The sequence below is a fragment of the Dendrobates tinctorius genome, unplaced genomic scaffold, assembly GCF_039654945.1.
Source record: "Dendrobates tinctorius isolate UK_male_01 unplaced genomic scaffold, ASM3965494v1 ptg000062l, whole genome shotgun sequence".
In the NCBI taxonomy this organism is placed as follows: domain Eukaryota; kingdom Metazoa; phylum Chordata; class Amphibia; order Anura; family Dendrobatidae; genus Dendrobates; species Dendrobates tinctorius.
In genome coordinates this window covers 30,538,222-30,682,400 of record NW_027361730.1, presented here as the reverse complement: position 1 = coordinate 30,682,400, position 144,179 = coordinate 30,538,222, and the positions used below count along the sequence as shown (strand labels likewise).

General features: G+C 42.2%; 1 protein-coding gene across 1 annotated transcript; it reads left to right on the top strand.

The window, feature by feature from the left end:
• Positions 1–29,137: 29,137 nt before the first annotated feature.
• Positions 29,138–89,165, top strand: SEMA7A (semaphorin 7A (JohnMiltonHagen blood group)). The gene is made up of 14 exons (XM_073579473.1): positions 29,138–29,313; positions 64,707–64,837; positions 64,932–64,964; positions 65,086–65,181; positions 66,384–66,474; positions 67,449–67,571; positions 69,056–69,192; positions 72,017–72,189; positions 73,059–73,167; positions 73,712–73,904; positions 76,026–76,141; positions 76,572–76,723; positions 79,724–79,770; positions 87,979–89,165. Exons 1-14 carry the CDS (start codon positions 29,217–29,219, stop codon positions 88,263–88,265), a joined length of 1,785 nt encoding a protein of 594 aa, XP_073435574.1. The 5' UTR covers positions 29,138–29,216; the 3' UTR covers positions 88,266–89,165.
• The last annotated feature ends 55,014 nt before the right edge of the window (positions 89,166–144,179 follow it).

Genomic DNA, 144,179 nt, shown 5'->3' with positions numbered 1-144,179 from the left:
GACCTCTGGGGAGAGAATAGAAACCTTCTCAACTAATGAATAAACCAAATGAAAGTCCAGATGATAAAGACTAAAAATATTTTATTAATTACACAATAAAAGAGAAACCAGACATATAAGACATAATGCAATACCATAAAAAATCATGATGTAAGAAGGTAGTTACATAGAGAACACATAAGCCATAAGTAAATATAGTGATCATAAAAAATTCCAACCGCATCAAGGTGCATATAATGAACAGACAGAGAGTATAGAAACTCAAATAAAGTGCATAGGAAATGTAATAAGATCATAGATACCCGTGGTCAATGGCTAAATGCGTCTCCAGCTCCCTCCAACGTACGTTTCGCCTACCGTGGCTTTCTCAAGGAGTGAGGTAGTAATGCAAAAGGGGAAGTATTTATATGTAACCCGAACCAATGGAAACTTTTAGTTCCCATATACAAATAAACAAAAGAATGGATACAAATAATGATAATCAAGCCCCATATTCAATGTAATGTCTCCCAAAACTAGTCACATATATCAGAGATCAAAAGAAAAAATATATGCATAAGGTGATAACCATGTGCGTTCCAGCATGGAACGCACGCCACAGCCGCCATAAAGATGGCCGGAAGTGCCGCAAATGGTGCGCCCAATACTGGTGTGTGTACTGCTGACAGGAGGCCGGACCCGGAAGTGACGCGTCCGGACCCGTCCGCTCAGGTGAATCAACAGGGCGGAGATAACTACGCCCCTTCGGCGGGGAGCAGCACGTCACCATCCACGTGCTGCAGCACCCAGTGTAAACAAAGATAACTCCTCCCTTACAAGGGGAGGGGGAGTAAAAAGTCACAGAGACACGCTCCAGAGTAGATAGTACAAAGAAGCATACCATTGCGGCAATTATTGTGTGCTCTAATAAAAAATGCAAACGCCATAATGTAGCAAAAGATAGTTATAACAATTAATAACATATCCATTAATAATATATATAACCAGATATGAATATTATATAAATGACCGCAGACAACTAAATATACATTGAAAAGAATACAGTTTACATTGAAAAAAATACAATTTACATTGAAAACCAATTTACCACTGACTCTACACCTTTGGTGGATAGAGTGCAATACTGGGGGAGATACATTGATGATATTCTTTGTATTTGGCAGGGTTCTTTGGATGAACTACATACATTTATGGACCATCTAAATGAAAATGATTTGAATTTACGTTTGACCTATAAAGCGGGAAGATCCAATGTTGAATTTTTGGATGTTTTGTTCCAAGTGGATGATGCTGGTTTTGTCTATTCCGATGTGTTCCACAAACCTACCTCGACAAATAGTCTCTTGCACTTCTCTTCTTCACATCAACGTAGTCTCATCCGTGGTATACCTGTGGGACAATTTTTACGTATGCGACGTATTTGCTCAAAGGAAGAATTGTTTGAAAAACAGAGCAGAGATCTAAGCATGAGATTTAGGGAAAGAGGATATCCCGATGCATATATTGAGCAAGGTTATTGGCGAGCGAAAAGAACCGAACGCCTATCGGCACTTCATAAACGCAAATCCAGTACTCCGACCTTGGATAAGGTACGTTATATTCAAACCTTTAATTGTAAGTGGCGTGAAGTCAGTACTATTCTGACAAAACATTGGAAAGTTCTTCAGTTGGATCCGGTCCTTGCACAATATTTATCTCCAAAGCCTGCCATTACATTTAGGAGATCAAGGAATGTTCGTGATACACTTGTACATAGCCATTATAGGAAGAAGGAGGTTAATGCTTTTGGATCACGGGGCCCGAAATGGGGCTGTCGTCCTTGTGGATCATGTGTGGCATGTCCAAATATAGAGAGGTGTGAGGATTTCTCCAATGCTGATGAGAATAGATCTTTTAAAATTTTGCATCATATATCATGTACTACCACTGCAGTAATCTATTGTGCGAGTTGCCCCTGTAACCTAAAATATGTTGGCTTAACCTCTAGGGAATTTAGGCGTAGGGTGAGAGAACATGTTTTGGATATTAAAGCAGCCAAAAATGTCTCCGATGTCGACTCCCTTAAGACATTACCAAAGCATTTTAAGTTATTCCATCAATGTAATGAATTATTATTAAAGGTACGAGGGATTGATCATGTAATATTGAACTCTAGAGGAGGTGATATTAAAAAACGTCTTGCACAAATTGAGTCCAAGTGGATTTTTAGACTGGACACGATTGCACCCAAGGGCCTCAACGAACAGTTATCTTTTAATGCGTTTTTATAAATGTTTATTAATTTGATTCTTTTTTCTTTGCTTTTAGTTTGTACCTGATCCTTGGAATTCTTTTATCCATCTGATCATCCATCTGATCACTTGCATTTATTTACTATGTTATATTTGTATTTGTCCATTTATATATGTATATATATATTTTTTCACTTTTTTTCACTCGATCGCACGTGTGTTTCACTGCACTTTTATTTTTATTTTCACTTTTATTTTTTATTTTTTTTATCAACATTATTTATTATATATATTTATTAAAATTATTGCAATGTATGGATGTATTCATATGGTTGTACGTATATCTGTTATTGAAATGATATATTTATTCTATAGTTCCCCATTTTTTTCAATGTAAATTGTATTTTTTTCAATGTAAACTGTATTCTTTTCAATGTATATTTAGTTTTCTGCGGTCATTTATATAATATTCATATCTGGTTATATATATTATTAATGGATATGTTATTAATTGTTATAACTATCTTTTGCTACATTATGGCGTTTGCATTTTTTATTAGAGCATACAATAATTGCCGCAATGGTATGCTTCTTTGTACTATCTACTCTGGAGCGTGTCTCTGTGACTTTTTACTCCCCCTCCCCTTGTAAGGGAGGAGTTATCTTTGTTTACACTGGGTGCTGCAGCACGTGGATGGTGACGTGCTGCTCCCCGCCGAAGGGGCGTAGTTATCTCCGCCCTGTTGATTCACCTGAGCGGACGGGTCCGGACGCGTCACTTCCGGGTCCGGCCTCCTGTCAGCAGTACACACACCAGTATTGGGCGCACCATTTGCGGCACTTCCGGCCATCTTTATGGCGGCTGTGGCGTGCGTTCCACGCTGGAACGCACATGGTTATCACCTTATGCATATATTTTTTCTTTTGATCTCTTATATATGTGACTAGTTTTGGGAGACATTACATTGAATATGGGGCTTGATTATCATTATTTGTATCCATTCTTTTGATTATTTGTATATGGGAACTAAAAGTTTCCATTGGTTTGGGTTACATATAAATACTTCCCCTTTTGCATTACTACCTCACTCCTTGAGAAAGCCACGGTAGGCGAAACGTACGTTGGAGGGAGCTGGAGATGCATTTAGCCATTGACCACGGGTATCTATGATCTTATTACATTTCCTATGCACTTTATTTGAGTTTCTATACTCTCTGTCTGTTCATTATATGCACCTTGATGCGGTTGGAATTTTTTATGATCACTATATTTACTTATGGCTTATGTGTTCTCTATGTAACTACCTTCTTACATCATGATTTTTTATGGTATTGCATTATGTCTTATATGTCTGGTTTCTCTTTTATTGTGTAATTAATAAAATATTTTTAGTCTTTATTATCTGGACTTTCATTTGGTTTATTCATTAGTTGAGAAGGTTTCTATTGTCTTTCATGAATATCCGTACATGTTATATTGGTTGTTGGCTTGTTTATATACCCTAATTCCTTGGGGTAATTTAACCACTAAGTTGTGTTTTTTCTCCTTTCTTTAAGATGGATCTTCGTTCTCTTGAGGCCAATTGGCTTTTACAGGCAGAAAATGTTTTTAAAGGGGAACCAGTACAGGACAATTCTAACCATAATAATATTCGTGAGCTTAAAAGCAAACTCAAGAATTGTTTCCACCGTAGAATAAAAATTTGGTGGAATAAAGTTTTTTTAGAAAATTATTTAAGTAAAAATCTTATTCCTAGAGGTTTAAGGATGCAGTTGTTTCCTTCTTATGGAAGAGATGATGCCAAATTCTCATCAGCATGGGAGAATATTTGTAATATTTGCTCTCGTTCCTTTTTGTCATTGATAGTTGAGTATAATTCTCAGTCTTTACCTATACTTGAGAAAGAGATTGAGGGTCTTAATATGGACCTCAGTAAATTGATTACACCTGTTGAGACAGAGAAATTTAGAAAAGAATTGGAGGATCTACATGTAACCTGGGAAAAACAAATTAAAGATGTCAAAACAAAAAAATATACCAGGGGCTTATCAGATGCAGAGAATAATAGGGTATATAAGTGGAAGCTCCCTTTAAGACAGAATAGGAAGAAGAGTAATTCTATGACTTCATCTACATCTATGGAATCCTCTCACTCTGGCTTTGGAAGAAGCTATAATACAAGGAATCGTAAGCGGAAGAATAACCCTACACGGGTGTCCCCGATCCGGAAAAAAGATACCATAGGTTCGAGTGGCGTATCGTCTAACAAGGTAATAAATCTATCCAATATTGATTTGACGCCTCAGCAGATGGAAGTTTTAGAACTGGGGCTTAATTTTTCACCTACTGCTAAATTTGATACGTTCTTAGCAATAAAAGATCTACATCTTTTTGCCCGTAGACTCCTACTTAAAAAATTACACCATAGGACAAATGATAGAATGGATAAGGTATTTGAAACTGAGGAAGAGTTAGAGGCGTTGGAAACTTTAAATGAACTACTTTTGGAACAAGAGCCCACAGAGAAGGGTAAGTTCCCTAGAGCTTTGGTTCCTAAATCCAAAAAATTTCCACCTCTTACCTTGAATGCAAATATTGATCTATTTGTTAAACTGGTCAGTTTGGATTTGAAAAATATATCAACTGGCATTCCTGATTATAATTGCACCTTGGATCAGATGAAAGCAATTAAAGAACTCTCCACAGGAACAGATGTAGTTATAAAACCATCAGATAAAGGTGGTAATACTGTAATCTGGCCATGTACTATGTATGAGAAGGAAGTGTATAAATTATTGAGGGATACCAAGTGTTATAGGAGACTTACTTTTAATCCCCTCAATTCTTTCTGTTCACAGTTAAAAGATATTTTGACTCAAGCAGTTGATTCCTCAGTCATTACCAAAAAACACATGGAATATTTGATTTTGGATCATCCCACTATTGCGACATTTTACATACTTCCCAAGGTACACAAAAATGCCATGTGTCCTCCTGGCCGCCCGATTGTGGCAGGCAATAACAATTTTTGTGAGCCTATTTGTAAGTTAATTGATTATGTTCTCCATCCCTTGGTAGAAACTCTACCTCCTTATCTGAAGGATACAAATGATGTCTTACAAAAAATGGATGGCCTACAGTTGGAAGACGATATGATCCTGGTGACTTGTGACATCGAATCTCTTTATACATCTATAAGACATGAGGATGGACTGTTTGCTGTCAATCAATTTCTGTCGATATCCAATGAGGATGGTGAGTTTTGTGAATTCATCATGTGTCTCCTCCAGTTTGCACTAACTCATAATTTTTTTATTTTTTCTGATCAGTTTTTCCTACAGCTCCAGGGCACAGCTATGGGGGCAGCTTTTGCACCCTCATATGCTAATCTGTTCCTGGGGCTGTGGGAGAGAAGAATTTTTACCACTGACTCTACACCTTTGGTGGATAGAGTGCAATACTGGGGGAGATACATTGATGATATTCTTTGTATTTGGCAGGGTTCTTTGGATGAACTACATACATTTATGGACCATCTAAATGAAAATGATTTGAATTTACGTTTGACCTATAAAGCGGGAAGATCCAATGTTGAATTTTTGGATGTTTTGTTCCAAGTGGATGATGCTGGTTTTGTCTATTCCAATGTGTTCCACAAACCTACCTCGACAAATAGTCTCTTGCACTTCTCTTCTTCACATCAACGTAGTCTCATCCGTAGTATACCTGTGGGACAATTTTTACGTATGCGACGTATTTGCTCAAAGGAAGAATTGTTTGAAAAACAGAGCAGAGATCTAAGCATGAGATTTAGGGAAAGAGGATATCCCGATCCATATATTGAGCAAGGTTATTGGCGAGCGAAAAGAACCGAACGCCTATCGGCACTTCATAAACGCAAATCCAGTACTCCGACCTTGGATAAGGTACGTTATATTCAAACCTTTAATTGTAAGTGGCGTGAAGTCAGTACTATTCTGACAAAACATTGGAAAGTTCTTCAGTTGGATCCGGTCCTTGCACAATATTTATCTCCAAAGCCTGCCATTACATTTAGGAGATCAAGGAATGTTCGTGATACACTTGTACATAGCCATTATAGGAAGAAGGAGGTTAATGCTTTTGGATCACGGGGCCCGAAATGGGGCTGTCGTCCTTGTGGATCATGTGTGGCATGTCCAAATATAGAGAGGTGTGAGGATTTCTCCAATGCTGATGAGAATAGATCTTTTAAAATTTTGCATCATATATCATGTACTACCACTGCAGTAATCTATTGTGCGAGTTGTCCCTGTAACCTAAAATATGTTGGCTTAACCTCTAGGGAATTTAGGCGTAGGGTGAGAGAACATGTTTTGGATATTAAAGCAGCCAAAAATGTCTCCGATGTCGACTCCCTTAAGACATTACCAAAGCATTTTAAGTTATTCCATCAATGTAATGAATTATTATTAAAGGTACGAGGGATTGATCATGTAATATTGAACTCTAGAGGAGGTGATATTAAAAAACGTCTTGCACAAATTGAGTCCAAGTGGATTTTTAGACTGGACACGATTGCACCCAAGGGCCTCAACGAACAGTTATCTTTTAATGCGTTTTTATAAATGTTTATTAATTTGATTCTTTTTTCTTTGCTTTTAGTTTGTACCTGATCCTTGGAATTCTTTTATCCATCTGATCATCCATCTGATCACTTGCATTTATTTACTATGTTATATTTGTATTTGTCCATTTATATATGTATATATATATATATTTTTTCACTTTTTTTCCACTCGATCGCATGTGTGTTTCACTGCACTTTTATTTTTACTTTTATTTTTTATTTTTTTTTATTATCATTATTTATTATATATATTTATTAAAATTATTGCAATGTATGGATGTATTCATATGGTTGTACGTATATCTGTTATTGAAATGATATATTTATTCTATAGTTCCCCATTTTTTTCAATGTAAATTGTATTTTTTTCAATGTAAACTGTATTCTTTTCAATGTATATTTAGTTTTCTGCGGTCATTTATATAATATTCATATCTGGTTATATATATTATTAATGGATATGTTATTAATTGTTATAACTATCTTTTGCTACATTATGGCGTTTGCATTTTTTATTAGAGCATACAATAATTGCCGCAATGGTATGCTTCTTTGTACTATCTACTCTGGAGCGTGTCTCTGTGACTTTTTACTCCCCCTCCCCTTGTAAGGGAGGAGTTATCTTTGTTTACACTGGGTGCTGCAGCACGTGGATGGTGACGTGCTGCTCCCCGCCGAAGGGGCGTATCTCTGCCCTGTTGATTCACCTGAGCGGACGGGTCCGGACGCGTCACTTCCGGGTCCGGCCTCCTGTCAGCAGTACACACACCAGTATTGGGCGCACCATTTGTGGCACTTCCGGCCATCTTTATGGCGGCTGTGGCATGCGTTCCACGCTGGAACGCACATGGTTATCACTTTATGCATATATTTTTTCTTTTGATCTCTGATATATGTGACTAGTTTTGGGAGACATTACATTGAATATGGGGCTTGATTATCATTATTTGTATCCATTCTTTTGATTATTTGTATATGGGAACTAAAAGCTTCCATTGGTTTGAGTTACATATAAATACTTCCCCTTTTGCATTACTACCTCACTCCTTGAGAAAGCCACGGTAGGCGAAACGTACGTTGGAGGGAGCTGGAGACGCATTTAGCCATTGACCACGGGTATCTATGATCTTATTACATTTCCTATGCACTTTATTTGAGTTTCTATACTCTCTGTCTGTTCATTATATGCACCTTGATGCGGTTGGAATTTTTTATGATCACTATATTTACTTATGGCTTATGTGTTCTCTATGTAACTACCTTCTTACATCATGATTTTTTATGGTATTGCATTATGTCTTATATGTCTGGTTTCTCTTTTATTGTGTAATTAATAAAATATTTTTAGTCTTTATTATCTGGACTTTCATTTGGTTTATTCATTAGTTGAGAAGGTTTCTATTGTCTTTCATGAATATCCGTACATTTATATTGGTTGTTGGCTTCTCTGGGGAGAGAAGTTTAAAAAATTCAGCCAAATATCCGTCTGGACCGGGGCAATTTTTGAATTTTTTATGGCCGAGAGTATCTCCTCTTTAGAAATTGGTTTGTTTAAAAATAATTTTTATTCGTCTGTGAACATTGGCATGGTCACCTCATTTAGTAACGTCTGGGGGGTCGTTTTTGGGGTCTTAGGTTCACTATATAGTTCTCCATAGTATGATCCTAAAATTTTGTTTATCGCCAGGGGATCATATTGAATTAATCCTGAGGGGTCCTTGAGCTGATAAATCCCCTGTTGAAGTCTGATCCCCTTAGCCAGATTAGCTAGGACTCTGCCGGCTTTGTTTCCATATCTATAAAAATAGATCTCCCTTTGTGTCAAAAACAACTTTTCCAAGGTAAACAGCGGGTATCCAGGAGTCGTGCTGCTCCTGGATACCCGACGGTTACATTAGAAACCAGCGTCCAGCCTCGCTGGTCCTGATCGCTGGGGCTGTCTATGTGACAGCTCACCAGCGATCAGCCTAACAACGTCCCAGCGATCCCATCATGTCGGATCGCTGGGACATCGTTTAGTGTAACGGGGGCTTAAGCCTTTCTGAGCTCCTCCGTTAACTCCCCATACCTCTGCAATGTACACTTTTTCAAGGTGAACACGTAACCCATAATTTTCCCTCTGAGTACAGCCTTCGCTGTTTCCCACAAGAGTGAAGGATCATATTGATGAAGCTCGTTATCAGATAAGAATTCCTGCCACCACATCCTGAGGGAAAAGGCAAAATAGTCATCTGCATACAGAAAGTTAGGGAATCTCCCTTCCGATAGGACTCCCTCAGGTCTAACAGCACAGTGGTCCGAGATGATAAAGTCTCCAATAGTTGCATCTATTAGTTTGGGAATCAGGGAGAGGGAAATTAGGAAATAATCAATCCGAGACCATGAGTTCGTAGCATGGGAAAAAATGTGTATTCTCTGCCATCAGGATGTAAGAATCTCCAAGTATCTTTTAAAGAACACTTTGTCAAAAGAGGGGCTAGAACCCTATCTCTTGATGACTCCGAGCTACTGGTTGCAATCTCATGTCTTCTGTCTTCCAAAGCAGATATCACCAAATTAAAGTTGCCCCCTACTATTTTGTTTGAGGTTCTGGTCTGCATTAATTGTATTTTCCAAATAGTTAAAGAAAGGCTTATTGCTATCATTTGGGCCATACACATTGAAAATTGAGACGTCACCTAATTGTGTCAATAAAGTTAAGTGCGACAGTCTTCCCTCTCCATCAGTTTGGTGAGAGATCAAGTGGTGGGTGAAATGTTTGCTAATAAGAGTTTTTACTCCAGCACTTTTATGCATCGATGGAGACCCATACACACTCCCCACCCACAACTTTCGCATTCTGATAAAGTCAGCCTCAGGCAGATGAGTCTCCTGAAGGAGGGCTACATCGGGCTTAAGTCGTTTTAGATGCCTAAGGACCATCATTCATTTTCGCGGGGAGCGCAGGCCTTTAACATTCCAACAAATTATTCTCATGTTAAATGTATAATATGTAGGTCTGTGAATTAAACTTATGGCTTAAATATATTGAGGCAGGTGGGAGTAGAGGCAGGAGAAGGGGAAGGACAGTGGGGAAAAAATGAACATCAGAGTAAAATTCAATAGGCAACAACATTAGCTGTAGTGGAAAAGACTTCAAACAAGAAATTACAGCAAACTGCTCTGTGAGATAAGATTGCAGTCTCACCACAAACATTTCATCCAAGCAGCGATTAACAAAATAACATTCACCACCTGGAGAAATGGAAAACATTTAACAAATGGATTACACTTCTACCCGACCCTGTGAGACAAGGGTCCCTCTAAGGGCCCCGTCACACATAGGGATCTCGCTAGCGAGATCGCTGCTGAGTCACAAGTTTTGTGACACAACAGCGATCTCACCAGCGAGATCGCTGTGTGTGACAGCGATCAGCGACCGGCCCCGTTGCCGGTATCGCTGATCACTGTAGGAAAGCCCTGGACTTTTCTTTGGTCACTGGTCTCCCGCTGGCCAGCACGCATCGCTGTGTGTGACAGGCGGGAGACCAGCGATCAGCTGGTAACTAACATACGCATTGGGTATCCAAGGGACATGTGTCCCTTAGAAACCCGATGTGTACGTTAGTTACCAGCGCGCTGATGCAGGGAGCTGGTAACTAATGTACACATCGGGTATCTAAGGGATGCACGTCCCTTGGATACCCGATGTGTACCTTAGTTACCAGCTCCCTGCATCAGCGCGCTGGTAACTAACGAACACAGTGACGCCACGCGCTCGGCGTCGCTGTGCTGATCACTGGTGAAGCTGTCTGTTTGACAGCTCACCAGCGATCATGTAGCGACTCACCAGCGATCCTGACACGTTGATATCGCTGTCGGGATCGCTGGTGAGTCGTTATGTGTGACGGGGCCTTTACCCTCCGTCATATCTAACTAGGCTTAACTAGAATCAAAAGATCCACATCCGTCAGGAATGGGTCACTCATTTTGACAGGGTTCCACTTGCTCCATTGTCCTTAGAATTCCGCGGTGACTGCCGGATCTTAGAACCTCCCAGGGATTGGTTTGTTCCCGGGGCGGGGTTTTGATTTAAACAGTTTTTTAGTGAAAGCTTCGGCTTTGTTAGGAAAGACAAAAGTGTGGGATATCCCCGAGCTCTCTCTGACCAACAAGGTTGCAGGGTATTTAAGTTGAAATCGGACGCCTTGCTGGTACAGTTTCGTACCCCTTTTGAGCAAGTACAGCCATGAGTCTTCTTGGGAATGATGCAACAAGTTTTTCACACCTAGATTTGGGGTTCCTCTGCCATTCTTCCTTGCAGATCCTCTCCAGTTTCGTCAGGTTGGATGGTGAACGTTGGTGGACAGTGATTTTCAGGTCTCTCCAGAGATGCTCAATTGGGTTTAGGTCAGGGCTTTGGCTGGGCCAGTCAAGAATGGTCACAGAGTTGTTCTGAAGCCACTCCTTTGTTATTTTAGCTGTGTGCTTAGAGTCATTGTCTTGTTAGAAGGTGAAGCTTTGGCCAAGTCTGAGGTCCAGAGCACTCAGGAAGAGGTTTTCATCCAAGATATCTCTGTACTTGGCCATATTCATTTTTCCTTTAATTACAACCTGAAAAACACCCCCATAGCATGTTGCTGCCACCACCATGCTTCACTGTTGGGATTGTATTGAGCATGTGATGATCAGTGCCTGGCTTTCTCCACACATACATCTTAGAATTATCACCAAAAAGTTCTATCTTCGTCTCATCAGACCAGAGAATCTTATTTTCTCATAGTCTGGGAGTCCTTTATGTGTTTTTTTAGCAAGCTCTATGTGGGCTTTCATATGTCTGGCACTGAGGAGAGGCTTCATTCTGGCTACTCTGCCATAAAGGCCCAACTGGTGGAGGGCTGCAGTGATAGTTGACTTTGTGGAACTTTCTCCCATCTTCCTACTGCATCTGTGGAGCTCAGCCACAGTGATCTAGGGGTTTTTCTTTACCTCTCTCACGATGTCTCTTCTCCCACAATTGCTCAGTTTGGCTGGACGGCCAGATTTAGGAAGACTTCTGGTGGTCCCAAACTTCATGCATTTAAGGATTATAGAGGCCAATGTGCTCTTAGGTGCCTTGAGTACTGCAGAAATTCTTTTGTAACCTTGACCAGATCTGTGCCTTGAAACAATTCTGTCTCTAAGCTCCTTGGCCAGTTCCGTTGACCTCATGATTCTCATTTGGTCTGACATGCACTGTGAGCTGTGAGGTCTTATATAGACAGGTGTGTGCCTTTACAAATCAAGTCCTATCAGTTTAATTAAACACAGCTGGACTCCAATGATGGAGTAGAACCATTTCAAGGAGGATCACAAGCAAATGGACAGCATGTGACTTAAATATGAGTGTCTGAGCAAAAGGTCTGAATACTTATGACCATGTGATATTTCAGTTTTTCTTTTTTAAGAAATTTGCAAAAATTTCTACATTTCTCTTTTTTTCAATCAAGATGGGATGCAGAGTGTACATTAATGAGAAAAAAATGAACTTTTTTGCATTTAGCAAATGGCTGCAATGAAACAAAGAGTGAAAAATTTAAAGGGGTCTGAATACTTTCCGAACCCACTGTAATATATGAGTTTCATTTTTTGTTTTGAAGAACTGAAATAAATTAACTTTTTGATATTCTAATTTTGTGAGATGCACCTGTAACAGGTTTGTGTTTGTACCTTAATAAAATCGTAGTATTTTCTAAAATATAAATGGGTTACATGATACACTTTCTCTGTTTTAACTAGTGGAATCCACTTTTTAAAATATCTCAGTAGTCGTCTGGCAGCAAAAGAGTGTTTTCATGGTGACATACATGATGTTTTGGCTGTAGTGATGTGTATTCAGTGCTCAGAAACAATTCCAGGAAAGTCTGGCTTTTCTATGTCTACTTTAGTTCTGTTTGAATTCACATTCATACAAGAATTTTCTTAAAACAAGTGTTCTAAACACAGTCATCAATGAGCCTGCGTTTACATTCTGTGGGAAAAGTCCACTGTGGATCTGGATTGGAAATGCAGCAAATATTTAACAAAATTACAGTAGAACAGTTTGATACAGAGTTTAACGTACAACTAATAGACCGTTCCATGACTGTGACTGCAATAGAAAATGCATCCAGTTAAAAAGGTTGTCCGGCCTTGAGTACAAGTCTGTCTGCAGTCCCTGGTTCCGAGAGTGAGTGGTCATGTATTTGCATACCTTGAGACACATTTCGACTAAATGTGTCTGCCCTCGCTCAATCCACCTGTGAGGCCGCGCGCATCTAGTCAACACATAACAACGGTCACACACCTGCAACTCACGGAGCTCAGTGCATGCGCTGTGAGGATTTACAAGTCTGCAGTCACATAGATATGGCATGGAGACTATTGAAGCAAGCAAAAAGTATAAAAAAAAAAAGAAAATAACAAAAAATAACAGTTTAAATTACCCTCTTTCAACCCACTGAAAAGAAAACAAAAAAAAAACCCAAACAATACACATATTTGGTAATACCACTTTCAGAAACACCTGATCAATCAAAATATAAAAATAATTAATCAATTAAATAATCTGACCGGTAAATGGCACAACGAGAAAAAAAAATCAAAAGAATTCCTTTTTTTTGGTCACCGCCATATTGTAATAAAATGCAATAACAGGCAATCAAAACATCATATCTACCCCAAAATGGTATCGATAAAAGCGTCAGCTTGGTGCGCAAAAAATAAGCCCTCACCCTGCCCCAGATCCCGAAAAATGGAGATGCTACTGGTCTTAGAAAATGGCACTACTTTTTTTTGTTTTTGCAAACTTTGGAATTTTTTTAAACCACATAAATAAAAAAGAACCTATATATGGTATTTGCAATTTTGTAATGACCTGGGAAATCATAAAAGCAGGTCAGTTTTAGTATTTAGTGAACATGGTAAAAAAACCAATGGGCTTCAATAATCCTGACCGGGTCGATCATGTGCCGAGACTCCTCCAGGGAATCGGTCACATCAGAGGATCAACACAGGGCATCAGCCTTAATATTCTTCTCTGCAGGATGGAACTGCAATTCAAAGTTAAAACGAGCAAAGATGTTTGCCTACCTGGCTTGGAGAAGATTCAACTGCTGGATAGACTGCAAAAAAGTCTGATTTTTATGGTCCATGTAAATTACCACTGAAGAACTGGCATCCTCCAGTAGATGTTTACACTTGTCAAGTGCCATCTTGAGAGCCTGAAATTTGCGATCCCAATTTCGCTCCGCCGGCGAAAACAGTTTAGAGAAGAAACCACAAGAGACAGCCTTCGCCGAAGAAGATTATGCAAAAGCACTGCCCTGACACCGACAGATGAGGCATCTACCTCCAAGACAAATTTCTTATTGGAATTGGGGTGATCCGGCAATGGAGTATTCACAAAGACTTCTTTTAAATGCTGGAAAGCTGACACTGCTGACTTTGGCCAGTCTCTGGTATTAGCCTCCTTTTTGGTTAAGGTGGAGAGAGGTGCCATAAGTGAAGAGAAGTGTGGGATAAATTGCTTGTAGAAGTTGGCAAAACCCATAAAGCGCTGGATGGCATGCAGGCACTGAGGATGGGGCTAGGAAAGAACTGAAGAAAAATCTCTGAATCCAGTTCAAGACCTTGATTAAAGACAATATAGCCAAAGAAAGACAAGTTGGTTTTTTCAAAGACACATTTTGACAGTTTGGCCAATAAATTATTCTCCCAGAGATGCTGCACAACTTGACAGGTTGATGGATATGCTGCAGGGGAGAGTAGCAGGATACTGTCCAAATACACAACCACAGAAACAAAGAGGAGATCCTGAAAGATGTCATTAATGAATTCCTGAAATACGGCTGGTGCATCACACAGCCCAAAGGGCATGACAGGATGCTCATAGTGGCCATCACAGGTATTACAGACCATTTTCCATTTGTCGCCCTTATGGATACATATCACGTTGTAAGCCTGAAGGAAATCTAATTTAAGGAAGATCTTAGCTCCACAGGTTCTAACAGCTCAGAAATCAGAAGCACTACTTGTTCTTAGCACTGATTTTATTGAGACCTCGATATTCTGTACAGGAGCATAGAGAACCATCCTTCTTAGCTACAAAGAAGAAGCTGCTTCGGCAGGAGAAGGGGATTTTTGTATTAATCCCTTGGTTAAGTTCTGCTGGATGTGCTACGACATACATATACACCCAACCCTGGGGTGGAGCGGTGTCAGAAAGAAGTTCGAAGGAACAGTCATAAGGTCTGTGGGGTGGCAGGACCTCTGCCTAATTTTCGCAGAAGACTTCCGCAAAAGCACCATATTGAATGGGCAACGAAGCAAGGTTAGAAGGCACTAGAGGCGGAGTCTTATGTGTAACCATGGCTAGACAGTTGTAAGCACAGTGCACGTTCCAGTGGAGTACCTGACCAGAAGACCAGTCAATAACCGTTGCATGCAGATACAGGCAAAGAAGGCCCAGAAGAACAGAATTCACCTATCTGGATAACACGAAGAAGCAGATCCTCTCTGTATGCAGTGCACCATTTCTCAGGGTAATTGGCAGTGAAATGAAACAAATAGGTTCAGCCAGGAGTTGTCTGTCTATGGAGGAAACAGTCACGGGATGATCCAGCTGTTGTTTTTGGAGATGAAGTCAACGGACTACATGCAGATGAGTGAAGTAGCCTGCAGAGTCAGAATGCAGATGAGCAGAGACTGATAGGTAGATACCTCTCCTGCCTAGTAAAGGTAACATCTAAGATTAGTCTTGGAGAGCAATCATCTCCCCTGCCAGCCCTAGGTGCTGGAGTTTCCTGATCTCACTGGATACTGGCGAACTAAATATGCTTTGCCTCCACAATACATACAGTCTCCCTGTGCCTCCACTGTTGTTCTTGTACGGAAAACATAGTGTGCTCAAGCTGCATTGGTTCAGAAGGCATTGTTTCCACTTGTGGTCGCAAAAGAACACTGAGGTTTGGAGCCAGCCTGGGAGATTCTCTGATATGAGGAGATGCTGAAGCTTGTTCCAGAGCTCGCTCATGGAATCGGAAATCAATCCTGGTGGCAAGGTGTATCATGACGTCCAGAGAGGAGGGTAAGTCTCTCAGCCAGTTCATCCCTAATTTGATCAAAGAGGCTCTGCCAAGAAGACTACCACCAGACCTTCTTCATTCCAAGCCATTTCCGCTGTCAAGGTACGGAAGCGCGAGGCATACTCTACCTTAGACTTATAGAAACATATTGGAACGAATTACAAAATGCATATTCCTAAATTAAGGATACTCTCAAAAAAGCTACAAGGAAAATATAAGGACCATAGAGAGTTTTGATATCCCCAATCATAGTATGAATAGACACCAAAGGTATACTAAAGTACTAATTAACAAAGACTAGTTATGTAAAGTTACAATTTGTCTTTATTAATCCAAAATATCAAACAAAAACAGTGCAGATAAAAAATTGAGTCCATACTGACAATCAATTTATACTAAAAACAGGCGGGCAGCAATGTAACCATGGAGGCAAGGGAAGGCATATAATATGAACACGTGAAGGACACCCCAGACATGCAGAGTAAAATATTATTAATCATTAAAATGCATAGTGCATAATATTAGAAACAAATATTTAACTGCATGTTCTGAAGTGTTCTCATTAATAACAAATTAATGGGGTAAGAGGCAAATGTCTATTACTAGACAGGCTGTACTAACAAAATAAGTGGCATCATGTAAATATAGGCAAAGAACAGTAACTAAGGCAAATAATAGTTACCTATGAAATGTGAAATGCCACAAGCACATTGTGAACAGTAACACCGCAGTCTCTTACCCATATTAATGCCCAATCAAAGCGCTGATGAGCGCTACAAGCCGGGATTACCCTGGAGGGGGGTTACTAAGCGACTACCTTGTTTTCTGATGGTGAGGATAGGCTGGGCCACAGGTAGTCGCCAGGTACACTCCAGAGAAGTCCCTTAATCTGCAGCAGCAGTGTGGGGTGGGACAGAGGCATGGGTGTGCAGGACAAGAGGGCTAAGACAAAGCGTAATCAGATGGTCCGAGGTCAGGGCAGGCAGCACAGGGTCAGTAAAAATAGCCAGGGTCAGGAGCGGAAAGGTGAGACAGGTATGGAAATTAGTTGAGGTTGTTAATGGAGAACAGAGTACTAGGACAAGGCATACACATGGACTAATGGGGCAGGAACAAAGGTTCTGGCAAGGAGTGGTGGGAGGAGCTGGCAGAAATAGAGCTTGCTGACATGGAAATGGTCGCGGAAACAAATTTCTATGCACGGTTACAGTGGCCGCTCTGTACACTCAGAGCATGACTGAACCGGCACCGCCCCAAGATAACCAAATTCTCCTATGTCCAGCATTGTGAGCTGTGGCTCACTGGTAAGGCAACAGACTTCAGACACTGAGTCGTGAGCTTGAGTCCTGGGAAGACCGATCACAGCTGGGCAAAGAAGTGAATATATAATTTAATTTATGCACCCTGCAGATGACCCTGAGGAGAAGGAGCCACAGGAGTAAATGAAAAGGTCAGACAGGTGAGTATAGAACAGCTGAGACTTGATGGGATGCAGGACTAAGCCCTCAAATCAGGATGGTTCCACCAAATCCAGGCCAGAAGGGAGCTATGGAAGCAGCTACTGATTGGCTCATGTGGCATAAGAACATCATTCGGGCACCAAGAGAGCAGGTGCAGTCAAGGGGAATATAGCACGTAAGAAGGGGTTGTCTAGTAGACAACCCCATTACAACTGGCATACAAATGTGTTATATCCTTCATTTCAATTATGTCTAAAGTTTTGTCATAATCTGTTTTATATCTCATATATATATATTTTCCAGTTGTTTTTGATTTTCTAGTCTTTATTTGTTTGTCAGTACAAATATGTGACTATTCATGTATGTAAATTCATTGAGGTCAGGTGACTAACATCAGATTGAGGCATACCATTTAAAAATCATCAGTTCTGACACCAAGTTAGATCTTGACAAAGACTCATGTCGAAACGCGTACATGGTGTCTATGCCTATTGTTATGAATATATAGAACATTTTTTATCTTTTTAAAGTAACTATATAATAAAAGTTAAAATTTAAGCCTTCTCACCCTACGCTGCATATCTTTGATTTTTTTAATTGTGAAGAAAGCTTCAATTAATTTTCTTAGTATATAAAAGACACGCAGGTGTCCTGGGCAAACTAAGTAGAAAAAACAATGGGTGGGGGGCACAAAAGCAATTTTGCACAGGGTACCATTTAGCCTAAGGCCGGTTCTGCAGATCCTCTTCATGTTATTAAACAATCTTCACATTCATTATCAACCTAAAAATTCCGTTGCCAACTGGATACACCTCTCAGGCCAGGACCAAAAAGAAAAACAAAAGAATCCAAAAGTCTCAAGCCGCAAAATAAATAGGGCTACTGATATCATGAGGAAATCCAATAAGTGGAGCCATATCCACAATAAAGAGAGGTTTTTTATAAACAATATCAAATTTTATTGTACATATATATATAATAAAGACATATACAGTGTAAATAGTGAAGTAGATAAAGTAGCAGCTAAGAGATACTGGCAAAATAAAGATGGAAATACAGTGCCAGACAGAAAATCGTCTCAGGGTGAAAATCTGCAAAAAGCCAGGATGATAGCAACAACTCTGAATATAGTTATAAAATTAATCATGTGCAAAGATAGGGACAATCTACTGAAAAATAACAACTGATGAGTTGATAATTATAAACTTAAGTAGACAGTGTTATCTCAACATGCTCGACTTATTCCAAATAAAGCTTATAATAGTAATGTAATTCCACAATAAATATAACAGCTATTATCTCAGTATGCTCCATGATAAGGTCTAAAGTCAGGTAAAGTTGAGAATAACCCCCAGTCAGAAGCAATATACATCACTATATCAGGTAGTAAGTGCTGGCGCCCAGAGAGTTTTATATCTTAAAAGGTAAATTACCTTGTGACATGGTCCTGGGTAGGTGCAGAGATGCCCGTGAGACGCGCTAAAGCCCCGACGCGTGTTTCACCACCCTCGGTTTCGTCAGGAGGCGTGGTTAAAAAGTAGGGGACATGCAGTTTACATGGAGTGAGTTAGGATATGTCAGCCAATCGGCGCACTACCTGACATGATGTCCCGCCCCATGGAGGAACGAGCAGGCGCCAGCCAATCATGATGGGAGGGAGGACGTGCGTCATCACCCACCATCACTATGGCGACGCGTCCCACCCGTCACAACACGGGCCGGGCACAGCGCATGTACAGGGCGCATCTGTGTGACGTGATAAGAAGATAAGCACTCATGTACTCGCCATATAAGAGAATAAACAGCTGCCAGATTATAGTGCTTGTACAAATAATATGTCATCACTGGCTTTATGCAGGTTCTGATTTCACATAATACAATGGGGCAAATGATCTCCCAGCACAGAATAAAATATATCTCGTGTCCTGCAGCAAAAGCATATAAAATGCCAATGTATAGTTGCTAGTTCTCATACAAAGACACACGTGATATATATGCCCCCGAATTATATAATATGCTTCTAAATGTGCAAAATCACATCACAATAAATCATATATACATGATGATGATAATAAAGACAGAAAATAGCATATCATAAATAAACCACACCGCACCATTAAGCCAGGTAGAGAGATAGCCACATACATTATCATTGCACTGATCAGATAATTAGACTGTTATCCAAACATAAATAAACATCAATAATAGTGTCTACTGTTATTCTTCATATGAAAGCTCATTTTGGAGTATTCAAAGACAGTAAATCGGCAGTATATAATACCAACCAATTAAAAACCCAAAGGATTAAATAGTCACATTCTATATAAGTAATCTCATAATAAAATGTAATATAGGTAGACTATCAGTATAAGCTTACAATATCCAAATACAACATATACACGATTCTCCTTCTAAAGATAATATTGAAACTTATATATATTTTAGAATATAAAATATATAAGGCACATTAGAAACATACATTGGTGGTTCCTTAGGTAGAATAATAGTTATAATACTCACAAAAGTATAGCATACAGTATAGTATAGAAAAAATACAGTACATATCATATTGACGTATAAAACATGATTCCTGAGTCGCAGTGACGACTCTATGGCGAAATTGGCAAGGTGCTTCATGGGTCTTCCTGTACGTGTAGATAAAGATCTTCATGGTCACAATGGCTCACAAATCCAAAGAGTAGTATAATAAGGATAAACACAAGATTACAACAACCTACAATGGGAAATATATATAATTAATACACACACTTAAAAAACAACTGAAGAAGATGCCCCTACTAAATAAAATAAGTTATTGCAAAAAGGACTTGAAATTGATAGCCTCATTGAGGCCCTTAGGGGCTAGGGTACCCAGCGTGACCATCCAACGTGTCTCCCTCTGCAGAAGTTTTTTTTCTTACATTACCGCTGCGTATACCCATATAAACGCGGTCAATTCCGCGAACAACAAAACCCCTAAGATTACAATCATGTACTTCAAAGAAGTGCTTAGGAATAGTCTTAAGGGATTGTGGGTCTGAACAGGTGACTGCATTTTTTTTATGTCCCTGACATGTTCTTGTACATGGATTTTAAGGGTTCTCGTAGTCATACCCACGTATATCAGGCCACAGGGACAACTGGCATGATACACTACCACCTCAGTGTTACAGGTGATGTGATGTACTATTTTGTAGCTCTTATCGCCTTCAGAATTTGTGAATTCTTTTGTTCTAATAATAAAACGACAGGCTGAGCAATCACCACACGGAAAACATCCCAAAGGAGGACCCTTTGATTTTTTGGAAAAGAAGCAACTTTTAGGAGGTATTATAGTGGCTTCTACATAGAATATCTCCCAGTGTCTGCGATTTACGCCATGTAATGGCAGGGTAGGGGATCAATTGTTTCTGCAGATCATTATCCATTAATAATATAGAACAATGTTTTTTGAAAATTTTATTAATCTCAGACCAATTTGAATTAAATTTGGTAATAAACCTAGGCAAACAAGCTTTGGTCTGATTCCGACAGGAATGTTGTTTTGTTAGGAAATTAGTTCTACTGGTGTTAATGGCACGAGAATATCCACGGATGATATCTCTGTTTGGATAGCCTCTATTTTTGAATCTTTGATGTAAATCTCTAGCCTGTCTCAAAAACATAGAATCGTCTGAGCAAATGCGGCGATGCCCGCAAAAATTGTCCAATAGGGATCGAGCTTTTAAGTTTCGGGGATGCGAAGATGAATAATGCAAAAGTGCATTTCTCGAGGTAGTTTTTTGAAAAATATCAGTACTAATGTATCCGTCACTTGACTTCATGATCTGGAGGTCCAAGAAGTCGATGCATGTCTGGCTATATTTCCAGGTTAGTTTAATGTTATAATTATTGTCATTAAGGTGGCAAAGAAAAGAGTCAAGCTGCGACGCGGAGCCCTGCCAGATGAAAAATACATCGTCGATATACCGCATCCACGAGATAACAGAGCTGTGACCAGGTGTATCAAGGACCATGTTCCTCTCCCGCAGCCCCAGGAAGAAATTAGCATACGAGGGTGCACATGATGCCCCCATAGCTGTTCCCTGGAACTGTAGGAAGGGGCAGTCCTTAAATGCAAAAAAATTGTGTGTCAGAATAAAATTAAGTAAATTCAAAATAAATTAAATCAATACAGAGTCCAAATTGGTCATATTGAGAAAGAATTGTACAGCCTGCATCCCACAGCTGTGATCAATCGACGTGTAGAGGGACTCCACATCGCAGGTCACCAGCCACATATCTTCCTCAAGGGTTAACCCATCGAGTCTTCTTAAGACATCAGTGGTGTCTTTAACAAATGACGGAAGTGTTTCAACACATCCCTGCAAATAAAAATCGATGAAGCGGCAGGCCGGTTCACAAAGACCCCCGATGCCCGAGACAATAGGTCTGCCTGGTGGGCATCGGGGGTCCTTGTGAACTTTGGATAACAGAACGTGGGGACAACCGGGAATTCTGGAAAAAGTGCTTCTCGCATTTTAGGTAAAATGGCATTATCCTCCACTCCATTATCTACAAGATGAGAGAGTTCTTGTTGAAATTTAGAAGTGGGTAAAGAGTCTAAACGTCGATAGCATGTTTTATTGTGAAGTTGCCCAAAGGCCTCCGCCTCGTACATTTCCACAGGCCAAATGACTACATTGCCACCCTTGTCGGCACGTTTGATTACTATATCCTTCAGATCTTTAAGTGCCTTAATGGCTTTTCTTTGAGAATCAGACAGATTATCATCATACGTGTGTGAATCAAGTCTGTCAAAATCCTCTCGGACTAGCTTAACAAAAATGTCTACTTGGGGACATGCCGACAAGGGGGGAAAAACCTGAGAACGTTGGTAGAGATGTACGGGAGTGGAAGGAACTCCTGAGGATGAACTTTCTGCCTCAAGTGCTTCTAAGTCACTCAGCACCTGTGATTCAGTTATATGTATTGAAGGATTATCCCTAGTTGAAAAATATTTTTTAAAAATCAATTTGCGAGCAAAGAGCTCAAGATCTTTAATAAGTGTAAATCGATCGGGACCTTCCACCGGTGAAAAGGAGAGGCCTTTAGATAACACCTCAATCTGTGATGGTGACAGGGAATACTGTGACAGATTAATTACCTTTAGTATCTCTTGCCTCTCTTGTTCCTCATGTTGTATGTATGTCTTTTCCTTTTTACAATCCGTGTATAGGGGGGTAAAGGATAATTGCCTGCTGAACCACCCGCCAGAGCCGTTCCACCTTTTTGCTCTAAAAAATTGTCATCACATGCCCCTTCAGACGTGGTAGAGATACTGGAAATTGATTGTGATCTAAGCTGATATCTATTCTGTTTATTACGCCAACGGTAAACTCGTAAGTATTTCTTAGTTTTATTGTTTTGTATCTCAAGTTCCCACTTGGAGAGGTCCTCTTCCAGTGAACAATCAAATTTTTTATATTCGTCACTGGATAGAGCTTCTTGAATTTTGACACGTATTGTTTCTATTTCCTTTTCAACCGCTTCGAGTGTCTTTCTATCAATGCCAATAAGGAGCTCTAATAGTGTGCGAGAGCACTTAGTTAGAGTCTCCTCCCACCTAAGAGTAAATGCGGGATCCTCTATATCAAGTGTGGGGAACAGTTGAACACGCAGACCTCTCGGTATTATATCTTTTTGTAAATAGTTCTCTAAAGCGGCCTTGTTCCACCACGTTTTTATTCTCTTTTTCAAGAGATCCCTAACTTTCAGTTTCAAGTCCTTTAGATCAGATCTGTCTTTATCAATCGGCTGCCTCTCACCAAACACCGTCCCGAGTTGCGTTACCCAGGTTTTGTCACGTTTCTTGTAATCCATGAAACCTGTAGAAAGGTCTGTAGACACAATATGATATAAATTATCAACCTAAAAATTCCGTTGCCAACCGGATACACCTCTCAGGCCTTAAACCAGAACCAAAAAGAAAAACAAAAGATTCCAAAAGTCTCAAGCCGCAAAATAAATAGGACTACTGATATCATGAGGAAATCCAATAAAAGGATCCATATCCACAATAAAGAGAGGTTTTTTTATAAACAATATCAAATTTTATTGCACATATATACAATAAAGACATATACAGTGTAAATAGTGAGGTAGATAAAGTAGCAGCTAAGAGATACTGGCAAAATAAAGATGGAAATATAGTGCCAGACAGAAAAACATCTCAGGGTGAAAATCTGCAAAAAGCCAGGATGATAGCAACAACAACTCTGAATATAGTTCTAAAATTAATCATGTGCAAAGATAGGGACAATCTACTGAAAAATAACAACTGATAAGTTGATAATTATAAACTTAAGTAGACAGTGTTATCTCAACATGCTCGACTTATTCCAAATAAAGCTTATAATAGCAATGTAATTCCACAATAAATATAACAGCTATTATCTCAGTATGCTCCATGATAAGGTCTAAAGTCAGGAAAAGTTGAGAATAACCTCCATTCAGAAGCAATGTACATCACTAGATCAGGTAATACAGTTGTGTCCAAAAGTATTGACACCCTTGCAATTCTGTCAGATAATACTCAGTTTCTTCCTGAAAATGACTGCAAACACAAATTCTTTGGTATTATTATCTTCATTTAATTTGTCTTAAATAAAAAAACACAAAAGAGAATGAAGCTAAAAGCAAAACATTGATCATTTCACACAAAACTCCAAAAATGGGCCTGACAAAAGTATTGGCACCCTCAGCCTAATACTTGGTTGCACAACCTTTAGCCAAAATAACTGAGACCAACCGCTTCCGGTAACCACCAATGAGTTTCTTACAATGCTCTGCTGGAATTTTAGACCATTCTTCTTTGGCAAACTGCTCCAGGTCCCTGATATTTGAAGGGTGCCTTCTCCAAACTGCCATTTTTAGATCTCTCCACAGGTGTTCTATGGGATTCAGGTCTGGACTCATTGCTGGCCACCTTAGAAGTTTCCAGTGCTTTCTCTCAAATAATTTTCTAGTGCTTTTTGAAGTGTGTTTTGGGTCATTGTCCTGCTGGAAGACCCATGACCTCTGAGGGAGACCCAGCTTTCTCACACTGGGCCCTACATTATGCTGCAAAATTTGTTGGTAGTCTTCTGACTTCATAATGCCATGCACATGGTCAAGCAGTCAAGTGCCAGAGGTAGCAAAGCAACCCCAAAACATCAGGGAACCTCCTCCATGTTTGACTGTAGGGACCGTGTTCTTTTCTTTGAATGCCTCTTTTTTTCTCCTGTAAACTCTATGTTGATGCCTTTGCCCAAAAAGCTCTACTTTTGTCTCATCTGACCAGAGAACATTCTTCCAAAACGTTCTAGGCTTTTTCAGGTAAGTTTTGGCAAACTCCAGCTTTGCTTTTTTATGTCTCGGGGTAAGAAGTGGGGTCTTCCTGGGTCTCCTACCATACAGTCCCTTTTCATTCAGACGCTGACGGATAGTACGGGTTGACACTGTTGTACCCTCGGACTGCAGGGCAGCTTGAACTTGTTTGGATGTTAGTTGAGGTTCTTTATCCAACATCCGCACAATCTTGCGTTGAAATCTCTTGTCAATTTTTCTTTTCCGTTCACATCTAGGGAGGTTAGCCACAGTGCCATGGGCTTTAAACTTCTTGATGACACTGCTCACGGTAGACACAGGAACATTCAGGTCTTTGGAGATGGACTTGTAGCCTGGAGATTGTTCATGCTTCCTCACAATTTGGTTTCTCAAGTCCTCAGACAGTTCTTTGGTCTTCTTTCTTTTCTCCATGCTCAATGTGGTACACCCAAGGACACAGGACAGAGGTTGAGTCAACTTTAATCCATGTCAACTGGCTGCAAGTGTGATTTAGTTATTGCCAACACCTGTTAGGTGCCACAGGTAAGTTACAGGTGCTGTTAATTACACAAATTAGAGAAGCATCACATGATTTTTCGAACAGTGCCAATACTTTTGTCCACCCTCTTTTTTACGTTTGGTGTGGAATTATGTCCAATTTGGCTTTAGGACAATTCTTTTTGTGTTTTTTCATTTAAGACAAATTAAATGAAGATAATAATACCAAAGAAGTTTCAGGAAGAAACTGAGTATTATCTGACAGAATTGCAGGGGTGTCAATACTTTTGGCCACAACTGTAAGTGCTGGCGCCCAGAGAGTTTTTAATTGGTTGGTATTATATACTGCTGATTTACTGTCTTTGAATACTCCAAAATGCGCTTTCATATGAAGAATAGCAGTAGACACTATTATTGATGTTTATTTATGTTTGGATAACAGTCTAATTATCTGATCAGTGCAATGATAATGTATGTGGATATCTCTCTACCTGGCTTAATGGTGCGGTGTGGTTTATTTATGATATGCTATTTTCTGTCTTTATTATCATCATCATGTATATATGATTTATTGTGATGTGATTTTGCACATTTAGAAGCATATTATACAATTCGGGGGCATATATATCACATGTGTCTTTGTATGAGAACTAGCAAATATACGTTGGCATTTAATATGCTTTTGCTGCAGGACACGAGATATATTTTATTTTGTGCTGGGAGATCATTTGCCCCATTGTATTATGTGAAATGAGAACCTGCATAAAGCCAGTGATGACATATAATTATTTGTACAAGCAGTATAATCTGGCAGCTGTTTATTCTCTTATATGGCGAGTACCTGAGTGCTTATCTTCTTATCACGTCACACAGACGCGCCCTGTACATGCGCTGTGCCCGGCCCGTGTTGTGACAGGCGGGACGCGTTGCCATGGTGATGATGGGTGATGACGCACGTCCTCCCTCCCATCATGCTTGGCGCGCACCTGCTCGTTCCTCCCTGGGTCGGGACACCATGTCAGGTAGTGCGCCGATTGGCTGACATATCCTAACTCACTCCATATAAACTGCATGTCCCCTACTTTTTAACCACGCCTCCTGATGAAACCGAGGGCGGTGAAACGCGCGTCGGGGCTTTAGCGCATCTCACGAGCGTCTCTGCACCTACCCAGGACCATGTCACAAGGTAATTTACCTTTAAAGATATAAAACTCTCCGGGCACCAGCACTTACTACCTGATATAGTGATGTATATTGCTTCTGACTGGGGGTTATTCTCAACTTTACCTGACTTTTGACCTTATCATGGAGCATATTGAGATAATAGCTGTTATATTTATTGTGGAATTACATTGCTATTATAAGCTTTATTTGGAATAAGTCGAGCATGTTGAGATAACACTGTCTACTTAAAGGCCCCTTTACATTTAGCGATGCACCAGCGATCCGACCAGCGATCCGACCCGGTCAGGATCGCTGGTGCATCGCTAAATGATCGCTAGTGAGCTTTCATACAGAAAGATCTCACAGCGATGCAGCAGCGACGCAGCGCACGATACTCACCTTTCACACACAGCGATCCTGACGTTCTCCCGCCCGCCTCCACGCGTCGCTCGTCGGCGCCAGCAGGAAGCCCAGTAGGAAGAGGAAGCTGACGACGAGAAATGGAGCCGGACATTCTCGTGCGATCAGCGATGGACAGCGGGGGAGCCGGTCGGAGGTAAGTATCACACATAGTGATATCGCTATAACGTCACAAAATCGGTGACGTTATAGCGATATCGCTAGCGATATCGCTATGTATAAAACCCCCTTTAGTTTATGATTATCAACTTATCAGTTGTTATTTTTCAGTAGATTGTCCCCATCTTTGCACATGATTAATTTTATAACTATATTCAGAGTTGTTGTTGCTATCATCCTGGCTTTTTTGCAGATTTTCACCCTGAGACGTTTTTCTGTCTGGCACTATATTTCCATCTTTATTTTGCCAGTATCTCTTAGCTGCTACTTTATCTACCTCACTATTTACACTGTATATGTCTTTATTATATACAGTCATATGTAAAAGTTTGGGCACCCCTATTAATGTTAGCCTTTTTTCTTTATAACAATTTTAGTTTTTGCAACAGCTATTTCAGTTTCATATATCTAATAACGGATGGACTCAGTTATATTTCTGGATTCAAATGAGGTTTATTGTACTAACAGAAAATGTGCAATCTGCATTTAAACAAAATTTGACGGGTGCAAAAGTATGGGCACCTCAATATAAAAGTGACATTAATATTTCGTAGATCCTCCTTTTGCAAAAATCACAGCCTCTAGTCGCTTCCTGTAGCTATTAATGAGTTCCTGGATCCTGGATGAAGGTATTTGTGACCATTCCTGTTTACAAAACAATTCCAGTTCAGTTAAGTTTGATGGTCGCTGAGCATGCACAGCCCGCTTCAAATCATCCCACAGATGTTCAATGATATTCAGGTCTGGGGACTGGGATGGCCGTTCCAGAACATTGTAATTGTTCCTCTGCATGAATGCCTGAGTAGATTTGGAGCGGTGTTTTGGATCATTGTCTTGCTGAATTATCCATCCCCTGCGTAACTTCAACTTCGTCACTGATTCTTGCACATTATTGTCAAGAATCTGCTGATACTGAGTTGAATCCATGCGACCCTCAACTTTAACAAGATTCCCGGTGCCGACATTGTCCACACAGCCCCAAAGCATGATGGAACCTCCACCAAATTTTACTGTGGATAGCAAGTGTTTTTCTTGGAATGCTGTGTTTTTTAGCCTCCGTGCATAACGCCTTTTTGTATGACCAAACAACTCAATCTTTGTTTCATCAGTCCACAGGACCTTCTTCCAAAATGTAACTGGCTTGTCCAAATGTGCTTTTGCATACCTCAGGCGACTCTGTTTGTGGCGTGCTTGCAGAAACGGCTTCTTTCGCATCACTCTCCCATACAGCTTCTCCTTGTGCAAAGTGCGCTGTATTGTTGACCGATGCACAGTGACACCATCTGCAGCAAGATGATGCTGCAGGTCTTTGGAGGTGGTCTGTGGATTGTCCTTGACTGTTCCCACCATTCTTCTTCTCTGTCTTTCTGATATTTTTCTTGGCCTGCCACTTCTGGGCTTAACAAGAACTGTACCTGTGTTCTTCCATTTCCTTACTATGTTCCTCACAGTGGAAACTGACAGGTTAAATCTCTGAGACAACTTTTTGTATCCTTCCCCTGAAAAGCTATGTTGAATAATCTTTGTTTTCAGATCATTTGAGAGTTGTTTTGAGGAGCCCATGATGCCACTCTTCATAGGAGAATCAAATAGGAGAACTACTTGCAAGTGGCCACCTTAAATACCTTTTCTCATGATTTGATACACCTGGCTATGAAGTTCAAAGCTCAATGAGGTTACAAAACCAATTTAGTGCTTCAGAAAGTCAGTAAAAAATAGTTAAGAGTGTTCAAATCAAGAAAATGATAAGGGTGCCCATACTTTTGCACCGGTCAAATTTTGTTTAAATGCAGATTGCACATTTTCTGTTAGTGCAATAAACCTCATTTGAATCCAGAAATAAAACTGAGTCCATCAGTTATTAGATATATGAAACTGAAATAGCTGTCGCAAAAACCAAAATTGTTATAAAGAAAAAAGGTTAACATCAATAGGGGTGCCCAAACTTTTACATATGACTGTATATGTGCAATAAAATTTGATATTGTTTATAAAAAAAACTCTCTTTATTGTGGATATGGCTCCACTTATTGGATTTCCTCATGATATCAGAAGCCCTATTTATTTTGCGGCTTGAGACTTTTGGATTCTTTTGTCTTTTTTTTTGGTTCGAATCTTCACATTCAGTTTATTCTGAGTAGTATTCGCTCGCTGAACACCAGAGGGGGGCAGCTGCATCTACATGTACATCCATCTGGCTTACCGAATGTCCTCCTTCCTCATTTATGCATTTAGTTCTCCACCATGAAGCTGTACGTAGCTGTGCCCCTGGTTCTCTTCTCTATGCTTTGTCTTGCTAACGCATGGAGGGATCCAAGAATAACCCACACAAGTGTTCAAGGTGAGTGGCGTCTGGGCTTCACACTGTTAGATGAGCCTGGGTCTGGCCCAGTCGCTGGAAATACACTGAAGGCTGGATGCAAATCTGTGGCTGTTGAATACATGGAATGGCTTACATGATAGGGCCAGTTTCAAATTCACATTTTTAGTAAATTGATTTTATCGGTAACTGTGTAGTGTGGCGAGAATAGAATGCTACAAATGATCAGAGAGTAGTTTTCTGTAAGGATGATGTCATTATAGTAATACTGACCATGGGGACCAGATGGTTGTAAAATAGTAATCTGGTAATGCTACCATCGTGTTATCCCCTTACTGTAAATGGCTGTGGGGGCTAATTCAGCTCATGCTTCGGGCTTTTCTCTAGAATTGAGCGTGATTCTTCTAGTTCTTCTTTATAGTTTACTAATATTTCTCTTATTGCAACTCACATTTCAACATTTTTGCAGTTTAATAGTTTCCGTTCCTATTATAAAAGGACTTTTTGATCTTTTTCAATTATGTGGCAATGATGCTGTGAAACTCATGTTTTTTTATTGTAAGATTTTTCAGGGAAATTCTGAGCTGTCACCAGTAATATCAGCGTAAAACACATTTGTTTATTATATTTGCATTCGCTTTCATTTCCTAAAATGTGATATCACAATATGTACTTATATTTTCTGGACAGCTTATCAAAAAACTCATGGGCAGAATCTTTTACCAACACATTGGGAAACCATAGTAAATCATTATGATTTTAAGTGATCCTTGTCTGCAGCCAATAATTCTGATATGGAGACATCAACTGAATTCACTGTAATCTGTGAAATGATGATAATTACAGTCAAAATAATCTGAATAAGTTTCTTCAAAAATTTTTACGGGCTGGGCAAAAAAAGTGATCAATTTTATGGAATTTGTGGACGTTGACAACGTAGATGTGCCAAACAAGTACATTTTTATGCTTATGTTTTAGTATGTGAGCTTAATTTCAGAATGGACAGTTTCCTTAAAAACCTGTGCAATTTGTAAATGATTATTTGCAAAACTGCAGTGCATGGACTAATTTTCAGTAGGCTATTTAACAGTTGCATGCACTGTATAATGTTGGATAAAAACATGCCTTTACATAGTTCACTAATGATTTGTTCGATTTGTGAAACCCATTTCTATTAGGGCTTATTATTGCAAGGAGGCTCGGTCCCCCCTCCCGCTAGAGCAGGGGTGGGGAACCTCAGGCCTGCGGGTCATTTACAGCCCTCGATGACCTTTAATCCGACCCTAGGGCAGATTCCCGGGGATCACAGTGCTGGGGCCGGCAGCTGTACTTTGATGCCCGCAGGCCTATTAATCTCTTCTTGCTCTGTAAGCACGCACACGCAGTGTTCACTACTGAATGCTGAGGCATGTGCAATGAAAGATTAGGCCTTGACCCCAGTGCCAGCATCAGGACATACTTTCTGGACTGAATTAGGCTGGTTTCACATTAGCGCTTTTTAAGCGCACGCACGGCCGGGGGTAGCTCCGCCCCCGAGCCGGCTCTCTGCCCGGCGTGCCCGCCCCTTGCTTGTAGCGCCGCCTCCTAGCGCACAGCAGCGCCTGCGATCGGCGCACCCTATCTTTAGCATAGGGTGCGCAGATCGTGCGCAGGCCGTGCGCTAGTTGCGCTTTGACCTGCGCTGAGCACTGTTGACGATGGGCCGTGCGCGCCAAAATCAAACTTTTCGGATTTTGGCACGCACGGCGCACCGTCAAAAGTGCGCAGCGCAGGTCAAAGCGCAACTAGCGCACGGCCTGCGCACGATCTGCGCACCCTATGCTAAAGATAGGGTGCGCCGATCGCAGGCGCCGCTGTGCGCTAGGAGGCGGCGCTACAAGCAAGGGGCGGGCACGCCGGGCAGAGAGCCGGCTCGGGGCGGAGCTACCCCCGGCCGTGCGTGCGCTTAAAAAGCGCTAATGTGAAACCAGCCTTAGGCTATGTTCACACTTGCGTATGGCTGGTCTGTGGATGGCTGCGTACGTTCTTCCTTAAGCTCCGCCTATGGTTCGCCTACTTCCGCATGTGTCCTGCGTTGTCCTGCATCTATCTTTAACATTGGGTATGCAGGGACATACCCCTGCGTACCCAATGTTAAAGATAGGTATGCAGGACAATGCAGGATGCATGCGGAAGTAGGCTAAGCGTAGTCGGAGCTTAAGGGAGGACGTATGCAGCCATCCACAGACCAGCCATACGCAAGTGTGAACTTAGCCGTAGCATGTGATTTGTGCGGCCCCCGAAGGAAGGTATAAGTATACAAATGGGCCTTGGCAGAAATAAGGTTCCCCACCCCTGCTCTAGAGCTAAGTTACCATAATTACTATTTGGTGCATTTTTCCACGTATTTTTGTGCACAAAAAAATGCAGAGTATTATATTTCCAGCAAAATGGATGGAATTTATATAATCTCAGATCACTGTGCTTTTTTATGCTGCAAAAACTGACCTGTGATGTTATTTAGAAATCTGCAACGTCTACTCTCTTGTAGTAAATATGTATTTTATTTGCAGATTTTCACTTACTACTAGAGTTGAGCGATACCGTCCGATACTTCAAAGTATCGTATCGGATGGTATCGGCCGATCTTTAAAAAAAGTATCGGTATCGCCGATTCCGATACCGGAAGTCCCATTCAAGTCTATGGGACTTCCGGTATCGGAATAAGAAAAACCCTTTCCTGCCCTTGTACAGCCTCTCTGGGGTCTGTACGGGCCTTTCGGGGGGCTGTGCCGGCCTGCCAGGGGGTCTGTGCAGGCTCCGGTGGTCTGTGCCGGCCTGCCGGTGGTCTGTGCAGGCTCCGGGGGGCTGTGCCGGCCTGCCGGGGGGCTGTGCCGGCCTGCCGGGGGGCTGTGCAGGCTCCGGGGGGCTGTGCCGGCCTGCCGGGGGGCTGTGCCGGCCTGCCGGGGGGCTGTGCCGGCCTGCCGGGGGGCTGTGCAGGCTCCGGGGGTCTGTGCAGGCATCGTCCGATGGGACTACAAGTCCCATCGGGCGATGCCTGCTACCATGACAGTGATTGACACATTAGCCAATGATGGGACAGTAGTAGTCCCATCATCCGGCTAATGTGTTAAATGTTAAAAAAAAAAAAAAAAAAAAAAATACTACATACATACTACATGCATGCTACATACATACTACATGCTACATACATACTACATATATACTACATACATACTACATACATGCTACATGCATACTACATGCTACATACATACTACATGCATGCTACATACATACTACATATATACTACATACATGCTACATACATACTACATACATACTACATGCATGCTACATACATACTGCATGCTACATACATACTACATACATACTACATACATACTACATGCATGCTACATACATACTACATATATACTACATGCATGCTACATACATACTACATGCTACATACATACTACATATATACTACATACATGCTACATACATGCTACATACATACTGCATGCTACATACATACTACATGCATGCTACATACATACTACATGCATGCTACATACATACTACATGCATGCTACATACATACTACATGCATGCTACATGCATGCTACATACATACTACATGCTACATACATACCACATACATACTACATACATACTACATACTACATATATACTACATGCATGCTACATACATACTACATGCTACATACATACCACATACATACTACATACATACTACATACTACATACATACTACATACATACTACATGCATGCTACATACATACTACATGCATGCTACATACATACTACATGCATGCTACATGCATGCTACATGCATACTACATGCTACATACATACCACATACATACTACATACATACTACATACTACATATATACTACATGCATGCTACATACATACTACATGCTACATACATACCACATACATACATACTACATACATACTACATGCTACATACATACTACATATATACTACATACATGCTACATACATACTACATGCTACATACATACCACATACATACTACATACATGCTACATATATACTACATGCATGCTACATACATACTACATGCATGCTACATACATACTACACGCTACATGCATGCTACATACATACTACATGCTACATACATACCACATATATACTACATACATACAATACATTCATACAATACATACATAGACATACAGTACATATAACATAGAGTAACATACTTACCAATACTTGTCACATTGTTCCCCGAAGCCATTGTCTTTTCCGGAATAAATATTAACATAACAAACCACAAAAATACTCACCCACGATCCGAAGCAGTCCACGAGTGTGTCCCACGACGATCTTGGGTAGAGAACTGCAGCATCAGCTGTTGCTGCCGTTCTCTACGGGCTGCAGGAATCCAATGACGGAAGGTAGGTATCCTTCCGCACTGTATTCCTCCGCCACTTAAAAAAAAAAAAAGTCCCTAGTCTCACTTTATGCCATTGCTGCGTGGGAAATTCCCACACAGCAATGGCATAAAGTGAGACTAGGGACTTTTTTTTTTTAAGTGGCGGAGGAATACAGTGCGGAAGGATACCTACCTTCCGTCATTGGATTCCTGCAGCCCGTAGAGAACGGCAGCATCATCTGATGCTGCAGTTCTCTACCCAAGATCGTCGTGGGACACACTCGTGGACTGCTTCGGATCGTGGGTGAGTATTTTTGTGGTTTGTTATGTTAATATTTATTCCGGAAAAGACAATGGCTTCGGGGAACAATGTGACAAGTATTGGTAAGTATGTTACTCTATGTTATATGTACTGTATGTCTATGTATGTATTGTATGAATGTATTGTATGTATGTAGTATATATGTGGTATGTATGTAGCATGTAGTATGTATGTAGTATGTATGTAGCATGCATGTAGCATGTAGTATGTATGTAGCATGCATGTAGTATATATGTAGTATGTATGTAGCATGCATGTAGTATATATGTAGCATGTATGTAGTATGTATGTGGTATGTATGTAGCATGTAGTATGTATGTAGCATGTATGTAGTATATATGTAGTATGTATGTAGCATGTAGTATGTATGTAGTATGTATGTAGTATGTATGTGGTATGTATGTAGCATGTATGTATGTAGCATGCATGTAGTATATATGTAGTATGTATGTAGCATGTAGTATGTATGTAGTATGTATGTAGTATGTATGTGGTATGTATGTAGCATGTAGTATGTATGTAGCATGCATGTAGTATATATGTAGTATGTAGTATGTATGTAGTATGTATGTGGTATGTATGTAGCATGTAGTATGTATGTAGCATGCATGTAGCATGCATGTAGCATGCATGTAGTATGTATGTAGCATGCATGTAGTATGTATGTAGTATGTATGTAGTATGTATGTAGCATGCAGTATGTATGTAGCATGTATGTAGTATGTATGTAGTATATATGTAGTATGTATGTAGCATGTAGTATGTATGTAGCATGCATGTAGTATATATGTAGTATGTATGTAGCATGCATGTAGTATGTATGTAGTATGTATGTAGTATGTATGTAGCATGCAGTATGTATGTAGCATGTATGTAGTATATATGTAGTATGTATGTAGCATGCATGTAGTATGTATGTAGCATGTAGTATGTATGTAGCATGCATGTAGTATGTATGTAGTATGTATGTAGTATATATGTAGTATGTATGTAGCATGTAGTATGTATGTAGCATGCATGTAGTATGTATGTAGTATGTATGTAGTATGTATGTAGCATGCAGTATGTATGTAGCATGTATGTAGTATATATGTAGTATGTATGTAGCATGCATGTAGTATGTATGTAGCATGTATGTAGTATGTATGTAGTATATATGTAGTATGTATGTAGCATGTAGTATGTATGTAGCATGCATGTAGTATGTATGTAGTATTTTTTTTTTTTTTTTTTAACATTTAACACATTAGCCGGATGATGGGACTACTACTGTCCCATCATTGGCTAATGTGTCAATCACTGTCATGGTAGCAGGCATCGCCCGATGGGACTTGTAGTCCCATCGGACGATGCTTGCACAGACCCCCGGACATCAGCACAGCCCCCCGGCAGGCCGGCACAGCCCCCCACAGGGTGCACAGACCACCGGCAGGCCGGCACAGCCCCCCGGCAGGCCGGTACAGACCCCGGGCAGTCCACACAGCCCCCCGGCAGGCCGGCACAGCCCCCCGGCAGGCCGGCAGAGACCCCCGGAAGGCCCGAAATGACGGCGCATCATGATGCGCACACACCGCGCATCATGATGACGTCAGGCCGTCAATCAACTGAACTTCCGATTCCGATGCCGAATTCCGATATTGAAAAAATATCGGAAGTCGGTATCAGAATTCCGATACAGCAAGTATCGGCCGATACCCGATACTTGCGGTATCGGAATGCTCAACACTACTTACTACCATCTCTTTATTCTCAATATTCTAGTACCCTTCTCTAATTAGTACAATCTCTGACATCCAATACCAATACCTCTACACCCCATTATCCCAATTCTCATACCCCCCCACATTTCTCCTCCCCTACAACTGACATGCCATTCCTTTTACTGTAATATGGCTACTAATCTTACTGCAATGAGCCTTCTTCATGCTTACCCATTCCTGTCTAGTCTTCCTCTACCCTCTATACTTATTAACACTACACCCATTGCTTTACCTTTCCGCCCCATTATTCTCACTACTCCTGCAGCCTTCCTTATGTCTTTATTACTATTATCTCTTAAATCTAGTACCAATACCTCTGCACCCCTCTACCCTAATCTATGCCTTCATACCCTCCACGTACCTCCTTCCCTATGACTAGAGCACAACTCCTTAGATTGCAGTTATTCTCTTTCCTGTTCTACCCCCATTGATAATCTGATGTTCTTCATTAGCCTTCTGATGCCTTCTATATCATTTTATTTGTCTGGTCTCTATTAAGGTGAAGACTCATGTAGCTTTACCTCTATGTGTATTCCACTTTTGTATATTATTTCCATTTTTTCTGGATTTTGATACTTTGTACCATGTCACTTTATTCATTGTATATACTGTACAGCACACTTATTTTTATTTTATTTTCACTTTTCCCATAGCGATAATTTGAAACAGACCCGAGACGGGTAAAAAACATCAAGCACTAACTGTCGCTATATCTATATATATAAAACTGAATGTATGTATGTGTGTATCACCAACCAATCACAAAGCATCTTTCATTTCACCATAGCTGATCAAAAGAAGCTGAGCTATGATTGGTTGCTATGAAAAACAGTTTTCCTTGCAACTAATCACTAAGCATCTCTCATTTCACCAGAGCTGGTTAAAAGAAGCTGATCTGTGATTGGTTGCTAAGAGCAAGTTTTTCCATTTGACAGCACCTCAGCAGACACTGACATGGTGGGAGAAATCTGGCATCACTGGGAACATAAGCTCCCAGCCATTGTCTGCCCTCCAAAAAGGAGCAGAGAGCACATGACAGAAATGAATCCCCCCTCCTTTGCCCATATACCATCACACATCCTCCATCCTACAGGCACATCTCGGATCATTGGTATGGAAGTCAGAGCAAATCCATCCAGCGCTTTGGTTTTGACCCCAGGCCTCTCTTAAAGGGATCCCCGGTATGGAAGTTAGGACCGATCCACTCAGCTCTGTGGTTCTGACCCCAGGGTCTCTTAAAGGGATCATTGGTATGGAAGTTAGGGTAAATCCACTCTGCGCTTTGGTACTGACCCCAGGCTGTCTTAAAGGGATCTCCTGCATGGAAGTTAGGGCAAATCCCTCAGTGCTTTGATTCTGACCCCAGGGTTCTATTAAAGGGATCATTGGTATGCAAGTAAGGGCAAATACACTCAGCGCTCTGGTTCTGACCCAAGGCCCCTCTTAAAGGGATCATTGGTATGGAAGTGAGGGCAAATCCACTCTGCGCTTTGGTACTGACCCTAGGCCTCTCTTATAGGGATCTCCAGTATGGAAGATAGGGCAAATCCACTCTGCACTTTGGTACTGATCCCAGGCCTCTCTTAAAGGGATCTCCGGTATGGAAGTTAGGGTAAATCCCTCAGCGCTTTGATTCTCACCCCAGGCTTCTATTAAAGGGATCGTTGGTATGGAAGTCAGGGCAAATCCACTCAGCGCTCTGGATTTGACGCCAGGCCTCTCTTAAAGGGATCCCCAGTATGGAAGTTAGGACCGTTCCACTCAGCGCTCTGGTTCTGACCCCAGGCTGATGGTATCATGTGGGATATTAGGGGTAGTAGTCCGGTGGCTCTGGCTGATGGGACGATGTGGGATATTAGGGATAGTAGTTCGGTGGCTTTGGCTGATGGGATGATGTGGGATATTAGGGGTAGTAGTCCGGTGGCTCTGACGGGATGATGTGGGATATTAGTGGTAGTTGTCCAGTCGCTCTGACTGATGGGATGATGTGGGTTATTAGGGGTAGTAGTCTGGCGGCTGTGACGGGATGATGTGGGATATTAGTGGTAGTAGTGGTAGTTGTCCAGTGGCTCTGGCTGATGGGATGATGTGGGATATTAGGAGTAGTAGTCCGGTGGCTTTGACAGGATGATGTGGGAAATTAGGGGTAGTAGTCCGGTGGCTCTGGCTGACGGGATGATGTGGGATATTAGGAGTAGTAGTCCGGTAGCTCTGGCTGATGGGATGATGTGGGATATTAGGAGTGGTAGTCCGGCGGCTTTGACAGGATGATGTGGGATATTAGGAGTAGTAGTCCAGTGGCTTTGACAGGATGATGTGGGATATTAGGAGTAGTAGTCCAGTGGCTTTGACAGGATGATGTGGGATATTAGGGGTAGTAGTCCGGTGGCTCTGGCTGATGGGACGATGTGGGATATTAGGGGTAGTAGTCTGGTAGCTCCAGCTGACAGGATGATGTGGGATATTATAGTGAATGTGGCTATGCGGAGTGGGCGGGGCTCTACACTCGGCTTTATATATATAGATATAATCATTAAAATTTATTATATCTAACCGTAGTTAGTTACTATGCCCGGGCAGCGCTGGGCTCTTCAGCTAGTATACATATATTCATAGTTTTTCTGTGCTGATTATATAGTACCATTTTCTATCCAATGGTTTTGATATTCTGATTATACGTGATTTTAGATTTCTCCGTTTGGGGTGTTTATTACCTTTTTTGGTCTGACATCAATATAGGGCCCCAATTCCTCAAAGCAATTATGCCAGAACTGCGTCTTCAATTACTATGAAAAGTTGTAAAAAGTTTGTGCAACTCAGAGTTGTGCAAAAATGTTATGACTTTTGGCGTTTTCACACTAGTTTCTCCCAGCTCCACCAAAATGTGCTTTGTGTCTATCTGTAACTGTCATGTAGACATAGACATACACAATTCGACCGCACAATCTGCATGAACGCACATAAATGCCATTATTGCTGTAAAAGCCATCCCACCCTAATGGTTTTCCTAAATGGGGTTGGTTGTCCCTATCACTAAAGTGCTACTTCTCTATGTGCCCAACCAGGCCTCATCTGAATGGGGAAGTAAAAGAAAACCAGGTGTAGCTTGCAAATAAAACCTTGTCTGTGAAGGATGTTGTGCAAAAATGTTACTTTGTTTTAAAAGGAAGCTATCATCAGAGAATGACCTATTGTTTAAATCAGGTTTTTATGTTACATGTATTTTTTAAAAAAAATTGAAACTTTTTTTTCATATCATGATCTTTATTAAAAAAGTAATCTTGCAGTTTTCACATTGATCACTGAGACTTTTTTAGACTGATCTGTCAGGAAGTATTTTCTGCAGGATTACAATGACAGGTAACACCTCTATACACATCTGATAACACAGGATCCACCAATGACAATGTCACACCTGACCCTGTCCTCCTCCTTTCACAATGACCTTTACATTACATACACTCATTAGTAGCTGGCTGCTGTTACTGTGGTTAGGTACATGTGTTGTTTCCTTAAATAAGAGGAAGTTATTGTAAACAAAACCCCTCCAGTAGCCAGTGTGAAAATTACAAGATTTATATTTTTATTTTTAATAGATTATGATGTGTAAAAAAATAAAAATTGCCAAAATATATTTATAAACACATTTATCACAAAAACCTAAAATAAACAGTAGGTCATTTTCTGATGATTGCTTCCCTTTAAGCCATTCACAGTGCCAAACATTGTGCGAGCAAAGCCTTATAACTAATTGAAATGCTGTAACTGTAATTTTGCAAGTAAAGTATTTGGGAAATCCTGTTCACATGAAGGATGATTTACCAGTAGTGAAGCAGTTTTTCTTGTTGTGTGTGCACCTGGATTCTTTTGCTTGCCCTCAGAAATGATCTGCATCCAGTATTGGCAGCAAAGTAGTAGATCGCATTGTGACTTTGCAGCACTTGGGCTTTGGGTTCAACATCTGTATGGACCTTCCTGCCCACTACTAGTGCCATCCTGATGGGGCATTACTGATACAGGGAGTTTTTGCTACAGAATGTCATTCACATCATTGTTACGGTGTTTCGCTACAGTGTCATGCATGTTAAATTACAGCACAGGTACCAACGTATAAAAGGAAATATACAGTATTATGTACATTGTTGCATGTACCTTACTGGAATAGGCCTGAATAGGTACATGACTGGTGGTAAGGGAAATAAAACAAAAGATAAAAGATTGCATATTGCAATATTATGGGGTGAAAATACTACTGCTGTAACAACTAAGGCTGGTTTCACACTTGCGTTCCTTGGAGCTGCGCACGGCCGCCGCTTAGCTCCGTCCCCCTGCCACGCCTCCTCTGGTCAGCTCCGCCTATGGGCGCATGACGCTGCATGCGACCTGCGTACCCTATCTTTAGCATTGGGTACGCAGGCCATGCGCCTGTATGCGTTTGCCGGCGCATGCGTCCTTTTGACGGTGCGCCGAGTGCACCAAAATGCACATATTAAAAGACATGCTCCCCTTGCATTAGGGGGGTTGAGATTGTTATTTCAGAGGTCTTTTCTTGTAAAGGTGTGGTGCAATGTACAGTTTTTTGACATTTCTGAGAGAGGATGTGGAAACGTTTCATCTGGTGTGTTCGGTTTGGTTGATGAGATACTGTGAGCAATATGTTATCACTATTTTTTCTAAGTAACTGCATAATTGCCTTTAGATGGATATCTTTTGTATCAGCAAGAACAATGTGTGTACAGCTGTTACTTCTTTTTTATGTTCTCACTGTCTCTCAGCCTGTAATTGTCTTATGCTATTAATAATGTAACAGTTCCATGATTGCATAAAGAACTACTTTTATAAATGGCTTGTGATATGATGAAGTGTAGGAAAGTCTTTATAGAAAAAACAGCTATATTTGTTAGAGATAATCTGTCAGTAGGTGTCTATAGAATCTGTTATCTGAACAAAAGTTTCCGAATCCCTCATCAGCTCTCAATTATATAACATAGAACAAAGCAATGATTCAGACATACAAAATTAAAATCCAGTATTTATTGGGCAATTTCGTAAAAATATTGCAGAGCAACATGTACAAGCTCCATTTTGCAGATACATTTTTTGATCTTCCTTTGTCTTATTTTAATTTTGATTGTTTGACACTTATTTGTCCTCGGTTCTGGAGACGTCTCCACACATATATGTAACTATATGTAGCAGCTATGGTCCTACAATATAGGATTTAGGCCATTATCACACATGAGTATTTTGGTTGATATTTTGCATCAGTATTTGTAAGCTAAAATCAGAAGTGGAAAATATCACGTTGTGACAATCTTTGGTAAGGAAGGGGGACCTCAAACTATCCCTGGAACTGGAATCCTAACTATCCCTGTCCTGGTGGTACTCTTCATGGTAGAGAGGCCCAAGTCTCCTACCTTGCATTGCTCCTGATATGCCCTAAGCTGTCCCATCCCCCTCCTACAGGAGGCCAGGGACAGGTATGTTAGCGTATGTACACGTAAGACAAACAGGGATATCAAACTGCAACCTACATACAAAACCAATTGCCAAGGGTAGAAAGGAATATAGGGAAGGACAAGCCAGTACTAACCAAATGGTTATACCATAATAGAGAAAGCATACACCTGAAAAGGGCATGCAGCAATCTCCAGCAGCAACTAAGAACGCCAACATCAGCACAACTCCAGCAAGCCAGGAAGTAAACTTTCACAGGTGTGGATGAGAAGGTCTGGGGAAAAAATGAGCAGGTCAGGAGCAGCTGTGAGATGGAGCTGCAAGTCTCTAACCAGCATACAAAGAGTCGTTAACCTCTTCAGCGCAAAAGGAAACGAAGTCCATTTAATATGAGGAACAAAACACACAAGCTAAATGGAAGACCTACGATTCCCAATATGGAATGATCGCTTAAGCCCAGATCTCCATGTGGAAATGACATACTCGTGACAAATAAACACAAAGAAACAGTGTAATGCAAACATTTCCACCGCCTACGTAAGTATGTACATCCTGAAATATATTCTTCTATACAACACACCACATGTCAGCGTATAATGACAAAACAAACCCTATGGTTCAAAAACTTGTATGCCCTTTTGATCTATGTGATTTAAAATTTCCTAGTTCTCAATTGTGAGGGCAAGGGCACAGCGCTAGGTAGTGCAGAGGTAGCATAGCACTGGACTGCTTTGCTTTTAAGGTCCTTTGCCTTTGCTTAGGTGCAATGTCCATTTTATTGTAAGATGTTCTGGCTTGCACAGGTTATATAACAATGAATCAATATTTGGAGAAGAGTATAATAAACTATATACAAAAGGATTTTATTAGAAATGATTTTTATTTTGTATAGATGTGGCACAAAATTGTCCATTGGCATTGACAGTCGGTCAAAATACATTTTTAGTCTATTCGACAGTTATTTTCATTTTTCATCATTTGCCTTTGAATTATTTTTAATCACTATGGAAAACATATTCCCTCTATGTAGCCATCTTCTGGGAGACCAAGCTGTTAGAAAATTAAGTGATTATATGCAGACTTGACCAATTAGGCTAAAAAAAAAATTGGTCTAGCTTAAGAAAATAACATTTTTTAATAGCAGAGGAAGTAAAGTAATTCTCTAGAAATTTATCAGGAAACATTTCATAAACCTAATGCGACATTACGACAATGTTGCAACTTAACTAATTGCTTACCTCACAGCTGAATCATTGCCTTTATATGGTTTGATGAAAACTAGTGATGTGAGCACTAAAATGCTCAGGTACTCATTAGCTCGAGTCCACTAACGAGTAAAATGGATGTCAATGGGAAACTCGAGCATTTTTTCAGCCCCCCCCCGGAACTCTGAGGGGGGGTCTAAAAGCTGCTGAAAATTAAAGAAACAGCGCTGACATGGGAACAACTTAAGGAAGACTCCTGGAAGCATCTCTGAATCCCAGGTCGCTGCTGGAAACAATGTTGTCAGAGTATTACACTTTTACGGACTGACAATAAAACATATAAAAATGAATTTGATGGGAATGTTAAGAAACATTCCATCCAGTATAATGACTTGCATGTAAGGCAAAATAAATAGAAAAAAAAATTCTCCCCTACACCTTGAACTAAGTTTACACATAGTGTCTTGTTGTGAGTTCATTTTCTGGTCTACCAGTTGTGAGTTCTCCTTCCAGGCTCCCTCTGGTGGTAACAGGAGGTAGTGAGGCTGATTTAATCAGTAGAGATCTGCCACCTGATAATGAGGATGACGATTGGACCTCAGGAATTTCAGACTGGATTTAAGTCAGCCGATGCCCTATTCTGGTGCTGGTGATTCCTTCTGGCTTTTCAGCTCTTGGTGTTCAGCTCTGTTCCAGTCAGCTCAAGCTAAGTTTTTCTGCTAATGTTCACACTTGATTTTGTTGGTCTATTCAGCTTTTTGTGTGGTCAGCCAGCCCCGGGAGAAGTCTAGTGACTTCAGGGTTAATTTTGTTAGCAGAAGTGTTGGACATTATTTTTGTAGGGTTTTTGGCAGATTACAGACAGTGTCTTTCCTTTCCTATCCTTTCTAGTTAGTTAGGGCCCCATCATTTGCTCAGCCTATTTTCCTGCCTGTGTTTGTGTTTTCATCTTGTTTCACCGTCAATACATGTGTGGGGGCTGTCTTTCCTTTGGGGTCTGCTCTGGGGCAGTTAGTTTTCCCCTTTCTTGCTTTAGGCTTATTTAGTCCTACGGCGGTGACGAGGCATCTAGGATCATTGTAGGAACGCTCCACGGCTGCTGCTAGTTGTGTGGTTAGGACCAGGGATCTGCAATCTGCATAGTTACCAACCTCTCTGGTTTTTCTGGGACTTAGCTTGTTTTGTTTTTTCCTCCTCGGTGACCCATTCATAATAGAATCACCAGCCCTACCGCAGATTCTAGGGTACGGAAAAGCAGGAAAAGGTTGTTAAGAAAAAAAAAAGTGTCAGAATTTTTTTTTATGTATTTTTTCCTCTTTTTCTCTGGGGCCGTAGGAGGATTTTTTTTTTCCCTAATGGAGATTGAGCAATTGTCTGATCGTGTGGAGCAACTTGCTGCTGAATTGCAGGGAATTTCCACCTACCTCATTCAGTCACATGCTGCTGAACCTAAGATCCCTACTACTGATGTGTTTTCTGGGGATCGGTCTAAATTTCTGAATTTTAAGAATAAATGTAAATTATTTCTTGCCTTGAAGCCTAATTCATCGGGGAGCTCTGCGCAGCAGGTTAAAATTGTCATCTTTTTCTCTGACACCTGAAAATCCTATTCTGACTAATGTGGATGCATTTTTTTCAAGCCTTGGGGTTGTTGTATGATGAACCTAATGCTGTTGATCAAGCTGAGAGAACACTGTTGGCATAAAACCAGGGTCAGGATTTTGCAGAGTTATACTGTCAAAAATTCCAAAAGTGGGTGGTCCTTACTACATGGACTGATAGTGCCTTGGCAGCTCTCTTTCGGAAGGGTTTATCAGAGACCGTAAAAAATGTTATGGTGGGATTTCCTGTTCCCTCTGGTCTGGATGATTCTATGTCATTAGCCATTCAAGTTGATCGGCGCTTACGTGAACGTAAAACTACATGGGAGGCGCTGCCACCTTTTGAACAAATGTCTGAACCTATGCAATGTGATGGGGTTTTGTCTAGGGTGCAACGTCAGGAGTTTAGAAGGCGTAATAAGCTGTGTTTTTTCTGTGGAGATGCCGCTCATACTATTTCTGTCTGCCCTAAATGAGAGAAATGTTTTGCACACACATTTGCTGTGGGCAGTGTACAACCTAAGTTCCTTTTGGCAATTACTCTGATCTGCTCCTTATCCACGTTTTCCACTAAGGCTTTTGTGGATTCAGGAGCAGCGTTGAATCTGATGAATTTGGACTTTGCTAAACGTTGTGGTTTTTCAATGACGCCTCTACGGATGCCTATTCCTTTGAGGGGTATTGATGCTACTCCTTTGGCGGAGAATAAACCCCAGTTTTGGACCCAGGTGATAATGTGAGTTACCCCAGACCACCAAGAAAATTGTAAATTTTTGGTGCTGCATAATTTGCATGATACTATTGTTCTTGGTTTTCCCTGGTTGCAAACTCATAATCCAGTTTTGGATTGGAAATCTGGGTCTTTCGTGAGTTGGGGTTGTCAGTGTGTTCTCATGGACGCTCCTGTTTTCTCCACCTCTCCTCAGTCTCATGATATTCCTGATTATCTGGCCGATTTTTCTGATGTATTTAGTGAGAGTAAGCCTGCATCTTTGCCTCCTCATAGGAGTTATGACTGTGCAATTGAGTTGATGCCTGGGCATAAATTTCCCAAGGGTCGGCTTTTCAACTTATCAGTACCTGAACATGATGCTATGCGATCCTATATTAAAGAGTCATTGGAGAAGCGTCATATTAGACCATCCTCGTCACCTTTAGGTGCTGTTTTTTATTTGTGGCCAAGAAAGATGGTTCATTAAGACCGTGTATTGATTATCGTTCCCTTGACAAGATGACGGTTAAATATCAGTACCCGTTACCTCTGATGTCTGATTTATTCTCCAGAGTTAAGGGCATGTCACACTAAGAGATATCGCTAGCAATATCGCTGTAACTTGTGACGTTATAGCGATATTGCTAGCGATATCGCTGTGTGTGATACTTACCTACAACCCGCTCCCCCGCTGGTTATTGCTGATCGCGCAAGAACGACCAGGACTGTTTCGACTGTTTCGACGCGTGGACGCGGGCGGGAGGACGCAGGATCGCCTGCTGTGACAGGTAAGTAGCGACCCCCATCCCCAGCGATGTCGCTAGTGAGATCTGCCTGTGTGGCAGCTCACTAGCGACCACTTAGCGATGTACCAGCGATCCTGACCGCGTCATATCGCTGGTCGGGATCACTGGTACGTCGCTAAGTGTGACAGTACCCTTAAGAGTGCCTGCTGGTTTGCTAAGCTTGACCTCAGGGGGCGTATAATCTTATTCGCATCAAGCACGGGGATGAATGGAAGACGGCGTTTAATACTCCGGAGGGACATTTTGAGTACCTGGTGATGCCTTTTGGGCTCACTAATGCCCCTTTTGTCTTCCAGTCCTTTATGAATGATATTTTCCGTGACTTTGTGGATACGTTTTTGATCATCTATCTGGATGATATTTTGATCTTTTCTAGTGATTGGGATTCTCATGTGGAACACGTCTGGACTGTGTTCCGGATTTTGAGGGAGAATTCCCTGTTTGTTAAGGGATCAAAATGCCTTTTTGGTGTACAGAGGATTTCATTTTTGGGATTTACCTTGTCTCCTTCGACTATTGAAATGGACCCGGCCAAGGTACAGGCCATCTATGATTGGGTTCAGCCTACTTCTTTGAAGGCCCTCCAGAAGTTTTTGGGTTTTGCTAATTTCTATCGTAAATTTATAGGTAATTTTTCTGGTATTGTAAAACCACTGACTGATCTAACCAAGAAGGGCGCTGATGTGCTGAATTGGTCTCCTGAGGCTGTCTCAGCATTTCAGGAGCTTAAGCGGAGATTTACTTCAGCTCCAGTTTTATGGCAACCTGATGTCTCACTTCCATTTCAGGTGGAGGTAGATGCTTCTGAGATTGGTGCAGGAGCTGTTTTGTCCCAAAAGGACCCTGTGACTTCTAAGATGAATCCCTGTGCCTTCTTTTCTCGAAAGTTCTCCCCATCTGAACGCAACTATGACGTGGGGAATCGGGAATTGTTGGCCATGAAGTGGGCATTTGAGGAGTGGAGACATTGGTTGGAGGGAGCTAGACATCAAGATGTGGTCCTCACTGATCACAAAAATTTGATTTATCTGCAGTCGGCCAAACGCTTGAATCCTAGACAGGCTTGATGGGCCTTGTTTTTCACGCGTTTTAATTTTGTGGTTTCTTTTCTTCCGGACACTAAGAATGTTAAGGCAGACGCCCTTTCTAGGAGTTTCTTTGCCGATTCTCTTGATGTGACCGAGCCTACTACCATCCTAGGTGAGGGGGTAGTTCTTTCTGCCATTTCGCCCGATTTGAGACGCGCCCTGGATGAATTTCAGGAGGATAAACCTGAGCGTTGCCCTATGGGAAAATTCATAGAATCGTAGAGTTGGAATTGACCTCCTGGGCCATCTGGTCGAACCCCCTGCTCAAAGCAGGATCATCCCAGTCAGATGTCTGTCCAGCCTGTTTGAAGACTTCCATTGAAGGAGAACTCACCACTTCTCGTGGCAGCCTGTTCCACTCTTTGATCACTCTAACTGTCAAAAAGTTTTTTCTAATATCTAATCTGTGTCTCCTCCTATTCAGTTTCATCCCATTGCTTCTAGTCTTTTCTTGTGCAAATGAGAATATAGATGATCCTTCTACAATGTGACAGCCCTTTAGATATTTGTAGACAGTTATTAAGTCTCCTCTCAGTCTTCTCTTTTGCAAACTAAACATTCCCAAATCCTGCAACCTTTCCTCATAAGACAGGGTTTGCAGACCGGTCATCATTCTGGTCGCTCTTTTCCGAACTTGCTCCAGTTTGTTGATGTCTTTTTTAAAATATGGTGCCCAAAACTGGACACAATATTCCAGATGAGGTCTGACCAAAGAGGAGTAGAGGGAAATAATGACTTCACGTGATCTAGACTGTATGCTTCTGTTAATACATCCTAGAATTGCATTTGCCTTTTTTGCTGCTGCATCACACTGTTGACTCATATTCAGTCTGTGATCTATTAGTATACCCAAGTCTTTTTCACATGTGCTGTTGCTTAGCCCTATTCCTCCCATTCTGTATATGCTTTTTTCATTTTTATTGCCCAGATGTAGTACTTTGCATTTTTCCCTGTTAAAAACCATTCTGTTAGTTGCTGCCCACTGCTCCATTTTATTTATATCTTTTTGAATCCTCGCCCCCTCTTCTCTAGTATTAGCTGTTATGAATGGGTCACGAAGAGGAGAAAAAAAACAAAACAAGCTAAGCCACAGAAAACCAGAGAAGTTGGTAACTATGCAGATTGCAGATCCCTGATCTTACCACACAACTAGCAGTAGCCGTGGAGCGTGCCTACGATGCTCCTAGACGCCTCATCACGTCCGGAGGACTACATAAGCCTAAAGCAAGAAAAGGGAAAACTAACTGCCCCAGAGCAGACCCCAAAGGAATAGATAGCCCCCACACATGTATTGACGGTGAAAGAAGATGAAGGCACAAACACAGGCAGGAAAATAGGCTGAGCAAATGATGGGGCCCAAACTAACTAGACAGGAAAGGAAAGGCAAGTCACTGTCTGCAACCTGCAAAAAACCCTACAAAAATAATGTCCAACACTTCTGATAACAAAATTAACCCTGAAGTCACTAGACTTCTCCCACTATATCACCACTCTGGAATATTCTGAGACAGAGCAAAAAGAGACCGAACTAGTAAGGGACAAAAAGCCAATTGGCAAAATACTGATAAATAAGAGTGGAAATTCAGCTCAGCCCTCAGCCGGGGCTGGCAGACCACACAAAAAACTGAATAGACCAACAAAATCAAGTGTGAACATTAGCAGAAAAACTTAGCTTTAGATGACTGGAACAGAGCTGAAAACCAAGAGCTGACAAGCCAGAAGGAATCACCAGCAACTGAATAGGGCGTCGGCTGTCTTAAATCCAATCTGAGAATCCTGAGATCCAATCGTCATCCTCATTCTCAGGTGGCAGATCTCCACCGATCAAACCAGCCGCATCACCTCCCGTCACCACCAGAGGGAGTCCAGAAGGGGAACTCACAACTGGTGAACCAGAGAATGAACTCACAACAGTACCCCCCCTTGAGGAGGGGTCACCGAACCCTCATCCACGCCACCAGGCCGATCAGGATGGGCCCGGTGAAAAGCACGAACCTGTTGTGAGTTCATTTATCCCTTCACCGTTGAGGTCTGATGAACTCCCTCCTCTGGTGAAGGAAGGTAGTGAGGCTGATTACCAAACACCTGGGCAGCTAGATGATGACTGGGTGGCTGGAATTGAGGACTGGATATAAGGCAGCCGATGCCCTTCTGCCCTGCTGGTGATCGTGCTGGATTCTTGGAGACCAGTCTGATTCCTGCGTCTCAAAGCTAAGTTTTTCTGCTCTGCTTTGTAGACTTCAGTTTTGTTTTTGTTTTGCCTTGTTTTTTGGGAGTTCTGCCATCCCCGGCCGGGGGTGAGCTGTATTCCATTTTTGTCTTTGATCTGTTGATCTTTTGCTCTGTCTTCAGAATATACCTGAGTGCTGATTTAGTCTTTTGAAGCCTAGCGACTTCAGGGCCTGTTTTTCCTATCAGTCGGTTGGCACATTTTGGATAGGGTTTTTGCGGTTGGCAGACAGCAGCTTTCCTATCCTGTCCTATTTTAGTTAGCTTGGGCCCCATCATTTGCTCAACCTATCTTTCTATCTGTGTTAGTGTTTTCATCTTGCTTCACCGTCATTATTTGTTGGGGGCTGCCTATTGCTTTGGGGTCTGCTCTGGGGCAGTTTAGTTTTTCCCCTTTCTGTCTTTAGGCTATGTAGTTCTCCGGCTGTGATCGAGGGGTCTAGGGCACCGTAGGAACCCCCCACGGCTACTGCTAGTTGTTGTGGATAGGTTCAGGGCTCTGCAATCCGATAGCTGCCAACCTCTCTGGTATTCTGGACTTAGCTAGTATTTTGTTTTTTTATCCTTCGGTGACTCATCATAACAGAATCACCAGCCATACCGCAGATTCTAGGGTACTCAATAGCAGGAGAGAATTGTAAAAAAAAAAAAAAAAAAGTGTGTCAGAATTTTTTTTGTGTGCATATTTTTAACTCTATATCTCTGAGGCCGTAGGGGTAATTTTTCTCTCAATGGAGATGAAGCAATTGTCTGATCGTGTGGAGCAGCTTGCTGCTGAAGTGCGGGGAATTTCCGCCTATCTTGCTCATTCACATGCTGCTGAACCAAAGATTCCTACTCCTGATGTGTTTTTTGGGGATCGGTCTAAATTCTTGAATTTCAAGAATAATTGTAAATTATTTTTTGCCTTGAAGCCTAACTCGTCGGGGAACTCCGTGCAGCAGGTTAAAATTGCCATCTCTTTGCTGCGCGGCGATCCCCAGGATTGGACGTTTTCTTTGAAACCTGATGATCCTATTCTGAATAATGTGAACGCATTTTTTCAAGCCTTGGGGTTGTTGTATGATGAACCTAATGCTATTGATCAGGCTGAAAAGACCCTGTTGGCATTAAGCCAGGGTCGGGATTCGGCAGAGTTGTACTGTCAAAAATTCTGAAAGTGGGCGGTCCTTACTACATGGAACGATAGTGCCTTGGCAGCTCTCTTTCGGAAGGGTTTGTCAGAAACTGTAAAGGATACTATGGTGGGATTTCCTGTTCCCTCTGGTCTTGACGATTCTATGTCATTAGCCATTCAGGTGGATCGGCGTTTACGTGAACGCAAAACTACACGAGAGATGTTGCCACCTGTTGAACAAATGTCTGAACCTATGCAATGTGATAGAGTTTTGTCTAGGGCGCAACGTCAGGAGTTCAGAAGGCGTAATAAGCTGTGTTTTTTTTGTGGAGATGCCTCGCATATTATTTCTGTCTGCCCTAAACGAGAGAAATGTTGTGCACACACACGTTTTCTGTGGGTGGTGTTCAACCTAAGTTTCTTCTGGCAATTACTCTGATCTGCTCCCTGTCCACATTTTCTGCCAAGGCTTTTGTGGATTCGGGAGCAGCTCTGAACCTGATGGACTTGGATTTTGCTAAACGTTGTGGATTTCCTATGACACCTCTGCGGACGCCTATCCCTTTGAGGGCTATTGATGCTACTCCTTTGGCGAAGAATAAACCTCAGTTTTGGACCCAGGTGGTAATGCGGGTCGCCCCAGACCATCAAGAAAACTGCAGATTTTTGGTGTTGCATAATTTGCATGATACCATTGTTCTGGGGTTTCCCTGGTTGCAAATCCATAATCCAGTTCTGGATTGGAAATCTTTGTCTGTGGTGAGTTGGGGTTGTCGGTGTGCCCTTAGTGATGCTCCTGTTTTCTCCACCTCTCCCCAGTCGCATGATGTTCCTGACTATTTGGCTGACTTTTATGATGTATTTAGTGAGAATGAGTCTGCGTCTTTGCCTCCTCATAGGAGTTATGACTGTGCAATTGAGCTGAACCCGGGGTGTAAATTCCCCAAGGGTCGGCTTTTCAATTTATCTGTACCCGAGCACGAGGCTATGCGATCCTATATTAAGGAGTCGTTGGAGAAGGGTCATATTAGACCATCCTCTTCACTCTTAGGTGCTGGGGTTTTTTTTCGTGGCTAAAAAGGATGGTTCATTAAGGCCTTGTATTGACTATCGTGCCCTCAACAAAATTACTGTTAAATATCAGTATCCGTTACCCCTGATTTCTGATCTATTCTCCAGAGTTAAAGGTGCTTGCTGGTTTACCAAGCTTGACCTCAGGGGGGGCGTATAATCTTATTCGCATTAAGCATGGGGATGAATGGAAGACGGCGTTTAATACTCCGGAGGGACATTTTGAGTACCTGGTGATGCCTTTTGGGCTCACTAATGCCCCTTCTGTCTTCCAGTGCTTCATAATCGATATATTCCAAGACTTTGTGGATACATTTTTGACTATCTATCTGGATGATATTTTGATCTTCTCCAAGAATTGTGACTCTCATGTGGAACATGTTCGGACTGTGTTCTGGATTTTGAGGGAGAATTCCCTGTATGTCAAGGGATCGAAATGCCTTTTTGGGGTACAGAGGATTTCATTTTTGGGATTTATTTTGTCTCCGTCAACTATTGAAATGGACCCGGCCAAGGTACAGGCCATTTATGATTGGGTTCAGCCCACTTCTTTGAAGGCCCTCCAGAATTTTTGGGTTTTGTTAATTTTTATCGGAAATTTATAGCTAAGTTTTCTGGTATTGCCAAGCCATTGACTGATTTGACTAGGAAGGGTGCTGATGTGCTGAATTGGTCTCCGGAGGCTGTTTCTTCCTTTCAGGAGCTGAAGCGAAGATTCACTTCTGCTCCGGTTTTGCGGCAACCTGATGTCTCACTCCCGTTTCAGGTGGAGGTGGACGCTTCTGAGATTGGTGCAGGAGCGGTGTTGTCCCAAAAAGATCCTGTGACATCTAAAATGAATCCTTGTGCTTTCTTTTCCCGAAAGTTCTCCCCATCCGAACGTAACTATGATGTGGGGAATCGGGAACTGTTGGCCATGAAATGGGCATTTGAGGAGTGGAGACATTGGTTGGAGGGAGCCAAACACCAAGTCGTGGTCCTTACTGGCCACAAGAATTTGATTTACCTGGAGTCGGCCAAGCGCTTGAATCCTAGACAGGCTAGGTGGGCCTTGTTTTTCACACGTTTTGATTTTGTGGTCTCTTTTCTTCTGGGCACTAAGAATGTCAAGGCAGACGCCCTCTCTAGGAGTTTCCTTGCTGATTCTCCTGTTGTGACTAAGCCTGCTACCATCTTAGGCGAGGGGGTAGTTCATTCTGCCATCTCTCCCGATTTGAGACGTGCTCTGGAAGAGTTTCAGGAGGACAAACCTGAGTGTTGTCCCAGTGGAAAGTTGTATGTTCCTGACCAGTGGAGGAAGAGAGTGATGTCTGAAGTTCATTGCTCTGCATTGGCTGGTCATCCAGGTATTTTTGGTACTAGAGATCTGGTGAGTCGGTCTTTTTGGTGGCCCGCCTTGTCTCATGATGTCAGGAATTTTGTGCAGTCCTGTGGGACTTGCTCCCGGTCTAAACCTTGTTCTCGCTCTAGTGGTTTGTTGATGCCTTTGCCGGTGCCCAGGAGGCCATGGACCCATATTTCAATGGATTTTATCTCTGATATGCCTGTCTCTCAGAGAATGACTGTTATTTGGGTGATTTGTGATAGATTCTCTAAGATGGTCCATCTTGTACCACTCCCTAAGGTGCCATCTTCCTCTGAGTTGTTGCCCTTGTTTTTGCAACAGGTGGTTCGCTTGCACGGGATTCCTGAGAACATTGTATCTGACAGAGGAGTTCAGTTTGTGTCTAGATTTTGGAGGACTTTCTGTTCCAAGCTGGGAATTCAGTTGTCCTTCTCCTCTGCGTTTCACCCTCAGACCAATGGGCAGACGGAGAGAACAAACCAGACTTTGGAGTCGTATTTGAGATGTTTTATTTCTGACCATCAGGATGATTGGGTTTCATTTTTGCTCTTGGCCGAATTTGCTTTAAATAATAGAGCTAGTTCTGCCACTTTGATGTCACCTTTTTTTTGTAACTTTGGGTTTCACCCTCGATTTTCTTCAGGGCAGGTGGAGCCTTCTGCCTGCCCAGGTGTTGACACTGTGGTGGAGAAAATTCACCAGATCTGTGACCAAGTAGTGGATAAGTTGTCTCTCTCCCAGGAAAAGGCCCAGCGGTTTTCCAACAGGCGTAGGACCGTTGGTCCCCAGTTTAAGGTGGGTGATATGGTTTGGTTGTCATCAAAAAATATCGCTATGAAGGTGGCTTCTCCTAAGTTTAAGCCTAGATTTATTGGACCTTACAAGATTTTGGAGATTATTAATCCGGTCTCTTTTCGGCTGGCTCTTCCTGTCACATTTAAAATTCATAATGTGTTTCATAAGTCCTTGTTGAAGAGGTTTGATGAAAAAGTAGTTCCTGTGGTGGCGCCTCCTGATCCTGTATTGGTTGAAGGTAACATGGAATATGAAGTAGAGAAGATACTGGATTCCCGTCTGGCTAGACGGAGACTCCAGTATTTGGTTAAGTGGAAGGGTTATGGTCAGGAGGATAATTCCTTGGTCTCTACCTCTGATATTCATGCCGAAAGATTGGTGCGTGCCTTTCATCGGGCTCACCCGGATCGCCCTGGTGGCATGGATGATCGTTCGGTGACCCCTCCTCAAAGGGGAGGTACTGTTGTGAGTTCATTTTTCCCTTCACCGTTGAGGTCTGATGAACTCCCTCCTCTGGTGAAGGAAGGTAGTGAGGCTGATTACCAAACACCTGGGCAGCTAGATGATGACTGGGTGGCTGGAATTGAGGACTGGATATAAGGCAGCCGACACCCTTCTGCCTTGCTGGTGATCCTGCTGGATTCTTGGAGACCAGTCTGATTCCTGCCTCTCAAAGCTAAGTTTTTCTGCTCTTCGTTGTACTCTTCAGTTTTGTTTTTGTTTTGCCTTGTTTTTTGGGAGTTCTGCCATCCCCGGCCGGGGGTGAGCTGTATTCCATTTTTGTCTCTGATTTGTTGATCTTTTGCTCTGTCTTCAGAATATACCTGAGTGCTGATTTAGTCTTTTGAAGCCTAGCGACTTCAGGGCCTGTTTTTCCTATCATTCGGTTGGCACATTTTGGATAGGGTTTTTGCGGATGGCAGACAGCAGCTTTCCTATCCTGTCCTATTTTAGTTAGCTTGGGCCCCATCATTTGCTCAACCTATCTTTCTATCTGTGTTAGTGTTTTCATCTTGCTTCACCGTCATTATTTGTTGGGGGCTGCCTATTGCTTTGAGGTCTGCTCTGGGGCAGTTTAGTTTTTCCCCTTTCTGTCTTTAGGCTATGTAGTTCTCCAGCTGTGATCGAGGGGTCTAGGCCACCGTAGGAACCCCCCACGGCTACTGCTAGTTGTTGTGGATAGGTACAGGGCTCTGCAATCCGATAGCTGCCAACCTCTCTGGTTTTCTGGACTTAGCTAGTGTTTTGTTTTTTCCTCCTTCGGTGACTCATCATAACACGAACCAATCTATTGGCATGAATATCAGAGGCAGAGACCCAAGAATTATCCTCCTGACCATAACCCTTCCATTTGACCAAATACTGAAGTCTCCGTCTAACCAAACGAGAATCCAATATTTTCTCTACCTCATATTCCACATTGCCTTTGACTAACACAGGGTCAGGAGGTGCTGCCATAGGAACCACTGGCTCAACAAACCTCTTCAGCAGAGATTTGTGAAATACGTTATGGATCTTGAACGTAACTGGAAGAGCCAATCGAAACGAAACAGGATTAAGAATCTCCAAAATCTTATAAGGACCAATAAATCTTGGCTTAAATTTAGGAGATGCAACCTTCATAGGAATATTCTTAGACGCCAACCAAACCATATCACCCACTTTAAAGCGGGGATCAATGGTCCTAAGCTGGTTGGAAAATCGCTGGGCCTTTTCCTGAGAGAGTGACAACTTATCCACCACTTGGTCCCATATCTGCTGCATTCTCTTAACCACAGTGTCCACACCTGGGCAGGACAAAGATTCCACTTGCCCTGAAGAGAATCGAGGACGAAACCCAAAATTACAGGAAAAGGGTGACATCAAAGTGGCAGAACTAGCTCTATTGTTCAGTGCGAATTCGGCCAAGGGAAAAAATGAGACCCAATCATCCTGATCAGCAGATATAAAACATCTCAAAAAAGACTCCAAGGTCTGGTTTGTTCTCTCAGTCTGTCCATTGGTCTGGGGATGAAATGCAGAGGAGAAGGATAACTGAATTCCCAGATTGGAACAAAAGGCTTTCCAGAATCTGGAAACAAACTGGGCTCCTCTGTCGGACACAATGTTCTCAGGAATCCCATGTAACCGAACCACCTGTTGTAAAAACAAGGGAACCAACTCAGCAGAAGATGGCAACTTTGGGAGTGGTTCAAGATGGACCATCTTCGAAAATCTATCACAAATCACCCAGATTACAGTCATTCTCTGAGAGACAGGAAGATCAGAAATAAAATCCATTGAGATATGGGTCCATGGCCTCTTGGGCACCGGCAAGGGCATCAGCAACCCACTAGAACGAGAACAGGGTTTAGACCGAGAGCAAGTCCCACAGGACTGTACAAAATTCCTGACGTCATGAGATAAGGCAGGCCACCAAAAGGACCGACTCACCAAATCTCTGGTACCAAAAATACCTGGATGACCAGCCAATGCGGAGCAATGAATTTCAGACATCACTCTTTCTCCACTGGTCAGGAACATACAATTTTCCCATACGGCAACGCTCAGGTTTTTTCCTCCTGAAATTCCTCCAAGGCGCGTCTCAAATCGGGCGAAATGGCAGAAAGAACTACCCCCTCACCTAGGATAGTAGTAGGCTCAGTCATGCTAAGAGAATCGGCAAAGAAACTCCTAGAAAGGGCGTCTGCCTTAACATTCTTAGTGCCCGGAAGAAAAGAGACCACAAAATTAAAACGCGTGAAAAACAAGGCCCATCTAGCCTGTCTAGGATTCAAGCGTTTGGCCGACTCCAGATAAATCAAATTCTTGTGATCGGTGAGGACCACAACTTAATGTCTAGCTCCCTCCAACCAATGTCTCCACTCCTCAAATGCCCACTTCATGGCCAACAATTCCCGATTCCCCACGTCATAGTTGCGTTCAGATGGGGAGAACTTTCGAGAAAAGAAGGCACAGGGATTCATCTTAGAAGTCACAGGGTCTTTTTGGGACAAAACAGCTCCTGCACCAATCTCAGAAGCATCTACCTTCACCTGAAATGGAAGTGAGACATCAGGTTGACGTAAAACTGGAGCTGAAGTAAATCTCTGCTTAAGCCCCTGAAATGCTGAGATAGCCTCAGGAGACCAATTCAGCACATCAGCGCCCTTCTTGGTCAGATCAGTCAGTGGTTTAACAATACCAGAAAAATTACCTATAAATTTATGATAGAAATTGGCAAAACCCAAAAACCTATGGGGGGCCTTCAAAGAAGTAGGCTGAACCCAATCATAGATGGCCTGTACCTTGGCCGGGTCCATTTCAATAGTCGATGGAGATAAGATAAATCCCAAAAATGAAATCCTTTGTACACTAAAGAGGCATTTCGATCCCTTAACAAACAGGAAATTCTCCCTCAAAATCTGGAACACAGTCCGGACGTGTTCCACATGAGAATCCAAATCACTAGAAAAGATCAAAATATCATCCAGATAGATGATCAAAAACTTATCCACAAAGTCACAGAAAATATCGTTCATAAAGGACTGGAAGACAGAAGGGGCATTAGTGAGCCCAAAGGGCATCACCAGGTACTCAAAATGTCCCTCCGGAGTATTAAACGCCGTCTTCCATTCATCCCCGTGCTTGATGCGAATAAGATTATACGCCCCCCTGAGGTCAAGCTTAGTAAACCAGCAGGCACTCTTAACTTTGGAGAATAAATCAGACATCAGAGGTAACGGGTACTGATATTTAACCGTCATCTTGTTAAGGGAACGATAATCAATACATGGTCTTAATGAACCATCTTTCTTGGCCACAAAAAAAAACCCAGCACCTAAAGGTGACGAGGATGGTCTAATATTACCCTTCTCCAATGACTTCTTAATATAGGATCGCATAACATCATGTTCGGGTACTGATAAGTTGAAAAGCCGACCCTTGGGAAATTTATGCCCAGGCATCAACTCAATTGCCCAGTCATAACTCCTATGAGGAGGCAAAGACGCAGACTTGCTCTCACTACATACATCAGAAAAATCGGCTAGATAATCAGAAATATCATGAGACTGAGGAGAGGTGGAGAAAACAGGAGTGTCCCTAAGAACACACTGACAACCCCAACTCACCACAGACCCAGATTTCCAATCCAAAACTGGATTATGAGTTTGCAACCAAGGAAACCCCAGAACAATAGTATCATGCAAATTATGCAGCACCAAAAATTTACAATTTTCATGGTGGTCTGGGGCAACCCGCATCGTCACCTGGGTCCAAAACTGAGGTTTATTCTCCGCCAAAGGAGTAGCATCAATACCCCTTAAAGGAATAGGAGTCCACAGAGGCGTCATGGAAAAAACACAACGTTTAGCAAAGTCCAAATCCATCAGATTCAATGCTGCTCCTGAATCCACAAAAGCCTTCGTGGAAAATGTGGATAAGGAGCAGATCAGAGTAATTGCCAAAAGAAACTTAGGTTGTATACTGCCCACAGCAAATATGTGTGCAAAACGTTTCTCTCATTTTGGACAGACAGAAATAGTATGAGAGACGTCTCCACAGAAAAAACAGCTTATTACACCTTCTAAACTCCTGACGTTGCGCACTAGACAAAACTCTATCACATTGCATAGGTTCAGACATTTGTCCAAAAGTTAGCAGCGCCTCTCGTGTAGTTTTGCGTTCACGTAAATGCTGATCAATTTGAATGGCTAATGACATAGAATCGTCAAGACCAGAGGGAACAGGAAATCCCACCATAGTATCTTTTACGGTTTCTGACAAACCCTTCCGAAAGAGAGCTGCCAAGGCACTATCGTTCCATGTAGTAAGGACCGCCCACTTTCAGAATTCTTGACAGTATAACTCTGCAAAATCCTGACCCTGGTTCAAAGCCAATAGGGCTTTCTCAGCTTGATCAATAGCATTAGGTTCATCATACAACAACCCCAAGGCTTGAAAAAATGCATCCACATTAGTCAGAATAGGATCTTCAGGTGTCATAGAAAACGCCCAATCGCCGAGCAGCAAAGAGATGACAATTTTATCCTGCTGCGCAGAGCTCCCCGATGAATTAGGCTTCAAGGCAATAAATAATTTACAATTATTCTTAAAATTCAAAAATTTAGACCGATCCCCAAAAAACACATCAGGATTAGGGATCTTTAGTTCAGCAGCATGTGAATGAGCGAGATAGGCGGAAATTCCCCGCACTTCAGCAGTGAGCTGCTCCACATGATCAGACAACTTCTTAATCTCCATTAAGAAAAAAAAAAAAATCCTCCTACGGCCCCAGAGAAAAAGAGAAAAAAAAAAAAAATATATATATATATATATATATATATATATAAAAAAATTCTGACACTTTTTTTTTTTTTTTTACAATTCTTTCCTGCTTTTGAGTACCCTAGAATCTGCGGTATGGCTGGTGATTCTGTTATGAATGGGTCACCGAGGAGAAAAAAAACAAAACAAGCTAAGCCACAGAAAACCAGAGAAGTTGGTAACTATGTAGATTGCAGATCCCTGATCTTACCACGCAACTAGCAGTAGCCGTGGAGCGTGCCTACGATGTTCCTAGACGCCTAGTCATGGCCGGAGGACTACATAAGCCTAAAGCAAGAAAAGGGAAAACTAACTGCCCCAGAGCAGACCCCAAAGGAATAGATACCCCCCACACATGTATTGATGGTGAAAGAAGATGAAGGCACAAACACAGGCAGGAAAATAGGCTGAGCAAATGATGGGGCCCAAACTAACTAGACAGGAAAGGCAAGTCACTGTCTGCAACCTGCAAAAAACCCTACAAAAATAATGTCCAACACTTCTGATAGCAAAATTAACCCTGAAGTCACTAGACTTCTCCCACTATAACAGCACTCTGGAATATTTTGAGACAGAGCAAAAAGAGACCGAACTAGTAAGGGACAAAAAGCCAATTGGCAAAATACTGATAAATAAGAGTGGAAATTCAGCTCAGCCCTCAGCCGGGGCTGGCAGACCACACAAAAAACTGAATAGACCAACAAAATCAAGTGTGAACATTAGCAGAAAAACTTAGCTTTAGATGACTGGAACAGAGCTGAAAACCAAGAGCTGACAAGCCAGAAGGAATCACCAGCAACTGAATAGGGCGTCGGCTGTCTTAAATCCAATCTGAGAATCCTGAGATCCCATCGTCATCCTCATTCTCAGGTGGCAGATCTCCACCGATCAAACCAGCTGCACCACCTCCTGTCACCACCAGAGGGAATCCAGAAAGGGAACTCACAACTGGTGAACCAGAGAATGAACTCACAACAATTAGCTATCCCTCCTAGCTTTGTGTCATCAGCAAATTTAATCAGTTTACCCTCAATTCCTTCATCTAAATCGTTGATAAAGATGTTGAACAATACAGGGCCCAGGACAGAGCCCTGTGGTACCCCACTTGAGACATTCATCCAACTGGATGTGCAGCCATTTACGACCACTCTTTGGGTCCGATCACTAAGCCAATTATGAATCCACCTCACAGTTGCCTTGTCCATTCCATACTTAGTCATTTTTTCAATAAGGATTGTATGAGATACTTTGTCAAATGCTTTGCTGAAGTCAAGATATACTATATCTACAGCATTTCCTTGATTCACCCAATCATTGATTCCATCATAGAAGGAAATTAAGTTAGCCTGACATGACTTATTAGTTACAAACCCATGCTGACTCTGTTTAATCACTTCATTCTTATCCAGGTACTGACATACATGTTGTTTAATAATTTGTTCAAAGATCTTTCCTGGTATAGAAGTCAGACTCACCGGCCTATAGTTGCCTGGGTCCACCTTCTTCCCCTTTTTGAATTGTATGTTCCTGATCAGTGGAGAAAGAGAGTGATGTCTGAAATTCATTGCTCTGCATTGGCTGGTCATCCAGGTATTTTTGGTACCAGAGATTTGGTGAGTCGGTCTTTTTGGTGGCCTGCCTTATCTCGTGATGTCAAGAATTTTGTACAGTCCTATGGGACTTGTTCTCGGTCTAAACCCTGTTCTCGTTCTAGTGGGTTGCTGATGCCCCTGCCGGTGCCCAGGAGGCCATGGACCCATATCTCAATGGATTTTATTTCTGATCTTCCTGTCTCTCAGAGAATAACTGTTATCTGGGTGATTTGTGATAGATTTTCAAAGATGGTCCATCTTGTACCACTCCCAAAGTTGCCTTCTTCCGCTGAGTTGGTGCCCTTGTTTTTACAACAGGTGGTTCGGTTACATGAGATTCCTGAGAACATTGTGTCCGACAGAGGAGTCCAGTTTGTTTCCAGATTCTGGAAAGCCTTTTGTTCCAATCTGGGAATTCAGTTATCCTTCTCCTCCGCGTTTCATCCCCAGACCAATGGACAGACTGAGAGAACAAACCAGACCTTGGAGTCTTAGTTAAGATGTTTTTTATCTGCTGATCAGGATGATTGGGTCTCATTTTTGCCCTTGGCTGAATTCGCGTTGAACAATAGAGCTAGTTCTGCCACTTTGATGTCACCCTTTTTCTGTAATTTTGGGTTTCATCCTTGATTCTCTTCAGGGCAAGTTGAATCTTCGTCCTGCCCAGGTGAGGACACTGTGGTTGAGAGAATGCAGCAGATATGGGACCAAGTGGTGGATAAGTTGTCACTCTCTCAGGAAAAGGCCCAGCGATTTTCCAACCGGCATAGGACCATTGGTCCCCGGTTTAAAGTGGGTGATATGGTTTGGTTGTCATCTAAGAATATTCATATGAAGGATGCATCTCCAAAATTTAAGCCAAGATTTATTGGTCCTTATAAGATTTTGGAGATTCTTAATCCTGTTTCTTTTCGATTGGCTCTTCCAGTTACGTTCAAGATCTATAATGTATTTCACAAATCTCTGTTGAAGAGGTTTGTTGAGCCAGTGGTTCCTATGGCAGCACCTCCTGACCCTGTGTTGGTTGAAGGCAATGTGGAATATGAGGTAGAGAAAATATTGGATTCTCGTTTGGTTAGACGGAGACTCCAGTATTTGGTCAAATGGAAGGGTTATGGCCAGGAGGATAATTCTTGGGTCTCTGCCTCTGATATTCATGCCAATAGATTGGTTTGTGCTTTTCACCGGGCCCATCCTGATCGGCCTGCTGGCATGGATGAGGGTTCGGTGACCCCTCCTCAAGGGGGGGTACTGTTGTGAGTTCATTTTCTGGTGTACCAAGTGTGAGTTCTCCTTCCAGGCTCCCTCTGGTGGTAACAGGAGGTAGTGAGGCTAATTTAATCAGTAGAGATCTGCCACCTGATAATGAGGATGACAATTGGACCTCAGGAGTTTCAGACTGGATTTAAGTCAGCCGACGCCCCATTCTGGTGCTGGTGATTCCTTCTGGCTTTTCAGCTCTTGGTGTTCAGCTCTGTTCCAGTCAGCTCAAGCTAAGTTTTTCTGCTAATATTCACACTTGATTTTGTTGGTCTATTCAGTTTTTTGTGTGGTCAGCCAGCCCCGGCTGGGGCTGTGCTGAATTTCCACTCTTATTTATCTGTATTTGCCAATTTGCTTTTTGCCCCCTATTAGATTGGCCTCTTTTTGTGCTGCCTCAGAATATTTCAGAGTGCTGATATAGTGGGAGAAGTCTAGTGACTTCAGGGTTAATTTTATCAGAAGTGTTGGACATTATTTTTGTAGGGTTGTTGGCAGATTGCAGACAGTGTCTTTCCTTTCCTGTCCTTTCTAGTTAGTTTGGGCCCCATCGTTTGCTCAGCCTATTTTCCTGCCTGTGTTTGTGTTTTCATCTTGTTTCACCGTCAATACATGTGTGGGGGCTGTCTTTCCTTTGGGGTCTGCTCTGGGGCAGTTTTTCCCCTTTCTTGCTTTAGGCTTATTTAGTCCTCCGGCGGTGACGAGGCGTCTAGGATCATCATAGGAATGCTCCACGGCTGCTGCTAGTTGTGTGGTTAGGATCAGGGATCTGCAATCTGCATAGTTACCATCCTCTCTGTTTTTTCTGGGACTTAGCTTGTTTTGTTTTTTCCTCCTCAGTGACCCATTCATAACAGTGTCTTTTTTGCACATTGGCATTGCTTTCAATGGTGCTAAAAACATTCTACAGAAAATTAAATTTGATGATTTGAATACCTTATCCTGTCCATGTGTGGGAGACATGATCAAATACATCCTGTTTAATTTATAAAGTAGTGACTCTGAAAGTCACAATTTTATTTTCAGGGCCATTAGGCGGCCATCACTATTTGTAGAGGGTCATCAGGTGGCCTTTACTATTGTTAAAGTGCCAGCAGATGGCCTTCAGTATTGTTAGAGGGCCATCAGATGACCCTCACTCTAAAGCCCCCGTTACACACTGCGATATCGCTAGCAATATCGCTGTAAAGTCACCGATTTTGTGACGTTGCAGCGATATTGCTAGCGATATCGCTGCATATGATACTTACCTCCGACCGGCTCCCTGCTGGTTATCGCTGATCGCGCAAGAAGCTGCTGGATCATTTCTCGTCGGTCACTTCCTGCTGGGCTTCCTGTGGCGCTGACGAGCGACGCGTGGAGCCGGTCGGGAGGACGCAGGATCGCCACATCTGACAGGTAAATAGCGATCCCCGTCCCCAGCGATGTCGCTAGTGAGATCTGCCTGTGTGGCAGCTCGCTAGCGACCACCTAGCGATGCACCAGTGATCCTGACCGCGTCATATCGCTGGTCGGGATCGCTGGTGCATCGCTAGGTGTAACGGTACCCTAATTTTAGATGGCCAGCAGCCAGCCCTTACTAAGCATTTTTGGAGGGCCAGCGGACAGCTATGCTTTGCATAGCCGTATATTGCTACTGTAATATAATTTATGCATCTGAGGTGGGCACATTTTCTTTTTCGTATTAATACTATAAAGTTTGAAACTTGGAGCGTCAGCAGATGGCCCTCACAATTTATAGAGGGGCAGCAGGTGGCCACCATAGGTCAGATATATATTTTTAAATGTTTGGTATATAAAGCACTAGCCTAGCCACTGAACCTTACCCCTGAGGAAGCTACCTCTCATGGCGATACACTGGGGTCCTATATGATGATTTTTCTATGGGATAATTTATCTGGATGACTGCACATTGCAATTTATTGTATATAGTCATTGCTTATTTTGTTTTATATATTCTTTTCATGCTGAATTATTTATTGTCTGTACATGTGCATCGGACCTTTCTTCTTCACTGAATACTACTTGACATCACTGTAGAGGTATTGTCCATTCATACTTACCTCTGAAATCCACCCCATTTACATGGCTTTATGGGTTATCATGCCACTCGTATGGGTTGTATCCCGGTGCCATTTTTTCAAGCAGAAAACAGGTTCTAGCCCAATTTTAAATGCTTTTGCCTTGTTGAGGTGTTTGTGTTTGTTACTAAATAAATATTTATATTGTTCAAATTTCGGAAGTGCAACCGATCTTTTGTAAAAGTACCTAATTGTTTTACTTTAGTGGTTAAATATAATGATGTTTTCATTTTCTTTTAAAGGGGCTGTCCATTTTATATTGTTTTAACAAATGTGTTTGGGAAATGATTTTGTAGCAATTGCTAAGGCTAGTTTCACATTTGTGTATGGAGGAGGTGCGGAGGGCTGCAGACTTCCTCTGTGAATCTCCACCCACTGCCGCACCTCCTCCGGTCAGCTCTGCCTACGTCCGCATGTTGCCTGCGTACCCTATCTTTAACATTGGGTATGCAGGCCGTGCGGATGTATGCGGATGCCTCCGCATGTGTCATTTTGACGATGTGGCGACAGCATCAAAATTCCAACTTGTTGCGTTTGACGCGGGTCGCCGCATCGTCAGAACAATGCATGCGTAGGCATCCGCATACATCCGCACGGGCTGCATACCCAATGTTAAAGATAGGGTATGCAGGCCGCATGCGGACGTAGGCGGAGCTGACCAGAGGAGGTGCGGCAATGGGTGGAGCTTCATTCAGGAAGTCTGCATCCCTCCGCAGCTCTTCCATACGCAAATGTGAAACCAGCCTAATCGATAAGTATTCTATGTTCTCCTCTGCAGTTAACAAAGGGCTATATGACCAGACCTGTCCAGCCTCCTCTAATTAAAAGCAACTTTTCATGTACAGTGTTTTAAAATTGGAGGGGGCTGATGGACAGGCAGATTTTCAGGAAGTGCTCTATCCCACCTATAGATCTTGCCAACTCATTTACATATAAGAAATATGTGGATTTCTTTGGAATAAGACATCATATCACAGATATCAAGGAATTATTTCATTCATCTTCCTATGGCCTACATGTACATATAGATGGCTTAGAAGGGTTGATCCTCCTGTCAGATTCTCTTTAATTCAGGATAAAATTTGCTTCCCTCTGTTCTTAGATACAAATAATATCCAAGTCTCTGTCCTTTGCACATTGGTGCACTGGCTGATCATCCATATTCCCCCTCTCTGATATCTAATTAGTGCGGTCAGTTTGCTATTTCTTCTTAGTCATCTTCTTTTTTAATGCTCTTCATTTTCCCAACAGTGGAATGGTCTATTGCTCTACCTACAGAGGAGCCAAATGCCGTCTACTACTTATCAGAAAATAATTCTTTATATGTTGGAGGAGAAGAGATTTTGTATCATTTTAATTCTGAGACCATGCAGAATTACTCGGTATATAAATGTCTTCTTACTACTAAACAATAAAAGATAAAATGGAATTTATGTTTCTATTATACTCAATATTCATTCTTCATTATTTTTCTAGTTTGAAGCTCAACCTAAAAACTGTATGGGAAAGGTAAGTTACTAGTCTTTCCACATCATGTGAAATCTCATACTCCCTTTCTGTACACACAATTACCATTTTATTTACCTCTCAAGAATCCCAATGCATTAAACTGATTTTCTTTTCTTTGCAGCCTTATTGTAAGAATTATGTAACATTTGTTGGTCTGCTATTAGGAAAACTCACCGTCTGCGGTACCAATGCGCACCAGCCTGGCTGCTGGTCTATGGTAGGTTTCAATATTCGAACGGGTCTTCACTAAGTCACTATCCACAAAATGACTTTTTTTTATTTGTTTAATGGACCCTGCATGTGATCTACACCTTGTATAAACTTGAATGGACTACAGATTAACAAAAATGTGTTTACTTTGGTTAAAGTCCATTTAGTTTTTTAAAAATTAATTTAAGATATTTATCCACATAAGTATGGTAAATCTGCACAACAGATAGACAATGAGGCCTGATACATGAAGATTGGCGTTGTTCATGCCAGTCTTGATGAGATGTGTTGGAGTAAGATGCTCTTCATGAATCATGAGCATGGCCTTTGTGTGCGCTTTGCCAAAGATTTTAGTAAAGTCCCTCCTAGAGTAATATTAGTGGTGTAGCACGATGACCCCATCCAACCCCAGCCTAGGTTTGCACACTTTATTGGAGTTTGACAAAAATGGAGTAAGAATGCCAAAAGTCACATAATTTTAGAGCAGCCTCCAATTGCGAAAAATTATATGACCTTACAAAGCCTTTTATGAAAGCTTTGATGACTTGGACCCATTGGTTCCATCGGATGGTCACGTTATGGTATCTTCCCTTATTGCATTTGAAAAATGCCTTGTGCCTAACTGTGTGTTAAGCGCCACTGGTCTATAGCACATGCAAATAAAAATACATTAAAGCAAACCTTCACCTTGATGAGGAGGCATGCTGGAGACAGTTACTGTAATCTGGCATGTCTGCAAAGAGGCATGTATATCCATGTGTGGCGTAAGGAGCACCATCACTTGTCATGAATTTGGCGAGCACTGGTTGGCACAAACCTGTCCCACCCCAGCTTCTCTCAATTTGCTGCAGTGTGTTGAAAATGGTGTAAGATTTTCAGATAGCCTTCCATTTTGCCAAAATTTTGTGATTTTTTCAAAGCTTTTTACACCAGAATTGTAGTGTAAAAGCTTTGATAAATCTGACCTTAAAAGTCCATGTCATTCTTGAGCATTTTGTGGGCAGTTTTTAGGTGCCTGTGTATGTGTATCTGTGTATGTTATGTCCCTAATGTCTCCTAATGAAGTATTTGTGAGGTTCTTTTGTGATTTTGTATGATTTAACATTCAATGACATGTTCATTTCGATGTCATCTCTTCATTTTGATGAATTCTTTCCCAAACAAACAGAATTAACTGTAAAAGTATTGATAGATAGGTCTGTGTTTCAGGTTGGTGAAACATTTAACAAGCTTCAAGAATTTTGGACTTATCAGTTGGCTCCTCGCACTCCAGTATCCAATTATGCCATTTTAATTGCAGGTATCTATTGCCAATCTGTTAATTTACAATGCATACAACCTCTTCAATGTCAGCTTCAAGTAGCTTAAAAAGTTTTTGAGAGATAAGAAAAAAGTAGATCTTCTTTAGTTCCCATAAACCACACCACTTCTGACCTAGGGCTGAATCTTGTATTCTTGTTTTCACTCACTGAAGTGAATGGCACCGAACAGCAAAAAACCGAACACAGATTATGAACAATGTAAAGTAGATTTTTTTCAGGATTTCCTGAAATCCATTTTAAAACATGAAGGGAAGGAATTTATTACGAGTGGAATTTTTGAAGCAAATTTTGCTGAAAATTTGCCGTTTGATAATTATAGCATATCTTTTAAATGCAGCTCTTGTCTATAATTGTTTCTCCAAGCTTTTCTCTAGTCCTCTGCTGGAATGAGAACGGTGACCCAGATTCATCACAATTTTTTCCTGGAATTGCAGCTTAAAAAGCTGTGGAGAGTCATAATATTTTAGTGCAACGCAAGGTTCCACAACATGTTGCGACTTTCGGTGTTTTCACAACATTTTTTATGACACTTTGTCAGAGCTGGGGCGGAACGAGGCGTGGCGACCCCCACTTGTCAAATCCATGATGAGAGGCGGCGTACGTAACACCACAAATCTGACTCCAAGCCCATGTTTCTCTTAATGAATCGGGAACCTCGCACTCCACCCCACACCCTCATTAAGACTGGTATGAAAGACACCTGTCTTAATGAATTAAGGCCTGTCACTCTTTTGTGATTCATAAATCTCTTGCCTATACATTTCTTTTGCCAGAAACTAGTGCAAAATCCTTAATAAATCTGCCCATTTGCCCCAAATTGCGATTTGCTTTATTTTATCTTCCTACATATCACATCATGTTTACTATTCATAAACCTGTTCCTCATCTTATCATCTGTCTATCGATTATTTCTGTACAGATATATTTATATATGAAAATATATTATTTTTAGGCGATCAAGTGTTCTCTACATTGCCCCGGAAATCCAACAATGGCGCGATTGGGAAGAAAACTACATTTAGCAAAATCTTTGGTGATGATCCATTGCTATACACAAGAGATGAGTTCTTGAGACGTAAGTGATGCATAAAATGCAGAACACTGCTACTTTACAATGATGGCAGTGTGGACGAGGTTCTCCTGTATTATCCACAATTTGCATCTTGTTTTGTTACCAAATGTTGAAGACACACAATCTGAACTAAAAGGTTGCGGTACGTCCCCACTCTATTCTTCTACAAGTGGAATAGTGACGATTGCACTGCAATAACTATTTTTTCAGTTCGACTTCTACATACAAGCTTTGTGCATTTATTGATGAAAGGTTTATTTAGTAGATATGCTTTCTGAAGGAGAAATCCACCTATGATGAAATGAAATATAAGTATACAGTAGGTACCGGCTCTCGTGACTGCATTACACTAGCAAACAAACAGTTGCAACCATATGAAGGTATACAGAAGCATTGAATATATAAACTGCATTACTACTATATAGACTTTACTCTTACATTTGTATAGACTATACCGCACTTATGCAATTAATCATTCGTATATATTTAATGCTGGCATATACAGAACCTTAACACTTCCAGAGTGCAGTTGTTTGTTGCGGAAAAGGAAAATCCAGTGAAGAAAAAGAAAAGGTCACTAGCTACGTGTATGATCTTCTGATATTTATCTGTGACATAATGGAATCATTTACAGAGGTTTTCCCCTTAAACCTACACACGTGGTCAAAATTGTTGGTACCCCTTGTTTAATGACAGAAAAACCCACAATGGTGACAGAAATAACTTGAATCTGACAAAAGCAATAATAAATCAAAAATCTCTGAAAATGGACAAATGAAAGTCAGACATTGCTTTTCAACCATGCTCCCACAGAATTAAAAAAAAAATAAAACTCATGAAATAAGCCTGGACAGAAATGATGGTACCCTTAACTTAATATTTTGTTATTTCTGTCACCATTGTGGGTTTTTTTTTGTCATTAAACGAGGGGTACCAACAATTTTGACCACGTGTTTAATGTGGAAAGTGAAATGTGATCTGAAGGAAGGATGTTATAGAGCAGGAGGAGCTGATCAGATCACTATATATATATTTTATGAGAAGAGTGTCAGTAAACCTTGCATTTTATTCATTGTAATCCCTGGTATTTGTATGCATATGAGTCCAGTGGGTGGTCCTAATCAGCGATTATCAGCCTTCCCAGCATGACTGTGCAAGCAGAGATAGCTCAGTCACTGAGTAGGTCCGCCCACTGGACACATATACATTCAAACACCAGGGATTTAAATGAAAAAAATACAAGTTACACTAATTTTTTTCCCACCAAACCCATATAATATTCTGCTCAGCTTCTTTTTCGCTATACCATGAGATCCACAGATTGGACAGTGGGACAGATTCCCTTTCAATGTTCTCTATTTTATTTTATTTTTTTGTTAGATACTTATTTTTTATTCAGCATGTTAGAGTTCTTGAATCATCTTCAAAAGAGGAGCAGGGGAATATACATAATTTACAATAAATGTTTTGATGTGTTTTTTTAACAGAGCCAGAGTTTGTGAAATCTCTAGTTGTAGAGAAAGAAGACAAAGGACAAAATAAGATTCTTCTTTTTTTCAATGAGGATAATACTGAAACCAGAACAACTGAGAATAGACTGTCAATGGTGGCTCAACTTTGTAAGGTAAGGTCGTTAGTGTTTGGCCCATGCACAGTGAGTGCTGTGGATATCAGGAGGAGCCTTTGGTATAAACTGTTTAAGTGGACAATCATCTTATTGGCTTTACAAAGAAAGATGTTAAACTTGTGCCCAGAAGCTCTTAAATTGAACCTTATTTGTTGCCCTATTTCCACTTAGAAGTAGTGGTGGATGACTACAAAATGTCTGATTTGACCTGATAATGAATCTGGTGCACACTAAATTGAAGGAAAAATATAAAAAAAACATACCACTCACATTGTGTGTTAGTAAAAATATATTTTCCCATTAGATCTCTCCTTCATAATTATTTAATTAGCCAAACTAAAATTAAGTACATTATACATTCCCTTTATAGGGGTTGTCTGGGACGTTTATAAAGTTGGCAAGGAGTGCAATGAACCCTACTGCTTTTCTTCCGCTTCTCCCAATCGAGACCACGGAGAGAAGCTGAAGAGAAAGTGGTTGGCAGGTGATCCATCGGTGGGAATGGGAAACAAGAGGAATCCTGACAGTACATTACACACAGTTAGGATTCCACATGACAAACTCCCTAACAAATTATATAAGTATCCCAGACAAAACAGCTAAGAATAAAAAGCAATGAAACACTAGATGCTGCTATTACTTTAAAGCCAAGATCAACCACAGATCATTCAATGGTAAAAATCTCTTTTATTAGTTCACGTATAAAAGTAAAAAGACTTTTATGTTTACAACAAAGGTACAAGAAAAAGAAGAACACACAACTCCCATCAACATAAAGTTTGCTGCATGGCTCTGGACCATGTGACTACAAATCACAAAAAGTACCACCTAAAATAGAACTAATTAGACATGCAGATGTGTACTGGTAAACCCAATAAATAATTCTGGCTACTACCGTCACAACATGTGCAAAAAAAGGGCACCAGACACTACTACTACTATATAGGCTGAGAGCACCTACTATATCCTAGCAGCCACTAGTAATTAACTATAGCCCACAGCAGAAGTCATAAGAGCTGCATATTTATGAGGATTGCTATCACCAACAGCCTAAGAAAGAAGTATCTATTAGATATAATTCATGATTGGAGCCACAGGGGCCATTACCTGGCTCCTAGCAGGGTTCAATGTGTGTAGTGGGAGCCCCGTCCTTCTGCCCCGACGCGCACATTTCGCCCTGCTTCCTCGGGGGGCATGTCTAGGCAGAGGGTGTGTGGGGTTTAAATATGAGCCTCAACCAATTAACAGGGTTCTTTAATTAATACAGCCTGGGATAGCACCATGGCACATGCGTCAATCGCGCAGCGCTCACAATGAAAGAAAACATATAGCTGCAGTCACGGTGACTCACCCCCCGCCCTCCACGACCAGTCACGTGGTAGGGAGTGAGTGAAGCCAGCGTGTGAGACCGCAACTAGTATGTCGGAAGTGCGCCGGTTTGCGCATGCGCACAGCGATCCACAGAGCTGATAGTGTCTAAAGGCCCAAATAACTAAACAGTGGGAATGTTATAATAATTATTGCACTTAGTTATTCATCTTACTAGAGTGAAGCTTAAGTATAGTGCCCCGTGCCCTCATGCAATAGTGTCTAAAGGCAAAAATCCCTGCACAGTGCAAAATATTATAATGATTAATACACTTAGTTATTCATCTTGCTAAAGTAAAGCATAAGTATAGTGTCCAGTGAACTCATACAATACATGGTATTATTTAATTAGAAAAATTCCATAAATATATTAACCCCCAAACTTATTATAACCTGATACGTTATATAAAATAGCTAGCCAATTTTAAATTGACAGCCAATCAATCAATAATACACAAAAGACACAGATATACAATAAAAGCTATTACTCTAGCTACTCAAGGGGATATATGAGAAAACCCCTTTGAAAAACAACCTTTCCTTTACCTATTTTATGTATGTGTTATAATAAATACTTGAAAAAGAATTTCTTCATATAGCTCCCCTTGGGAACCCATTTGGATTCCTAAAAAACCCTCTATAACATAGGAATGACGAGCTCTAAAGTCCTCTGGATAAGAAGAATTCTTGGTGGACCTCCATAATTCCACCAATACATCGCTTGAGTTCATTGAAACCACTATCCGAATACATTTTGCTTGAAAATCCCCAATCTTCAATTCATCAGTGCCGCCACTTCCATCATGATGATGACTCATAACAATAAACCAAAAAAGAAGAAGATAAAGAAAAAGTAAATTACTTATTACTTAAATTACGTATTTACTTTTTCTTTATCTTCTTCTTTTTTGCACATGTTGTGGCGGTAGTAGCCAGAATTATGTATTGGGTTTACCAGTACACATCTGCCTGTCTAATTAGTTCTATTTTAGGTGGTACTTTTTGTGATTTGTAGTCACATGGCCCAGAGCCATGCAGCAAACTTTATGTTGATGGGAGTCGTGTGTTCTTCTTTTTCTTGTACCTCTGTTGTAAACATAAAAGTCTTTTTACATTTTATACGTGAACTAATAAAAGAGATTTTACCATTGAATGCTCTGTGGTTGATCTTGGCTTTAAAGTAATATCAGGATCTAGTGTTTCATTGCTGTTTACAGGAGCATAGTGCATTGTTAATTTGTGGCATATTTGGGAGTGATTAATTAAGAATAAAAAGTGTATTTTTCACTTGTGGGAAGTATGGTATTTCTACTTTTTTCTTTAAAACTTCCCTTTTCTTTTAAAGTTTGCCCAAGAAGTGGTATATTTAGTTATTTTTGTTTATTATGTTCACTTCTTCTTCCACATTTGGTAAATACACTACAACTTTTGTATCTAAATTTTGCTTCCTTAGGATGATCAAGGATCTGCCAAAAATAGTATTCGCTATATATTTAGTACGGCATTGAAATCACGTTTAATATGTGGAAACCAGTTAACTGGGCAATATTATCCACACCTACAAGACATCTACTTTTTGCAAGGAAAAGCAGAGAATGTGATTTATGGACTTTTCAAAAATGCATGGTGAGAAGCTTGAATGTAGCTCATGCACATATACACCACTGAAACACTGAGAAAATTCTGCAAAAAAAAGTACCGTAAATACATCTTTGCATTGAAGGCATCAGCTATGCCAATTTTAACTGGCATTGACAAAATAAAAGGTGGAACTGACTCGTAGCTATGGACAATTGCTTTTTTTTTACTTGGGTTAGAATTTATATTGAACCATTTGTAGTAATATTACTTTGGGGTTTCAGAAATATTTATGTCAAGGGGTCTTTCCAACATAGAAAATGATGGCATATTGCTGGGATATACTATTATTACTCTTTGATAACATTTTCCATTCTGAGATTGAAGGGGCTACAATACAAATGTGCATGTCCAATATCCACCACATGACTGGTGGCCTTGACTCCTGCTGTGAATGGGGCCAGAGGGCGAAAACATAGTCTTTTACACTACAACAGTTCCTGCTTGTTATAAAATCAGTATGAGAACAGATCATCCATTAGATCTAAATCAGTGAGGCATTACATACAAAATTGCATATAAAAAGAGTTGTTGTGGGTTGGGCATTTTGATTCTCATGGTTTTTTTATTGACAAGTCTTGGGGTTTTGAGAGAGAATTTTGATGTGAACTAGAGCAGGTCTGTTGCCCACTCATTGTCAGGATGGTTGGGAGTATCAACACTTAGGCCCCAATTGATCAGAAAATGATAGCATATCTTAGTGATGTGCCACCATTTTATGAGATGTAACACCCCTTTAAACTAGCATGCCTTGGTGGATTTAACAGCTGGAATGTGATTTGTCATTACAAGCAACATCATTGTTTTCTTTGGCGTTTTCACATACTACGTTTGACAATGTTTTTTCATCTTTGTAGGAATCACAGTGCTGTGTGCTCCTATAAGGTTCAGGATATTGAGCTTCTTTTCAACACTTCAACTTTATTGGGCTCTTCTAAAAATGAACTAAAGATTCGTCCTGGGACGGTAACACATAAATATTGCTTACCTATTTTCTCCTAAATACTAAGCATACCATAAAATATATATTTTATGTGAGAATCAACATGTCAAGTAATCTAAGAGGGCCATAGATGTGAAGAAAGCACAGATACATCAGGTTCTACCAGGACATAGCCTCATTTCCTAGACAGAGTACATTTTATTTCAGTTGGTTGAATTTAGCAGTAGGAGGGCAATACCTAAAAATTGGCTATGCCTGTCAGTAATACGAATTCTTGATATTTACTGTTTATATAGGCAACGTCCTTTTCTGAGGCTTCTTGATTCTGTAGTATATATTTCTTATGCTGGCTGCATGTTAATGAACATGGATAAAACTACTTCTAGCAATTATGACGTTATGGTTAATGAATACATATAGTATAAATATTATCTGATGCATTACACAAATTAAGTGTATTGTAATATCATTTAAAATTTGCCACCTTTTTTGCTATGCTACTCTCTCTTTATTTATTCACTTATAGTTTCTATTTTTAACTTAACATTATTTGTCCTTCAAACTCAGTGCCTTCCACCTCCTACCTTGACACCTGAGGACACGGCAGAAGAGGTATCCAATCATCCAGAACTGACAAAATGGTTGTGGCCATCAAGAAATAGGACTGTTTTACAAACTTTAGTCTTATACAGGAAGATAGTGGTGGATGAAATAGTTGCAGTGAACCAGAATATCTCGAGGGTTCTCATCTTAGGCAAAGGTAACTTAATCAGATCCAACTTTATATCTAATGACACATGCAGCGAGACAGATGATTATTAAACTGTTTCATCCACATCATAGCAATCAAAATGTAAAGGTATTCTGGCTCAGCTGTCCTGTTTAATTAATGGGGTTGTGTGGTTAAACATTGTTACGCCATACCACTGGTCTGGTAGATTTTCTTGTGCTCCATGTTGGGTTTGACAACTATGTGTTGTATTTCATGGGCCTATGTAATATCTCCCAAAGTGCACACCTGGGTCTTGGTATTGTATTAAGACTTTCCAGCAGCTCTTTTAGTTGGTCTGTGCACAGTTCCTGTCCACAGACATAAGGGCGTCTTCTGGCTGTCTGTGGTTTCCCTTCTATGAGTTACCTGTCTGCAGTTTCCAGTACCCTTGCTACCTCTCAATGGTGTGCAGGACTTCACCTACAGTTTTCGGTAAACATTCTACCTGTCAGTGGAGGACTTTTCCTATCTGCCTGTGGGTTCCATGGTTTTCAGACTTTCTAGCTACTCTGGAGTGCTTTCTGCTACCTGTTCGCGGTCTTCCAGGAACTTTGCTGCATGTCTGGCAGTTTCCAGGACATCTCCTAACCACCTGCAGCTTACATGGCATTTGAACTTCCTTGTTGCTCCAGAGTTTTGTCTGGTACCTGTTTGCATCTCCATGATGCCTCCTATCTACTTTCGGCTTCCAGACTGCCTATGTTCTTCAGTAACTCTACAATCTGTCTGAAGTCTTCTGTAACTTTGCAATTTGCATGTGATCTCCTAGACGTCTCCCACCTGCCAATGGTTCCCAACATCCCGCCTGCGATCTCCTGCACTTCTCGGACTTGCCAGCAATTTCCATCATCCCGCCTGCTTGACTGTGGTCTCCTGGACGTATCGCACTTGCCTGCGGTTTCCAGCATCCAGCATTCTACTTGTCTAATTGCTGTTTCCAGTCCTCTGCTGTCATGTTCCGAGTGCTCCACCTAGCTGCTGCACCAGCACCCGTGGCCCATTTGCCTACATGGATCCTAGGCTTAGTGAATCCACCTCACCCAGTAAACCAACATTATGTAACAAGCATGTTATGGATAGTGATATCTTAATGACTTGTTGGAGGTCTGAACAGTGGGATTTGCAAAAAGAGGATTTTTTATCCCTCATGGGTAACTTTTAAAATGGGGCAACAGGTCAAATGCTCTAAAAAAATGCAGCTGACCATTTAACAACTGACTGAGCTGTTCACTTGTGCAACTGTTTACATCTGTCCTCTGCTGGCGCTGATAACAGCTAATTGGTGAGGGTCTCAAGTGTTGGAACCCACTTACAAGAATCCAGCAGACACTGCTTCGTGGTCGACTTTTACAAACCTAAGGCAGTTATCACTGTTCAAAGCAGTAGCTGATATCACCAATGACGCCCTGCTGAAGACACCTGACCTCAGCAGCCAATCACAAGTCAAAATTGGTCATGTTGCCTCTCTGAATGGTGGCGTCTTAATGGAGCAACCTGTGCTGGATCCCACAAAGTGCCAGTAGCATAGCTTAATTTGCTTTTTTTTTTTAATTGTCCAAGTCAACAGTATCATTTTGATTTTGCCTTGGCAACCCTTATAAAAGTTTAACTTTAACAGGTTCTAAATGATATTCATCATAGCTTAATGGCACATGTCATGAATTTATATCATATATATATTTGTGGTGATCTTTAGTTGCTACTAGTAGAATGCCTGCGGCTTCGCTTGCGGAAAATATGGTAAATTGTTGGTTATTGTAGCTAAATTAAAATTTTCAGTGTCACCCTGAAATTGACATTTTCAGAGTGCTACAGTAAAAAATTTATTCCCACTTTAAATTTTTATTATTTTGGCATTTTACTAATTTGTCAGTTTTCCCCTCAGCACTTTTACTTTCACCTTCACATTTCTCCATTATATGTATAGAGCCTAACTTCAGGGGCCCCAATCTCATGATGGGGGGACACTATTGAGATGTAACATGTGCAGTATTCTGAGAACTGTGGATTTGTATAGAGCGGGCTACTACAGATTTTGAGTTTTACATATATAGATAGTACTTGGTGGATGAAAACTGTTTAACATCCTCTTTAATTTTATTATCTAAGATGATGGAGCTGTACACAAGACTCTAGAGCGGGAAGATGGACCTTTTTCAATTAATGAAGTGCAGCCTTTCAAACTAAAAGCAAAACTACAGTTCATGGAACTGAAGCCAAATGAGGTGAGAAGTAGAATAAACTATAGATAATCCAGGACAACATTTCCGCTTATAGCTCACATGGCAGATGTGCAGTTATATGTTTGCAAGTTTTTTGTACCAGACTAAAGTTAACCGTAATATTAACCCATATATCTCATACATTTATAAAGACCGGTGACTGGAGGAATATAGATAAAACAATGTATCGATGACTGCTGTGACCTTAGTTCTGAGTAGGATATGACTGATTGTGGTTTGTGACTCATTTCTTCTTTTTTATAATGAAACATCACAAATCTCTTGTTTCTGTAGTGTGATAATGCTCCATTGTCTAAAGATGTGTCAGCAGAATAAATGATTTATTCTGGTGGGATGTGGTACCGAGAAGGAGGAGAGATATGGTTAATGAAATGCTTGTTCCATTGCTGACATCTGAGTTCTCTTTGTGTAGCACGTCCTGTATGTGGGAACTACTCAGGAATTTTCCAGACTATCACTGGATAACTGTACTGCCTACAACAATTGCACAGGCTGTATTAAGTCAATGGACCCCTACTGTGGCTGGATTGAAGGGAAATGTGAATCAGTCCTAAAGCATAACAGGTATGTCATACAGTGACCCTCACCACACACTCACTGCATCACCAGCCCTATGAATAGCACATGAATGAGATCAGCCCAGGAAATGACTATAGGAGCAAAATGCTCTGTTTAGTCTATTCACATGCCACTTAACCCAATAAAGACCAGGCCTGATTGGCATTTAAAGCTATTAGTGATTAAGTCAATTTTTTCAACCCTTGTACTCACTGAACCATAGCTTTTTTATTTCCTCTTTCAATGTTGCTGTATATGGGCTTGCTATGGATGCCGACTGTTGCAGCAGTGTATTATAGCAGAGCTCCAACCACAATATTGTGGGTATATTGGGTATATTTACAAGATCGATGGATTTTTCCATCATATTTAATATTGGCTTAAATAAATGTAGGCTATACCCTAAGAATTTAATCTGAAGATGTGTCAGAACAATCACTAAATCACAGTTTCATGATTTTTGTGTATTTTTTTTAAGTGAAGGGATTAAGCTGTGAAGAACAATGTAGGAGGGGATAAGGAGGATGGAGAAGAGTTGTATTAGTGAAAGTGAAGACGTGTGTTTTAAGGACACACTGAAACTGAGGATATTGGGAAATATCCTCATCACCTGTGGTAGCGCATGCCAAAGGCACCTTTCACATTTAGTTTTTGTCCACATCTACTATGTCTGAATGTTCACCTCCAGTAGGTGTACACGCCCAAAAAAGATACACATCAGAGCACACGTTGACTATCAGCACCATCGTAGTCTATGGCCCCATCAGCGCATACTCCCAAATACCTGATGAGGCCAATGAACATGGGCAAAAATACACAGCCAGAGGCCGATGCTGGTTAAAGAAAAATCCTTAAGGCACAAGCAAGAGCTTAGGTTAGTAGAGGATGCTAGTCTTATATCAGAGAGAGCCTAAAGAAGTCAAAGCTGCTATGTGTGACTAAGCACTGGTTTATATGAGGCATTTTGAAATGTATGACATGAAAACATTCAAATACATGCAGACACCTTAGTACACAGGTATACACACCCATACAGACACACGTACAACCACACAAGTACCAGTACAGATACACGTACCACTACACAGGTATACGTACAAAGCAGCTCCCGCTCTAGGTCAAGATCCCGGAGCAGGGAGCCATGGTACTCATGTTCTCTGCTCACATTTCATAAACGAATTGAGAAGGGTTTTCCTATACTGAATATTCAGACTGTCTCCACACATCACAGTACTGCCATGATTTCTGAATATATTATAAATAATAAATAGCAGCTTTCTTAGTTTTCTGAAAATCTTGGTAAAACTGCAATAAAACCATGGTGTTTGAAGACTGTCTAACAACACTGAGATCCATCCACATATCCCCGGACCTGTGCAACGCAGGCTCAAAAACACTGATATAATAGGTGCTTGTTTGCAAGCACAGCTATTAGACCGTTCCTATTGGTTGTAAAACCACTTTCCATAGTCTTCCACTGGCAATAAAGCAATGTATAAATGGCCATACTTTTTCTCCTACAGGTGATATATTAAGGCTAGGGCTTCATGGCGACGTGGGTCGTGTGACGGCGGTTCTCGGACAAGTTGCGCAACTAAAAACATTTCTGCAACTCGTCTGTGACTTGCTGTCGTCAGCTTTGTACTACTGCATCAAGAATCAAATTGAATATTTCTGTATGTTCCTCTTACCCTGAAAAGAACTGTAATGTGGGAAAAAAAAAAAGCCTTAACTGAAATATTCAGTCTTTGGACTTGATCACGTGTAAGGGGTGAAGCACAAGAAGACTCAGAGTGGGGGTTACCTTCTCCGCTCTTGAGCTTGAACCACTTGGCCAGACAGCAGGCTTGCTAGGGGGAAAACTTTCTGCCCTGGACGTGCTGGGTCATGTGACTGCTGGTAGAAGAGAGGAACAGGAAGGAGGGCAGCCTGAGAGTGCGTGAAGCTCAGAGCAGCGTGTGCAGGGGAGAAGAGAGAACTCCCTTTCAGAGGACAAATCTAGGGGGACTGTGCAGAGAGAGTGCATCATGTGAGTATGTGAGACCAGAGCCTGCAGTGACTGGAGAGGTGTGCTCTGACCCCTGTGCAGAGACAGTGACCCCCGTGCGTAGCCCCGGTACCTGTGGTGTTGGTGCAGAGCCCCTGACTCCTGTTGAGAGACTTACAGAGACACAGAGCCCTTGATTCCTGCGGTGAGACTGTTTAGTTTTGGAACATAGACTCAGAGCAGGGGACACCCGGAATGCCTTGTGTTCCCCCTGCCTTTCTTCATTAACCCCCAAGACCCCTGTTGTGGGTCCTTAGAGACTGCAGAGCCTACAGCAACTAGAGAGACGACAAGTGCCACTGCTGACGGCGCCGACGCGGGAGAAGACGACCCTACAAGCAAGTACTCAGAAGACTGATAAGTTCCAAGAACACCTGTTTCTAACTGTTATTCTTTTTGACTGTTTGATATACTGCTTTAAAGCCAGTTTAACCCCCACTGCTTTCTCCCTGCGAGGATTATCATATCCCTGTAAATAAAACCCTTTAACTTTTGATCTGTCTCGGTTCCGTGGTGAAATACCAGCACCTGCATGTTTATTACACACGCACCAGAGCCAACGAGTTACTGCTACCTCTATACCGTCTACAGCCATTTCCTATGTTTCAGCTTCAGATAAATCACCAAATTCTGCATGCTTTACTTATCTTTTTTTTAGCATTACAGGAAGTTTCCATTTATTGTCTTCCCTTTAATGTGACCGCGAAGATTCTTGTCTAGGCCTACTGCCGTTTCGTTGACGAGCATTCTGTCTTCTTTTTTTGTGTAGATCAGAATACATGTCCTAAAAGCAACATATTTGAACGTAACTCTATGTAATGAAAAATAGATCAAATTGAGATATAGATGTTGCTGTGTGTCCCAGTGATGTTGGATTCACTATACTGCAAAAACTTTTTCATTTTTGATTACTGAATAGTCCTATACATGCAGCTAACATGTTCGTTTCCTTTTAACAGCTCCGTGGAAGAGCAGAACCTGAACGCAACATGTCAATTGCAAAATGGTGGGTATTCATTATAGGACGGACAGATAGAATATTACTGTTTAAGAGAAATTTCCATTCAAAATCATCTGCCATTTTATACAGATTTTTACCACATAATGCCAAGGCATTGGATTACTACATTATATGGTTGGCTTGGCTGCTTATTTCCACCTGAGACATGCTACAATAGCAGGAATTGGGAATATTAGTTGTACAATTACACACATGACTCTCCATCTCTTAAAAAAAAACAGTCTGGCTTCTCCTAACCTTTTCACTACTATTTGTAATTTTTCCTATTGACTAATGTTGGACATATAAATTTTAAAGCGACTGTCAGCGCAGAATGACTGATCAAATCAAGTACAAGATCTCGGTGCACTAAGGCCTGGCCAATCATCTATATACACCTTGCCAACTGATTGTTGTCCCTCAATCTCCACCCCCCTCTTCTTTGATTGACAGCTCTGGCTTTTGAGCCAGAGAAGAGTGGAGATAGATGGAAACTAAGCAGGTGGGAAGGTGCACTTAAATGACTGTCCCCGCCTAGGGTGCACTTAGTGCCTGTACTCGGTTTGAACAGTCATTCTGTACTGACAGAGTCCCTTTTAAATGACTTATTTTGTTATTAACAGCACAACATATCAGTCTAACCTAACATAATTTATCTGGTTAGAGAAAATTACTCTTTTTCCTCCTGGATAGATTACTCACTCACATTTCACTGATATAATCTGTCTGCAGTGATAACAGATTTTCTGCTCACCAAGGGATGTTGCTGCTCACAAAAGTCTACGGAGAGGGTAGAGGGGGGCAGGATGTCGTTCACTTATAACCAGAATTACTCTCTAAAAAATGAGTATGATTTGAGCAAGTACATTTTTTTGTATAATAAAAATATATGGAATTTTCCAATTCTTTATTCAATTCTCATACAGGAAAGATATATATCTTTGTACTGTGTTAGCCAGTAGATAGAAGAATATTTGGAATTGAGACTCCTCAGTGGTTGATACCTTTTAATGGCTAACTGAAAAGATGATAACACATTGAAAGCTTTTGAGACTACACAGGTCTCTTCATCAGGCATAGACTAATACAAAATCTGAAGAATCACATATTTATACACAAGACAGCACAGAAATAACTCAACAGATAAGACAAGTGATGTGAAGCAGAATAGTCATGATGGGAGAGAGATAAGCTTAAATATTGGAGCAGTTCATAGATAAGCAGTGTGAAGATTTTATTGCCCTCTGATTGCCGATCTGGTTCTGTGTTGTGATGACCCCAGAAGGTCTGAGGAGCAAATTCCTTAATTGATGTAAAAAGACATAAATCCATGCGACACATTAATACCTGCACTGAATGTGTCGAAAGTTTTCATAAATTTGTACTCAGAGAGTCTTCTCTCACTCTGAGACTTGAAGTTACCTTTTAACAGGGGCGGACACAGACTGTAGTGGGCCCCTGTGCAAGAAATTTTTCGGGGCCCCCCCCCCGTTCTTCATAGGGCAACAAAGTTATGTAAACATATAGTTAGGTAATATATATAGGCACCCCCGTTTCCCTTTGTTTCATAATGATCTCCCCCATATGCGGTCTACCTTTGGCATAGTGCTTCTCGCCCTATGTGGCCCCCCAGTTTATGCTGCTTCTCCCCCTATGTGGGCCGCCCGATTCATGTTTCTTCTCTCCCCCCATGAGCCGTCCCATTCATGAGCAGCCAAGCATCTCCCCCGGGGCCCCCCCCATTCATGAGCAGTCATGCTTCTCCCCAGGGTCCCCCCCATTCATGAGCAGCCATGCTTCTCCCCAGGAGCCCCCCATTCATGAGCAGCCAAGGCCATGCTTCCCTTCTCCCCAGGCCAGGGGCTCCCCATTCATGAGCAGCCAGGCCATCATGCTTCTGTTCTCCCCCAGGACGGAGCCCCCCAAAATCATGCCTGCCATGTTCAGTTCTCCCCCACCCCAGGAGCCCCCAAAATCATGCCTGCGCCTCAGTCCCAGTCCCTCAGTCCTGCTCAGCTCTGGCAGTACTCTTACCTGGAGCAGGCAGTGTAGGCCAGACCAAGAGGATCCATCCATTCCACACTGTCCAGTGTCCGCACTCCGCACATTCCTGAACTGCTGCAGCATATGGGTAGGGGCAGGGCTGCCACTAGGAATTTTGGGGCCCCATACTGGGAAATTTTTTGGGGCCCCCGTAAGACTCCACCCAGTCTCCACCCCAGCCCTGCCTCCACCCTTCAAACTGTCCACAGTCCCACCGCCCTCTCTTGGTAAACTCCACTTCTCACCAATCACACATTAACAGTTCCCATCACCAGATCACACATATAGCCGGCAGATTTTTTTTTCCGCCAAAATATTTTTTAAGCCACCATCACAACACTGTAGACACTTTTGGCCGAGCTCTACTCTACTGTAACCTATTAAATATTTGTTAAAATATGCAATACAATTTAGGTACATTTGTATTAATTTTTCAATTTTTAAAATGACCATTAATATCAGTTACAATGGACAAATACCACCGCACCATGACCAGACACAATATTACCACCACATAGTGACCTATAATTAATATCACATACAAGGAACAAATACCGCCACACCAGAACCAGACTATATATTACTACCGCAGAGACCGAATAATATCACATACAAGGGACAAATAGAAGGCGTAATAAGCTGTGTTTTTTCTGTGGAGACGCCTCTCATATTATTTCTGTCTGCCCTAAATGAGAGAAATGTTTTGCGCACACATTTGCTTTGGGCAGTATACAACCTAAGTTCCTTTTGGCAATTACTCTGATCTGCTCCTTAACCACATTTTCCACTAAGGCTTTTGTGGATTCAGGAGCAGCTCTGAATCTGATGGATTTGGACTTTGCTAAACGTTTTGGTTTGTCCATGACGCCTCTGCAGACGCCTATTCCTTTGTGGGGTATTGATGCCACTCCTTTGGCGGAGAATAAACCTCAGTTTTGGACCCAGGTGATAATGTGAGTTGCCCCAGACCACCAAGAAAATTGTAAATTTTTGGTGCTGCATAATTTGCACGATACTATTGTTCTGGGGTTCCCCTGGTTGCAAACTCATAATCCAGTTTTGGATTGGAAATCTGTGTCTGTGGTGAGTTGGGGTTGTCAGTGTGTTCTTAGGGACGCTCCTGTTTGCTCCACCTCTCCTCAGTCTCATGATATTCCTGATTATCTGGCTGATTTCTCCGATGTATTCAGTGAGAGTAAGTCCGCGTCTTTGCCTCCTCATAGGAGTTATGACTGTGCAATTGACTTGATGCCTCGGTGTAAATTTCCCAAGGGTCGACTTTTCAGCTTATCTGTACCCGAACATGATGCTATGCGATCCTATATTAAGGAGTCATTGGAGAAGGGTCATATTAGACCATCCTCGTCACCTTTAGGTGCTGGTTATTTTTTTGTGGCCAAGAAAGATGGTTCATTAAGACAGTGTATTGATTATCGTTCCCTTAACAAGATGACGGTTAAATATCAGTACCCGTTACCTCTGATGTCTGATTTATTCTCCAGAGTTAAGAGTGCCTGCTGGTTTACTAAGCTTGACCTCAGGGGGGCGTATAATCTTATTCGCATCAAGCACGGGGATGAATGGAAGATGGCGTTTAATACTCCGGAGGGACATTTTGAGTACCTGGTGATGCCTTTTGGGCTCTCTAATGCCCTTTCTGTCTTCCAGTCCTTTACGAATATTTTCTGAGACTTTGTGGATAAGTTTTTGATCATCTATCTGGATGATATTTTGATCTTTTCTAGTGATTGGGATTCCCATGTGGAACATGTCCGGACTGTGTCCCGGATTTTGAGGGAGAATTCCCTGTTTATTAAGGGATCGAAATGCCTCTTTGGTGTACAGCGGATTTCATTTTTGGGATTTATCTTGTCTCCATCGACTATTGAAATGGACCCGGCCAAGGTACAGGCCATTTATGATTGGGTTCAGTCTACTTCTTTGAAGGCTCTCCAGAAGTTTTTAGGGTTTTTCTAATTTCTATTGTAAATTTATAGGTAATTTTTCTAGTATTGTCAAACCACTGACTGATCTGACCAAGAAGGGAGCTGATGTGCTGAATTGGTCTCCTGAGGCTGTCTCAGCATTTCAGGAGCTTAAGCGGAGATTTACTTCAGTTCCAGTTTTACGGCAACCTTATGTCTCACTTCCATTTCAAGTGGAGGTAGACGCTTCTGAGATTGGTGCAGGAGCTGTTTTGTCCCAAAAAGACCCTGTGACTTCTAAGATGAATCCCTGTGCCTTCTTTTCTCGAAAGTTCTCCCCATCTGAGCGCAACTATGACGTGGGGAATCGGGAATTGTTGGCCATGAAGTGGGTATTTGAGGAGTGGAGACATTGGTTGGAGGGAGCTAGACATCAATTTGTGGTCCTCACCGATCACAAGAATCTGATTTATCTGGAGTCGGCCAAACGCTTGAATCCTAGACAGGCTGGATGGGCCTTGTTTTTCACGCGTTTTAATTTTGTGGTCTCTTTTCTTCCGGGCACTAAGAATGTTAAGGCAGGCGCCCTTTCTAGGAGATTCTTTGCTGATTCTCTTAATGTGACCGAGCCTACTACTATCCTAGGTGAGGGGGTAGCCCGATTTGAGACGCGCCCTGGAGGAATTTCAGGAGGATAAACCTGAGCGTTGCCCTATGGGAAGATTGTATGTTCCTGAGCAGTGGAGAAAGAGAGTGATGTCTGAAGTCCATTGCTCTGCATTGGCTGGTCATCCGGGTATTTTTGGTACCAGAGATTTGATGAGTGGGTCGTTTTGGTGGCCTGCCTTATCTCGTGATGTCAGGAATTTTGTACAGTCCTGTGGGACTTGTTCTCGGTCTAAACCCTGTTCTCATTCTAGTGGGTTGTTGATGCCCCTGCCGGTGCCCAAGAGGCCATGGACCCATATCTCAATGGATTTTATTTCTGATCCTCCTGTCTCTCAGAGAATGACTGTTATCTGGGTGATTTGTGATAGATTTTCGAAGATGGTCCATCTTGTACCACTCCCAAAGTTGCCATCTTCCGCTGAGTTGGTGCCCTTGTTTTTACAACAGGTGGTTCGGTTACATGAGATTCCTGAGAACATTGTGTCCGACAGAGGAGTCCAGTTTGTTTCCAGATTCTGGAAAGCCTTTTGTTCCAATCTGGGAATTCAGTTATCCTTCTCCTCCGCGTTTCATCCCCAGACCAATGGACAGACTGAGAGAACAAACCAGACCTTGGAGTCTTAGTTAAGATGTTTTTTATCTGCTGATCAGGATGATTGGGTCTCATTTTTGCCCTTGGCTGAATTCGCGTTGAACAATAGAGCTAGTTCTGCCACTTTGATGTCACCCTTTTTCTGTAATTTTGGGTTTCATCCTCGATTCTCTTCAGGGCAAGTGGAATCTTCGTCCTGCCCAGGTGTGGACACTGTGGTTGTGAGAATGCAGCAGATATGGGACCAAGTGGTGGATAAGTTGTCACTCTCTCAGGAAAAGGCCCAGCGTTTTTCCAACCGGCATAGAACCATTGGTCCCCGGTTTAAAGTGGGTGATATGGTTTGGTTTTTGTCTAAGAATATTCCTATGAAGGTTGCATCTCCAAAATTTAAGCCCAGATTTATTGGACCTTATAAGATTTTGGAGATTCTTAATCCTGTTTCTTTTCGATTGGCTCTTCCAGTTACGTTCAAAATCCATAACGTTTTTCACAAGTCACTGTTGAAGAGGTTTGTTGAGCCAGTAGTTCCTGTGGTGGCACTTCCTGACCCTGTATTGGTTAAAGGCAATGTCAAATATGAGGTAGAGAAAGTATTAGATTCTCGTTTGGTTAGACGGAGACTCCAGTATTTGGTCAAATGGAACGGTTATGGCCAGGAGGATAATTCTTGGGTCTCTGCCTCTGATATTCATGCCAATAAATTGGTTCGTGCTTTTCACCGGGCCCATAATGATCGGCCTGGTGGCATGGATGAGGGTTCGGTGACCCATCCTCAATGGGGGTACTGTTATGAGCTCATTTTCTGCTCCACCAGTTGAGAGTTCTCCTTCCGTTCTCCCTCTGGTGGTGACAGGAGGTAGTGAGGTTGGCTTAAGTGGTAGTGATCTGTCACCTGATGAGGAGGATAACAATTGGATCTCTGGAGTATCAGACTGGATATAAGATAGCCGACGCCCTATCCTGGTGCTGGTGATTCAGTCTGCTTCTCAGGTCTTGGACTTCAGCTCTCTTCCAGTCTTCTCAAGTTAAGTTTTTTTTTTGCTAATGTTCACACTTGCGCTTGTTGGTCAATTCAGTTTCTTGTGTGGTCAGCTTGCCCCTGCTGGGGCTATGCTGAACTTCCACTCCTATTTATCTGTATTTGCCAATTTGCCTTTTTGTCCCTTATTAGAATGGCCTCTTTTTGCTCTGTTTCAGAATATTTCAGAGTGCTGATATAGTGGGAGAAGTCTAGTGACTTCAGGGTTAATTTTGCTATCAGACGTGTTGGACATTATTTTGGTAGGGTTTTTGGCAGATTGCAGACAGTGGCTTTCCTTTCCTGTCCTTTCTAGTTAGTCGGGCCCTATCATTTGCTCAGCCTATTTTCCTGCCTGTGTTTGTGTTTTCATCTTGCTTCACCATCAATACATGTGTGGGGGCTGTCTATTCCTTTGGGGTCTGCTCTGGGGCAGTTAGTTTTCCCTTTTCTTGCTTTAGGTTTATGTAGTCCTCCGGCGGTGATGAGGCATCTAGGAACATCGTAGGAACGCTCCACTGCTACTGTTAGTTGTGTGGTTATGATCAGGGATCTGCAATCTGCATAGTTACCAACCTCTCTGGTTTTCTGGGACTTAGCTTTTTGTTTTTCCTCCTCGGTGACCCATTCATAACAGGTCCCTCTTTCAGGTGACTTCCAGCAATGGAGACACAGTCCAAGTTAAATTTAACACTTTCTTTGCTAAGTACTTCACACGTTAAATCCACAGTTGGTACATAAAGACATTTGCTGGTTTCCTCATCTTTCCCTTTCTGGCTGTCGCTTCTGTGCAGTATATGCCCAGACCTGACCATCCTAGACTGCTCCCTAGTTCCTTCCTGGCCTGACCTCGCCATGATGACAATCCCTTCTGCCTGTTTCGCCCCAGACTCGAAATCATCAGTCATCAAGTTTGGCTGCCTCTGGTACAGCATCCGGCCCGTCTATACCAATCTCGTTGAAGCTCCAACTTCCTTCATCTCGGCTGTCCAACCGATTCCTGCCTTAAAAGCATCTTCCCAGGCGATAAGTCGCCACATACTTCCTTTCTTGCACTAGCCCACTGCTATGATATACAGTGGCCATGGGTAATGTGGGTTGCAACACTTAAACGTTACAGGACTGCCAAGCTGTTTGGGCCTATAGCCCATGTGGACACTAGGGCACCCAGGCCCCATCTGACCTAACTTCCTAACCAACTCTCCTCTTACTACCTGGCAGCCCCTCCTACAATTAACCTTCTATAACCATCCTATCAGCTATACCTATCAGGCCCACTAGTATGCTCCCATCTAGTGGCCCTTGACAGAACTACACTTACCCGTGTCTATAAGAACTATATACTAAAAGTGCCCTCCTCTAGTGTCCCCAAAAGGATGCACTAACTTACCCTAACTGTACATGCACAACAGACAAATTATATTATTCAATAATATAATACAGGAACATCAGGCAATATATTACAGCTTTCTACAAAATGGTAACACATGCATGTGGCAATATCATTAAAGATGAGTGATAATACATATTTTATATGTAGCAGTACCGCAGGCATTGATCCTAGACATTATCAACAAATGAAAGACAATTAGAAGGAGGGAAGCACGAAGATCATTATATCTCACCCCCTTACAGACTCTTACTGCAAAAAAAAGTGTGAAGTAAGTTTTCTGCTCTTAGAAGCTGCTTCTGAGCCAGATATAGATCAGCTTGATCCCCAAGTTATAGGTATCACATGTACTGGAGCACAGCTTTAGGAAGCCATCCAGAAAAATCTCCCTAGTTCATTACTCTAAAGAGCTGTATCTGTTGAAATGTATTTATTATTTTTTATGTGTTTTGTCTGTATTAGCTTGCTATATTAGAGATATGATGACGTAAAGAGAAAGTGTATGTCAAACATTCATAATATTTATCTGAAATATAAATACTAAAAACAAGATCTGCAATTTTTTTTCTAACAGAGCCATCAAAAGAGTACCAAGCGGGAGATCAGGAACCTCCCTTTTCTTTTACATGTCTCAAAGTATCAAAGCTCCCCTCTTTCAATTCCAAAGATGGCAAGATGGAAATGGTCCAAAACTGCAACGATGACGCCTGCAAGCTGATCATCAAGGGTGTCAAAAACCCAAGAGAATGTCCAGCAAGGGACATGGAGCCAGCACTTGCAGAATTGCAAGATAACACTGCTACAAAGATTCAGTGCATCTGGCTTTTGGTATTGACTATTCAATTAGTGATAATGATGTGACACATCCAAAGTTTTAGTTGCTTTGCTAATTAGTCTGTACATCTATATATATAATTGCCTTAAATTGTCCGTCATCCACTTCCTTCTGGATGTCCTCGAATCCCACAATCCACCGCGTCACACCAGAAGTACGCCGACTGCCATATTGGAATACCCAAGTGACGGGTATTCCAATATGGCACCCGCTGGTGGTACCAGGCCCTTGCGCAGTACCACCAGTGGGACTCCGCCACCGAAACCCCGCCATTGGGACACCCCTGCCGCCGGGACACCCGCCGCATCCCACAGCTGCCTGCCCACCCACCTATGTGCAGTCACAGCTGGCAGTAAAGACCGCGGCTTGCAGCCTGTGCTGGAGATGGGGTGCGGGCGCCCTCTGGTGGCACCACATCCCATCTCCAGCACAGTCCGCAAACCACCGTCTTTCCTTCTGGCTGTGACTGCACAGAGGTGGGTGGGCAGCAGGGCCGGCTCCAGGTTTTTCAGGGCCCCGGGCGAAAGAGTCTCAGTGGGCCCCCCTTTTTACAAATGCCACGATTCATGCCGTGTGACATCCGTGGTGCTGGCTAAAAACGGACTTGTCTCCGTGTGGATCACACGGACACGCATGTGATCCACATGGACACTCGCTCTGTGGCAAAACACGTTCATGTGAAGGAGGCTATTGATTAGTAGAGTAAACATGAAGGAGAGAAGAGCGAAAGAAAGAAAGAAAAAATAGAGAGAGAGAACAGAAAGAGAGAAAGAAAGAACAGAGAGAAAGAAAGTGGGGAAATAAAGAACAGAGAAAGAAAGAACAGAGAGAAAGAAAGGAAGAACAGAGAGAGAAAGAAAGAACAGAGAGAAAGAAAGAAAGAACAAAGAGAGAAAGAAAGAGAGGAAAGAAAGAAAGAACAGAGAGTAAGAAAAAAGAAAGAAAAAGAACAAAAAGAAAGAGTGGACAGAAAAAAAAAACAGAGAGAGAGAGAGAGAGAGAAAGAGTGGAAAAAAGAACAGAGAGGGAGAGAGAAAGAAAGAGGGGAAAGAAAGAATGGAGAAAGAAAGAACAGAGAGAGAAAAAGAGTGGGCAGAAAAAAAAACAGGGAGAGAGAGAAAAAGAAGGAGGGGAAAGAAAGAAAGAACAGAGGTAGAGAGAAAAAGAAAGAGGGGAAAGAACAGAGAGCAAGAAAGAAGGGAAAGAAAGAAAGAAAGACAGAAAGGAGAAAGAAAGAAAGAAAGAAAGAAAGAGGGGAAAGAAAGAGAAAGAAAGAAAGAAGGAAAGAAAGAAAGAGAAAGAAAGAGAGAAAGAAAGAGAAAGAAAGAAAGAAAGAGAAAGAACAGAGAGAGAGAAAGAAAGAAAGAGAGGAAAGAGAGAACAGATCGAGAGAGAGAGAAAGAACAGAGACAGAAAGAAAGAAAGAGGGGAAAGAAAGAGAACACAGAGAGAGAAAAAAAAGATTAGAGAGAAAGAACAGAGAGAGAGAAAGAAACAAAGAAATATTCTATAAAGATACCATTGCAGCCCGGCTCCCATTGTAGTGCCCTCCTGAGCCTCCTGGTGCTGGACATATCATGATCCGCTCACATGGCTGACATCCCCGATTCCAAGGTGATCCCGCTGTGCGCTCTGTCAGAGGAGGACACGTTGATGGATCTGATGCATTCCCTGAAGTGCCTCCATGGTTCCGTCACAATATCCTCCTGAAATTACCTAATTTCTGGTCAGATTCCAGCACGTCACTTCCGGTAGAACATTACGTGCGAGTTTTAAAGTGCTCCTTGGGGCTCCGCTGTGTACTCCTATGTCCGCGGAAAAAGTAAGCTCCCTGCTGGGGCAGTCTCTCTCTCAAAATCGGGACTGTCTCGCTGGATCCGGGACGGTTGGGACTCGGGAGGTATAAATGCTCCCCACCATACACCTTGTATACGCTCCACTTTGTATGCCTCGTACACACACGTCTCCTCTCCGTACACCTTGTACACCCCCGGCTCTGCTCCACTCCATAAACACACGGCTCAGCTCCGTACACACAGGGCTCCATTCTGTACACCTCGTACACACATGGCTCCGCTCTGTACACCACGTAGACATGCGACTCCGCACACCTCATACACACATGGCTCCGCACCGTACACCTCGTACACACATGGCTCCGCTCCGTACACCTTGTACACATGAGGCTCCGCACCGTACACTTCGTACACACATGGCTCCACTCCATACATTTCGTACACACATGGCTCTGCTCCGTACACCTCGTACACACACAGCTCTGCTCCGGTACACCTCGTACACACATGGCTCCGCTCCGTACACCTCGTACATACATGTCTCTGCTCCGGTACACCTCGTACACATGCGGCTCTGCTCCTTGCACCTCGTACACACATGGCTCTGCTACGTACACCTCGTACACACGACTCCGCTCCGTAAACCTCGTGCACACACGGCTCCGCTCCGTACACCTCGTGCGCACACGGCTCTGCTCTGGTACACCTCGTACACACACTGCTCTGCTCCGTACACCTCGTACACACACGGCTCTGCGCCGGTACACCTCGTACACACACGGCTCCGCTCCGTACACCTCGTACACACAGCTCTGCTACATCCACCTTGTAAACCCCTCCTGACCCCACACAGAAACTTTACCTCATTCAGACCAGCACCATAATGACACGGCCAGCACAGCAGAGTCCTGCAGCCACCCTGATCATGTGACCCCTGACTCCTCCCCTCCTGTGACCTCATCACAGGTCCTGTGCCGCACACAAGATTACAGCCGAAGCGATGATCATTGCTGGCTGTAAGGGGCTGCGTGGGTCCCTCGGGGAGGGCGCAGGATGGGGTTGGTACATGGGGGGCGTGGCGGCGCCGGCGGGTATCCCAGACAGCGTGAGTGGGCCCCCCGTCTCGCCAGGGCCCCGGCACTTGCCCGGGTACACCGGGTGCTGACGCCGGCCCTGGTGGGCAGGCAGCTGCGGGACACACACACACTCCCCTCCTGATGCGATAGCATCGGGCACACCTCTAGTAATTAGTTTAACACCAAGTTTCATACCTATAACTGATCATTACAATAAATACAAGAAATAAAGTCAGGCAACTCCTTATTATAATATCACCTACAAAGACCTTCTGAGTTCAAAATGCCCAAAACAATTTTTTACTCTAACGAGAAATCACACAAAACATTGTTTTTGTGCAAAAAAGTACAATCAATTTTATTCATATAAAATCCATATAATCACAAATCCAATGAGTATATATAAGGTGGAAACAGCGAACCACTCGACATAATGTGCATAAAAACACTACATGCGAAATTTAGACCAGTAAACAACATCTGGCGCAGGGTATAAATGTAAAGGATTTTCATGAGTTACTGCCTCATGATAAAGTGCCTGTGCATAAAATTGCTCATGTCTCTTAAAGAGAATTAAGTAAACATCCGTCATATATGGAAGCAAATGGGACAGTATTCCCTTGCTATACTGCTAGGCACTTATCAAAACCAAGGCCAAAAGATCCTATACCATGTGTAATTTGCACCATGCCTAGAGAAAATTCACATTATTAGTGTGAGTGCACAGGAACAGTGTCTCTTACCCATGTGGACAAGTCGAGTGATGCTGGCAAGGCCTGCTGCGTACCTTGGAAGTAGATGGTGGTTTATCTCAATCATGTTATCTTATAGTGGAATTTGTGTATCCACTGCCGAGTTCCCAAAATACACTGCTAACAGGAAACCACAACAGCATGCTGGTTTAGCTGTAGCATAGTTACAGAAGAACATCAGTGTCAGTAAGGGAAATAAATAATGAAAGTCTCCACGCATTTGATATTTTTTATTCCAGGGCGATTCACATAAGGACCAGGCCTCTTAGAAGAAAATTTCAGAACAGGCTTTCAAGTCCAGGGCCCCCATTGTAGTGCAGAAGCATTTGCATTTGATTTCATATGAAGACATATGTACTTTTTCTGACAAATTTCATATGACTAGTACAGAAAAAGACAGACGCATTGACCTCTAGGAGCATTTCTCCTAGAAATATACAGTGGGGAAAAAAAGTATTTAGTCAGTCAGCAATAGTGCAAGTTCCACCACTTAAAAAGATGAGAGGCGTCTGTAATTTACATCATAGGTAGACCTCAACTATGGGAGACAAACTGAGAAAAAAAAATCCAGAAAATCACATTGTCTGTTTTTTTTTTCATTTTATTTGCATATTATGGTGGAAAATAAGTATTTGGTCAGAAACAAAATTTCATCTCAATACTTTGTGATATATCCTTTGTTGGCAATGACAGAGGTCAAACGTTTTCTGTAAGTCTTCACAAGGTTGCCACACACTGTTGTTGGTATGTTGGCCCATTCCTCCATGCAGATCTCCTCTAGAGCAGTGATGTTTTTGGCTTTTCGCTTGGCAACACGGACTTTCAACTCCCTCCAAAGGTTTTCTATAGGGTTGAGATCTGGAGACTGGCTAGGCCACTCCAGGACCTTGAAATGCTTCTTACAAAGCCACTCCTTCGTTGCCCTGGCGGTGTGCTTTGGATCATTGTCATGTTGAAAGACCCAGCCATGTTTCATCTTCAATGCCCTTGCTGATGGAAGGAGGTTTGCACTCAAAATCTCACGATACATGGCCCCATTCATTCTTTCATGTACCCGGATCAGTCATCCTGGCCCCTTTGCAGAGAAACAGCCCCAAAGCATGATGTTTCCACCACCATGCTTTACAGTAGGTATGGTGTTTGATGGATGCAACTCAGTATTCTTTTTCCTCCAAACACGACAAGTTGTGTTTCTACCAAACAGTTCCAGTTTGGTTTCATCAGACCATAGGACATTCTCCCAAAACTCCTCTGGATCATCCAAATGCTCTCTAGCAAACTTCAGACGGGCCCGGACATGTACAGGCTTAAGCAGTGGGACACCTCTGGCACTGCAGGATCTGAGTCCATGGTGGCGTTGTGTGTTACTTATGGTAGGCCTTGTTACATTGATCCCAGCTCTCTGCAGTTCATTCACTAGGTCCCCCCGCGTGGTTCTGGGATTTTTGCTCACCGTTCTTGTGATCATTCTGACCCCACGGGGTGGGATTTTGCGTGGAGCACCAGATCGAGGGAGATTATCAGTGGTCTTGTATGTCTTCCATTTTCTAATTATTGCTCCCACAGTTGATTTCTTCACTCCAAGCTGGTTGGCTATTGCAGATTCAGTCTTCCCAGCCTGGTGCAGGGCTACAATTTTGTTTCTGGTGTCCTTTGACAGCTCTTTGGTCTTCACCATAGTGGAGTTTGGAGTCAGACTGTTTGAGGGTGTGCACAGGTGTCTTTTTATACTGATAACAAGTTTAAACAGGTGCCATTACTACAGGTAATGAGGGGAGGAAAGAGGAGACTCTTAAAGAAGAAGTTACAGGTCTGTGAGAGCCAGAAATCTTGATTGCTTGTTTCTGACCAAATACTTATTTTCCACCATAATATGCAAACAAAATGAAAAAAAAACAGACAATGTGATTTTCTGGATTTTTTTTTCTCAGTTTGTCTCCCATAGTTGAGGTCTACCTATGATGTAAATTACAGACGCCTCTCATCTTTTTAAGTGGTGGAACTTGCACTATTGCTGACTGACTAAATACTTTTTTTCCCCACTGTATCTGTATAGAAGCAGCCGACCATGTGCATACAGTGCACACAGTAAAGCAGGAGTCACACATAGCGACTCACCAGCGATCCCAACAACAATATCAATGTGTCAGGATCGCTGGTAAGACGCTATGTGATCGCTGGTGAGCTGTCACACAGACAGCTTCACCAGCCATCAGCACAGCGACGCCGAGCGCGCGGCGTCCCTGTGTTCGTTAGTTACCAGCACGCTGATGCAGCACGCTGGTAACTAACGTACACATCGGGTATCTAAGGGACGCGCGTCCCTTGGATACCCGATGTGTACGTTAGTTACCAGCTGATCGCTGGTCTCCCGCCTGTCACACGCAGCGATGCGTGCTGGCCAGCAGGAGATCAGCGACGAAAGAAATGTCCAGAGGTTTCTTGCAGCGATCAGCGATACCGGCAGGGGGGGCGGTCGCTGATCGCTGTCACACACAGCGATCTCGCTGGTGAGATCGCTGTTGCGGCACAAAACTTGTGACTCAGTAGCGATCTCGCTAGCGAGATTGCTATGTGTGACGAGGCCTTAAAGGCCAGACTCGTTTGTAGTAACATTCCTTGGGACTGCCCTTATAGGAAACCTGTGAGCTGATTCATACTGCCCAAACCCTGGAAATTATTATAGTTTGAAGATCCAGCTGCAGAGTGACAGGACTAATCTGGCACCATCCTAGGACGGTTTCTTCCTAGGTGATTGACATGTCTACCCCATGTGGGTGAATCAGGAGTAACCAGTCAATCATCTGATATGATGTTGGGAAAAGCTGTCTAGGTACAGCATCGGACTAGTATCGTCGCAACGTATGGTTCCTTGCCAGAATGTCAAACCACAGTTCCTCCAAAATGCTGGAAGTAGCTGTTTCTGTTTCCTATGATTTGGTCAGCGTGAATTCAGTGATAGGTTCCCTTTAAAAAAAAGACTTTAGCTTGAGCAGTTGAAATCCTACTCTATTTATCAGATTAGTAAAAATTAAGATAAAAAAATCTTTTTAAGTTTTAAAACTGAACATTAAAGGCAATCATAGTTTCAAGTTTTTATATTTCCACTTGACTATTTAAAGGGAATCTGTCAGCAAGATTTTGCTATGTCATGATGTAGGCAAAGAGACCCTGAATCCAAGGCTATATCACTTAGTGTATTGGGTGCAGCAGTTCTGACCTAATCAAAGCTTTTATATTTAGAGTGAAACATAGAAAAGAAACTACGATCAAAAAAGCCCACTTTTTAATAAAGATCAAAATGTATTATTATTTCATCAAAAAAGAACAAACACATGGGGGAGACATAAAGTGCAAATGTGCATGACAAACAAAGTACAGATCTATACAGGGCATCAGAGAATATTAAGCACATCAAAATCCATATAAACAGTAAGGATCCATTAAATATATACATCTATCTCTCTCATTATATAGAGTGAGCTTATGCAATGCGCTAACCCATATAAAAATAAATATAAAGTGTGTATATGTAATAAACATAGGAGCGCCACAGCACAGCTGATCTTACCTAGGTAATAGTAGTGATGCCCTGGGACCTGTACCCACCCCAACACGCGTTTCGGCTTAGTCTCCCCCATGTGTTTGTTCTTTTTTGATGAAATAATAATAAATTTTGATCTTTATTAAAAAGTGGGCTTTTTTGATCGTAGTTTCTTTTCTATGTTTCTGTTTTGTTTATGATTAGCTCCATATGTAGTCTTATTCTTTTGCACCAAATGTGTGTTATTTTGATATGGTGATTATTGATCTACTATAATGGTGCATGGTTTGTTGCTATGTGTGTGTTTTACTATAGAGTGAAGCAGAGCTGAGAAAGCTAACCCCACCCACACCAGTCTCTCTGTGTACAAAGCCTATAGACAGTGAGGTGCTTATCACAGGTGTAAATCTTTTTGTGATAAATATACAGTTACTAAACAACAATACGCACATTGACAAGCGACACATCTCTGAATTCTGTGTTTCAGCTTCTATCTCCTGCTGTCTTGAGATTACATACAAAAACTTACTGATTGATTCCCTGTAATACAAATTGTAGGCAGCATTTTACTAGACCGTGCATGTACAGACAGTAAAGTGTTGTTCTATTATTGTATTTGTATAATTTACATTGTTTTGCATATGTAACTTTGTTAACGTCTATCAGAATATTTCTTTTAAGGCTAGTTTCACACTAGAGTATGGAGAAGCTGCAGAGGGCTGGGGGCTTCCTCCATGAAGCTCCGCCCCCGGCCACACCTCCTCCGGTCAGCGCCGCCTCTGTCGGAATGCGGCCTGCGTACCCTATCTTTAGCATTGGGTATGCAGCCCATGCCAATGTATGCGGATGCCTCCGCATGCATAGTTTCGACGGTGCAGTGACTGCACCAAAATGCAACATGCTGCGTTTGGCGCAGGTCGCCGCATCGTCGAAACGACGCATGCGGAGGCATCCGCATACATCGGCATGGGCTGCGTACCCAATACTAAAGATAGGGTACGCAGGCCGCATGCCGACAAAGGCAGAGCTGACGGAGGAGGCATGGCAGAGGGCGGAGCTTCACGGAGGAAGCCCGCAGCCATCCGCAGCTCCTCCATATGCTAGTGTGAAACTAGCCAATGTGTTTCATTCTGCTTTCTAAATGTTTACTTTGTTAACAAAGTTTTTGAGCCATGTAATAAAGAAATTATTTTGCTAGATAAACCTTACTTCTATTTTGGACTATTTTTTTAATCATTCTCTTAATGCAGACATCAATGTAAACAATAGATATATTTTTAAGTACAAAAAATACATTTGTAAACTTATTTATAACTGCATTCCTTTCATTTATTTTTGTTACAAAATAAAAAAACTTATATTACCAAAGCAATATAATGTATTTATTTTACAGATTGCAGTATGCATATTATATACTGTACAGTAATTGTAAGCACTTAGACAGTTAATACTATGAAAACAGACATGTCCATGAAGACAAACCAGGTGAAGGGAGAGGATGGGGATGATGCGAAGGGGTGCCCTTCTATTGATCCAGAGGAAAATGAAAAATCCCAAAATTATAGAAAATATATATGTTTCATCCAGTGCAATGTGCTGCCTCAATTTTGTTGGTTGCGCAACAAGGAGATTCAAGATACAGATTGTAAAACATCTGGCATCATTAGAAAAAAAGATTGAAAAATACCTTAGAAGAATACAAGTGCTCTGAGTAGACTGAAGAGACCAACTTTGTAACCCTCACCAATGTTGGTCTTCCCGCTAACACAAATAACACAACACACATCATGAATTCTTTTGTTGGACGGGGATGACTACAGCTTTTGTTTCCATTTCACCCATTAAACCAATTAAAATGTCTGGTCTTTATATGACTAGGGCTATATTTAATATGGAGGGGCTAGCATCACCCAGACAGCAGGTCCATGGAAAGCACCATGGGTTCAGAGCTCAGTCCAGGAATAGAGCCTGTCCCAACAGAACAGCCACCGTGCTAAACTGTATTATTTATTAGTAGCTTAGACCTGGCTTCTGCACTCAGTAATATTTTACCTCATCAATTTACTATTAAAAAATGTGTTTTTCCAATAAATATTAACGCTACATTTACAATGTCGGTATGTACAGTATATCGGCAATCAATGTCAGGACGTGGATGTCTAGGGTCCCTACTATAGTGGCCCTCAATACAGCTATATGTAAATACCTGTTAGGCCAGGAGTGCAGAACCTGTGGCCCGGAGGTCACATGGGGATATCAACCATATGATCATGTTGTCTTGTAGCTGTTCACATGTATTTCACATGACAAGGAGAAGAGTGTGAGGTAGCAATATAGGGACAGATATTTTAGCAAAATGGGGGAGTCCCACAACACCCAAGGACTTGATGGGGTGAAGTGACCATCCATGAGTGCTGCTATATTTATTTGAGTTTATGGGAGAAGGGAAACACTTGACTGTTTCAGCATCTCACATTAAATGGATTTTTCACAGGATAGGTTATAACTTAATGATCGGTGGGGGTCCAGCCACTGAGACACACACCGACAGGTAGAGCATGCTTGGTAAGGCACTTTTATCCCTGTTATAAAATGGTGTTGTTGTACACGCTACCACTGCTCCATTCATACTCTATGAAGCTTCCTGAAAAAGCCAAACTCAGTGCTCGGCAGTCCCATAGATCAGCTGTAAATCATGTGCACTGGCACTCCGTTTTAACGCGGACTCCTATTCTGCCAATCAGTGTGGGGTCCCAGCAGTCACACTCCCTCAATCCTGTAGATAGGTGCCAGCTTGTTTTCACCAGTCAACCCCTTAAAGTACATTGGAGAAAGCGGAATGTGGTTTCCTCCTTTCTGGATTGTGAGTGGGGAAAAATTAACCTTTATCCTCCAGGGCGTACTAAAGCAGCACCTAGTAGACATTTATGTATATATTATAAGCAGGCGAGTCATGGCGCAGTCGCAGAGACTTGCCGCACCTGCAAAGAGAATCGAAGAAGACACTGCCCATAGGAGGGCAGATAAGGTTCACATAACTGCATGAGTGGACAGCGCATGAACTGGATTACAGCTCTGCAACTGCAGGTCAGTATGACGAGCATGGGAGAGGGGCACTATTATAATGAAGAGAGGAGGCACGTATAGTTTCGTCTAAGGTGGGCTCTCCCTGTTTGCTGCGGGCTCCGGCGATGAGCCCGCAACTTTTCCAGCACATGTCACCTGATTTGAACAGCTGACAAGTGACCCTAGTAGCCGCGGGTGGAATCATGATCCACTCGCCCAGCGGTCGACACTCCTAGAAAGTGATCATTTCTGCTACACAGAGCGGGGCTGAAGCCCAGCTTTGAGTAGCACAAGCGATCAGATGATCACAGCTTCTAGTCTCCCATGGAGACTATTAAAGCAAGTGAAAAGTAAAAAAAATGTTTTTAACCCCTTTACCCCCAAGGGTGGTTTGAACGTTAATGACCAGGCCAATTTTTACAATTCTGACCACTGTCCCTTTATGAGGTCATAACTCTGGAACGCTTCCATGGATCCTGGTGATTCTGACAGTGTTTTTCTCGTGACATATTGTACTTCATGTTAGTGGTAAAATTTCATTCCTATAACTTGTGTTTATATGTGAAAAAAACAGAAATTTGGCAAAAATTTTGAAAATTTCGCAATTTTCCAACTTTGAATTTTTATGCCCTTAAATCACAGAGATATGGCACACAAAAAACTTGATAAGTAACATGTCCCACATGTTTAATTTACATCAGCACAATTTTGGAGCCAAAATTTTTTTTGTTAGGAAGTTATAAGGGTTAAAAGTTGACCATCAATTTCTCATTTTTACAACACCATTTTATTTTTAGGTACCGCATCACATTTGAAGTCACTTTGAAGGGGTCTATATGATAGAAAATACCCAAAAGTGACACCATTCTAAAAACTGCAACCCTCAAGGTGCCCAAAATCACATTCAAGAAGTTTATTAACCCTTTAGGTGCTTCACAGGAATTTTTTGAATGTTTAAAAAAAATGAACATTTAACTTTTATTCACAAAAAAAATAATTCAGGTCCAATTTTTTTATTTTACCAAGGGTAACAGGAGAAATTAGACTGCAACAGTTATTCTGCAATCTGTCCTCAGTATGCTGATACCTGATATGTGGGGGGAACCACTGTTTTGGCGCATGCCAGAGCTCGGAAGGGAATGAGCGCCGTTTGACTTATTCAATGCAAAATTGGCTGGAATTGAGATCTGGCGCCATGTCACGTTTGGAGAGCCCTTGATATGCCTAAACAGTGGAAACCCCCACAAGTGACCCCATTTTGGAAACTAGACCCCCCCAAGGAGCTTATCTAGATGTGTAGTGAGCACTTTCAACCCCTAAGGGCTTCGCAGAAGTTTATAACGTACAGCCGTAATATTAAAAAATCATATTTTTTCCACAAAAATGATCATTTCACCCCAATTTTTATTTTCCAAAGGGAAATAGGACCCCAAAAATTATTGTGCAATTTGTCCTGAGTATGCTGATACCCCATATGTGGGGGTAAACCACTATTTGGGTGCATGGCAGAGCTCGGAAGGGAAGCAGCGCCATTTGACTTTTTTGGCTGGAATTGAGATTGGACGCCATGTTGCATTTGGAGAGCCCCTGATGTGCCTAAACAGTGGAAACCCCACACAAATGACACCATTTTGGAAACTAGACCCCCCCAAGGATCTTATCTAGATGTGTGGTGAGCACCCAAGTGCTTCACAGAAGTTTATAAAGCCAGGGCTTGAAAATAAGAAAATTTTTTCACAAACATGATCTTTTAGTCCCCAATTATTTTATTTTTGCAAGGGTAACAGGAGAAATTGGACCCCAAAAGTTGTTGTACAATTTGTCTTGAGTACGCTGATACCCCATATGTGGAAGAAAACTACTGTATGGGCACACGTCGGGGCTCGGAAGGGAAGTAGTGACGTTTTGGAATGCAGACTGTGATGGAATGGTCTGCGGGTGTCATGTCGCATTTGGAGAGACCCTGATGTGCCCAAACTGTGGAAACCCCCCACAAGTGACACCATTTTGGAAACTAGAGCTGCCAAGGAACTTATCTAGAAGTGTGGTGAGCACTTTGAACCCCCAATTGCTTCACAGAAGTTTATAACATAGAGCCATAAAAATAAAAATAATTATATTTTTTTCCACAAAAATGATATTTTTGCCCCTAATTTTTTATTTTCGCAAGCATAACAGGAAAAATTGGATCCCAAAAGTTGTTGTGCAATTTGTTCTGAGTAGGTTGATACCACATATGTTTGGGCGCATGGCAGAGCTTGGAAAGGAAGGAGCACCGTTTGACTTTTTCAATGCAGAATTGCCTGGAATTGAGATCAGACGCCATGTTGCGTTTGGAGAGCCCCTGATGTGCCCAAACAGTGGAAACCACCCAATTCTAACGCCAACCCTAACCCCAACACACCCCTAGCCCTAACCGTAGCCCTAACCCTAACCCTAGCCCTAATCCTAACCCTAATGGGAAAATGGAAATAAATACTTTTTTTATTTTATTATTTTTCCCTAACTAAGGGGGTGATAAAGGGGGGTTTGATTTACTATTTATAGCGGGTTTTTATGTTTGGCAGCTGTCACATGCTAAAAGACTCTTTGTATTGCAAAAAGTAGTTTTTGCATCACCACATTTTGAGAGCTAAAATTTTTCCGTATTTTCACCCGAGTCATGTGAGGTCTTATTTTTTGTGGGATGAGTAGACGTTTTTATTGGTACCATTTTTGGGCACGTGACATTTTTTGATCGCTTTTTATTTCGATTTTTTGGGATGCAGAATGAACAAAAACCCGGATTTCATGAATTTCTTGGGGGGGGGGCGTTTACACCGTTCCGCGTGTGGTAAAATTGATAGAGGGGTTTTATTCTTCGGGTCAGTACGATTATAGCGATACCACATTTTATATTTCTTATGTTTTGGCGCTTTTATACAATAATAACAATTTTATATAAAAAATAATTATTTTTGCATCGCTTTATTCTGTGAGCTATAGCTTTTTTATTTTTTCGCTGATGATGCTGTATGGTGGCTAGTTTTTTGTGGGATAAGATGACGTTTTCAGTGGTACCATGTTTATTCATATCCGTCTTTTTGATCGCGCATTATTCCACTTTTTGTTCGGCTGTATGATGATAAAGCATTGTTTTTTGCCTATTTTTTTCTGAAGGGGTTCACTAAAGGGGTTAACTAGTGGGACAGTTTTATAGGGTGGGTCATTATGGACGTGGCAAAACTAAATATGTGTATTTTTATTGTTTTTTTATTTACAAAAAAATAATTTATTAGGGATTTTTTTTAATCATTTATTTAGGATTTTTTTAAAAATTATTTTTACACTTTTTTTCACATTATTATATTGTCCCAATGTGGGACATTATAATAAAGTGTCAGATCGCTGATATGACAGATTGCACAGCACTCTGTCAGATAAGCGATCAGGCACTGAGGAAGCCGCCTTCCTCCAGGACCCCAAAGGCCCCAGCAGCCATATTGGATCCGGGGGCCTACAGGGAGGAGACCCTCGGAACACAGCAGCACATCGTGCTGCTCCGTGGGTCTCAGGGAAGCCCGCAGGGAGCCCCCTCCCTGCGCGATTCTTCCCTGTGCCCCCAGTACATTGCGATCATGTTTGATCGCAGTGTGCCAGGGATTAATGTGCCGGGGGGGCGGTCCGTGACCGACCCTGACACATTCTGCCAGGTGTCAGCTGTGATAATCAGCTGACATCCGGCCGCAATCAGCGACGCTCTCCCTCGGGGGCACCGCTGATCGCTATGACGCACTATCCCGTCCTTGGGAATTAAGTCCCAGGACATCTGGATGGGATAGTACGTCATATGGCAGAAAGGGGTTAAAAATATTAAAAAAATAATAAAAATATAAAAGTACAAATCACCTCCATTCGCCCCATTCAAAATAAAACAATGAAGAAAAAATACATATATTAGGTATCGCTGCATTCAGAATCGCAAGATCTATGAAGATATAAAAATAATCCTATCGGTAAATGTTGTAATGAGAAAAAAAGTCAAAACGCCAGAATTCCTTTTTTTTGGTCGCCATGACATTGTATTAAAATGCAATAACGGGCGATCTGAAGATCGTATCTACACCAAAATGGTATCAGTAAAAATGTCAGCTTGGCATGCAAAAAATATGCGTTGACCCAGCCCCAGATCACAAAACACGGGTCTCAGAAAATGGCAACATTTTTTCTTTTAGGAACTTTGTATTTTTTTTCACCACTTAAATAAAATTTAATTTTTTTTCCCATTTTCCAGTATACTTTATGGCAAAACCAATGGTCTTGTTCAAAAGTACAACTCTGCATAAAATATATGCATTTTTGACTCGTGTTTTTATGTTTTTACTTGCATTTTTTCCTCATTCATTTCATTTTTGACATGTTGCATGTGTTTCTGATATGTTTTTACTTGTGTTTTTTTCTCACTCATTTGAATGGGTAAAAAACACAGAAAACTGACATGCTGTAGATTTGTAAAAAAAAAAAACAAAAAACACTGATGGTTCAAATCTTGAAAGAAAAAATAAGAAGGATGTGCATGAGATTTCTGACATCTTATTCGTTTTTGTTGGCACAGTAAAATATTGCAGTTTTCTCCACGGAAAAAAGGGGCAAAAACTCAACGTGTGAACAAGTCGCTACAAATTATTCTTCTGTAAATGTTAGCAAAGTCTTAAGCCCCCGTTACACACAGCGATATCGCTAGCAATATTGCTATAACGTCACTGGTTTTGTGACGCAGCAGCGATATCGCTAGTGATATCGCTATGTCCTTACCTCCGACCGGTTCCCCCGCTGATTATCGCTGATTGCTCGAGAACGTCCTGGACCATTTCTCATCATCAGCTTCCTGCTGGGCTTCCTGTGGCGCCGACGAGCGACGCGTGGACGAGGGTGGGAGGACGTCATGATTGCCACGTCTGACAGGTAAGTAGCGACCCCCGACCGCTGCTATGTCGCTGGTGAGATCTGCCTGTGTGGCAGTTCACTAGCGACCACTTAGCGATGCAGCAGCGATCCATATTGTTGTCGGGATCGGTGCTACATCGCTTAGTGTAGCGGTACCCTTAGAGATCACAGACTGCATAGAGATCCCATCCAGAAAAAATGGCTTCTGATAGAGGAAGATGTGACCAGACCAGCTCATCAGCCTCCACCAACAGAAAAGCAGCTCTTCCATGTTCAGTGGTTTTCAATTGAAGGACAGGTTGGGTCACATGCCGTGGCCATTTTACACACAGGAGAACTTTGTAGTATGTGAGGAAGGAGGTATTAAAAAGTATAGGAGGATAACTTGTAATACTTACTGTATATATTTGTATGTTTCACAAAATCATGTCCCCAGACACATTTGCTAAATCAAACATAATGTGGCCAACCCCTTTAATAGTGTGTTGAAATAAATAATAATATTAATGCATATTTATGATAAATGAAATTATATTTATGATATGTTAAAGCTATTGCCCACATTTATAAAAGAATACAATTAACTGCAAATGCTAAATTAATAAACATGTATATAGGGTATTCCATTGTTGGCATCCAAGTTGTTTTTCCCTAAAATGTTGTAGACGATATAATGTGCTCTATGTAAAGGAAAAAGGAACCGCTGAGCAATCCATACACTAAAATGTTGATGTGATGACAGTAGCAGAACTGGGACACATGATCTGTCCATAAACGATCCACTGTTCCTCTTTTCTTCTTTGTTACAATCGTGGGTCAATGCTTTCCATGCCCTGGTGAATAACATTCTGTTTTTGGAAGTAATTAGAGGTCAAGCCTTCATAGTCTCTCAACTCATAGAGAAGTCAGAGCAGAAGATAGTTTTTTTCCATCACACAGTTCTTAGTTTTTGTTTGCTGCCATAAATCTGTATCTTAAAAGGAATCTGTCAGTAGGATCAACATTCCTAAACTTTTTATATCAACATGTAGGTCATAGAGAGGTGAATAAAGTGATTCCTAATGTCTTATTCCAGAGAAATCCACGTTTCTCAAAAAAGCAGAAATGACTGCTTCATGACTTTGGGCTCAGACTGCTTGCTTGACTTGCAAGGGGGTGAGGTGGAAGACAGATGCCCATGAGTTGCAGGTGCCAAATCTGCACTTTCATCATGTAACCAGGTGGAAAACAATGCAAAGGGACTTAGGTACTCTCAACCAACCAATCTAAAACCTTATCTACTTCTTCAGGCCTCACCATTCATCCAGTGGTACTCGAGCTTATGAAATTACACTGAGCGTCCTGTTACCTGCCTACACCAGAGGAAGGTGTTTAATTTGCAGCAGCTACATCACCACCACCAGCAATACAGCCACATCTCCTATTTGATACTCTTCCTCATTGTTTTCAATCCCCAAAATTGCAGAGTATTATATGGCCTGTATACAGAGGGAGAGAGTGGCCAGCAGATTATTACACCGCCTGTTTTCAGAGTGCCCAAAAAATACCCCAAAAATTAAATAAATTAAAAACAGTGTTAGCTACCTCCTGCTACTCTGCTTCTTCCACCTACGCCACCACCTCCTCCTCAACCTCCTGCTCCACTTGGACCTCCACTTCCTGGTTCAAGATTATAATATTTTTTATTCAATGTTATCCTAAGTCATTTTCCTCTCCTTATTTGTTTTTTAGACCAATTGTCCTGCTCATATCCTCATTTGATGTCCTTTTGCAGCCCCCTAGTTCTCACTTGGATCATTTTACAGCCATTTTAAAGCAGTGAAGTTTGGCTCCCCATTGACTTCTATTGAATTCAGGTTCGGGGTTGTTAGGTCCAGAACCAAACTTTTCACTGTAGCTTCGTCGAACCCGACAAACCCGTCCATCCACATCCAATAGCTCATCACTATTTATGTGTTTTTAATTTGGAAAGAAGCGAAAGCCACTACCAAATGCAAGGTGGTAACTCACCACCAGGGAGAATTTAAACTGGCTGATCATTCTCCTGTCTGGTCAAAGTCGGATTGTCACGATGTACATTACATGATGTACCGTACGTGTCTCCCTCTGCCTCTATAATGTTATAGTTAATAGTAGTCTTTATCTTTCAAAAGCTGGAATACAATTTAAAGTTATCGTCTACAACTTTATTTTTCTAAAACCCAGTGTAGCGCAGTTTTTTTAAAAAAAAAAATCTATTTTCCCTGACCCACATACCAAGCTGGTGGGGAACCCATTTAAGCTAGGTTCACACACTGTTTTGGGTTGGTATACACTGGAATTCTAAGATGCCCAAAGATATAATTAAGAGTCTAAGGTGCCCATAGACTTTGATCCCAATTCGTCAAGACTAGCGTTATTCATGTCAGTCTTGATGATGAGGCGTGGTGGAATCAAAGGCACCTGATTCATTAAGAAGTCCATGCATCTTAATGAATCAGGCAAATCTGAAAAGTGTGCGCCTCACCACAAATCTTAGTCTAGACAGGGACTGGATTAAAATTTCTGCCATATAGTACAGCACATCATCATGAAATAGACTTTCTGTAGCATTGCGTTCCCTGTCCTGCCCCATCTACACAATTTGTTTCTGAGTTGTGCAAAACAGTTGACAAAACATAAAAAAATCACAACATTTTTGCACAACTGCATTGATCAAGATTTTTCCAACTTTTCAAAGTATTTAACTGGCGTAATTGATTTAATGAATACGGGTCTATGTTCTTTTGGCATATATTTCACAGTATATGTAAGGATACCTTTTTTGTAACTAGACTTAAAAATTTAATTGGCTATACTTTTTAATAGAACTGTGTAAAAAATATGTAGAAATATACAGATATATGCAACTGTACAGGCATACAATTAGAACATGGGAACAGTAAACAGTTTACAATGGTCCAGGTGAACCTATACTCTGCTTTAATTAAAATATTGTTTTATACATGGGACTATAAACAGCTCTACCAAGTTGAAGTCACTCATGCCCTCATATGTACAAGAAAAGCAAAGTGAATCATACTTCCTATAAGATCAAATGAATATGTAGGTTAACGTATGTCTGTAGTACTCGTATGAATGCCAAATGGCACAGCACTCTGCTTCCCTAACGTTAGGAGCGTACTGGTATTAGAATTGCTTTAGCAGGTCACACCATCACCCACTCATGAACTCCGTGATAAAGTTGCAAAAAGCAGACCACAACTTTGAAGAGCAGAGGTTACAGTCCCAAATAATATTTAGCTTTGCAGGACTTGTAATTACTTTAACTTGACCGTGCTCCTCCCAGGGAATCATGTAGTTATTTTTTTTACCTTTGATATCTACTGGCTACTGACTTCAAAGAGACATATTTTAGGCAGGATCTATATTTAGCGTGCGGAAGACCAATTGTTTGCACTAGTGTGGGATAATACTGTGGGATAACTATGATATTGTTGTATAAATTGCTGCTTTGGAGCATTGAGACTTGGCTTCAATTTCTGCTAGACTAGCACAAGGGCTTCTACAACAGGGCCAATTCTAGCTTTTCTGCTGCCTGCTGTGTAAATTGAAATGGCGCCTCTCCCCAGAGTGCAATATAAACCTGCAGTGAACAAATACATTTCTATAATTGTTTTTTGTGGGCTTGCTTTTACAGTATTCATAATTATATATTACTCTTAGGGAACATGAACCTGCAATCATCTGATCTCTTCTACCCCTGTGCTTCCCTATAATGATCCCCTATCGTGATTTCTTATAATAATGCCCCACAGTACCCCATATGCAGTATGATGGCCTCCACTGGACCTCATACAGAGTATGATGGCCAACACAGTCCTCTATACACAGTATGACACTCCAAAAAACCCATACACAGTATGATGGCTCCACAGCTCCCCATACATAGTATAGTATGATGTCCTCACAGTTCTCCATACACTGTATGATGGTCCCCACAGTCCAGAAAACACAGTATTATGGCACCTACAGCTCCCACATATACAGTGTAATGCCCTCACAGCTCCTGATATATGGTATGATGCCCCTATAGCGCCAATTTATACAATATGATGTCCCCTTAGCTCCCTATATACAGTATGATGGCCCCACAGCTACCTACACACAATATGATGGCCCTTACAGCTTCTTCTACATAGTAGGATGTCCCCACAGATTCCTATGCACAGGATGATGTCCCCACAGCTTCCTATATACAGCACATTGTTCAAATAGCTTTCATATATGCAGTATGATATTCCCGCAGCTCCCTATGTATAGTATGATGTATCCACAGAGCCCCCTGGACCACACAGTAAAAAAAAAGAAAAAAAAACATCTTGTACTCATCTAATCTTGTTTTCCATTCACCACAGCATCAGTCTCTTTTTCTAGATTGTCTCTCAATGGGCCGACATAATGCAGTTATGTCATCCCACCACCCGACGTCCCTTGCTGCCTGCCAGAGTAAATGGCTGAGCAGAGAGCACACCAATCTCATATAGAAAAAGGTCACCCAATTGTTAAGTTCTGGAGCTCTCATTTAACCATTTATGGGGTGCGTATGTCCAGAAGCAAAACACCAGTAGGGTCAAAGTTGTCACTACTCCTGCATCTAATCTTCCTGCTGCTCTGGCACTCTCGGGGCTCTGCTAATGGCACTCATAAACTACTCCAGGAACATCTGTGCCCCAAAAGCCAAATGGTGCTCTTTCTATTTTAAGCCCTGGGGTGTGCCCAAAAAGGGCCATTGATTACAAACATGCTTTATTATTTTGCACATCCTAAAAATTTTTTAAAAAAATGCATTCAGGACTATGTAGTAAAAATGAGTACACCCAAATGAAAGTCTTAGTAGCAAAGCTAAAGTTTAAATCATAAAATTCTAATTAACAAGAAGTCAGCAACAGGTACATCTAAGTGTTTATTATGTGGGTGTCCCACAGACAGTTGACTATAAAAAGGTGTTACCTAACAAAGAAAACCCCATTCCATTTTATACTGTCAGCAATGGCACCACATGGAAGAAAAATGTCACAAGATCTGAGAAAGAAAATAATTTCTTCAAGAAAGAAAGTTGAGCACTATAAGAAGATCAACAAAGCTTTATCAGTCAGAATACTGTAACAAAAATGACACAAAAATGTAACAAAGATTGAACTGCAACCATCTCACACAGATGTCCAGGTCGACGACAAAAATTAACTAAGCAAGAGTGTATTCTGATGAGAAGAGTTGAAGAAAATCATCATGCAAGTTTACTGTAATTAGCTAAAGAAGTTGAAAGTTAAACCTGGTTGGGTGTTTACCATGACACAGTACAGTGTTAACTAGCATGTGTGGGTGTTGCTCACAAAGGAAGCCTCTCCTCAAGCCCATGCAAAAAAATAGCTCACCTAGAATTTGACAGGGCCCATGCTGAACAATATGAAGACTACAGGTACTCGATACTTTAGAGTGATGAGACCAAGATAAATGTTTTTGGAACTGAAGGCTCCAAAACTGTATGGTGTCACAAAGGTGAGAAGTACAGAGAAAAATGCATGGTGCTTACAGTAAAACATGGTGAAGGCAATGTCCTTATGTGGGGCTGGATGAGTGCTGCTAGTGGCAGGGAGCTATATCTCATTGACGATACCATGAATTCATAGATGTAATGCTCTACATCCAAAGAGAAGATGCTTCCATCACTCTGTGCCATTTGTAGACATGCACTTTTCTCAAAATAACAATAATCGAAAACACACATATAAGACCACTTTTGCACTATGAAGAACATGGTGATTATTATTCTAGAGCCAAGTCTCCTGATCTTAATCCAATTGAAAAAAATGGGGAATTCTGAAGAGACAAATGAGCGTCACACACCATCCAGCATCCAGGTTCTAAAAGAAGTCGTTCTTGAATAATGGAAAAATATGCATTATATCACCAATTTGTTCATTCAATGCCTAGAAGACTTGGTGCTGGCCTTAAAAATCATGGAGGTCATGCAAAATACTAGATGTAGTAATATTTGATGTGGGTTGTATTTATTTTTGGATCAACAAATTTGAATAAAATGGAAGATTTTGTAATTTAAGTTATATTATTAATGTTACTTTTATGCTATGGATTAAAATATGTTCTATGAAACTTAGGCTAATTTCACACTTGCTTTTTTTTGCAGCGCGTTTTTCCCGCAAAAAAACGCATTGAAAAAACGCATACAAACGCATACAACTGCTGCGTTTTTTTCAAGCATTTTTATGAGCATGCATGAAAAAAACGCAGTGTTTTTATGCGTTTGTATGCGTTTTTAGTGCGTTTTTACCGCGTTTGCGTTTTTTCCAAACATTAGGTGGCCCCTCACACTAACCCAAACCATGACTTTACTAACCCTAACCCTGACCCTAACCCTAACCCTATCCCTGACCCTAACCCTGACCCTAACCCTAACCCTAACCCTGACCCTAACCCTGACCCTAACCCTAACCCTGACCCTAACCCTAACCCTGACCCTAACCCTTAACCAAACCATACTAACCCTAACCCAAACCCTAAACCCTAACTAACCCTAACCCTGACCCTAACCCAAACCCTGACCCTAACCCTAACCCTGACCCTAACCCTGACCCTAAACCCCCTTAACTAACCCTAACTCTAACCCAAACCCCTAAATTCCATGGTTAACAAAAAAAAATGCATGTGCAAAAAAACGCATACATAAGCATGCCAATGCGCACATATGCGCACCCATAGACTTATAATGGGTGTCTTGCTGTAAAAAAACGCATTGCGCGCGCATGCGTTTTTTTGAGGCAAGTCGGACGCCCAAAAAATGCAACAGGATGCATTTTGTGCGCCCGAGCGCATACCGCAAAAACACGCATGCGCGCAAAAACGCATACAAACGCGTGTGTATGCGCACATAAGCGCATCCCATGCAAAGTATAGGAAAAAAAAATCGCATGCGTTTTTTAGCGCTAAAATACCGCGAAAAAAAACGAAAGTGTGAAACCAGCCTTAGACTTGTCAAAATTTTGGAAATTATTCTTGTGTTCAGTGAGATATTGACAAAAATCTCACTTTTATCAGTGATTGGGCCTGTATATAGGGCTACAGATACTCACTGTGTTGATTGGTGACATGGTGTGTATCACACTCAACATGAACCAGAGGAAGGGAAGGAAAGAGTTGTCTCAGGAGATTAGAAACAAAATTATAGACAAACATGTTAAAGGTAAAAGTTATAAGATCATCTCCAAGCAGCTTGATGTTCATGTGACTACAGTTGCGCACACTATTCAGAAATTTAAGATCCATTGGACTCTAGCCAACCTCCCTGGACACTGCCGCAGGAGGAAAATGACAAATCAAAGAGACGGATAATACGAATGGTAATAAAAGAGCCCAGAAACACATATAAACAGATTAAAGGTAAGCTTCAAACTCAAGGAACATCAGTGTCAGATCACACCATCTGTCATTGTATGAGCCAAAGTGGGCTTCATGGAAGATGACTAAGGAGGACACCATTTTAAAAAAAAAATAAAAAAAGCCAGACTGGAATTTTCCAAACTACATGTTGACAAGCTACAAAGCTTCTGGGAGAATGACCGATGGACAGATGAGAAAAAATGGAACTTTTTGGCAAGGCACATCAGCTCTATGGTAACAGATGGAAAAATGAAGCATATCAAGAAAAGAACACTGTCCCTACTGTGAAACATGGAGGAGGCTCTGTTATGTTCTGGGGCTGCTTTGCTGCATCAGGCACAGGGTACAATGAAACATCAAGACTATCAAGGGATTCTAGAGAGAAATGTGTTGCCCAGTGTCAGAAACCTTGGTCTCAGTTGCAGGTCATGGGTCTTGCAACAGAATAATGACCCAAAACACGCAGCTAAAAACACACAAGAGTAGTTAAGAGGAAAACATTGGACTATTCTGAAGTGGCCTTCTATGAGTCCTGACCTAAATCTCATTGAGCATCTTTGGAAACAGCTGAAACATGCTGTCTGGAAAAGGCAACCTTTAAGTATGAGACAACTGGAGCAGTTTGCTCATGAGGAGTGGGCCAAAATACCTGTTGACAGTTACAGGAATCGTTTGATTGTTTGATTGCAGTGATTGCCTCAAAATGTTGTTGTAACGATAATGTAAAAAAATGACGTAAGATTTCCCTGATAATCACATTTTCTGGAACAGTCAAGACTCTTCTATTCACATGTAGGATGGAGGAAAAATTTAACTGACAGGGATGGGGGGGTGACCCGCTTCTTGCCGCAGACAGACACGAGACTGAGACAGAGTTTGCATTCAACAGGTCCGTTTCTATTGGCCATCTTTCTGACGACCACCTCAATTCACCACAGCAACTTTACACTTCTCTTGTACACAGACCCGGGTACCTTCACTTCCTTTGTTACTATAATCGTGGCGTCCTCTGTGGCTCTTTTCACTGTGGCTGCCCTAGTCCCATCCATCACAGCGCTTCACCAGTCTGAATACACCATCCGTTCAATACCCACAGGCCGTCTTCGTCTGCAGCTACCGTCCTCTGGGCCACCCCCCATGACCGCCTCAACTGTCAGTCCTCTCTGGAGCCTTTCTACTGTCTCTATCTCCGCAGCAGATCTTCCTCTCTAGTGTGCTCCCCTCACTGACTGGACTTTCCAGAAACTTCCCTCAGCCTTTTATACTCCCAGTCCTGGTAGCTCTGCCCACTATCACCTGACAGTTTCTCTGACCAATGGCAGTTAATCAGTCCCACTCGTACACTCTCCACTGCCCTCTAATGGTCAAACTATAATACGGCACCCTTTCTCTTTATCTTGGCGCTTTCACACCTACACTGCTCTATCCCTCTGCCTCTCACTGCAGGCAGATCTGTCTGTCAGTCCAACTTCCCTACACTCCCCTTCCTTTATCCATTGTCGTCCTCGACAATCTTGCTCTATTCTCCAGGAGTGTACCTTCCACCTTTCTCATTTTCTGTGCCCCTTTTTTCCATTCGGACCGCCATAACCAAGGCCCTAACCTATCAGGTCATCGTCAGCGTCCTTCTATTCTTCTAGGGGTATGTGGTACTGGGTCCCGACTTAAGGACCACTGTCTGTCTCCATTCTACTTGTCTTGTCGTCCTGCCAACTTAAATAAGTCATGGTCGGCATACTCCAAGTACCCGGGACCTGTTGAACACACATTTTTTTATAACACTTCAACATTTCAAATTTACTACACATCTTACCACGTTTACTGCAATATGTTTTTATCAGAACTTTTCTTAGACTTTTTTTTTTAAACAAAACAATACACTCTTTAAAATGTTAACCATATGAGGACAGGGGTGCTCCCCCTTCCTTTAAAAAGAACACTCCCTCTAGGCATCCCTGCTGCACCAGGAGTAGGGTATTTTACCCCATGGGGACACGGAACAGTCCCTTCATTGTGCAACGGTGCACTGCAGTCCCGGCAGTCCATTGTAATAGGTACTGCGGGCCACCTCCTGGCGGCCGATGTTTCACCATAACAGGAGACTCCACAGCCGTAGAGTCTCTGGGATGCCTGTAGTATCTCTGAGCCTCGAGTGTCCCTGATGCTCAAGACCCAGGAGTCCTCGTCTCTTTATGGGGGCTCGTACCCTTCAGGGTACGTGATGACGGCCACCGCATAGTAGCTGCGGGGGCAGTACTGTTGTGAGTTCATTTTCCCCTTCAATACTGAGGCCCGAGGAGCTCCCTCTTCTGGTGAAGAAAGGTAGTGAGCCTGATTATCAAACACCTGAGTCTGATGATGATGACTGGCTGAGTGAAGTTACTGACTGGATATAAGGCTGCCGACGTCCTTCTGCCCTGCGGGTGATTTCTCTGTGGGATCCTTGGAGACCAGTCTGAATTCCTGCTCCTCTAAAGCTAAGTTTTCTGCTCTGCCTTTTGCATTTGTGCTTAGACTTTGTTTTGCTTTGTTTTTCTGGATTTCTGCCATTCCCTGCTGGGGTGTGCTGAATTCCTTTAGCTCTGTCTTCTGAAAATACCTGAGTGCTGATTTAGTTTTTGAAGCCTAGCTGCTTCAGGGTCTTTTTCATATCAGCTTGTTGGCTTATGTCTTTGATAGGATTTTGGCAGATTGCAGACAGCAACCTTCCTTTCCTGTTCTGTTTAGCTAGCTTGGGCCCCATCGTTTGCTCAGCCTATCTTTCTATCTGTGTGAGTGTTTTTTCATCTTGCTTCACCGTCATTATATGTTGGGGGCTGCCTTTTACTTTGGGGTCTGCTCTGGGGCAGTTTAGATTTCCTTTTCTGTCTTTAGGCTATTTAGCGCTCCGGCTGTGATCGAGGGGTCTAGGGCATCGTAGGAACCCCCCACGGCTACTGCTAGTTGTGTTGATAGGTTCAGGGGTCTGCAATCTGATAGTTGCCAACTTCTCTGGTTTTCTGGACATAGCTTCTATTTTTGTGTCTGCCTCTTATGGTGACTCAATCATAACAGAATCACCCGCCATACTGCAGATCCTAGGGTACTCAATAGCAGGAAAGAATTGTAAAAAAAAAAAAAAAAGTGTGTATATTTTTTCCTCTATATCTCTGAGGCCGTAGGGGGAATTTTTTTTTCTCTCAATGGAGATAAAGCAATTGTCTGATCGTGTGGAGCAGCTCGCTGCGGAAGTGCGGGGAATTTCCGCCTACCTTGCTCATTCACATGCTGCTGAACCAAAGATTCCTACACCTGATGTATTTTTTGGGGATCGGTCTAAATTTTTGAATTTCAAAAATAATTGTAAATTATTTTTTGCCTTGAAGCCTAACTCATCAGGGAGCTCCGCACAGCAGGTTAAAATTGTCATCTCTTTGCTGCGTGGCAATCCCCAGGATTGGGCGTTTTCTTTGAAACCAGATGATCCTATTCTGACTAATGTGAACGCATTTTTTCAGGCCTTGGGGTTGTTGTATGACGAACCTAATGCCATTGATCAGGCTGAAAAGACCCTGCTGGCATTGAACCAGGGTCGTGATTCTGCAGAATTGTACTGTCAAAAATTCCAAAAGTGGGCAGTACTTACTACCTGGAATGATAATGCCTTGGCTGCTCTCTTTCGGAAGGGGTTGTCAGAAGCCGTAAAAGATACTATGGTGGGATTTCCTGTTCCCTCTGGTCTTGACGATTCTATGTCATTAGCCATTCAGGTTGATCGGCGTTTGCGCGAACGCAAAGCTGCACGAGAGGTGTTGCCACCTGTTGAACAAATGTCTGAACCTATGCAATGTGATAGAGTTTTTTCCAGGGAGCAGTGTCAGGAGTTCAGAAGGCGTAATAAGTTGTGTTTTTTCTGTGGAGATGCCTGGCATATTATTTCTGTCTGTCCTAAACGAGAGAAACGCTTTGCACACACGTTTTCTGTTGGTGGTGTTCAACCTAAGTTTCTTGTGGCTATTACTCTGATCTGCTCCCTGTCCACATTTTCCGCCAAGGCTTTTGTGGATACGGGAGCAGCGCTAAACCTAATGGACTTGGATTTTGCTAAACGTTGTGGATTTCCGATGACACCTCTGCAGACGCCTATCCCTTTGAGGGGGATTGATGCTACTCCTTTGGCTAAAAATAAACCTCAGTTTTGGACCCAGGTGGTAATGCGGGTCGCCAAAGACCATCAAGAAAATTGCAGATTTTTGGTGTTGCATAATCTGCATGATACTATTGTTCTGGGGTTTCCCTGGTTACAAATTCATAATCCAGTTTTGGATTGGAAATCTGTGTCTGTGGTGAGTTGGGGTTGTCGGTGTGCCTTTAGTGAGGCTCCGGTGTTTTCCACCTCTCCTCAGTCGCATGATGTTCCTGATTATTTGGCGGACTTTTATGATGTATTTAGTGAGAATGAGTCTGCGTCTCTGCCTCCTCATAGGAGTTATGACTGTGCAATTGAACTGAGCCCGGGCTGTAAATTTCCCAAGGGTCGGCTCTTCAATCTATCTGTACCCGAGCACGAGGCTATGCGATCCTATATTAAGGAGGCGTTGGAGAAGGGTCATATTAGACCATCCTCGTCACCCTTAGGTGCCGGTTTTTTTTTTGTAGCCAAAAGGGATGGATCATTAAGACCTTGTATTGATTATCGTGCCCTCAACAAAATTACTGTTAAATATCAGTATCCGTTACCCCTGATTTCTGATCTATTCTCCAGAGTTAAAGGTGCTTGCTGGTTTACCAAGCTTGACCTCAGGGGGGCGTATAATCTTATTCGCATTAAGCATGGGGATGAATGGAAGACGGCGTTTAATACTCCGGAGGGACATTTTGAGTACCTGGTGATGCCTTTTGGGCTCACTAATGCCCCTTCTGTCTTCCAGTGCTTCATGAACGATATTTTCCGAGATTTTGTCGATAAATTTTTGATTATCTATCTGGATGATATTTTGATCTTCTCCAAGGATTGGGATTCTCATGTGGAACATATTCGGACTGTGTTCCGGATCTTGAGGGAGAATTCCCTGTATGTCAAAGGATCTAAATGCCTTTTTGGAGTACAGAGGATTTCTTTTTTGGGATTTATTTTGTCCCCGTCAACTATTGAAATGGACCCGGCCAAGGTACAGGCCATTTACGATTGGGTTCAGCCCACTTCTTTGAAGGCCCTCCAGAAGTTTTGGGGTTTTGCTAATTTTTATCGGAAATTTATAGCAAAATTTTCTAGTATTGCCAAGCCATTGACTGATTTGACTAAGAAGGGTGCTGATGTGTTAAATTGGTCTCCGGAGGCTGTTTCTTCCTTTCAGGAGCTGAAGCGAAGATTCACCTCCATCCCGGTTTTGCGGCAACCTGATGTCTCACTTCCGTTCCAAGTAGAGGTGGATGCTTCTGAGATTGGTGCAGGAGCTGTTCTGTCCCAAAAGGATCCTGTAACATCTAAAATGAATCCCTGTGCTTTCTTTTCCCGAAAGTTCTCTCCATCTGAACGTAACTATGATGTGGGGAATCGGGAACTGTTGGCCATGAAATGGGCATTTGAGGAGTGGAGACATTGGTTGGAGGGAGCTAAGCATCAAGTCGTGGTCCTCACTGACCACAAGAATTTGATTTACCTAGAGTCGGCTAAGCGCTTGAACCCTAGACAGGCTAGGTGGGCCTTGTTTTTTACACGTTTTGATTTTGTGGTTTCATTTCTTCCTGGAACTAAGAATGTCAAGGCAGACGCCCTCTCTAGGAGCTTCTTTGCTGATTCTCCTGTGGTGACCAAGCCTGCTACCATCTTAGGCGAAGGGGTAGTTCTTTCTGCCATCTCGCCCGATTTGATACATGCTCTGGAAGTGTTCCAGGAGGACAAACCTGAGCGTTGTCCCAGTGGAAAGTTGTATGTTCCTGACCAGTGGAAGAAGAGAGTGATGTCTGAAGTTCATTGCTCTGCTTTGGCTGGTCATCCAGGTATTTTTGGTACTAGAGATCTGGTGAGTCAGTCTTTTTGGTGGCCCTCCTTGTCTCGTGATGTCAGGAATTTTGTGCAGTCCTGTGGGACGTGCTCCCGGTCTAAATCGTGTTCTCGCTCTAGTGGGTTGTTGATGCCTTTGCCTGTCCCCAAGAGGCCATGGACCCATATTTCAATGGATTTCATCTCTGATATACCTGTCTCTCAAAGGATGACTGTTATTTGGGTGATTTGTGATAGGTTCTCTAAGATGGTTCATCTTGTACCACTCCCTAAGTTGCCGTCTTCCTCTGAGTTGGTGCCCCTGTTTTTACAACAGGTGGTTCGCTTGCACGGGATTCCTGAGAACATTGTATCTGACAGAGGAGTCCAGTTTGTGTCTAGATTTTGGAGAACTTTCTGTTCCAAGCTGGGAATTCAGTTGTCCTTCTCCTCTGCTTTTCACCCTCAGACCAATGGGCAGACAGAGAGAACAAACCAGACCTTGGAGTCATATTTGAGATGTTTTATTTCTGCTGATCAGGATGATTGGGTTTCATTTTTGCCCTTGGCCGAATTTGCTTTAAATAATAGAGCTAGTTCTGCCACTTTGATGTCACCTTTTTTTTGTAACTTTGGGTTTCATCCTCGATTTTCTTCAGGGCAGGTGGAGCCCTCTGCCTGCCCAGGTGTTGACACTGTGGTGGAGAGAATGCACCAGATCTGGGACCAAGTGGTGGATAAGTTATCTCTCTCCCAGGAAAAGGCCCAGCGGTTTTCCAACCGACATAGGACCATTGGTCCCCAGTTTAAGGTTGGTGATATGGTGTGGTTATCATCAAAAAATATTGCTATGAAGGTGGCTTCTCCTAAGTTTAAGCCTAGATTTATTGGACCTTACAAGATTTTGGAGATTATTAATCCGGTCTCTTTTCGTTTGGCTCTTCCTGTCACATTTAAAATCCATAATGTGTTCCATAAATCTTTGTTGAAGAGGTTTGTTGAACCTGTTGTTCCGGGGGTGGCACCTCCAGACCCTGTATTGGTTGAAGGTAACATGGAATATGAGGTAGAGAAAGTACTGGATTCCTGTCTGGCTAGACGGAGACTCCAGTATTTGGTTAAGTGGAAGGGTTATGGTCAGGAGGATAATTCCTGGATCTCTGCCTCTGATATTCATGCCAAAAGATTGGTGCGTGCCTTTCATCGGGCTCACCCTGATCGCCCTGGTGGCGTGGTTGAGGGTTCGGTGACCCCTCCTCAAGGGGGAAGTACTGTTGTGAGTTCATTTTCCCCTTCACTACTGAGGCCCAAGGAGCTCCCTCTTCTGGTGAAGAAAGGTAGTGAGCCTGATTATCAAACACCTGAGTCTGATGATGATGACTGGCTGAGTGGAGTTACTGACTGGATATAAGGCTGCCGACGCCCTTCTGCCCTGCGGGTGATTTCTCTGTGGGATCCTTGGAGACCAGTCTGAATTCCTGCTCCTCTAAAGCTAAGTTTTCTGCTCTGCCTTTTGCATTTGTGCTTAGACTTTGTTTTGCTTTGTTTTTCTGGATTTCTGCCATTCCCTGCTGGGGTGTGCTGAATTCCTTTAGCTCTGTCTTCTGAAAATACCTGAGTGCTGTTTTAGTATTTGAAGCCTAGCTGCTTCAGGGTCTTTTTCATATCAGCTTGTTGGCTTATGTCTTTGATAGGGTTTTGGCAGATTGCAGACAGCAACCTTCCTTTCCTGTTCTGTTTAGCTAGCTTGGGCCCCATCGTTTGCTCAGCCTATCTTTTTATCTGTGTGAGTGTTTTTTCATCTTGCTTCACCGTCATTATATGTTGGGGGCTGCCTTTTACTTTGGGGTCTGCTCTGGGGAAGTTTAGATTTCCTTTTCTGTCTTTAGGCTATATAGCGCTCCGGCTGTGATCGAGGGGTCTAGGGCATCGTAGGAACCCCCCACGGCTACTGCTAGTTGTGTTGATAGGTTCAGGGGTCTGCAATCTGATAGTTGCCAACTTCTCTGGTTTTCTGGACGTAGCTTCTATTTTTGTGTCTGCCTCCTATGGTGACTCAATCATAACACAGTACTCCTTATAGTAGGACACCAGATCTCCCTCCCGCGGGGCCCGGACGTGCTTGATTGAGGCAACATTTAGATAAATTTTGTAGCCGGTGGTGAGGTCTTGAATAAAACCGTAGCACTTGCCGGTATCCATATACACCAGCCGCCAGTACGACCGAGGAGTAGACATGGCAGCCTCCCCCTTCTCATGGAGCAGCGCCCACACCTTCCGCTCTTTGGCCTTCTCGATAATCTCCGCAACCCTAGCAGAGGGTCTGGTATAGGCCGCAGAGTCTGGTGGGCAGGACGCGATTGAGAGTGGAGCAGAGGCGGCCGCAGACATTGGGGAGCAGGCCGCAACCAGAGTAGCAGATGGGACAGAGGCAGCCACAGGCATCGTCGGGTAGGCTGTGGAGTAGGCCGCAGCCGGGGTCAAGGCGGCCGTGGGCTCCAGCGAATAGGCCGCAGCCGAGGCCGCGGATGGGACAGCGGCGGCCGCGGATGCCGGTAAATAGGCCGCGATGGTCTGCGGCGGGCCCAAAGTGACGGCAGGCTCCGATGAATAGGCCGCGGCCGGAATACGGAGCGTGGCAGGAGCGGCCACAGGTTGGTTCCACACCAGCGCCGCCGGGCGAGGCGGCTCTGGATGATTGTCAGGAGCCGTGAAGTCATCCAGGGTTGTAGTCACTGGAGAGCGGGAGGTTGGCCGAGGGAGCCGAGGGCCGGTGTCAGGGCCCGGGGGCCTGTCTTGTGCACTGGGCATGGGGGCGGGATCTGCTTGCGATGCCGCCAGCTGGGCCGGAGGAACGCTCACCTTCCCCGGCGTTGCGGCTCCCAGCAGGCTTTCCCGCAGCTCCTCCAATAGCCATGGATCCTCACCCTGCCGTCCGACAGGGCCCGCCTCCAGGGCCGATGGCTCCGCGGGTAGAACTCGTGCAGCTTATTCCAGCGGCTGTTGCAACAAGGTCCGGGGTATCGAGAATGGCTCCCAGGGGCAGGTCTCCCGACGTGATTCAACCTCCTGATGTCATTTCCACTCCAGGCGTCCGAGGCCACGGCAGCTGCAGCGTCGCATCTCGCCCGAGTTCCCGAAGCTCAATGGCGCCAAGCAGCTGCACCCAGTCTCTTCACCTGGGCCACTCCCACCCGTGGGTGGCACGTTGATCGGCCTCTCCACCCATCTTCCAAGGTCCAGCATGGGAGGGCTGCTGTCTCCTGATGTAGGCCGCTCCCCCCAGAGGCAGATGTAACATAGTCCCAGATTGTCCAGTATGTCTGCAAACTCCTGTGTCTCTTCCTGACGCTGAAATGCCACAGCCATTTTGACAGAACACTTTCCTGCTCTGGATCCACTTAATGACAGACAGCAATTCCTAGGCACAGTCCCAATTTATAATCCACAGGGAAAATAAAATCTTCAACCCGTACAGCTTGGGGTCCTTTGGTACTTTGTGGCAGGCTTGCCGCTGATGGTGTTGTATTTGCAGCAATGATCCTGCCGACTATGCCAAATGTAGGATGGAGGAAAAGTTTAACCGACAGGGATGGGAGGTGACCTGCTTCTTGCCGCAGACACACACGAGACTGTGACAGAGTTTGTATTCAACAGGTTCGTTTTTATTGGCCGTCTTTCTGACGACCACCGCAATTCACCACAGAAACTTTACACTTCTCTTGTACACAGACCAGGGTACCTTCACTTCCTTTGTTACTATAATCGTGGCATCCTCTGTGGCTCTTTTCACTGTGGCTGCCCTAGGCCCATCCACCACAGCGCTTCACCAGTCTGAGTACACCATCCGTTCAATACCCACAGGCCATCTTTGTCTGTGGCTATTGTCCTCTGGGCCACCCCCCGTGACCGCCTCAACTGTCAGTCCTCTCTGGAGCCTTTCTACTGTCTCTATCTCCGCAGCAGAACTTCCTCTCTAGTGTGCTCCCCTCGCTGACTGGACTTTCCAGAAACTTCCCTCAGCCTTTTATACTCCCAGTCCTGGTAGCTCCGCCCACTATCACCTGACAGCTTCTCTGACCAATGGCAGTTATTCAGCCCCACTTGTACACTCTCCACTGCCCTCTAATGGTCAAACTATAATATAGCACCCTTTCTCTTTATCTCGGAGCTTTCACACCTACACTGCTCTATCCCTCTGCCTCTCACTACAGGCAGATCAGTCCGTCAGTCCAACTTCCCTACACACACACTGAGCTCTGCTATGCCCAGCTGTGAGGGTCTGACCCCCCCTTCCTTTCGTTTGCCTGTCACAGCTGCGGACCTGTTTCTCCTTAGCTCTGTAACATGAGACTACAGCTCACACACACACACTCATTGTAATCTGAAACACCAGTGATTGGTTTCCCGCCTCACAGCAGGGGGTTTCTTTGTCATCAAAATGTGCTCAGCTACTCTCATAGACTATCATTAGAATCTGATCATTTGGTCATAAAACGCTGTGAGTTTATGATAAAAATATGAAAGTTACATTTCTGTGACGTGCACGACATGGCTTCATAGCCTGTGTTTTTTACGGTTCCAGCGCCAACAGAACCAGAGAAATGGATTTCTCCTGAATGGTGTGAAATAACTAGTTTGAGTTTGGTTTTGAATGATCGCTAGCGACAAGCTGGAAAAGATAATACTATATGCGTTTCTATACGAGGTACCCTCTGCGAGTTATGGTTATTATAAGTTTTTAGCCAGATTGTACCTCTGAAGGCAAGGGGAGGGAGCTGGAGAACCAGTCCCTTTAGTGATGTCACAAGCCCAAAGGTATAAGGTATTTTCTCCTACCCCCCCATTAATTCTAGCTTGGGATGCCGTGGCAATAAGATCTCCAATGTATTGTGATGTTTGGCTCCTCCTTCCCGCATGATTTTGCCTGAAATCATCTGACCAACATGTGAGTTTATTTCTTTCCTTAATCCTGTTTTAGTTGTATTTGCATTATACATACTTTAAATTGTCTCATTTTTCTAAAATCCTTTTTATAACTCCTGTAAACACTGCCTACCTTTTTTTGGAGAAAATATAAAATGTATTAGTTCCATCTCCTTGCTCTGTGACAAATTCATATGTGCCTGAAGATAATTACGCTACTAATTTGGATTGGCTTCATACCCCTTTATTAATTTTAATTATTAATAGAGAGAACGGAAGCTGGTGGCAGCGAAGTGTGTTTTGGCTAGGTGGGTAGCGCTGGCAGTGACTGAGCGGGTTTTATAAGCTGATTGTGTGGCTGCGGCCAAAGCATTTATAACTCCCTCACTGCAAGCGGGCCTAATAGCATTGCACAACAAGTAGCCCGTCCAGCGACTAATTATCCTAGGTGCAGTTCTCTGACTGACATGAGGGTAAGGGGGCGAGCTGCGAGTTCCAAAGTGGAACTGGAAAGTGGGATATACATAAATCCTGGAGCTTGTGACATATTGTGGCAGCAGTGGGATATCTACAATAAGCCCCTGCGATAAATTGTTAGGGCAAGACTAGCTTGCTGTTTTCGTCACATTGTTGGCAGCAGTTGGATAACTAAGATAAGCCCCCCTGCACATGTGATAGCTGTGTGCGGCCAAAAGTCATACAAACGCTTGATCATGACAGTTGTGCAAGAAAATATTAAGATAAGGGTACCATAATTTCTGTCCAGGCCTATTTCATGAGTTTTATTTATTTTTTTTTTATTCTGTGGAAGCATGGTTGAAAAGCAATGTCTGACTTTCATTTGTTCATTTTCAAAGATTTTTTATTTATTACTTTTGTCAGATTCAAGTTATTTCTGTGACCATTGTGGGTTTTTCTGTCATTAATCATGGTGTACCAACAATTTTGACCACGTGTGTATTGTTGAGATCAGGACCACTCAATTGAAAGGTAGGTTTCAATAGCCTGGTAGGACACCACATGAATCCAGCATTGAGGTATAGCTCTAATAAAACCTGACTTTTATATCTTAATTAAAACATGATAGCCAAACAGAAGCTACAGATATAGTCATCATGTATCTGGTCATGAATTAAGCATAACTGCTGAAACACATTGACCATATCTATATCTTTTGCTTGGATGCCATGGTTTAATTATTGAAGTGATAAAAGTCAGGTTTGAATGGCACTTTACCTTGTTCCTGGACTAATGTTGTGTCTGAATAGTATCGTGTTGAGCACAGTGGATGTCCATGTAAACTTCTAATTACCAGAACAAATATAGTGAGCTGAATTGTTTTCGACATTGTTCACTGTTGAGATGTATAGTTGTTGGGGAGGCATATGTTAGTGGACAGCTCTGACATAAGTAATTTAATGCTGCACAGACCATTTAAAATGTGTACCAATCTTTAGTTTACACATGCTGTATATTTGTTGCCTTTTATGCTTATTTTATTGATCCACTGATAGATTTTAAAATAAATCAAGGTCATTTTGAAAAATGTTAGTATGTGCTATCTCCAATGGTGAGGCATGGTATATCCTTGTTCTGATTGAAGATGCCCCAGAGATAAAAGGCTGAGAAGCCGCGATCTAGACTAAAGGTTTCTATCTATATTAGATGATCTTTGGTCAATCCTCCCACCTAACATGTATGGTGGTGAATTGACAATGGCAAGGAGGATTGGACATGTTGAAGTTCAATATATCTGAAGTGACACAAGTCACTACTCAGGGACAAGCCAAAGCATAGTCAACCATTCCAGATTCAAATACCAAGAGAGCATGTAGTAAACTAAAGGCAAAGTCAGGTCACGGTCTGAGGTCAGAATACAAAGGAAGATAGTAGATCAGACGAAAGTGGTTAGGCAAATAGATGGTCAGAACTTCAGAGTTTCCAGTGCTGACTACCCCAGCTGTGGCATGCACACAGAGAAGGTAATGCCAACTTAGGAAGATGACATTCCATTGAGGTACAAGGCCAGTTGACCAGAAGGTCACAACCTGGCTTCTCTGAACATGTACATGGAGCCAGGTAACCAGTGGGTCCCATTCCTGGTTTTCCCAAATGTATCAATGGGGCTCAGGTGACCGGTGGGTGCAAATCCTGACTACCCCAAACCGTATACATGATTGAGCGATGGTCAATGGAGCAGATCTGTATTATTTCAGCCGGGGTCATAGTCTCCTAAGCTGACATCCTGTAGAATGTCAAATACAGCTTTGGCAAAAATTAAGAGACCACTGCACAGTTTTATAAAAATCAGCTTCTCTACATGTCTGACAGCCATTCCATTCCAGTGTCAGTTGAATTCCAACCAGAGTACACCACATTCTACTTAATGTGCTTCTGATTAGGTGATCACCTGAACCAAATCTTATTTATCGAAGGGAAGTATAAAAAACCCTGCTGTGGTGTTTCACAATCCTCTTGCAATAGGACAAGCTGGATGGCAAAACGAGTGCTAGTAATATTCCATAAGTAATAGGAATGAAAAAAATAACTTTTAACCATGCCAAAGGAGTTGAAAATGCAGATAAAGTCTGTGGAGCCTCATTTAAGAGTCTCAAACACGGGACTAGCCAGATCTTCTTCCAGGGAAGGACCCAGCCAAGGGGTGGCTCCTTTCAGAAACCACCATTACCACCATATTAAGTGGCCCTTTAAGTCAATATCCAGCTTTTTACGAGTTTACAGATAAGATAAGGGAAATACTGAGGCCAGGTATCCATCCACAGACAGCTGTTTCGGGGTGTTGCCCCTCATCAGTGTGAAGTAGGATTCTGGCTAGGTGGGAGCAATGCCTAGTAGACCAACATCACGAAACAATCACTGACCTCAGGGAGACCAGTCAAAGAAAACACTGCAGCAGCCAGCAAAGGCTCGTGTTTGATATGGTGGTAATGGTGGTTTCCGAAAGGAGCCACCCCTTGGCTGGGTCCTTCCCTGGAGGAAGATCTGGCTAGTCTCATGTTTGAGACTCTTAAATGAGGCTCCACGGACTTTATTTGCATATTCGTATTTCCCAAGGTGCAATGCAGCTAGGATTTCACTGTGATTGAGCGCCTTTGCCGGCTGCCGTAGTGTTTTCTTTGACTGGTCTCCCTGAGGTCAGTGATTGTTTTGTGATGTTGGTCTACTAGGCATTGCTCCCACCTAGCCAGAATCCTCAAGAGCTCAATTCTGGCTTTTCTAGCAGCGGGATACAGTGATCATCATGTTGCCTCCATCCTTAAAATTTCTAGGACGGCAGTCCATTACAACAAGGTCAAGCAGCAGTCATTGGGGCAACAAAGCTAGACTGGCAGAGGGTGAAAACGATTCTCCACTGACCGGGATGACTGTTATCTTATTCGAGTGTCACTCAGCAACCGTAGGATGACATCAAGTACCCTACAAAAGGAATTGCAAATGCTAGCTGGGGTGAAATGCATGGCAATAACAGTTCATAACAGTCTCCTAGAAGCAGGGCTCAAGTCATGTAAAGCTAGAGAAAAGCCTTTCATCATTGAGAAGCAAAGGAGAGCCAGGCTGAAGTTTGCCAAAGACCATAAGGATTGGACCATAGATGACTGGAGTAAGGTAGTCTGCTATGATGAGTCTAATTTTCAGCTTTGCACAACATCTGGTTGTCTAATGGTTAGATAGAGACCTGGAGGGGAGTACAAGACACAGTGTCTTGCAACCACTGTGAAATTTGGTGGAGGATTGGTGATGAACTGGGGATGTTTCAGCAAGGCTGGAATTTGTCAGGTCAATCTTTGCGAAGGACATATGATTCAAGCGCATACAAGGTTATCATGGAAAAACAGTTGATTCCTTCTGCTCAGGTAATGTTCCCCAACTCTGAGGACTGGTTTTTCCAGCAGGACAATGTGCCATGCCACACAGCTAGATCAAGCATTGTGTGGATGAAGGACCACCACATCAAATCCGTGGCATGGCCAGCCCAATCTCCAGACCTGAACCCCATTGAAATCCTATGGAATGTAATCAAGAGGAAGATGGATAGTCGCAAGCCATCAAACAAAGAAGAACTGCTTACATTTTTGTACCAGGAGTGGCAAAAGGTCACCAAAAAGCAGTGTGAAAGACTGGTGGAAAGCATGCCAAGACACATGAAAGCAGTGATTAAAAATCATGGTTATTCCACAAAATATTGACTTCTGAACTCTTCTTGAGTTGAAACAATAGTATTGTTGCTTCTAAATGATTATGAACTTGTTTTCTTAGCATTATTTGAGGTCTGCAAGCACTGCATTTTTTTGTTATTTTGACCATTTCTCATTTTCTGAAAATAAATACAAAATTTAGTGCTTGGAAATTCAAAGACATGTCAGTAGTTTCTAGAATAAAAAAGCAATTTTCCTTTTTGCTCAAAAATATACCTATAAAGAGAAAAATCAGACAAGCTGAAAATTTTGCAGTAGTCTCTTAATTTTTGCCAGAGCTGTATGTGTCCCTCTGATGGAGCCATGATGTCTTGGCTGCTGTCTTCAAAAGAGTCTCTGGTTCTTTTGATGTTTGGATGTCTAGATGTATATCTGTCTATGGAGGTATCTCTTACGGAGGCGCATATATCCTCTTTTTATAGTTAACAACTGTCCTTCAAGCCAGCTTCCAGACATAAAGGGGAAGAATGGTGATGAGATCAACTTGCATTATTTTATTATTTAATCTGTTTGCATAGATTTTCTTCTTCTGTTTTGCAAGTCAACAAGCTGGCAGGCCTTGACAATATGTAGTCAATATATCAGCAAACATCATAATGCTATGTCTCTAGTCATTCACGATAACATCATAATATGTTACATCGAATGTCAACTAACAAGTCAATATTACAGGCTTATACGAACAAAAGTCTGTGTTTTCTTGACCAACCAGAAAAAAACACATAAATTCAAAAGTCAACATATAGATAACAGTCAATGATTCCTGGCTTACTGAAAATAGATGTCTCATTAATTAAGATAAATTGCTGTGTCATCACACCTTCATACCAAAATGATATTATCTAAAAACATACAATTTACAGTATAGAACAGTATACTTAAACACTAAACTTAAGTTTCATATTTAACAACAGAATATAACACAAAGCAATCATGTAATTGAGATGTAATGTTTACATAAATTAACCAGTACTAACTATAAATCACTTACCGAGGGGCAGAATTAGGCTGGGATCACATATAAGACCACCAAATAATTAATTTCACACGCTTCCTGACGAAGAAGCGAAATGTGCGTTGGGGCGGCGGGGACGCCATTGAGATTCAACTCCTTATTCATGTAAGTGCCCTTGGACTTTATTCAATACATCTGCCTATGAGTTCATAGTTTTTTCACAATTGTGATTGCCTATACTTATAGCTTGTACTATAGAACTTGTCTTTATTGGTGTTTTTTTATTGGTGTTATATGTATTTTCCTATGGATATCGGTGCAGGTTATGCCTGCTGTAAATAAATTATTTGATATAGTTACCAGTCATATCCATTATATATAATATTGGCATTTGATTATTTGTTTTGGGCTACGTGAAATATGGTTCCCCGCTTGGGTAGCAGTATACCTGTTTTTGCTCTTGTTTTTTTGTGTGCATATTGTGTTCTAAATACATATAATAAAATTGATATTTTATTGGCAATTTATACTGTTGTTTCTTTTTGGTGGTCTTATACTGTTATCAGTTTTTGCAATTTGGACTAAAAAAATTTTTCTTGGGTTCTTTTGTAGGATCACACATGCAAGAAACACGGCCGAGTCTCTCATGTTAATACCCAGCACTGCCGCCGGCACTCAGGAGTGGAGCATTCAGCTGCATGTATTGATATGCGGCCACATGCTCTGCTCCTGACTGCTGGCGGCAGTGCCGGGTATTAACATGCGAGACTCGGCCGTTTTTCGTGCATGTGTGATCCTGGCCTTCGGCAGAGAATTGAGCTAGTCTCTCAAGCAGTGGAAGTTATTTGTCCCACCCAGAGCACTTGTAAACTCATTTGCATACTACTTCTAAGGTATATTTTTCTCCAGCAGATGAGCATTTTTGTTTAAAAAGGGTAAGGAGGATTCATTTGTCTTATTATAACCAACACATGTCGTCATTACAATGAGATTCTTTTTTAGCATTATAAGGTAGCAGAGGTTTACTATAACAAATGGAGGGTTAGGTCCCCAGCTGTCATGAAAGCCATCATCAGTGTTCAATTCTGTCATGAGGACACTGCTTGTGTGACAAAGTTTCCCTTCCTCTTTCTATTATTATTTATCATTATTTATTTTGAGAGCATCACTAGCTCCATGCCATCTTACTTGTGGGACCTCATTCATTTGCACTGTGCTGCAATATAGGAGAGGCATGCAGTGACTTGGCATAGCAGGTTGTGCTTCATTTTTTAAGCTTTTTTTGTTGCGTTTTTGGTAAATAAAACAAACTTTGTTAAACATGTGTAAAGGAGAGAGATTCGTTGGATGCAGTGAAGAGCCGGAGCCAGAGAAGGGGTTAACAGAATTTATTGAACAGGTAATTAAACAAGGAATACTCCATGCAGGGAGGCAAGACTAGTAACGGCAACGACGGGAATTGCACACGAACACAATGCTCGAGAGAAAGATATGCAAAAAACAAAATAACTTATCGCTTGCAGTTCTTGCAGAGAAAGGGCTGGAATATCTCCCGACGGCGTCGCAAATCGTGGACATTGTCTCTGGCTCTGTTACAAAGGAACGAGAAGCACTGTCTCCCGATGGTGCTGATGTATCCAGTCCTGCTTGGCTTGAGTGCGCTGGAACATAGAAACAGTCCTTTGCATAGATTCCTCAGAGATGGAACACGAACCGTGGGCATGCTCGCAGACCGTGGCAGCAGGCAGTCCTCTGGAGTAGTATCTAAGAACAGAGAAAGTCAGCTTATCTGCAACTGCAGACAGAAAGAGCCATCCAAAATAGCAGGGTCAGAAGATAGCTCAGTCGTGACACAGTCAATTTTAGAGTAAGTACGCTGGGGGATGAATGGCGTGGAGTTAGCAGTCGGAGCAGCTGAGAGGGAGTCAACCTTCTCTTGTCGCTTTCACTCCAAGTCTGACCCATTCCCACACTCAGTCCTTTTATATTCCCTGCGCCCCCTGCCGTCCAGCGTGAAGGTCCTCCCCTCCCAGAAGAACCCTCCCCCAGCAACAGTGGTGACAGTCCCGATAGTTCTGGCCTCAAAGGGCACCGGAAACTGCTGACTCTGTCTCGGCTCATCTTCTTACACCTCTACTATAGACAAATCACATATCTAATTTGCGTCAAAAAGTTCAGCTAAAAGCTGCATAAACGTTGCAAAAATGCTAAAAAAATGCAACAAAACCTGTGTTTTGAACACAGCGTTTTTACTGCCGAGAGGTTTTAGCAGCAGTAAAAACACTGCAAAAAACGCTGCATGTGAACATATCCTCAAAGACTATGCATTACACAACTACTTTTGATACCCTGGTTTATGGTTAACACACTGGCGCCAGTCCACTTAAAAAGAGGAAAAAGGTCCAATATTCCCAGATGCAGCTGGTGGATAACAGGCTCTGTGCCGGTGCCTGTTAATAGAAGCTAGAGCTGATAAATAAAGAAATACACCGCGCTATACTGGGAAATGAAAAAATCTGGTTACCGGATACTCACTTGATAATGCATGAAGGATCTCGTGGTAGGAGATGTATGGCGGTATCCGAGATTATACACACTGTCACAGATGTATGTTGTATCCCGTTTGGATGCAAAAAGCTGCTGGATAGATAATATAGGGTTAAATAGAGATCAGCCCGTTTGTATATTTACAGAAAAAAAGGGACTGAACTTGTATTACTCACTTGAGTATGCCAAAACAATGAGATCCTTGGTGTAAATACAGCCGTTTGTGAGGTGGCAAAATTGATATACTGAGGCGGCAAAATGATATGCTTGCACTTTGAAATTCTGATGCAAGAATATAGTGAATAAAATATAAAATTTAAAATGAAGCAGAAAAAAAGAGGAGTGTGTGTAGGGAGGCGGACCCCCATAGGTTGTCTGGGATGGAACCAAGGGGATCGCCATCTGGGTTCCTAGGGAAACAGTACCCGGGGAACAAAGGAGGAGAGCAGATGACTGAGCGTGACTGGGCAGCAAGGGGAGGGGCGATTATAAAAGGAGCAGGGGGCGCGCAGGGGAGACAGTTGGTGGCACGCCAGACACTGAACAAGAGGCTGTGGGACTGTGAGAGAGCTAGAGCGGCCGACGGTGACCAGAGGGGAGGACCGCAGCAGAGAGGAGATTGTCAGTGCCCATCAGAGAGGAGGTACCGAACTTACCGACCAGAGACTGTCACCCCCCGCCAAGTCGGGGATACGACCTGCCCACGGTCGTCTACACTGGTACCCGCTGTGCTCCAGTCCGTTGCGGCCTGTCCGCTGTCTCCCGAGGCTGCCGCTTCAATCCTGTCTGCAGTGGCGGCCTGCCCGCTGCCACCCCACTACAGTCCGCAGTTGTGGCCTATGCATTACCGCCCAGGGCTGCCATTACCCCGCTCCAGTTGGCAGTTGGGGCCTGCTCCTCGCCTATGGAGAGACTCTTTGCACAGGCCCAGTCCGTGCACGTGGCCTTCCAACCGCCACTCTTCCAGACTACGTCACTACCCTGCTTGGGGGGACTGGAGTCCCCGTGGACTCGCTAATGAACGAGACCCAGCTGCGCCTACAGGGGGTTACCACAATGAAAGACTCTCTTAGTGCCTGTTGTGCCCCAACTTCTCCTGGGTGCTGGACACCTGAAGACTATGACAGTTCCTCAACAGCTGGGCCCAGCGGCTGCGATGTCAAAGCAGCCACATCAGCGACACCAAAGCAGCCACACCAGCGACACCGAGGGACGTCAGGAAGGATAAGTTGACTTTAGGAAATAAGGACCCGTAGTTGGCCGTTTCGTGGCCCCATAGTAGCTGGCCTTGCTGGGTCAGTCACATTCTCGTTAAAGAAAAGTGTTGTTATTGTTGTTGAGTCCCTGCGAGGACAATTAGTGTTACCCTTTTTTGGTTGCTCAGTATAGCCCTAGCGGCTCCAGTTCATAAACGTTATTTTCCAAAACAACACTCAGTCTCGTGTCTCGTCACTGCATCCTGCGAACCTTCTGTTAGCTACATGTGGATGCTTGGATAGCAGATAGATACTGAACTTACTGCAGACTAAATTAAACAGGCAGGGTCATAATGATTTTCCCAATGCAAAACTGCTGATAGCACAGGCACTGTAAGGTAAATGAGTGTTAGTGACAGCTTGTGCCTGCTAGTGGAACGGGGTGCTGGGTCTGGTGCACTTACTTGCAAGGCTAGTGCTCAGTGAGGCAGGCTGGGTGCTCAGCGTGGGGGCTGCTGCTACTGTTGCTGCGTATACATGTGGAGACCGCCGATGCCTCGCGCGCTCCGGCCGAGAGCAACGCTGAGGGAGGCGGCGTGTTGTGGGGGCGGGGCTAGTGTGACGTCACACTGGGGCTAAGAAGGTGGCTCGAAAGCAGCACAATACCGACGCGTTTCAAGGGATAGCTTCCCTCTTCATCAGGGTTGTGCCTGTTAGTGTGCAAACCGTCCATTTATAGCAGACTGAGCCTGAGTTGAGTGATCACCTGACCCAGATGCCTGTTTGAGCACCTTGATTAATTGTACTACATAGTCATCGTATACCTTCATGAAACTAAATGATTGCGGGACCCTGGCATTAACCATTGTTCCACAAGAATGGATTAAAATTTAACCCTATTCTATCCAGAAGTTCCTTGTGTAAAAATAAAAAAAATAAAAAATAACCTTTATCTGAATAAATATTTAAAAAATAGTAATATAAAAAATATATATGTGAAAAAAATATAGCGATAAAAGTGTGATGGAACCAAATCTTTGTGAATAAGGTGCCTACTTTGGATGTTCATTTAATTATGCTTAATAAGTTAATAAGCTTACATGGCAGCCGAATGGATACATGATCCTAAAATTTCAATTAACATAAGAGCGTGATTAAGGCTACTTTCACACTTGCGTTTTTTTGCGCTGCGCACCGTGCGCAGTGCAAACACACATAAAAAACTTATCATGCGTTTGTGTGCGTTTTTTGTGGGCTTTGGTGCGTTTTTTTGACATAGACTATAATGGGTGTTTGGCTGTAAAAAAACGCATTGCGTGCGCATGCGTTTTTTTGGGGCAAGTCGGACGCACAAAAAATGCAACAGGATGCATTTTGTGCGCCCGAGCGCACACTGCAAAAAAAGTATGCGCATACAAATGCGTACAAACGCATGTGTATGCGCACCCATATAAAAGATAGGGGGAAAAAAGCATGCTTTTTTTGCTCTAAAAAACAGCGCAAAAAAAACGCAAGTGTGAAACCAGCCTAAGACCACATAAAAAACCTCATCTTACCAGATAATTTATTCATATGAATAAGATACAGTTTAGCATTATTATAAAAGAGAGAGAAAAATACCCATAAGGGTTGTCTGTATATATAGAACTGTTATTAAAATGTACTGTGAAAATAAAAAATAAAAAATACTGATTGAATTATATATACACTTCTATGTCCATAAAGAGATTTTTTTTATCTTATATTAGTTGTTTGGTGTTGCTTCCACCTTACTTGGCGGATTGCATTCCTCTCTCAGGAATGCTTGGGCCCTGAGTTAGCTCATTTATCCGAATATATATATATTTGGGAAATTTTATTGTCAGGAAGTTTTCATTGAAAAACTTAATATGATGAATTAAAAAATAAATTGAAAGAAGTTACATGGAATTATTCATGAATAAAAATATATTTTTGTATGATGGAAAATGAGCAAAAGGAATAAAAAAAAACCCTGTGTTGTCCTGAGGGATTATATAAAATCATGCCAAAATTGATGGTATGCGTAAAAAAGGGGGAGAATGGAGATTGAAAAAAGGGGGGGGAGAAAAGGGGCTAGAATGCATATAATTCGATTTAATGATTGAGGCCCCTTGGGGAGTATAAATCCACTTGGATTCTACCCGAGACATTGCTTTTAGGTTGTCACCCCTTCTAGGATTTGGCCGGACTATTTGTATACCCAAAAAGGAAACCCCTTTGCACGATCGATTATGAGCATCCAGAAAATGGCGGGATAAAGGATGTCCCTTGTAGCCTTTTTTATTGTTATCTAGATGCTCCTTAATCCTAACGTGCAGGGGTCTCTTAGTTCTCCCTACATATGTTTTGCCACAGGGACATTTCAAAATATAAATAATGCCTGGTGTTTGGCATGAAATGCTATCCCTGATATAAAATGTATTGTTGTTAGATGAGTCCGTGAAGTGATTGTTCAATTGTCTGGACGTTGCCGTTCTAATGCAACAAGCACACCTCCCACATGATTGAAAGCCCAATGAGTTTGAACCTGACCAGGCTGGTTGGCTGACGTGATTAGTAGAACTACGCATTTTCATCGTGGTCGCCAATAATAGGCCTAAATTTTGGGCCTTAGTGTATACGAACCGCGGTCTTTTAGGGAGCAGATCGCCTACACATTTGTCACCTTGCAGGAGTGACCAATGTTTACATATAATTTTGTTAAATGCCTTATAGCCTGCATGAAACTGAGTGATGATAGGTAAATTTTGAATTTGTTCCTGGATGGTAGATGGGTTATTGACTGTGGGAGGTTTGTGAATCAGGATCTTGGCATGGTTTGCACCTCTTGCTTGGTTTTATTGAGAAGCTCTGCATCATACCCTTTGGCTACAAATTGATCGGTTAAATATTGTTTCCTTTTGATAATCAATAATGTTTGTACAGTTGCGCCTGATTCGCATATATTGACTTTTTGGGATATTGATAAGCCAGGTAGGCAGATGGCAACTGCTGGTAAGGATGTAGCTATTAGAGTCTACCTCTTTGTGATAACTTTTTGTGATAAATTTGCCTCGTTCTGCACAAGTGCTTAAATCGAGAAAGTTTACGTTAGATCTGCAAACAGTAGGTGTAAACTCCAGTCCGAAATCATTGATGTTTAAACCAGAAATAAATAGATTAAGGTCAGAGAGTGGGCCATCCCAAATAAACAAGATATCATCTATGAATCGGCGCCATAATTTTATATTCTTATGTAAGGTGCCATTGTTATAGATGTGTTCATGTTCCCACATGCCTACATAGATGTTTGCGAAACTAGGCGCGAATCTCGTGCCCGTCGTGGTGCTGTAGGTTTGAATATAGAACTGGTTTTTGTAAGTAAAATAGTTGTGTTTCATAATAAATTTCATGCTGTCAATGATAAATTGGATCTGTAAACGTTTGTATATTTTTAAAGCGTCAAGAAAGAATTTTGCTGCCTCCTGGTCTTTAGAAGGGTCAATGACAGACAGTATTTAACGATTTTATATCCAGAGTTGCTAGGATGAAGTTATCATTCCACTCCAGCGGTTCCAGGATGTGCAGAGAGTAAGTTGTGGCTTTCAAATAAGCTGGTAGCAGGGTCATACATTTTTGAAGGTGGTTATCCACGTATTTAGATAAGTTAGCTGTTAGGCAGTTTATGCCAGATATAAATGGCCTGCCTAGTGGATTTTCTGCATTTTTATGGATTTTAGGAATATGGATAGAACATTGCTATTGATGGCATTTTATTATTAATAAACTGATATTCCTTTTTTGTTAAAATGCCTGAAGATTTGCCCTTGAGGGCTAAAGAAATGAGTGTGTTAAGAAATGATGCAGTTGGGTCTGAGGGAATTTGTTTGTATGTAACAGTATCCCCTAGTAACCTCATGGATTCATTGTGATACTTAGTATGATCCATGATTACGATTCCCCCGCCTTTATCTGCAGGGCGGATAATCAAGTTATTGTTTGCTTGCAGCTTAATGATCGAATCTCTCTCCCCAGCTGTTAAATTGTATGTCATATACCGCATTTTGCGATTATTTTTTTTAGCTAATTTTTTTATATCCGCTGATACCTGAGTTTCGAAAGTTTTGAATGAGTTAGAATATTCATTCAGAGGATTGAATGAAGAGGGTCTTTCTGCTATAAATGGACGGTTCGCACGCTAACAGGCACAACCCTGATGAAGAGGGAAGCTATCCCTTGAAACGCATCGGTATTGTGATGGTAACAAGCCACCGTCTTAGCCCCAGTGTGACGTCACGCTAGCCCCGCCCCCACAACACGCCGCCTCCCTCAGCGTTGCTCTTGGCCGGAGTGTGCGAGGCATCGGCGGTCTCCACGTGTATACGCAGCAGCAGCAGCCCCCCACGCTGAGCACCCAGCCTGCCTCACTGAGCACTAGCCTTGCAAGTAAGTGCACCAGACCCAGCACCCCGTTCCACTAGCAGGCACAAGCTGTCACTAACACTCATTTACCTTACAGTGCCTGTGCTATCAGCAGTTTTGCATTGGGAAAATCATTATGACCCTGCCTGTTTAATTTAGTCTGCAGTAAGTTCAGTATCTATCTGCTATCCAAGCATCCACACACTCCTCTTTTTTTCTGCTTCATTTTAAATTTTATATTTTAATCACTATATTCTTGCACCAGAATTTCAAAGTGCAAGCATATCATTTTGCCGCCTCAGCATATCAATTTTGCCGCCTCAGCAACGGCTGTATTTACACCAAGGATCTCATATTGTTTTGGCATACTCAAGTGAGTAATACAAGTTTATTCCCTTTTTTTCTGTAAATATACAAACTGGCTGATCCCTATTTAACCCTATATTATCTATCCAGCAGCTTTTTACATCCAAACGGGATGCAACATACATCTGTGACAGTGTGAATAATCTTGGATACCGCCATACATCTCCTACCACGAGATCCTTCACACATTATCAAGTGAGTATCCGGTAATCGGATTTTTTCATTTTCCAGTATAGCGCGGTGTATTTCTTTATTTATCTACTTTTAATACCCCTCGACTCCCCACGCATGTTCCAGAAATACCGTTTTTATTCCTCCCGCGCTGTATATAAATATGCTCGGTCTGGTCGAATGGGCGTTGCTTATTGTCCATCTCTCCACCCCTCCTGGCTTGCTCTATGAATTCCTTTAGGGGAATTTCTGCTTTCGCGTAGAGTTTTGGAGCGTGTGCATTCAAATGGCCTCTCGTGCGTGTGCAGTATGCTTTGCCCAACTGTGGGCAAAGCAGAAGAGCAGTATTGCGTGTGCGCCAGCATACGCGATTGCTTTCTATGGCCCGGAAGCATACTTGTGGTCCGAATTACAAATTTTGAAAAAAAGAAAACATCAAAATTGAAATCACCCATTAAAAATAAAACAATTTAAAAAAATACATATATTTACAAATACATATATTTGGTATCGCTCTGTTAATTAAAGTCTGATCTATCAAAATATAAAATAAATTAATCCGGTCAGTAAACGACATAATGCAAAAAGAAATGAAAACGCCAGAATTATGTTTGGTTTTTTTTGGCTGCTGCAACATTACAATAAAGCAATAAAATACAATAACAGGTGATCAAAACATCATATCTACCCCAAAAATGGTGCCAGTAAAAATGTTCCGAAAAATGAATACATTACGGGTCTCAAAGAATGGGGACAAAAGCAAGTTTTATATTTTAAAAAATTTTCACGACTTCACCACTTAAATAATAAAAAATAAACTATACACATTTCCATACTTGTACTGACCTGGAGAATCATATTGCCTGGTCAGTTTTACCATATATTGAACGTGAAGCGAAAAAATTGAACTGGGGTACAAGTTGGTATGTATACAAAATAGGAGCATGTTCACATTGACCATAAAAAAGACAAAACTCAAGACAGAAACAAAATGAAAAAATACCCTGCTGTAAGTAAGTAAGTAAAAGCAATAATGCATATGCAGTTGAATTTATATACAGTTTATAAAATGGGTACCATTAAATACTAATGAAATGTATGAAAACTCTTGACATTGCAGAAAGTAATAAAAATGCCTTAAAACATTGTCTCTCTCATTATTCTGGCATTTGGCAAATATTAATAATTATGGCAATCCTAATTGACCTAAAACGGGAAAGGTTTATTCTGATTTCATGTCAGATATTCAGAAAAACATGCAGATGTGTCTTTTTATATAGTGTAAACTTCTGGTTTCAACTGCAAAAAGCACAGGGTACTTAAATACAGTTTTTGATTAAAAAAAAAGCATACATGCCATCAAGCTGTACCGCAATCTGGATGGTCCTAACCTCTAGCATTAAAACCTTACCATGTGTCAAAGTGTCAAAGTGTCAGGTCCCAAACATGGACACACAGCTAGTGGGGAGCTTTTTAAATGTAAAATTCAGCTCAAAGTAAGGGAGGAAGGGAGGCAACGCTCTTACCTGCACTAAATGCAAAAACATGTTATCCAAATATCCTGGACATGCTCAAATAAAATGTTATCATTAGGTCTTGGGTCATTATCCTGTTGTTAGAACCCATTACCTATGGCTCTGACAAAGCTTGCTGACACTCGGCAGCACTTTTCACTCCAGAATGCCTTGATAGTCTTGAGATTTCCTGGGCCAGGTGCCGCAAAACAGCCCCAAAACATAACCAAGCCTCGTACAATGTTTTTTTCTTTGTATGCTTCATTTTTACACCTGCGAAAAGCTCCAAATTTTTTCTCATCTGTCCAAAAGTCATTTTCTCAGAAGTTTTGGGACTTGTCAATATGCATTTTGGCAAATTCTAATCTTGCTTTTTAATAATTTGCTTTCAACAGTGGTTTCCACCTCGATTGCCCTCCATGAAGTCCACTTTGGCCAAGACATTGATAGATAGATGGTGCGATCTGAAGTTCACCTCTAAGATGTTCTGGACTTTTTGTTTACCATCTCTTTTTGACTGCCTATTGAATTTGTCATAATTTTTCCGCACACCTTAGTTTAACATATACCTATGGTAAAGTAACTGTATTTTAAATCTTTAGGGGTAACATCATTTTGTGCTGGTTATTTTCATTGTTTTTTTTTCATTTGAACTACAATTTAAAAGCAATATCTGAGTTTCATTCAGTCAATTTAAATTGAAAATCACTTTTGTCAGTTTCAAGTAATTTCAGCAGTCATTAAGGGAATTATCTAACTTGAACAGAAGTGTACAAACAATTTTTTCCACATCTTTATTTATGTACCTAATAAGAATATCCATGTAAATGTGCAGTGGATATGCAGGTAGGTTGATGGATGGGAAAGCACAGAAACATGTTCTGCACAGGGGCAATTCACTGTCATCACCCACCCCTGAATAGGAGCCTCTATAGACAGTTTATATTCTTAAAAACAAAATAATACATCAGTTTTGAGAATATCAACCTTTCACTCATTACGCTAATCATCAAACCAGGAACGTTATAATCGCAGCATAACACCCTGAACTTTATCTGCTCTACGAGAATTGTATTATTATTGTTTCGGTTCCTGAATGTTTCAAGGTTAAAATTTCTGTTTGTTAGTCTTAAAAGTTATGCAGAAAGGTAGTGTTTCCCAGAAGAATTCTATCAGTCAAGGACACACACAATGAAGGGAGGGTCACAAACCAAAAATAAGATGCTACTTTATGTTTGCTCTTTGCTCTTACTCTTAAAGGGAACCTATCAGCAGGATTGTGCATAGTAACCTACAGGCAGTGTCAGTTTGGTGCCATTATACTGATTAAAATGATACCTGGGGTGATGAAATCCATCTTGTGGTTGTTGTTTAATCGTTATTTTCAGCTTTGAGTTAATGATAGGCTCGTGCTCCGATGCGGCCTGTGGGAGGAGGGGTTTTCATGTGGATACCATCAAAACAATAATTAAATGTACATTATGGATGCGATCATGGTGCAGCGCAGGCGCCGCCTCCGACGCCTACCTGCACAAGGGGATTTAAAAAAAAAAAAAAAAAATATATAGAATATTCATTATGTAAATTAGCGGGCAGGTCCCTGAGGGACCAGTGAAATGTCAGAAGCCAAACACATGAATATCTAATCTGAGCACCACATGAAGACCCCCCACAGGCCACCCGAATCACGAGCATATCATTAACTCAAAACTGAAAATAAAGATTAAACAACAAGCACAAGATAGATTTCATCAACCCAGGTATCATTTTAAGCAGTATAATGGCACCAACCTGACACTGTAGTTTATTGTGCACAATCCTGCTGACAGTTTCCCTTTAACAATCATAAAGTGTGATCCTAATAGATGTTGTGTTAAATGTGTATTGTGTTGGTGCTGACCATCCCTTTCTGGACCATACCAGTGCCAATCACTACCAGTAGTGCACCATAACAGTGTCTCCTGTTAGTCATGTCCCAAATAAGCAATGAGATGCAGTCAGTGTCCTCCCATAGCTCATTTACATCTAAGAAAAATGTGGATTTTTCTGGAATAAGACATCAGATTGCAGATATCAAAGCATAATTTTATTCAGCTTCCTATGACCTACATGCCCATATACAGTGCCTTGCAAAAGTATTCGGCCCCCTGGAACGTTTCAACCTTTTCCCACATATCATGCTTCAAACATAAAGATACTGTCACTCCGCTCTCACCTGGGGGCAGGGCCTTGGGTCTGACTTCACCTCTTCCAGAGCCGCATCCACTCCGAAGGTCTCATCGGGTGCGCACGCGCACCTCTCGCACTTAGCCCCATGGTTGCGCTGCACTCTTGTACGCACGCGCGCTCTTCTCTGCTCTGACTCTGACCTCATCCTCTCTGTCATGGAGGACCTGACCCGGAAGTCCATGTGATCATGTGCTATATCAGGCTACCTCCCCCTGTGGGAGGTGCCTGATTATTGGTGTGCTTCCTGGCTTGGTCGTTCAGTCCTTGCTTGACTACGCACTTTACTCAGGTCCTCTGCCTTCTTCTCTGTCTCTGTGCTTTGCCCTGCCATGCCCCCTGGCACATACTCCGTACTTACGCTCTGCTCTGTGCTCTGTCTGTCCCTTACTTTGGTGTGCTTCCTTGCACACATCCTGCTTAGCTCGCTCTCAGGCGTGCTCGCCTGTACACGCCACACGTGCTCTCGTACACCCACCTTACACAGTTCAGTATCTAGCGCACTCCCGTGTACACACTCTGTATGGTCCCATACTCTACATACTAATGAGACCACGCTTTGAGCTCTCCTGTCTCCACCTCACTCTCTGTTGCATCCTTCAAACACACTCATTTCTGTCTCCTGTGAGCCGGCCACCTGGTTCCAGCAGTCGTGGTATCTTACCCCCTTGGGCTTGCCCCTGACACTCCCTGTATAGGGGGTGGTCCTCATTAGGCCAGCTCACCCAGGGAAGGTGGGTGCCATGACCCAGAGGGTCCACTCCGGAGTCATCACGGTTTAACAGATACCAAATGTAAATTTTTGGTGAAGAATCAACAAGTGGGACACAATTGTGAAGTTGACGAAATTTATTGGTTATTTTAATTTTTTGTGGAAATTCAAAAACTGAAAAGTGGGGCGTACAATATTATTCAGCCCCTTTAACTTTATACTTTGCTTCGACACCTTTTGCTGCGATTACAGCTGCAAGTCGCTTGGGGTATTTCTCTATCAGTTTTGTACATTGAGAGACTGAAATTCTTGCCCATTCTTCCTTGGTAAACAGCTTGAGCTGAGAGTGGTTTGATGGAGATCGTTTGTGAACAGCAGTTTTCAGCTCTTTCCACAGTTTCTCAACTGGATTTAGGTCTGGACTTTAACTTGGCCATTCTAACACCTGGATACGTTTATTTATGAAAGATTCTATTGTAGATTTTGCTTTATGTTTGGGATCATTGTCTTGTTGGAAGACAAATCTCCATCTCAGTCTTGGGTCTTTTGCAGACTCCAACAGGTTTTCTTCAAGAATGGTCTTCTATTTGGCTCCATCCATCTTCCCATCAATTTTAACCATCTTCCCTGTCCCTACTGAAGAAAAGCAGCCCCAAACAATGATGCTGCCACCACCATGTTTGACAGTGGGGATGGTGTGTTCAGGGTGATGAGCTGTGTTGCCTTTACGCCAAACATATCATTTGGCATTGTTGCCAAAAAGTTCAATTTTGGTTTTATCTGACAAGAGCACCTTCTCCCACATGTTTGATGTTTCTCCCAGGTGGCTTGTTGCAAACTTTAAACAACACTTTTTATGGATATATTTGAGAAATGGCTTTCTTCTTGCCACTCTTCCATAAAGGACAGATTTGTGCAGTGTATGACTGATTGTTGTTCTATGGACAGACTGTCCCACCTCAGCTGTAGATCTCTGCAGTTCATCCAGAGTGATCATGGGCTTCTTGGCTGCATCTCTGATCAGTCTTCTCCTTGTTTGTGATGAAAATTTTGAGGGACGGCCGGGTCTTGGTAGATTTGCAGTGGTATGATACTCCTTCCATTGCAATCTGATAGCTTGCACAGTGCTCCTTGGGATGTTTAAAATTTTGGAAATCATTTTGTATCCAAATCCGGCTTTAAACTTCTCCACAACAGTATCACGGACCTGCCTGTTGTGTTTCTTGGTCTTCATGATGCTCTCTGTGCTTCAAACAGAATCCTGAGACTATCACAGAGCAGGTGCATTTATACGGAGACTTGATAATGTGACACCCCAAAGTCCGGTTGTCACAGTGACATTACCTCCCTCTAATGGGTAAAGTCATGCTTGGAGGCAGAAAAGGGACCCCCATGCCAGGCAGCATACTGTAGATTAAAAATCACAATCTCCTGCTGCAGGTCAGAAAAGGGAGATGCCTTATAAATTCTGGCCAGCAGAGGGGGTTGGTGAGTCAGTTAGAGGTGAACTTCGGGAGTTGTCATGGAAACGAAGCAGCTGTGAGCTGTGAGGAAAAATGACAGTTAAACGTGAGGACGTGAGGTAAAGAGATCTTTCTGGAAGATCCTGTCAGATGAAGACAGGGAGCTGATCAGAGAGGAGCTCGATAGGCAGAGCTGATCTGTGAAGAGGGAAAGGACAAGAGCAGAGACTGAGAGACTCTAGGGAAGCTAAAATACTGCATATAGCTGACCTCTGAGCGAAACTCTAATAAAGAGAAAAGGGACATCAGAGTCCTAGGCTGACAGGAGCTATACGCCATGATAGCCGAATCTGAAAGTATAGGGGACTGTAAATTCCTATGCACATTGATCACCTGAGGGCACGGCAGCAGATAAGGAGCCCGGGGCCGACGGTGAAGAGAACGGTACCCGTGGAATAGGCTCACATTGACAGCTGTACAGGTCAGTGAAACCATCACGAATAGAGGGTCGCAGCATAGTTATATACAGCGGAGACCCACACACAAAGCACAGAAAGGAAGGTTCTAAATCCCCATCTGGCAAGGTGGATCCCCTGAATGCCTCCAGGCGAGCTGGACTCATTCTGTTAGGCGTCAGGTTTTTGCATCTGCTCTGCAGGAATCCAGAGCCTCACATTCTGCGGTCTCCTTCTGTCTATCTACTGCAGAGAAGATTACTTTGCAGCAGACCGCTCCAGAGACTAAGTTCCTCTGTGCTCCTACTGGGCATGCTCATGAGACGATCTCCCATTGGAGATCGGGAGTCATGTGCCCAGGTCCTGCTCCAGATCTCATTGGTCCATCTCGGAGATCTGGAAGGTCCCGCATGGCTATAAAAAGCGCACATGATTGTTCGGCCATGAGCTAGTATAGACTTTTCAAGCTAAATGTGTGAATGGTGACGGATGTATGATTCTGGTGACTGACTCATTTGAAACCCCTTCCCTCTGATATTATGCGTGTGGATAGGGAATTAGTGCAGCAGTCAGCACCAGTCAGTGGCAAGCCTTAGGCCACTCTGCAAACTGCACCTCTACTCTAGTGTCTGACATTGCTCCTGCTTCCTAGCCTTGTCGACTAGCGGCTGTTTCCTACGCCGCGCTGCAGTTGCAGCCCTCCTTGGCGTCTGCAGTAGCGACGCCGCACACACGGTAGGTCTAGACGGACGCAGCTCCTCTGCCTTTTTCCTGCTCCTGTGACCAGATACCGTGTGTGCATTTCCCTGTGGTCTGTGACACTAACAGGCTCAGCGTTTTTTTATGTTTATGTTGCGTCGCCTCTGTGTGTGAACAGAGTCCGCTTTGCGCACTTCGGGTGAAGTTGAACCAGTGCGCATTATACCGCAATATTGCTGGTCTGTCATTACCTAGCAGCGGTGTAACACCTACTGCACGGTGGACCCCGAGCGGCGAACGCACTTTATTATTTATTTTTATTTAGTGCGTTCCGCCGTTCCTAACACATTTCATCACCAGTATGTGGTACTCCGGACTGCAACCCATTACCAGTAAAAGGTAAAGAAACTGCACCTCTCTGTGTCTTTCTCTCATTTATCTGCACCCCAACGTTTACAACCATTTTTACTATTTATTTAACATCTTTGCCCTGGGACTACAGCCCTACCTGTGGAGGGCTACAACATCATAGCTGCGCCCAACATCCATCCCAGAGGAACAACATCGAAGCTCTGGTCACCCCTGACCAGAATACCACAGGTGGCGTCACGTATTTCACCATCTAATAACCTTATTTTCATTGTTTTACCACATAAATACCACACAACTTTCCCCTATTTTATTACTGGACGCCTCTGGACCACGGACTGGGTCGCCGCCGCCGTGACACCGTCCCCCATGAAAGTCGACGGGCCCGGTACCGAGTACACCCAGGCCCCGCGGGGCACTCCTATTACACACAGGTGGATTATATTTATCATCATTAGTCATTTAGGACAATATTGGATCATTCAGAGATCCACAATGAAATTCTGGAGTGAGTTTGCTGCACTGAAAGTAAAGGGGCTGAATAATATTGCACGCCCCACTTTTCAGTTTTTGACTTTCCACAAAAATTTTAAATAACCAAAAAATTTAGTTCAACTTCACAGTTGTGTCCCACTTGTTGATTCTTCACCAAAAATTTGCATTTGGTATCTTTATGTTTGAAGCATGATATGTGGGAAAAGGTTGAAAAGTTCCAGGGGCCGAATACTTTTGCAAGGCACTGTAGACTGCTTAGGTTGGACAATCCTACTGACAGACTCCGAGTGAAATGCCTGCTAATTGGCTGCAAGCCTGACCGGGGCAATACAACGTCTCGCTAGCCCCAGGAAACCCAACATACACACATTGCTGGAGTAGATGAGTACAGGATATTTTTTATTTTACACAGGATGTGGGGAAATATAGCAAGTGAGAAGGGGTTTGTTGAGTTGTTTTTTACAGCATTCATTGTGTGGAAAAAATGACATGTTAAAAGGAATTTGCGAATCCAATCTACCTGACTATACCTGGGGCATGCTACAATACTGTGTGCTAAAGTGGCGCTAGTTCTCTCAATACAAACTGCATCTATTATTAGATAGATCTCTTACACCTGATGAGGCAGGTGTATTTATTCTG

Bases quoted from the DNA above. Each gene is read 5' to 3' on its own strand.
- SEMA7A (XM_073579473.1), top strand. From the start codon at position 29,217: ATGAAGCTGTACGTAGCTGTGCCCCTGGTTCTCTTCTCTATGCTTTGT. The intron at 69,193-72,016 runs GTAAGGTCGTTA...TTGCTTCCTTAG, and splicing joins TGGTGGCTCAACTTTGTAAG to GATGATCAAGGATCTGCCAA. The intron at 79,771-87,978 runs GTGGGTATTCAT...TTTTTCTAACAG, and splicing joins AACATGTCAATTGCAAAATG to AGCCATCAAAAGAGTACCAA.